Source organism: Ochotona curzoniae, unplaced genomic scaffold (assembly GCF_017591425.1).
Source record: "Ochotona curzoniae isolate NIBS_2020 unplaced genomic scaffold, NIBS_Ocur_1.0 scaffold_461, whole genome shotgun sequence".
In the NCBI taxonomy this organism is placed as follows: Eukaryota; Metazoa; Chordata; class Mammalia; order Lagomorpha; family Ochotonidae; genus Ochotona; species Ochotona curzoniae.
In genome coordinates, this window is record NW_024467120.1 from 6,915,717 (window position 1) to 7,059,895 (window position 144,179).

Below are 144,179 nucleotides of genomic sequence, written 5' to 3' on the forward strand. Positions count from 1 at the left end.
ACTGTCCATATCTCAAATTATTTTATTAAGACAAGTTGTTAGACATGAAATCACTGGCTCAGAAGACATAAACATTGTCACATGACATATGACCTCAAATTGTTTCATGTTCCCTTATGAAGAACCAGGGTATATTATGTCCCCATGAGCACTGTGCCGCACATTAAGCACATTCCACGTGCTGCACCACCACTTCAAACGAGTCTCGGATACTCCACTTTTGATCCAGCTTCCTGCTGATGCGCTTGGGAAAGCAGTGGAAGTTTGGATATATTTCCAGTCTTCTGGCTTCAGACTTGCCTACTTCAGCCTTTTATGGCCATATGGGTAGTGAACCAATGGATGGAAGATCTCTCTCTCTTTCTCTCTCTCTCGCTCTCTGCTTATAACTTTGACTTTCACGTGAATAAATCTTTAATAAAAGAAAAAAAAAAGTACAACGTTAGCCCATTAAGTAAAATGAATGAATTCGGAGTGAACCTCTGAATCTTGGTGGTGGGAACACTGACACTTGGTGCCCAGAGCCATGATATAAACACTCTGACAAGCCCAAGGCTGCCATTTTATAAATAATTCAAGCCACAGAGAAGTCACTAAGACATTTCCGAGAACAGGCTTAGTCTTAATGTGACCCAGTCCAAGTGTCCAACTTGTGAGCATAGCCTCCAGGAGCTTCCAGTCCCAGCCATGGGGTCCACCTGAGGTTCCGAGGCTTGCTGACCAAGATTTTGCACGTAAACAGAGCTCTGCTCATCCTCTCCAGATACTGTCCACATTCCTGAGCCGCAAGACCTGCGAGCAGAACAACACGTTTCAAAGTAATTTCTTAAGCAGCAACAGGGACTGGGACAATTTTAAGGTTCTTAATATAATGTGTCAAATCGTCCTCAAAGCAACTTATAGCTTGGTCTCCAACCTAGAGGAGGATATGCGAGCTCTCATTGCCAGAGTCCAGTTCCAGCTGAGTTCGGAACTCGAGAAGGGTGCGTGGATGAGGCGTAATGAGGAAAGAAATGAACCACTACGATTTCATGATCATAATGGACAATGCACGAAAGCTGTCCACTTTATTTATACAGAAGCAGTCAAACTCTGACTCAGACTTTTTACATCATGGTCAAGTGAGTGTTTCTAAGGATAATTCTGCCATTTGTTTTACCTAAAAACAATAGAAGTTCCTGTTACAATTCCTATTCTACAACTTAATCTTGTATCACAAAGAAAATGAGAACCTAAAAATCAAGGAAAGAATGAAACCCTAAATATAGATCCCTTGATTAGCATAAGGTCAATGGGGACAGCCAAGACAGTACGAATAATAAAAGGCCCTTTTGCAAGACATTATTAGTGACATTAACCTCCAAGCTCACATTGAGTAAAAGGCCAGCCTCACAGAACAAACAATGCCTGAATGGATTAGAGGTCTTCCGTAGGGTGGTCCGGTGTCCATGCAAAGGGAGGCGGAGCTGCATTCAGGTGGTTGTAGAGACGTCCACCGGGCCCTGCCACACAGCGTGAAGTTCCTTGCAGCCCTGCCTGCAATGGAACAATACTCTTCACAACTTCGTGTCCCCCACATCCACTGCACAGACCCCGACATCTCATTTCATTGTACTTGGTAGTTACTGACTGATTTCATAGTTTATATCTTAACATTTGTGAATTTCATTATTGAAAATGAATATTCAACAAGATAAAAGAATAGCAGATAGACACCCATCATCCAGTCTCAAAATTTTCCACTTATCTCTTTTTCTTAGTACTTTTTATTTATTTCATTTCAAGAGCACAGTGACAGAGAAGGAGAGATGGAAAAAGACACCAGAAGAGGGGGTACATCTTCCATGCACGAATTCATTCCCTAAATGACTGCAATAGTCAGGGATGTGACAGACTGAGGTCATAAACCAGGAATTCCACTCCGTCTGCCCCATGGGTAGCAGGAACCCAAGTACTTTGGCCATCTTCCGCTGCCTTCCCAGGAGCATTTGCAGGAAGCTGGCTTAAAAGCAGAGTAGCCAGGATGCAAATCCATGTTCTACTGTAGCATGCACGCATTCCCAGCACAGGCTCACACCACAGAGCCACACTGCCTGTTCCCTCCAGCTTGGTGCTTCTCTTTACTTTCTGCTCCCACATTTTCTATCAGCTGAACTAACAAAAAACATTCATAAACTATAATAGTGGAGTAAAGTGCTAAGTACTTATTAACTAGTTACAATGAGCTTGACACTGAGCGCATGACGTACGTTAACTCCTTGAGGCTTCAGAGGAAACTGAGAGGTGAATAAAATCAAATCTCAACATTCTATGTTACAGTTGAGGAAACGGCAGTACCAAAAAATGGTATTTTTTTCCAATTTTATATTACTAGGTAGTAAGCAGAAAGATGAAAATTGAACTCAGACTGGCTCCTGCACCTGTGCTGAAACCATTTCATCATAGCACCACCCAGGGAGACCTGTGTCTGGTCACAGCAAGTCTATTTCTGTGGCACATTGAAATGATTCCCTGGATTAATGTTGTCCAGGTGATTCATCAATCTGAAAGTGACAGACAAAATACCATGCTGTTTGAACAAATGGCTCAAGAAGAAGTGTTGCTGGTAAACAGGCAGAGCCTTGTCAAGAAAAAGGCAGCCTGTGGCCAGCAATGTGGTTCAGCAGGTTAAACCACCACTTGTGATACCAGCATCCTGTTTCATTGCACTAGTTGGTGTCCTGTCTGCTCTGCTTCCCACCTAGCTTCCTGCTAATCCACCTAGGAGACAGAGAAGATGGCTCAAGTCCCTGGCCCCCATGTGGTAGACCAGATGGAGTTATAGGCTCCTAGTTATGGCCTGGCCCAGATTTAGCTGTTGAGTGAGCCAATGGATGGAAGATTCTCTCTCCCTTGCCTGTCACTCGTTCAAATAAATAAATAATTCTTAAAAAGGAAAAAGCTACCCCAGAAAAGAATTATAATCCAGTAAAATCAAAGTTGTTGTTTCGTAAGGAATAAGATCTCATTCATATTAAAAGCAAGAAATACAACATCTGGATTAGTTTGAAGGAAGGAAGCAGCCTCATAATTAATTCCCAAGGAAATAGGAAAAAAAAGTCAAAACAAGTCCTCCAAACCCTTCACTAGCAACAAACAGATGAGGATAGAAACGTACTCCAATTCTTAACGACATGGTCTGGGAAGAAAACAGAATTCCAAAGCCAGGCAGGGCAACCTCTCCTCAGGGCTGGCCAACCCCAACAGCTCCTGAGAGCCATGAAACCCCACACATTCTCATCGGTTCTCCAGATCTGCAAAGAGCCATCTGTGTGGTTATCCTTATCTTTTCTGCTCTCTGATTGCAATGAATAGAAGAGGCTGCTGGGGAGAAACAGCCAACTGGAATAACAGGGCTACCCTCTTAATTGCAGAAGGGAGCCAAAGCCAGCAGAAAGGGGCCCAGCAGGGGAAAGGCGCTCTGAGAGGGAAAGAAGGACACAGCTCCAGGTCTCCCTACAGCTTTCTAACTCATGGTCTTCAATTCCAGGGGCCCTGTTAAGCCAGAGGGTACAAAACAACAGGAAACCCTGTATCCACAAAGGACAACACTCCTGGCAAACAAGCGAGTCTGAGCCCCAGAGAAGGTGGGAGGGCAGTCACGAAATCACCCACACTCTATGAAAGCAAGCAGGGGGTTTCACAGAGCTGCCTGAACTTGAGCAAGATGAAAAGAAACAGCGCTGCCAAGGAGGCAATGGTGCCTGCGGGGCTGGGGGTGGAGTGGAGGTGGAAGCAACTGAAACCTAACAAAAGACAAACACAACGCAGCTACCCCCTCTACCCACCCCTCCCCAAACCCATGACAATCAAAGAAAGGAAGGAATTACCGTAACAATCTCAAGGACCACACAGAGCCAACCCCGGTGATCTGGGCTTTTGGAACAGGCGTTGCTGGGGAGAGGAGACTTCGAAGAAAAGGAGAACAAGAGAACATCCACTTGAGATTTCCTCCTGTTCCTTATATGTTTCCAGAGAAGTGAGTCAGCTTCAATCTTTGGACCCTGAGTGAGTCCTCAGCCACAATGTGTAGGTCTCTTAAGTTCTTTCTTGGACTAACTCAGTCCTATGAGACTGGTATTTTGATCTTCCATTTACAGATAAGAGGACTTGCCCAAGAGCCCACAACCCTTAATCCAAGTCTGTGCTCTTGTGCGTTGCAATGCCTGGCTTTGCTTACTTAGCTCAGGAGCAGAGCTAGTCTGTCCCCACAGTTGAGGAATTCCTTTCGGCTCACCCTGTAGCACAGATTACCCAGTCTAGGCAGGGTTCTTAGATTGCTCTCACTCGTAAACTCTAAAGTGTAACTGGGAAGGAGAAAGGCAGATACTGTTCAGTTAGACTTTCTTTGGCTAACAAACCTTATTTTACACATGAATAACCCATTGAAATTAATCTGATCTCTGTTAAGTATGAAGATCTTTCTGGTAGGTGAATGAAAATCCCTTCACCAACAGGTTTAGCTTCCCAAGCTGTAGGCTACACCCATATATAAAACACCCACACAGGCACACACAGCTCAGAGCAGTGTTTTAACATAGGCATCATTATGACTCACAAATAGGCATGGCTGGAGCGTAAAGCGCTCAACCTGGAGTTACATAGGCAAGGATGCCATCCATTTGCTGCTGGAGCAATATGAACGTGAGGTCTTGTGCCCTGAAGATTCAATTAACAGGAAGCAGAAGAAGCCATTTATTGTAATGAATTCCTGGAAGTGGGATCTGTCTTAGAATCATTAGATCTCTGTGGAAAGTATATTAACCTCAGTTAACAAGAAATCCAACTGTGGCTACCAGAAAGGTCCTGGGCTGGCAACTCAGTGACTCTAAGAGCTTCACATCTGGAGTTCTAGAACTCATTGCCTTCAATGATCCCATTTCACCTGTCAATGATGATGACTTCTGACAACTCGATCTCAATTGTACTCATGCCTCAAACCAAAAATAAGCGAGACAAAACCAGAACCTTCAGATCCCCAAAGTGTGCGGAAAATGTAAAAAGGCCACAGCTAATGTTGCAGCAAAAGTGGTCTGAGTGTTGTATCGTCATCCCAAGTTATCCCTCTTTGTCTCACTGGTTACTGAATCCTCCTCTAACATCTCCCCAGTATGAGTAAGTATGTGACAAACTGCATCAAAATAGAAGAAATATCTCTAATCAGCTATTTATAAATATATTATTATTCATTGTTATTACTATTATTATCATTGCTTTGTCTCTGATATTTTTACCTACTGCTATATAGCAAGGTATTCGTTGTACAGGTAAGAAGGTCAAAAGTTCCAGTGACATAAAATGGACGACAATGACCAAAATCGAAAGCCATTTGATGGAAATGAAACTCAGTTCCTCCCCAGGGAGACACAGGGAGGTTCAGGAAAGGAATCTCTGCAACCTACCCCTGAGGTTCTCCTGGGTGTGCAGATGCATTTTAAAGCAAGTCAGTAGAACTACTCCTCTGAAGATCAGAGGCTCTCACAGTTCTCCCGGATTAGACCTCTTCGCCATAGAGTTCAGACTTATTTTTTTCTTGATTACCTGTGTTAGTTATTTAAAAAGTGTTAGAGTTCTAGTTTTAGGTCATAGGCTATTACGATATCTTATGTGCAGCTAATTCCCGCAACCTGGTTCTTTACCGTGAGCTGAAAATACCAGACGCAACCACATATCTTGGGATGTTTATTCCAGCGGGAGCAGAAACAGGGGAAGGGGAAGGGGAGGGGGAGAAGGGAGGCCAGAAGGAGGAGAGAGGGGAAGAGCAAGGAAGCAGAGGCCAAGAGAGCGAGATCCGCACCTGGCGGCCTTTTTGTCTGCCAGGTGTGGGGGGTGGGGATTGGGAGGGATTGAGGGCAGGCCCCAGGGGATTGGTGCCTGCAGGTGAAGCCTGGGGATGATTGGTGAGTGGGCGGGGTTGGGGAAGGGGCTGGGAGATTGGGGGTGGGATTCTCAGGTGGAATGCCAGGTTACATCTGATTGGTGGATGGCTGGACTGGCGCAAATTCCGTGAGCTGTGAGGAAGAAGAAATGGCGCAGGGTGGGATATTGGAATAAGTCCTTACAACCTGTGAAATCATTTCACCTCAATGTCCCACTGTCCCATCTGAACTTTTTCTTCTTCCCTTGAGTCTGCAAAACCTTCCTCTCATCCCTGCCACCACCACTACCACTGGAAACACATCATTTAGGAATCCCCCAAGCTGAAAACTTGCGAGTCACTTCTGATAACTCCTTCACATCCAACCTCTGAGACTTCACACTTTCAGCTCCTGTTCGCCACTTGAGGTCCTACCTCGTTTTCCCTCCCCTCTCTCCGCCACTGTGAACTCTTGCGGGTGTCTCCCCGATCTGCAATCCCACCCCCCTTGAATCCATCCCTCTCATGTGCTGGAGCTATCTGGATTCACTGCTTCCCTTTCGATCTCCTGCCGACTGTGTCTCTGATAGACATTGAACTCCTCGAGGTGTTGCTAGACACCTTCCATGTGCTGATCGACTCATGCAGGAGACTGATGCATGAACTGCATCTATGGCTTCCTCCTCCACTAGCTTTAGCGAGGTTGCAGCGCCACTGCAGGACAGGGAGAACGAGGTCCGTGTATATATTCTGCAGAGCCTTGTTGGCAAGGCTGCCATCCACTGACTGTGACCTGGATGTCATTGACTACCAGGCAGCATCTCCACAGAGCTTGCTAGTATTTCTCCTTTGCCTTCCACATTCTAGTAGTTAGTAGCTAAGCCCTCTTGTCACGCTTTCTTGTTTAAGATTTACTGTTATTGGAAATTCAGATATACAGAGAGGAAGAGAGACAGAGAAGGAGATCTTCCTTCCAATGATTCAATCCCCAAGTGACTGCAATGGCCGGAGCTGCACCAATCTAAAACCAGGAGCCCGGAGTCTCTTCTAGGTCTCCCACGTGGGTGCAGGGTCCCAAGGATCTGGGCTGTCCTCATCTGCTTTCCCAGGCCACAGGCAGGGAGCTGGAAGGGAAACAGAGCTGCTGGAATTAGAACCGGCACCCATATGGGATCATGGCGTGTGCACAGCAAGGACTTGAGCCACTAGTCTGTGGCACCAAGCCCATCTCTTGCCACAGTTTAAACGTTCTCCCACCCCTGAAACTCATGTGTTAGTTGTATTTGCGGGTAGAGCCTTTGGAAGATAACTGGGATTAGATAAGGTCCTCAGGGTGGGAGGACCCCATGATGGGACTAGTTGATTCATAAGAAAAAGATCGCTTCTTGACCTTTTGGCTAACATCAAGTGAAGAAAAGGCAGACAGACCTGAGCTAACTCACTGTTGCTCTGTCTTCATGATGTGACGCCCTCTGTTATACACGATACAACAGGAACATTCTCACCAGATGCCCACTCTTCTCTCATGGAGTTGTCGGTCCCCAGGACTTTGAGCTGAGATACTTTATCTTTTATAAATTGTCTAATCTGTGGCATTTGGTTAAGACACTCCCCTGTCCCTCTATTCAGAATTAAGGATGGTGAAGAATTCCCACTGTCATTAGCCTTGAAAGACTACCTGTCCCTTATGATGTCCTATATGATTTCCCAAAACTCTATGTTTTCTTTAAATTTTCCAGTTTGGAAAGTATTCGTTTTCTGTGGGGATGTTAGGCGATAGATGTCTTCATATTGATCTCTATGGCTTCACAAGTATTCATCATGCTTGGCATTTGGTAGACTCTTAGTAACAATCAAATGAGTAACTGTGTCCCCATGCTACAGCTTGCTGAATCACAACTAACTCTACAGGATACCAGAAAGTAGTGGGAATTCATGAACTAATTGAATTTGGGATTAGAGGAGGTAGAGGGAGATACTTCCAAAAGCAAAGGTGAGAGATTAATTTCTGTGGGGAAAAGGATGCTTATAATCAATTAAGATTGTAGGAAAGAAGGAAGAGTCAAACTTCCTGGTTCATTAAGGAGAAAATAAGGTAGGCTTTTGGAATACAGAGTTTGTCTGTAGGATGTGAAGGGTTGAAACAATTGATATAACAGTTGAAATATGACAAACACAGAAAAAAGAACTGTTGATGTCCAATTTAAGCCAAGTGATGCTGGTATTTGTTTTATTTGTACAGTTTCTAGTGCACCAAGGCAACAATTCTGACCTGGACACAAGACTAGTCCAGAATGTAATTGTTTCTAAGTTCTAGAACCTGCCATAGGGAGGAAGAAGTAAGTTTCCCTAAAATATTTGTTAAGTGAATGAACAGTGTATCTGATTGAGGTGAGCTTTTCATTCTAGGCCTTAGATTCCATTTGTTTTCATTAGATACATAATATTTTATCACACAGTATAATCTATTTATTTATCAGTGGACATTCACAAAGTGTGTTTCCTTCTAATTTTTTTTTTTTGAAAGCGTAAGAGGCAGTTATGTAGACAAAGAGCAACCTTTCACACACTGTTTCACACCCAGGGCTGGGCAAGGCCAAAGTTGAGACCCAAGAATTTCATGTGGTTCTCCAAGGTGATGGCAAAGACACGACTTCTTGAGCCATCACTGACGCCTCTCAAAGTGTGTGTTAGCAAGGTGCTGGAATCTGGAGAGGAGCCAGGGCTCAAATCAAGCATGTCTGTATGGTGTATGGTGTATGGGTGTCTCCAGAGGCACCTTGACCTCTAAAGCAAATGCTTACACCCTGCAAGTACGTTTCTGAAGGTTAAATACAAAATGCAACAACTGAACCAAAGAAAATGGACATTTTGACAGATGTAGCAAATTTCAGCACATAGAGCATATACCAGTTCATCACCAGCCACGGCAAATGATAATGATAGCCACTACTAACTGAGTTTATTGTACCTAAGGCACCTTATCAAACACTCTACATGGTTTATTAATTTCTTAAAATAGTCTTTTAGAATAGGTTATTTTTGCTTTCGTTTCACATATTTAGAAAAAGAAGCAAAGTCAAAAACAATTGAGTCCTGCGCAATGGCTTAATTGGTGAATCCTCCCCCCGCAAGCGTCAGGAGCCATATCGACAGAGAGGCTCTTGGTCGCTAGTTTTGGATTGGCTCAGCTGTGGAGTGAACCAGCAGATGGAAGATCTTCCTCTGTGTCTCTCCTTCTCTCTGTGGATCTGCCTTTCCAATAAAAATAAATAAACCTTTTTTTAAAAAGGAAAAAAGAAAAATAAAGCAATTTGACCAAAGTTCTGGGTTGTAGATTGGACTCTTGAGCATGTCCTTAATCTGTTGCCTCTTTAAGAAGGTTGTATCTTCCTACACCTACACCAACAAGAGGCAGTTGTAGATTTTTGTCTATTTCGCATGAGATACTGTGGATACATGCTATATGAGCTCTATAGCCGGTGTGTCAAGAATTAGAAAATTGCTTCCAGGTGGCTCATTCCAGGTTTTCATCTTTTTGTTATTGAGTGAAAGTTTTTAATGTTCTTCCTGATAAGAGTATTAATTAGTGAGACAAGATGCAAACAATAGAATCTACTCATGCTACTGCCAACATAAATTAATATGTAGCAGACATCTAAGCTTACGGAACTTCCAAAAAGGCCAGAGCAAGTTAAGTGTCCATACAGCCGAGAACAGCCACCACCAGGGGAAATGCAATCACACCGGAAACCGAATGCCAAAATACCTTTCAGCTGCTACTGAGACCAGTGGACCCCAGAGAGTTGTATCACCATCACAGCTGCCCTTGGAAAATAACAGACCCCCCTCCCCCAGTATACTTTCTTCCCAGGGACTGCCGTATCATACTCTTCACACCACTTCCAAAGCTTCTGGTGGAAACAACTTGCAAATGAATGTGCAAAGTGTAGTTTGAGCTTGCTCATCTCTGAGACACAACCCAGTAGGTATTGAAATGAGTTGCACATAACTAGCAAATTCTACTACACATAAATATATCCTTTTTTTTTTTTTGGTTCCCCAGGAATTTTTTTAAAAATTCCCTCCATAAATGCAAAAAAAAAAAAAAAGTGATCTATCTATACAGGATTCTATTGTTCTTTAGTTGGTTGTATTACAATTTGTCCTAAAGTTTAGGAAGGACTGAATTATGAGAGAGAATTCAGTGGTTCTATCTGTGAGACACAAAGTGAAACTGAAACCAGTGGAGATTTAACATTTGCAAGCCACGTCACACTGATCTTCAGGCACTTGTCAATACAGATGCAGCAATGGCTGTTGTAGCCATTTGGGGAATGAACCAATGGATGGAAGATCTCTCTGACACTCACTTTGCCTTTCCAACAGAAATAAGATAAATATTAAAATAAAAAGAATTATGAAGAACATAAATAAATAAGGCTGGTTTTATACTAGCCATCTGGATGGAACTAGTTGAGGGGTGTGTGTGCGCAGATCTTCGGAAGGTCAAGGCTGAGCAGACAGTGCCACAACAGCCAGAGATGGACCAGGCCAAACTCCTTCGGGTTCTCCTGCCTGGGTGACAAGGGTACTTCTGTCATCTTCAGCTGCCTTCACAGGAATATTAACAGGGAACTGGATCAGAAGTGGAACAGCTAAGACTCCAAACAAGGTTCAGATGGGATCCCAGGGTCCCAGGCAACAAGCTTAACTCAGCAACATAGGTCTTGCTCTTCATAATTCCTGCTAAATGTGACCACACTGATCTAAGCTAAATCAAGGAATACCTTCTCTGATGGCTTTGAAATTGTGATTCAGAAATGGAACTTACTAGTGGCCCTGCTAGTTGCCATCAGGAGAAAGTCAGGCTGCAGCAAAAGAGAAATGAAGCCAAATGAAGAAAATCAAAGTCAGAGTTTTAGATGGATTTGAACTTCAAGTCATCACTCAGGCAATGCCTCAATACATCTTTCTTATAGTTCATCTAATTAAGTTTAAAAAGGCATCAATGAAAAATGCATTATAGGCCCACGTCTTGTATAGAAAGTTACACCTCTGCCTGTAATGCCAGCATCCCATATGGGTACCAGTTAGAGATTCAGATACTTCACTTCCAATCAAGGTCCCTACTAACAAACCTGAGAAAGCAGTATCAGTGGCCCAAGCACTTGTGCCTCTTCATCCACATGGGAGACCCATAAGATGCTACAAGCTGCTGGTTTGGCCTGAACCAGCCCAGATCCAGATCCTTGTGGATATTTGTAAGCAAACCAACAGAAGAAAGCTGTCTCTCTCTCTCTTTCGCGCTCTCTCTCTTTCTCTCTCTCTCCCCTCCTCTTTATAACTCTGCCTTTCAAATAAAGAAATATTTTAAAATATTACTAGTATGTGTTAGGTTGGACATAGCAGAAGTGACTCCATCATCGTGCTGAAGTTAAGCCAACAATCCCTTCCACGAATATTTAGAATGCGGAATCACTCATATCCTTTATCTGTGCAAAGGTCAACACCTGCCAAGATGAGTACCCCATGCTGCATGTCACACGCATGCGCAAACCGAGAATCTTCTGCCTTCTCCCATCCCCTGTGACTAAGACGTATAAAAGCCTAGTGCCGTACACACTGAGTGGTCATTTCTCTCATGTGGTCATTCTCCAGAGGTCCTGGGCTCTGTCAGACTCTCCCCTCATTAATAAAATTCTTTGCCTGAACTAAGTCTCTCACTCTCAGTAAGACAAACTCTAAGTTTGTGTATGTCTTTTATGTTAAATAAAAAACCTTGTGATTTAAATTATAAGATACAATCAATTCTATTTTGCAGACACTAAAAAGAAATTTAATGCAAATTTTAAAATCCATGAAATAAAGTGGCTGTTCAACTTCTCATTGGAATCTAAGCAAATTCAAACCGGCTTGCTGTGACTTAGAATTACAAGAAAAACTAATAGATTAAAAACTTACATATGTGACTGTAATGCAGAGAAATGTTCCAACTTGGGAATAGTAAAATGTGAAAAAGACAGTGAGTGCTTCTCAAGGGAAAAAAAATATTTCATGGAAGAATTATAAAGAGTGTAAATTACCCCGAATGTAATTATGACTGGTAGTAGCCTCATTTCCTCCAATATTACTTAGAAACACTCTAGTGACCCATTTCAAGGTAAGGAACTAATGACAAAAAAGATAGATGCAAGCAAGACTATTTAGACATTTTTCCAGGAGCCGGAGCCATGGCACAGCAGGTTAAGCCACCATCTTCTTGGCTGACCTCCCATACAATTACCAGATTGAGCGCTGACTACTTCATTACTAATTCAGGTCTCTGCTAATGTGCCGGGGGAATTAGCAGCAGATGGCCCATGGCCTTGGAACCCTGCACCCATGTGGGAAACCCATATGAAGCTCCTGACTCCTGGCTTTGTCCTGGCCCAGCCCTGGCCAGTGTGGCTACTTGAAGAATGAACCAGCAGATGGAAGATCTCTCTTTGCTCCTTTCACTGGAAGGCTCCTTTTCACTGCCTTTCAAATAAACTAATAAATCTTTAAAAAAGAATTTTTTTTTCTTAACATTATCAAACCTATGCCAATTATCAATGAAAGGAGATTCAAGCACAGAGAGCTTTGAATCTACAAATAAGCAAACTTTGGTTTGGTAACAAAACAACTGAGCAAAAGCATTCACCTTTGCTGGAGAAGGTATATGAGGAACCATTCTGAAATGCTAGAGACATTTGTGCCAACTGGAAAAAGTGGTAGTTCCACCTGCACAGAATGTAAGTGGGAGCTGAATGAGAATTCATCCTGCAGACACCACTGTCCCCTAGCCATTTTTGTTTTCGGTTTGGCTCATGGTCTTGCTCCACAATCACATGAGCTGTGAACTCACACGGTCTGCCAGATGGCAGTGGGAAGCCCGTTAGTTATGCATCACACATCCTGATCAAAACTGAAAGAAATTATGCTCAGATTGAGGAGAGCAGCTCAAGAGGGAGGCACTGATTAGAATGGTCCGCAGTTCCACAGAAAATCTCACATAATCACCGTCCATAAATAAACTCATTCTTATGATCTGGGGACCCAAATCTGGGATACGTTCCAGAGGGAGTCCTAGCAGGGTTTGGGTCACAGTGTACACGTTCCCAGTGTATTTATGAAGGGACGCCATAGAGCTGATGCCCTTCCAAGGTTATCTAGAAAAGTCTCAGAACCAGAATGTAAGCGAATACAATCAGAGCTGTGCCTTTCAGAGACAGAACCAGGAAAGGAAGTGGAAGAATTCAGTTACAAAAGCAGCTTGTTAGAGCCTATTTCCAGAGAATCAGCTTGATGAAAATAAATGGGAAATGCACCAAATAAATACCACCCAAGAGGAGGCTCCCTAGTAGCATTTTGAGGGGAGGTGGAGGAGCCTGAAGTATATAAAATAACATTAACTGCTTGTGGAATTTACAGTCTTGCCAATAAAATGGAAGGCTGCATTTGCTGCACTACAAAACTGTGAGCTTGTAGTGAAATCCTACATTACCACTTTTCAACTAAAAAGAAGACATTTATGTAAGGGCTGGTTTGAAATTCTCCCGAGAAAAGATCTTTGTTTTTGCTGCTGACAGGGAGCCAACCCGGTAAACAACGCCCATGAAGGCCAGTCCCAGCTGGGCTTCAAAGTGTCTTTTGGACCAGAAGCTAATGCATAGGTATGTCTAGTCCTCAGTTTCCCCATGTAGAAAATGAGAATGAAAATGCCCATTCTCTCCCACCATGAAGAAAAATGAGTCCAATGGAGACACTTCAAAGGGAAAACTCTGCCTTAGCTGAAAAGAAGGGGAAAAAACCAACCAACCAAACAAAACAACAACAAAAACTTCTTTCTGCCCTATCCCCAAATTTCCTAAAGCTGGACTAAGGCAGTAGACGTCCACTGAGTGTCCCTCCTCACTCTGTCAAACTGTAGACTCCTCAAACCGCTCTCAGAGAAATTTAGAAGATCACAAATGCAACTACAGCAGCACGGGTAAGGACAGTAGGGTCTGCAATGAACTTGGCGTTCCGGATGGAAGGGATGCTTGTGGACCACTCCCTGCCCTCGTGCCATATCCAGTGCCGGGTGAAACCCTGCAGGGGAAGTTTCCAAGACTGGCTCTGCACCAGGATCACCCAGGGACCCCAGCTCCACAGTAACTCTCCCCAGCTACAGTGCAAAGAGGGTTCTGGCAATGGGGCAGGCTGGCAGAGGTCACCAGGGTGAGATCCCTGGCTTTTTGCCTGCAGGCTTGCCACCATGTATCTCTGCCCTCACCTATGATAAGGGGGATTTGGCTTGAACAGGCAAACTAACATCTAAAACTACACAAAAGGAGGAACTTCGATTTTTGGAAAGCCTTAGGTCTGATGGTTTCTTTAGAGATGTGAAATTGTTCCTAGAGATGCATTTATTCATTCAACAAACAATTACTGCATGCCTTATGCGATTTTAGGATCTCAGCTGTGAGACGGTCAAAGTTTCGTCTCTTTGACTAACCAAATCTGGACCTCCAGCTGCTCCTCCCCCTCCTTGGTTTCTTGTAAAGGTCTTAGTCTTTCATTGAACCAGATGTGCTTGTGATAATTTCATGCATTCCTTCTTTCCCCACCCCCAACCTTCTGCCACCTTTTTTTGTCCCAGAAAGTCGTTTCTATTGATTCACAAACAGATTCTAAGATGTGCTCATGTGAATCACATTAGGCCGTGCATGTTTCTGCTGTGGGTTCTGAAACCCAGGACGTCTGTGTAACACGTGTTCGCCAACTCGCTTCGCAGTCTTCTGCTTTATATTCATTACGACATGTTGGAACTCTGTCATGGAGCAAGATGTTTACATGTACATACCTTGGGCATATTGGCTCTGATGGCTAATGTGGACATAATCAATCAATCAGCAAATATTTATGGAGACAGTCCTGAATGTAGGAAACCATACGTTCATTCTCAGGAGGCGTCACAAGCCTCTGGCGGGAGCTAACTCCTTCCAGTAGCCTGAGTAGAGAAGGAATAATTTGTAAAGGTGGTGGGCAAATTATCTTTTCTTATAGTTCAAGGCCAAAATTATGACTGCCTCATCTCCATCAACTTTCACATTATGTTCTTTTTTATTTTGAAATGTAGTGTTTTATTTTAAAGATTTTTTTTGGGGGGGGGGAGGAAAGGCAGATTTACAGAGAGAAGGAGAGACAAAGATCTTCCACCTGCTGGTTCACTCCCCAAGTGGCCACAATAGCCAGAGCTGAGCCCATCCGAAGCCAGGGGCTTCTTCTGGGTCTCCCACACAGGTACAGGGTCCCAAGGCTTTAGGCCATCCTCTAGGGCTGTCCCAGGCCACAAGAAGGGAGATGGATAGGAAGTGGAGCAGCCAGAATATGAACTGGCACCCATATGGGATCCTGGCATGAGCAGGGCGAGGACGTGCTGCTGAGCCATCATGCCAGACCCTCGCATTAGGTTCTTCTGGTTTGGTTTTGGTGCATACATAACAGGATTAGCAGGCACCTAGAGGGTTATGCTTTTCGCTGTTCTTCCATAGTACCTTGCCAGCACAAGGAAGGTGAAAATAAGGTCAACTCTAGATAAAACTGAGTCAAGGGGAAGCTGGCCCTCTAACATCCTCTTCCTCTGCTTGCTCATACTCTGTTCTCAGCTGTGCTGTCTCACCTTCAGAGCCCCTTTGATGTACCAGAGTGAGGATGCAACACTCATACCCATCCTCCACCTCCTCTCATGAAAAGGCTGGTGCAGCTGCTCCTAGCGAGGCAAACTATTCTTGCTCCCTGCTCCGGGTTATCCCTCCTGATGCTGGATGGTCGCAGGGAGAGATGATCCTCCCAGATACAGGAGGCCCAATGTGCACATCTGCAGCCTCATAACAGCACTCCAACTTCTCACCACTATGCTTTCTTGGCCACCAACTGTAGCCTGTCCAATCCGGGTTCTCCTGACACTGCTGTTAAATTGTAGCAAACTTGGGCTTGGTGCTTTGAAGTGCACAGGCCAAGTCTCTCCCTGCAGCCCCAACATCCCATATGGGCACTGGTTTGATTCCTGGAAGCTCCAGCGCTGATCCAGTTCCCTGCTGATGGCCTGAGTAGGCAGATGAAAGTGGCTCAAATGCTTCCCCTGCATCCAAGTGGGAGACTTTGAAGATCTCCGGCTATGGCAGCCATTTGGGGAGTGAACCAGCTGGTGGAAGATTTCTCTGTGCGTGTCTCTCCTCTCTGTAACTCTACCTTCCAGACCAAAATCAATGAATAAATCTTTACAAGAAGACACCAATGACTATATAGAAATGTAATAGACAATTGACCATTGAGAAAAGAGCCAGGAAGAACTTAATCATCTGTAGCACTCTGGTTATCATCTAGAAATTACTTCACTCTCTAAAGAAAACCTCCTTATTCTCTAGTCCAAAGAAATGATTCTGAGAGAGGATTTTAGGTCAGTTTAGGATGTGAGTAAAATACATCAGAACTACAGGCAGCTTCAGTTTATACTACCACCTATCCTCAATGTAAGAAAAAACTCAGTGACCATGCAAGCCTACTTACACTTGCTCATATAAATTCTCACTCTTACATAGCCTTTTGATGGCATTCATGCTTTATACTTTTTTTTTAACCATAGTTTAAGTTGAAAGATTTTCTTACATCTATAATGTGGAAGTATATTTCTATGCTTTTCCATCAAGATGATCTCAGAATGTACAATTAAATATTGGGAAACTAAACTTAGAGAATAAATCTTGTCTTGCAGCTGGTTTACCTTCCAATTCTCACAGTGGCCAGGACTGGGCTGGGCCAAAGCTGGGCATGGGAAATTCAATTCAGAACTCCCACACTGGTGGCAAGAACCCAATCACCTAGGCCACAACTGACTACATGTGGTCCTGGGGACCACATTGGCAGGAAGTTGAAGACAGGAACTGGAACCAAGAATTCAAGACAGCTACTCCAAAATAGAATACAGGTACCTTACTACTAGACTGACATTTGCTCCATCTTTAAACTTTTGAATCATTAAGTAATTGAAAGATACAAATCTTATTTCTCATTTGTAATAGGGACTCTCATCTTTATTTTTATTAATCAAGTTAGATATAAAACATTATCCTGAGCAAAAGAGTAAGTTGTTAGCAAAAGCCATTGTCTTTGTTTTGTAGAATGTGGCATGTAGAAATTTACCTGGCACATGAGTATCCTGCGGAGTATCAAACTGGGTGAATTAATACAACCCATGCTTATTGTCTCACAGTTTGGGAAAGATCTGAGCCAAGGCATCAGCAGGCCCCCACTTGCTCCAAACACAGTCCCAGACTGATGTACTGAGACTTAGCACTTCAGCATGTATTTTGGCGGGGCTGGGAGGCTGGGGAGAAAGGGAACAAAAATTCAACCTAAAGCATCTGAGATTTGCAGTTTGAAAATGACTTGGAAACAAAATGTTTCTCTGGGGAAGCTGGCTACTCAGCCTGATGAATGTTGGGTTTTCAGACCTGGTGTCATCTGCGGGTCACAGGCCCCCATCAGAGAGTAGAAGCTATGAGTGGAACATTGACTCAAGAGTCTACAGCCCGGTTAGAGTCAGCTCTGCCATTTGGGACTTTGGGTTGGTCACTTAATGTTCAAGAGAGGAAATGCCTAGTTTTCATTGTCTGCTATGAATATTTTGTTTACATTTTGTATTTATAAAATAAAGAGTACACACATGTATTACTTAATTTTTAAATTTTTATTTATTTATTTATTTTTGGTTTTACTTATTTGTATTAAACGTGGAAAAAGAAATAACACATGCTCTCATCTGCTGGTTCACTCACCGTAGCCCCTCAAGATCCAGAACTGGTCAAGGCCAGAGCCAGGAGCCAGGAATGACATCTAGGTGTCCTACAGGGGTGGCAGGAACCCAGTCACTAGTTACATCACAGCTGCCTCCCAGGGTCCACCCTGACATGAAGCTGTAGTCAGAAACCAAAGTTAAATATTAACCCAGATCCTCTGGTGTAGGATTTGGGATTATTCTATTGAAAATTAAAATATGTACATATCCAAAACATAAGACTTTATAAACCTATATTCACAGATTAAGTTATCACATTTAGTAAACCAAATCCATGCCTTTTTTAAAAGATTTATTTATTTTCATTGGAAAGGCAGATTTACAGAGGAGACAGAAAGAAAGATCTCCCATCCACTGGCTCACTCCCCAAATAGCCACAACAGCTGGAGCTGAGCCTATCCAAAGCCAGCAGCCAAGAGCGTCTTTCGGGTTTCTCACGTGGGTACAGCTTTCCAAGTCTTTGGACCATCCTCTGGTGCTTTCCCAGGTCATAAGTAGGGAGCTGGATGGGAAGTGGAGCAGCTGGACACGAACCAGCAACCATATGGAATCCTGGCACTTTGGGCAGGAAAGGATTAGCCGGTTGAGCCATCATGCTAGGCCCAAGTCCCATGTCTTTAAAGCATTTACACAGGCTGAAATGCTCAGGGCTTAAAGTGTTTTAGACTTCACTTTTTTTTTCAGATTTCAGAATGTACAAAGTGTTTTCAAATATGTCATAAATATGCATATTATCTGCAAGAGGTGTGGAATTTTCCACTATGGCTTCAGGTCAGTGAACAAGAAGTTTCAGACTTTGGAGCCTTTCTGATTTCAGACTTTCAGATTCCTTCCAGCACACCTGTCATTTCTCTCAGGTTTCCCAGGGCCACAGGTGGCATTTGGGGTGGTTGTTTGTAGCAATTTATCAATCCCTTATTCCACCTCTTTCATTTTCTTCTTCTGGCCTTCCAGCATTCCCATTTACTCCTCTTCTGTGTTTCTCTTGGGCTTTCAACACCCCTATTCTCAACCCCCTGGTGGGTTCCTGATAATAGGTCACAATTCCATAGCCCACCTGTGACTTCAACAGTGATGGAGGATGGGTCCCTGACTCCTGATTAGATGATCCCGTGTGTATGTCTAGCATCTAAGCACCTTGCTGCATGAGATTTTCAACGAAGATGAGGGAACCTGCTCAACAGGTGCCCCAAAATTAGCAAGAAATAACTCCCCCAGGGTAATTGCTAAATGAATGCTCACTGTCCCTCCCTTCTTTCAGAGATACTATTCAGATCCCCGCTATGATAAGGTCCCCAGCAGGACTGCACCCCAATTTCCTTTAGCAGTAATCCACCCATGAACAGACTCTTTTGTGGGCATTTTCTGTTCTCTCATCTCTCCCTCCTGATGTCATCTCCCACCAGACCACCTGTCCCCAAGTAGCTATCTCAGGCTCTGGAACTGAAACTAACACGACATCGAACACAAGCTAATTCCAGAAACCTTTAGCTATGAATCATTTTGTCTGAAATAACGAAAACCCCATTCATAGTCGTATAAATAAAAGAGAGAGTACTTACTGATGCTCATCACTGAAAAATACAGGAAAGACTCATTTCAAAAAACACCTGACTCAAGGTTACCATTCCTCTCTCACTTCCCCTTTTCCCATGTTGACTTCAGTCTCAGGCTTTCTGTCTTTCGGTGGTAGCCCCTACATGATTTCATTTTGTATATAACATAAAGAAAGAATTCCTCTTTCACAGTAGGCAAAGATTCTACAAGTCCATGATTGGCTTTCGACTCTACCACTCTTACGTGTGTGTGCATGTGTGTGTGCACGCGCGTGCACGCTATGACAGAACAGGAAGAATGAATTCTTGCAGGCGCAGAGACAAGCTTTCCACTTTTCCTCTTGACTAGCTCACCAGTGTCAGGCAGGATGAAACTAATGTCAATTCTAGGCAAAATCAGAATAAAGAGAAAGACAGCTCTTCAAGTTTTTAGTATTCAAGACAAAGGCCTGAAAAATACTGACCAACCTGGATCCTAGTCCCAGCCTGAGGGAGTAGAATGAGGGGCTCAACCTCAACAACGGCATGGAGACAGAGTTCACTCCTGCCAGTGGAAAACAAGGGCCAAGCCAGCAAAAGCAACAAGCTCTGTCTCTCTCTACCTATTGTCTTCAAAAACTCAATGGAAAAATGGAATTAGAAGACAATGAAGTCTCATTGTGTGTGGCAGGAATGAGGTTAAGGGATATGTATACACAAACACTTATAAAAGACTTCTAAAATTTATGAAAAATGGAATTTAAAATAAATTTATTTGGGTACAAATTGAGATTCAAGCAAAGATCTTTAAAAACTATGAAAAATGCGTATTGTGGAAAACCATGCATGTATTTTGAAATTTGCTCATCAAAACAAACTTAACTTTTAATTCAATTTTCCATGAATGTTTTCAAGTCCCCATGTGAGTGATTATCACACACCTATAAATCTATATAAATGTATTTACCTAACAGTTACTCAATGCTAAGGCACCTCAAAGACCAACAGAAGAAAAATCTACTCTCAAAATATTTGCAATTTAGTGGATGGGAGAGAAATAGAAAATAGCAAGATGTCAATAAAGTACAACTTAAAGTTATATGCTGCTGGAGAAAGAGAGAAGGACGCACTTGTAGCAGTGTTAGTGGTCTGGTCTAATTTGCTAGCATGAAGGTAGCCTTGGGCAACACGCAATTAATGTGCATGGCTATGTCCCAATAAAACTTTATTAATAGAAACCAAATTTTAAATCTTATTTAATTTTTCACCTGTGGAGGGATACAGTATTCTTTTCACTTTTTTCCCAATCATTTGAACAATGTGAAAAACATTTTAAAAAAATCGTTCCTAGATTGTAAGCTGTTTGAAACAGATGTGAAGCAGGTTTGGCCCAGTTAGCTCACTCCTGACCTGGATTAAAGCCAAAGATCTGATCCGAATGCTACCTTCGCCACGCTTTAGCCCCAAAGCTCCTTCTGAGACCAAATTGTATGGTGCCACGCATCCATGTAAAACTTCTCCATGACTTTTCATTGTCCTTGGATCAAAGATCCAAAAGTTTCTATAGTTGTTCAGCAGCCTCTTTAGGATCCCATGCAGAAGGGCTGTCATTTCCTTCATGACCTTGAGCTGCAAGTTCCCTGCTGTTAGTCCATATTATTTAAATAATTCCAACTGATTCATCCATTATTCCCTCCAACAGGAAACCTTCCTAGACCAGCCCCCTCAAACTTGGGGATAAGTGTCCATATCATTTTGATACCACCACACACTGCACTTATTAACCTTTACATACAATAATACATAATCGCATCACTGTAACACCCTGGTTCAGCTTGATGAAGGTATGTTTATGTCATCAATTTTTCACTTACATCTGCAGTTTCTGTGCTGAGGTCGAACACAAAGTAGATGATCAATCATTGGCTAGGGGAAAAATATAGGGGGAGGACCTCAGGACATGTCAGAGAGGGCTGTTACCACAGATGAAGCCCTAAAGATGAGTCCCAATTTGCCATTGTGATGGCACAGTGGTAGGCCTTTTCAGGCGCAGTGACCAATGGGTCAGCTGTGGAAGTGGGGACAGGTGGGAGGAACTCCACTAGTTTTCAATGACTAGAGTCACGGTGCCTTTTGGGAAATGATGTGAAATGAGGCTGGATAGCTTACAAGAACTTGTGGGTTGAGACAACAAATTTGGTCTTCATTCTTTAAGTAACAAGGAGCATCATTCAGAAAGATAAAGTTTATTGGATTTACATTTTATAAAGCTTAGAAGGATCTCAGGGCCAGCACTGTTGCGTAGCAAGTGAAGCCACTTGCAAAGCTGACATTCTCATAAGAGTGCTGGCTCAAGACCCCACTGCTGCACTTCCTAGCCAGCTCTCTGTTAATGCCTGGTGGAAGATGATTCAAGTTCTTGGGTTCCAGCACCCACATAACATAGAAAACCTGGATGGAGTTTCAGGCTCCTGATTTCAGCCTGGTTTAGCCACAGGTGTTGGGCCCTCAGGGCCATTTGGAGACTGTAGGGGTAGATGGGAGATCTCACTCTAACTCTGCCTTTCTGCCTTTAAATAAATAAATGAATAAATAATCTCCTTTTATGAAAAAAAACCTCATTGTTCTTGTGGATACTATATATCCAATCAAAATTTCTAAAATAAAGTAGAAAAGATCACATTGCCTATACAGTTGATTGGATTCTGACACCCACTTCATGTTAGAGGATAACATTGGACTCTCTAGGGATAGTTCATAGAACCAATAAGGGGATGTGTGGACACTGCTTGTCATGATCCTGAAAGACACAATCTCAAATGCCATAATCTCAAATGTTGATATCCCAAAAGCTCAAAACCCCCACAGTCTAAAGATTTGTAAATCAAAATCCTGAAATATTAACATTCCTGAGTAGGGAAATCCTGAAAACTGAAAACTCCAAAGCACGAGGGGAAAAAAAAAATACGGGGGCATCCTCCAAAGGAAAGGGATAAAGCTAAATCTTGGGGGGAAGAATTAGCACTTTGGATCATTACTGGTACTACAAAAATAGAAAACTGACTAATTGCAAACAGCAGACTTTCAGACAATAATTGTGTACAAAACCCATAGACCACCACTCCCCAAATGCAAGGACACTGAGTGTTTTGAAGATCATACTATTGAAAATGTGAGTAAAACATACAAAAAATGGAAAAAAAAACCAAACACCTCCCTTGCCAAGGCACTAAATCATGTGCTACTTCCCCCCCTCATAACCTCGTGCTTGGCTTTAAAAATGTGTTTTCATCAGAGAATATTAAAAAATGCAGAATCTTAGTAAGCTAAACCAAAGACACTTGCTGATACAGAACTGCCTCCAGAGAGGTGAACACATGAAACAGTGAACCATTCTCGCTCAGGGATTTGCCTGTCAAAGTAGATGGACGTTTTGTATTTGCCACTAAATCGAACATAGAGAAAGGAACACAGGCATCACTTGGCTAAGGAATGGCACTTTCAAAATTGCACTGCTTATCAGCTACAAATCATGCTCTTATGGGATCTTAACATTCTAAAACTTGGGGCTGGCACTGTGACATAATGAATAAAGCCAAGGCCAGTGCCAGTATCCTGCATGTTGTCAGTCCAGATCCCAGCTGCTCCACTTCCAATGCAGCACCCTGCTAATGCCCCTGGGGAAGCAGCAGAGAATGGCCTAAATACTTGAGTCCCTGATCATGGGTAGGAGACCCAGATGAAGCTCCTGGCTTTGGCCTTTGTGATTATTTGGAGAGTGAACCGGCAGATGAGAGATTCTTCCGGAGTCTCTTTGTCTTCTCTCTGCCTCGGCTTCTTGCTCTCTGTAACTATGACTTTCAAAAAATAGTCTAGAATTTATTTGATCACTTATATATAAGCTATTGAAAAAGCAAAGCACTTTATAGATTAGTATCTGGTGGACCCAGCACAGGAAAATAAAACTCAATTGACTCCCTAAACCTTAATAACAAATTGAGGCTGAAGCGTGATGAAAGCTTGTAAAAAGTGCATTTTGAAGTGTCACTAATAAAGTTGGCTTTTTCCATTCAGCCCAACACTTGGGTAGAAAATTCACATGAGTGAATTGACCAAATGACAGAACCATAACAGAAAACTTCAGTTTACAAATGTGTCATTTGTAAATGCATTGGCATTTCTTCAGCTGATGAAATTCCAGGAAGTTTTAATGAATTAAAGCATCTGGCTGAATAAGTCAGTGACATTACTGACTGATCCAGAGATAATTATATACACAGTAGGAAAAGACACCACAGTGCTGTTGTTATGTATTATGTACATACATGTGTATATATGCACATATACATCTGTATATGAACACATGTGCATACACATATATGCAATTATTCATTTATCTAAACAACATTATGTGTATATTTATACTTTTTATATTTTGTGTATATTTATATATGAGTTATATATTATATCATATATAATATATAAATATATATGGCAAATACATGATATATAATATGTAAATATATATTTATAAGTATATATCAAGTATATAATTAATATAATATATAAGCATATATTTATAATTATATGTCAGCTATATTACATAATATATTTATAGTATATATGATTCTATTATATAATTTTATGATTATTATAAAATAAATGATTAGTGTCTGATACATACTATCATATATATAATAAGTATATAAATATATACATTTACATATATATGTGCAGGCAAAGAAACATTGCACAGGAGATGGGAACATTTAATAAGGAAGATTCATAGAAGAATGTCCTTCTTAAAATAATATTTATTTATTTGAAAGGTAGAGTTACAGAGTGAGAGAGATCTTCCATTTGCTGGTCCTCTCCGCTAATACAACAACCAGGGCCAGGCCAGACCAGGCCCAAGCCAGGAGCCAGGAACTCCAAGCAGTGCTCTCACCTGGTTGCCAGGGAGCCGTGTACTTGAGCCGTTTTCTGCAGTTTCCTCCACAGGTGCATGAGCAGGAAGCTAGCGTGGGAGATGAACATTGCAGTCAGTGACTTAACTCGCTGCACCATAATACTGGTTCACAAAGGAATGTCAAAGAGAAATGTGGCACATGGAAAATGTTTATGAATATATTATAAGGTGAGCCATGCCTTGAAGGGGAAAAAGAAGCTATTCAATGTGACGTAAGACTTCAAAATAGACTTCATTGTCTTAAAAATCAACCACCTCAGGCCCGGCGCGGTGGCGCAGTGGTTAAGGTCCTCGCCTAGCACGCCCGGGATCCCATATGGGCACCAGTTCTATCCTGGCAGCCCCGCTTCCCTTCCAGCTCCCTGCCTGTGGCCTGGGAAAGCAGTCGAGGACAGCCCAAAGCTTTGAGACCCTGCACCCGCGTGGGAGACCCGGAAGAGGTTCCTGGCTTCAGATCGGCATAGTATCGGCCCTTGCACTCACTTGGGGAGTGAATCATCGGACAGAAGATCTTCCTCTCTGTCTCTCCTCTCTGTACATCCGCCTTTCCGATAAAAAAATAATAATAAAAATAAATCTTAAAAAAAAAAATCAACCACCTCTTGTGGAAACTTCCATGCAATTGCCCCCAAAGCATCTCTGTAAGACATTTTTTTTTCTGTTAAAATTTTCTCTTTAGCTTTTCTCCCTCCCCATCCCCATTACAAGTATTTTAAGATATCAGCATATTGTACTATGGATTTAATTTTTGTATTGTTTCCAGTACTGGAGGAACAAGCTATGCAAAGATTTCTAGTGAGTTCTAAACCATCTTGTGCATTTTTTTTTAACAAGTTAGTTTGTGTGGCAGTACATTGCCACAATATTGACTTAGTGTGCCAGGATTCTTTATCTACACGAAACGTCCACATTTTCTCAGCAGAGGAGATATCCTGTGGTAGATGGTGAAATTTCCCAGTGTTTCAGCTGTGTAGTGATTCAGTACAGGTTTGATTGATGTAATCAATAAATGTGACTTGTTCTTCATGGTATTCCAGATGATGGCAGTTTTAAAGCTGGCTATACACGGTCACCAACCCCTGAGCTGTGTACTTGTCCATTTCACTTTTGACCTACTTTCTTATGAATATTGCTCACTTGTCTGTAACTGTTATACTCAAGTGACTGTCATTAGAATGTTTGAGTCTTAAAAATGTATGTATTGAGATAGGTGTGTAGCCTAATGGTTAAGACACCTGTGTCCCACATCCAAGGTCACAGGTTCAATTCCTGGCTCCTTGCTAATCTAGGACCTGGGAACCAGCATTAATAACGCCAATGATTGGATTCCTACCATCCATATGGGAAAGCTGTACGGAGTTCAAGGTCCTAACTTTAGCCCTAGTCCAGTTCTGGCTTTTACAGGAATTTGGGAGATTTTGTAAATGAAAATATTCTCTCTCTCTCTTTTTCTCTCTCTCCAGTAAGTAAATAACATTTTGAAATGTATATTATCATTGTTTATCTTGTTGAATAAGGTAGTCAATGAAGTATTCTATTTTTCTGTTTCTGAAATACATTTGTTTCAAAAGGTATAAATAAAAATTATCTTCTACAACTATACAATTGTATTTTCCATATTTTGATATTTTGCAATTTTCGATTTTAAAGATTTCAACATTTAGGATTATGGCCCCAATCTGTTAGAAGAAACATAGTGGAAGTGAGAATTTGAAAAATTCTCAAGAAAAAAAAGAAAAGGTCAGATTAGAAATAAAATTAGAAGTACTTACAGCCTATATACAGATCAACGCTGTCCAGTACACTAGCCCATTATTAGACATTTAAATTTAAATTAGCTAAAGTTAAGTTGAATTTTTAAATTCAGTGTATTGATCATACTGTGGCTATATTTAATATGCTCATTAAGGCACGTACCCAATGGCTAACATATTGAAAGGTATTGAATCATAAGGCATTTCTATCATTTTAAAAGTTCTGAGAACACTACCTCAACTGTAATAGAAATTATAGATAAGGTCAAGATTGTCCATGGAGTTTCTCAGAAGCTAAACACAGAATTATGATAGGATTCAAAAATGTCACTCCTAGATATCTATCCGAAAGAACTGAAAACTGGGACTTGAACATTTTATACATCCTGCCTAGAGTGGCACTGGCCATAGAAGCCAATGGTAGGAATAACCCAAGGGTCTATCAGCTGCAGAAACTAGATATAATATACATCTCATTATTATTCATCCACTGAAAATGATACAATTTCGATTTATGTTGAGAAATGGATAGATCTTGAGATTAGTAAAGAGCTAAACACAGGACAGATAGGGTATGATTTCACTCATAGGAGGAATCTAGAATAATTAAATTCTAGATTCAGACAGAAAATCGCATACTGGCCATAAGGGACTGAGGGAAGGATGGGTGGAGAGTTGTTGTCTAATGGGAGTTTCTATTGAGGACAATGAAAAATTGGGTGTAGATAGTACTGATACGTTACATAATGCTCTGTGTGTAATTGTACATTTACGAAGATTGAAATGATAAATAGGATGTATAGTTCACCAGCACCACAACAAAAAACTTCTAGGAAAAATGTATAGCACAGAAAGACATTTGGGGTGAGTTTGCAAACGTGACAGAGAAGCAAAGGAACCACTAATGAGACCTAGTAAGTCAGAGGAGCAGAAGGCAAATCAAGAGGGAGTGCTGTCAAGGAGACCAAGGTGGAAAAGAAAAAGCAATTTTCTACCCACAGGCCCATTTATGACATGCTGCCAACAACATTCCCTACTTAAAACCCACGAGAAAGAGGCACATCGAACTATCAAATACGAAAAGGCAGTGTCTGCTTCCCTTCTCTCTCCTTTCCAAATGCCCTCCAGTCGTTGGCAAAGCAAATGGAGTCCTTGATTCGTGATCTCCTCTCCCACTCACCCCCATGCAAGCTCTCTGGGAATAACTGGAAGGAAAACGGCTCCTATCTGTCCTTTCCCTTCATGCCTGAGGAAAGATCTGCCTTTGTGCCAATATTTGAATGGCAGTCACAAATAGCAGGTGCAAAGCAGATGTTTAATAAGAGTGCGAAGGTCAAGTTGAAGATGGCCTGAGTAGAAACTGTTCTTCTCTCCTTCCACAGCTCGTGAAGACAAAAAGGGGACTTAGCAAAACCTAACCACCACACCCCACCACCACCACTCAGGTCATTTACAAGGAAACAGAGTAATTCTGCGAGTGCCAAAGTTCAAGCGAAAGGGGACAAAGCACCAACTGCCCCCAGCGTCCTGTGTTACGGCCGTTAGGAAGAAAGAGCCAGGTCATGCCTGCTGCAGCTAAAAACAGGAGCGCCCGCAGAGTCAACGGCTCGTCCCTGGAAGATCACAGGTTGACGGGAGGAGGCCTTTGAAATGGAACAAGATTTGTCCTCAATAATGAATGAGAGCAAGGGACTGCGACAGGAAGGTCTGAAGGAACTGAGCAATTTCATCCTTCTCAGAATGGATGCCCAGCCTGTCTTGCGAGATATTTGGTGCAGTGCTTAAGCACCACTCGGGGCACCTGCATCCGGGTCACCGGAGGGCCGGGTTCAAGACACAGTTCCGTCTCTATGCCAGTTTCCTGCTAATGCAGGACCCAGGAGATGATGGTGATAGCTTAAGTAAGAAACCGAGTTGAGATCCCAACTCCGTTTTTGTATTGGCCCAGGCCTGTGATCAGTTGCAGACATTTGGGGAGTAAACTAGCAGATAGAAGCCGCTGCCTTTCAGTAAAAAAAAAAAAAAAAAACAAGAAAAAGAAAAAGGGAAAGACCAGGTCCCAGGCCAAGAAGAAACTGCTGGGAATGGAATCAAACGGATTAGGACAGGAATAAGACAAAGAGTGGGGGAAATGGAAAATACGATGTAGAGGATGATGGAGACTTTTCCAGAAATCTCATAGTCTACAGATTCCTAGAAGTTGAAGCCCGGTGAAGTTAGACAAGGTTTTTGCAATACTTTCTACTTACTCCTAAAAGTGCAAGAAGAGTAACTTCACGTAGTCACACCCCAGGTAGTGTTGAGGTCAACCACCAGACCAAAGCACGCTACGGGGGTGGGGAATAAGGAGATCTCGACTGCCAAAGTCACAGCAAGAGGGAAAAACAAGTAGGAATAGCCTTCAATTTGCCAGAGGGTCCAAATCTGTGAGTCATGTAGGCTGTGGAGCCAGCAGCAAATGTCCACACACACAACGAGGGCCACACGGAACTGCACCACAGGTGTGCAGCCTGCCAGGGGACAGACCCTGGAGTTACACACTTGAATGAGTTTCCTGGGGCTGTGATAGCAGGTGACCACAAACTTGGTGGTTTCAAACCACAGAGATGTTCTGGAGGACAGAAGTCAGGATCAAAGTGTCCGCAGGGTTGGATGCTTCTGGGAGTGGAGATTCTGAGGCCCACTGTCACAGGCTCATCTGCTTATTTCCTGGTGGCTGCGGGGAGTGGCTGATGCTCTTGTCTGTAGATGCCTCATCACATTGATCTTGACCTCCATCCTCACAGGGTCTTTTCCCTGTTTCCCTTCTTGCCACAAGATTCAGGGACCACCCTAATCTTAAGATCTTGACCTGAATTATACTGCAAAGAGCATTTTTCTAAACATGGTTAAAGTCACAGTTTCTGGTGAACCTGTCGTTAGAGAAACCACCTCGCAACCCACTACACTCTTCGAGATTAGCTGTAAGGTAAATGAAAGCGGTGAATGAGCAAACACAGATTTAAAAGAGACCTTCTTGTAACAGACATATCAACATTTTTTAATGGATTAGACTAAACTCTAGTTTCCAGGGAAGCATATTTGGATGATGACACTTTAAAGAAACACATGGAAGAGAAGACTGTAAAAATGCCAGCCTAGTGGCTACTTTTGATGGGAAGTCTGGGGCTCATGACTACTTTGTCAGGGATGCAGACAAGGCTCTAATCTTGGATCTAAGGAGTCCTTACAAGCCTGTTTGCCTTGCAAGAATTCAACAAGTCCTACATTTTTTAATTTTATCTATATTTTATGTGATATTAAAAATTTGCTTCCAAAAAAATGAGAAAATACATACCTTTGAGATTTCTTTATTTTTAATTATGTATTTAAAATTTTATTTTTGATGATATCTACATAGTTGTTGAGGGTGGGAAGGGTTGAGAATTAAGGGGAAGTGTGTAAGCCCTTTGTAAATTTTCCTTTTCTTCTTCCTGTATCTGGGGGAAGGAGGGAGAGAAGGGAAGAAGCTGCATCCGGCCTCCCAAGCTCCTCCGTACCCTGGGAATGGGGAATGGGCACCCACTGTCATCCCAGGTTCCTCAATGTGGAACATGCCCCGAGGGTTCTTTTTCATCCAGCGTGTCTTGTCTGAATATGTTAACCAAAAAAGGATGATAGTGATAGAGAGGCAAGGTTCAATCATGGAGCCATGGCAATAGGCAGTTATGCTAAGAAAGGTCACATTAGTTGCTCAAAAGATACCACAGCAATGTCTTTCTACACCAAAGAAGCTGCAGGTTCTTTGCAGTTAGCTGCAGGCAACTATGCCTCGTTGCTGGTGTTTCTCAAAGTAGGTCCTTGGACCACCTGCCTGGAAGCCATCCTACTTGCCCTGCAGAGTTTCTGGACTCCAGAAAAGGCATGAATTTAGAGTTGTAATTGAAAACAGTGCCCAAGGCCAGAAATTCACTCCAGAGTTATTTAACAGCACACTCTATGCAAACAGTGCCTTCCTGGTGAAAATACTGAAGACAAGAAACTCCATACTGAGCTCTACACCGCTGTCATAACGATCGGCAGTTTTCTAGAACAAGCACTGGGAAATTTTGTTATTAGCATTTGAAGTGGTAATGGTCCAAGGATACATTTTCTTGCAAAAGAGGAAGATGAAACAGATGATATTTCTTTGTGGCAATTAACAAGGCTGCAACATAAAAGTTTTCAACTCTCATGCTAGACTTATCCATACCCTAAAAATTAAAACTACATGCTCTAAGTAAAATATTGCGACAAGATTTGATTGAGCTAAATGAAAGGCTCAGTTTGGACTCCCAATATTGCATACTTTCTATTTGAGCAGTTTCCTTAACCACCAAAATTGATAATTCTTCTACCTGAGGACTTAACATTAAGTTTCTATAGATTTGTGAGATAATACTGTTACTTGGGAGCAAGTTATGCAGGACCTGTGAATGTTGTCAAATTGAATTTCTAAATTAAAGTGAAGACTTTCATTTATTTTAGAAGGTTTTTTTTTTTTTTTTTTGAAAGACAGTGTTACAAGCAGGGAGGGAAAAAAAAGAGAGACCCTCCATCTGCTGGCCCACTCCCCAAAAGTCCACCGAGGCCAGGCTGGGCCAGGCTGAAGCCAGGAGCTTCTCCTGGGTCTCCCACATGGGGGCAGGGGTCCAAATACTTAGGTCATCATCTGCTGCTTTCCCAGGTGCATCAGCGGGAAGCTGAGTCAGAAGCAGAGCATCTCAGACACCAACCTGAGCCTACATGGAACACCAGCATCTCAGGCGTTGACAACCAGATAGACTACAACACCAGCCCCCAGAGAGGGAAGGCTTTCAGAGAGGACTGTAATATCAAACTTTGCATGTGCTCAGTAGTCATATGTACACACATTTCTGTATCACATGCGTGCAAGAATGGGAACAGCCAGGATGAGATGGGACCAGAGGAAGATTAAAAGCACCCCGCCGTGGCACATAGGCCATGGCTGGAAGGTCTAGCTGCAGCAATGAGACTTGGAAAAAAGTCCAAAGGCATCCAGTTGTTTTCTGTCTTGCCTCTGCAGCTCAAAGGAATTACCTGGAGGGACTTTGGACCCCACTCCAAAGGATCCTAATCCAGTAGATTGAAGCGGAGTTCAGAGATCCACATTTGCATAAGCTCCTTGGGCCAATCTGCATCTTCTGGTCAACGAGTCATGCTCTGAGAAATCAATCGCCCACAGGACTCACAGGCCAGCCTGGCAGCAACACGGTGTCCCAAGCAGTACGTGCATCCATACAAAGATGGCTAGTTAGAGGGCTTGACGGTTCAGGACAACAAGCAGTTTCCCAGGCTGTCATATAAGTCATCATAAACTGTGTGGCTTGGGACAATAAAAATTTATTCTTCTCCAGTCCTGGAGGTCAGAAGTCCACAACTAAGGTGTGGGCAGGGCCACAACCCCTCCAGGGGCTTGGGAGGGTTCTCCTGTTGTTAGTCCCTTTCAGATTCTGCTGGCACTTCCTGGCTTGGGGCTAGTTGTGGCACTCTCTGCCCTCCCCACCCTCCATGGCTTTCTCCTCCCCTCCGGCTGTCTCTTAAAGGAACAGAGCCCAGCCATCAGACTTAGGGGACATTGCCAGACAATCCAGCTCCCAAGTCTTACTTCTCCAATGACCCCTCTCTCCCCCTGACAGGTTACAGAGGTTAGGGTACAGACATATCTTTCAGGGCCACCATTCAAACAACCACATAGGCTGATTCTAGGACAATCAGCTGCTCTGGGGTTGCTGTCAGAGCCACAGGAGATAGAGGTGGTAACTGGTGGAGCGATCCATCTGTGATTCTTCCTGTAAGGGAAGGCGAGGAGGGCTCGGCCTTCAGAATAAGCCAGAAGCCGACCACTAAGAGGAGCAGGTTGAAGCAGGGTGGACAGCATCTGACCTTGCCAGTCCTCTGAAGCTGTCCCAACAAGTGGACACTCAGAGACTCTCAGGAGATTAGAGGACTCCAAGGAGCTGGAAGGCCACAATCACAAAAACAAGCAGTATTATCAGCAGGCACCATGTATTGAGCACCTGCTGTATACTCTTATAGCCTCTCGGCCTCTTTTCGTCACAACATTACAATATGGGTTCCTATTTAACAGCTCAACAGGAAAAGGTGTTTTTTTTTTTTTTAATTATTGGAAAGTCAGATATATAGAGAGGAGGAGAAACAGAGAGGAAGATCTTCCATCCGCTGATTCACTCCCTAAGCAGCCACAACAGCCAGTACTGCACCAATCTAAAGCCAGGAGCCAGGAACCTCTTCCAGGTCTCCCATCGGGTGCAAGGTCCCAAGGCTTTGGTCTGTCCTTGACTGCTTTCCTAGGCCACAAGGCGGGAACAGGGTGGGAAGTGGGACCACCGGGATTAGAACCAGCGTCCATATGGGATCCCGACAGACGCAGAGGCAAGGACTTCAGCCACTAGGCTATCACACCAGGCCTAGGAAGAGGGTTCCAGTCAGAGGCAGAAACAAAATTTGAACTTACCTCCCTTTGCCCCCCAAAACCCTTTATGTTTTTACAGAAACATGCACCCTCCTGTACAAATGAACAGACTACCTCAGATTTTTAGCTATTTGCTTCCAATACCTCTTCTTGCTCAACACTTTAAAGTCCTGATCAGAGGGGGTCACTGGGTGTAAGAATGTCAAAATATCTGTTTCTCTACCAAACACCCTACGTGAAAAAAACAAATGGCTAAAGAGAATGATGGACATTTAAAAGCTTTGTGGATCTGAGTTGTGAACATGTGCTTTCTCACTGCAATCACGGGGCGCTCAACGACAGAGGACTCCGTGCCCAGTCCCAGTTCCGGGCTTCTCTCGGGGTGAAATGCAGGCTGGTAAGGACTGTGATGTGGTGTTGGCCCTCCCCCAGGACTCCAGGATGTATGCTCCAAGGGCGATTCTGCACATCGTGCCATGCAAGGGGTGACAGCACTGAGTTAACAGCACTGGAGGGACAAGACCAAACAAGGGCTGATACGCTACTCCTAGCTCAACCAGGAACCCATGTCCTTTATTGCTAATAAGCCCCCGAGACAGTGCCAGTGTACCACTGTCAAGAAACCCCAACCACAAGCTTGACTCCATGACAAAAACAGTCCTGAGCCTGGTACAAGGTTTACCAGCAATGTTTTACTTTTTTTTTTTTTTTGGAAAGTCAGATTTACAAAGAGAAAGAGAGACAAAGAAAGATCTCCCATCCGATATTCACTCCCCAAAATGACCTAGATGACTGGAGCTGAGCTGTTCCAAATCCAAAGCCAGGAGCCTCCTCTAGGCCTCCCACGAGGGTGCGGGGTCCCAAGGCTTTGGGCCATCCTCCACTGCTTTCCCGAAGTCTCAGAAGGGACCTGGATGGGAGGTGGAGTAGTTGGAACACAGATCCTAGTGCATGGAGGACAGAGGACTAGCCAGGTGAGCCATGGTCCCAGCCCCTACCAGCAATTGTAACATATTCTGTTTCAGCAAGGGTAACAGGACTGAAGTATTAAGGAATGCTGTGAGGTGTTTCATAGGGCCGTGAACCCATGGATTGGGGTACGGTGGGTGGCAGAAGGAATAATCTAACTCTGGTGAGTGGGCTCAAGGTATTGCCATCCTCAACCAGCAGGTGTTTTGCATAACTCCCAGCGACAGGAACATAAATAAGTACACACACATCTTTCCCTACGTTCCTGTAGAGGTCTCCTTTCCTGCAAAAGCAATCTCCACCGGCCCAGTTTTTGATTCTAAAGCCCCTGAATCGCTACAATCCGGAAGTCCGTTTAACAGCAATATTTTATTTTCTCCTGACAATAATAATAATAATAATAATAATAAAAACCCTAAAGTTTCGGCCTCGGTCTAGGTGGCCCTGAGTTTGCCTTTCCTGGTTGGGGTGGTGAGCAAAGTTCGCAGGAAACCCGGGCTGCTCCAGGCCCCTGTGGGTGTAGCTGGGGAGAGCATCCTAGAAACGAGTGCTTCTTGGGATTACTGCTGGAGGATTAGAAACCGCTCTGGGTTAGCCCTGATTACCCGCCCCTGGGTGTTTGTGGGCCCGGGCGGGTGTCTGCTGGACTCGAGCCAACACTTCGCGGTACGATTTCAAGCGACAAAACGAGTGGGGGGGGTTTGTTGTTGTTTGTCTGAAACTGAAACGCAATCTATGCTGAGAATGAAGCTCCCGGGAAGGATCTGGAACGTGGAGGGAGCGGGGCCTGCCATCGCGACAACCGAGCCGCCTACCCCCACCAGTCAGCCTGCCCACATGCTTCTGTCTGTCAGCCCCGGGCTCGGGATCAGCTCTCGCCGCCGCACGGCTTGGATTCCGGCGAGGCAGAGACGCGCGATTTAAAGGGGCGCGATTGCCACCTGCCAGGCGACGTCCGCACTGTCCAACTTGCCTCGGGCTGGGATGGGGTGGGTGCCTGGGGGTTAGAAATTTCCTGCCGAAGCTCATCCACTTCCACTGACCAGCCAGAGAAAAAAAAAAAAAAAGCTACTTCTCCGAAGTGTCCCCGTGGTCACCTTGACAATTCCCAAAAGCGAAACTTGCGCTTAGCTGGACGTCCAGGGAGCGGAGAGCGGAGTTCCTGCCCAGGTCTCCGGGGGGCGGGGCCTGCGCCGGAGGGCGGGGCCTGCGGAGGGCGTGGCCACCGTGGGAGCGAAGGAAGGCTTCTGCTCCACCCCGTAAGGAAAGACCCCTTGCTCCGCTCCCAGCCAATCACGGATGCCTATGCAAATGAAGCCCCTGTCGCCCCGGCAACCGCGATGCACGGCAGCCAATGAACAGCACCCTCCGCGCGGTCCTGCTGCGCGATTGGCACGGAAGGGAGGAGTTGCAGGCCCAATGGGCTGCCGGAACGGGCCTCGGAGGGCTGGGGGGCGGGGATATGCAAATCTAGTTTGAAAAGCCGGCGGGAAATCTGAGTTTCGCGGGAGGACCTTGGCGCGTAAACCGTATCCCTTCATTCATTGTCAGCAGCAGCTTCCTGGAGCCATTTTTCAGCTGCCGGCTGCAGCAGCCCGGGCTGCCGCCGCCGCCTCGCAATCCGTTGCATCGGCCGCCCCCGACGCCTCCATCCCGTCTCGGGGCCAGCTATCCGTGCGGCCAGGACCCTCCTCTCTCCAGAGCCCCGATTATTTTTGGCCCCCGGGGCCTGCGCGGCGCGGAAAAATAAAAAGAAAAGAGAGAGGAGAGAAGGGGGCTAAGGAAGCGCCGGGCGGGGAAGCGAGGAGAAGGAGAGACTTGGAAACTCCGGCTGCAAATAATAATAATAATAATAAAGAAATAGAAAGCAATACATGGATACAGCATAACACTAAAAAAAAGAAAGAAAAAAAGAGAGCAAAGAGCGAGAAATGAGAAAAGGGATCCAGCCCGCCCTGGAGCAGTACCTGGTGACCGCCGGGGCCGGGGAGGGGGCGGCCGTCGTCGCCGCCGCAGCCTCCATGGACAAAAGGGCACTGCTGGCCAGCCCGGGCTTCGCCGCTGCCTCGGCCGCCGCCCCGGGCGCGTACATCCAGATCCTCAGCACCAACACCTCCACCACGTCCTGCTCCTCCTCCTCCCTGCCCGGCGGCCCCCTGCTCCCCAGCGCCCCCGGCGCCCCCGGCGCGGAGCCCACGGCCGGCAGCCTCCTCTACAGCACCCCGCACGGACCCTCGAGCACAGCCGGGCTGCTGCAGCAGGCGCCGGCGCCAGGACGCGGAGGCGGCGGCGGGGACGGCGGCGGCCCTCCGGTAATAACCCTCCGGGAGCCTCGGCGGGCAAGGCCGCGCGCGCGCGCGGGGCTGGGGGTGGCGGGCGGCCCGGGAGCGCGAGGCCGAGCCGCGCGGGCCTGCGACAGGCCGGCCTGCTCCGAGCCCTTGCTGCTCCTCGTCCGAGGGCTCATTGTTGGACTTGCGCCTTCCCACCGAGCGCCGCTTGGCCGGCGAGGCGGGGAGCGCGGCCCGGCCGCCGGGTGCAAGCGGGGACCGCTTCGGGGCGACCCGTGCAACACACTCCCAAACTTTTCGGAACCCCCCCCTCAACTCTGCTTCCCCTGCACTTCTTCCCCCCCTACCTCCTACCCCCCACTCCCCCTCCCCCGTGGTTCTCCTCCCCTCCAACTCTTGAAGCTTCCTCTTTCTCGGGCGTAGGAAGGGGTCACGCCCCGGATGGAGAAGGGGTGGGGGAGGGAGCTGGGAACTGGGGAGTTGGGGGACCCCCCGGCAGGGCAGACCTTGCCACCCTAGTGTGTGTGTATGTGGGGGTGCTCACCCCCCACGCCACTGTCGGAGGCGCGTGGGCGGCTGGAGGGGGTTCCTGCAGAGAGCTCTCAGTTGCAGGGGCTCGGTCGGGCTGCGCTTGACAACATTTTTTTTGGGGGGAGGTCTCTGTGAACTCCGGGGGCGGGCCACAGAAGGGCTGGGGGAGGCCGAGGGGAGTCGGGGTCGGGGTGGAGGAGCGCGCGGTCGGCTGGGGCGTGGGCCGGCCGGCCGAGGGGGGTTCTCGGGGCTGGCTGGCGCTCGGCCTGGGCGCATCCTGGCGGCGCCCGCGTGGCCTCCTTTTGCTCGCCGGGCCCCCGGGGCCTGCCTTGGACCCGCCTCTCCGACGAGGCTGGGCCCCCCTCGCCTCCTCGGGCCCCGTCCCCCCCCCTCTTTCCTCTCCGCCCCTGGGCGGGGGCAGTCGGTTCCCGTCCCGCCGCCAGGGTCTGTCCGTCTCCCCGGGACCCGCCGGTGACGTTTCGCACACGTGCGCGGAGGACGCGCCTGTGACTGGGGAGGCGGCGGCGGCGGGAGGGGGCGCTGGAGGGGCAGAGGGGGCACCCACTTCCTCCTGCTCTGCCGGCTCCCTGGCCTGGGACGGTCCCGGCGCCCTCGCAGCCGCCCCGGGCACCGCCGCCTCCCGCCGCTTCGCCTCCCGCTTCCCCCGCCACACACACACACACCCCCGCCGGCGCCCGCCCTCGCCCGGCGCCGCCGGTCTGCTCGGCCCTCCGGGCCCCCCGCTCCAGCCGGCCCCCGCCTCCCCGGAGCCAGGCTGGTTTCGGAAATGCCCTTACAGCAGCAGGTTAGTGACCGGGACGGTCGGGGGGTGCCGCCGCTGCCGCCACCAGCGCGGGCACCGGGCGGGGCTGGGCCGAGGCCGTGCCGGGGGAGACGAGTGCGCGGGGGTTTTGGAGTGGGAACGGGGGGTTGGGTGCTGGAGGGAAATGAGTAAGCAAGAAAAATCTAACTAAGTCAGTGGCCCGGCCTCGGGCTCCGGGAGCCCCCTCCGCCCCCCGGGGTGGCAGGGTACGCCCCGGAGGGTGGGCACGGTGTTGACCGGGCTGCCTTGTCCGGGGGCGGATGGATGGGCGCCGGGAGTGCGCAGGGGGTTCTCGCCCCAGGGCCGGGAGGTTGCTCTGCCGCGCGTCTACCCTTCCCCGGTGCTGGAGGGGGAGGGGGCGGGTCAGAGGGTAGGGTGTCCGAGGGGGTCCCGGGCCACCCGCCGCCCCCTCCCTTTGTCCCCGTCATTGAGGGATGATTGAGGTCAGTAGGCGGCTTCTCTTTTTCCCTGGTACTCGAAAGAAGTGTGTCCGGGAGGTCTTCCCTCCCCCCACCCACCGCTTCTTCCTTTCTCTCCCTTTTCTTCCTTGCCTCCATGCCTCCTCTTGGTCCTTCACCCTCGTGGCGAGGCTAGAACCCACCCAGACTCGGTTGGATAAAGGCTTGCCGGCTGGCACGGGTCTTGGAGCTCCTCCTGGCTCAGCTGCCACTGGGGGGTCTATTTTCTGGAGAATCAAGACTTGGCAAGGGGGAGGGGGGTGTCTTAGAGTCTGCATATAGGGTGGCACTTCGCGACCCGGCAAGGGTTTGGGGAGAATGAAGATGCTTGTTTCTGTACTGTTGGCTCAGTCCCTCTCCTGGTTGGGTTTCTAAACTGCCTCCCAGGAGCCCCGCAGATACTTCCTGCGGATGTGTGATGCAGTGTGTCAAAGGAGCTCACCCGGGTTTTTAGTGACTAGGGTCTGCCAACAGGGGGGAAAGAGTACAGCTCTTGCTTTCCACCTCGTGGGGAGCTGGCGTGCCGGGTTCTGAGTTGCAAGAATATTCCATGCTTTTATGAGCACTAAATACTCCCACTGACTTGACCGAAACATGCTTGGACATATGGTAAGCCCATTCCGCTCCTCCCTTTCCACAGTCCTGTGGCTGTGTCAGAACCTCACCTGGAACAAACCGGCCACTGACACTTCCTGGAGTGGATTCACCATAATGGGGGAGGGGGCGGGGGAGTTTTGGTCATGAGAAATTATGAGACCACCAAATGGCGCTTTTATTTTTTTAAATCATACAATGCCTGCAGGGCTAGGTTTCCAAGACTTACATAGCCAAATGTTAGTGTAATTCATTCAATTTAAGTATTTAAAGTATATATACTTAAAAAAAAAAAAGGCCCTCAACACCATCCAAGTTATTTCAGAACTTGACCCTATGGGTTTATTATTCCAGGGAGATATATATATATTTGAATGTGTGCATAGAGTATCTTCTATTAGAGGAATATAAATGTTGCACGTATACCTACTCAGCAGCGTTATTATATAGGATTGCCGTGCTTGCTGAATCTCTGGTTAATTGTGCTTTTAAGAGCTGTTGCTTGTGGAGGGTGGAGGGCTGTGGTTCTTCAGTGCATCCAAGATTCTAGGCACAGAATGTACAGTTTGACTGGTTTTTCCTCATCAAAATTGTGTAATCTCCCTTCCCCAAGTCTAGACAATTTCATGCTGTTCTTTCCCTAAGCAGGGATAGGCGGGAGCTGATAGCAATTGGTTCCACAGAGATAAGCGCATCTCCTCGCTTTGAGCCCCAGGAGTTGAGAAAGCTTCAAGTGGGTCTGCAGACCTTCATCAGATCTCCAGCAAGTCACTGGCTGCTAGCACTGTTTCCTCTTTAAAGCAGGGACAATGCCAGTACTATCTTTGAGGGTCTAAGGACTGAAGTATGAAATGCGTGTAAAACGTGGCACAGGGCCTGGCAAGTCGTGATGCCTAGAGTTGAGAAATGTCGTTTTGATGACTTTGAGAAGTGTTAAGACCGCTTGTACATGACCCCTGTATTCACATGTGTGAGCAGAATGGTTGAGCATTTATAAAAGTGTTGTTGTTTTAAGCCATTAATGCACTTGGGTGTTTATATGTCTAAAATATGGCCATCGCAGAAGTAGATGAAATTGGGACTTCTTGCTAAGAAGGGCGCCACTGAAGCGTGCATCTTGAGTTGTGACAAATGAAGACCCGTGCCTCCTCACCCTTTAGCTTGAGTCCAGTCTTCGCCTGGATTTCAGGGACCTGACAGTCATGAGGAACGGTTTGTGTTCCAACTCTTCAACCTTCTCCATGTCAAACACCTGCAGGGAACAGATTTGAGTGTTAGAGGTAAATTGTTGGGCCCAGCACGATGGTACAGTGGCTAAATCCTCACCTTGCAAGCCCAGCATCCCATATGGGCGCCACTTAATGTCCCAACTGCTCCACTTCCCATCCAGCTCCCTGCTTTATGGCCTAAGAAAGCAGCAGAGGATGGCCCACATCCTTTGGCCTCTGCACCTGATGGGAGACTCGGAAGAAGCTCCTGGCTCCTGGCTTCAGATCGGCTCAGCTCTGGCCGTTGCGGCCCTTTGGAGAGCGAACCAGTGGATGGGAGATTTTTCTCTTTCTCTTCTCTCTGTAAATCTTGTCTGCCTTTCCAATAAAAATCAGTCCTTAGCGGTGAACTGTCAGAGATGAATCCAGAGAAACCTACGTCGCAAGTGCTGTCCACTGGAGCAGGTGGGGCTCCGTCACTCTCTCTGCCTCTTCGTTCTTACAGAAAGAAGGTGAAATTATTTCGTTCATCGAGGGGAAAAAAAATGGAGATCTGTTCGTGCCAGAGGCAGTGACCTGTCACATCTCATCTCGGATATCCTCCTGTTGTAGCAGCCTGCTGGTTACGTCTTGGGAAAGAACCCTTGCCGCTGGGATTTTCGTCTGAGGATGGAGGAGCTGGGTGCAGCTTTATCGGCGACTCTTCCCACACCAGAAGAGCCGGCTTACCACGATTCTGCACTCAGTCATCTGACTTCTGCTGAGATACATGCTTGATGCCAAGTTCAAGCTCAGAATGTGTAGTCACTTTAATACTTCAGAGTGGAAGTTTTCATAGAACGCAGTGCCCAGATTTGAGTCAAAGCACATGGAAGCGTGGCACCGTGAGTGAAAGCACCCGAGCTGGAGAACAGGGAAGGGGCTTGTTGGCTGGCGTGGTTGTCCTGTCCACCACCGCCTGTGTCACACTGGGGAACACGGACTCCAAGTTTGATGTGCTGGTGAAGCTGACGTGAAGACAGACAATAATATTCTCAGCTTTAACATGAAGAAGTTAACACCGGGGGTAGCAGAGCCTTTATTGTATTCCCTCGACTCTGGCGGCATCATTGTCATCCCCAGAAGTGGACCACCACACCTGTATACCCCTGCCCGAGATTCCTGTGTGGTTCATTGGGCAAACAGCTTCAAATAGTGTGTTCTGCCTGCTCCGTTGTAGGACCAGTTAAAACCCACTTTCCCCAGCTGAGCACCCTGTAAGTAGCTGCAGACATTTTTAACGGGGAAGGGTGAACATCAGCTGGCTGGACTCCTCCTGTCCAGTCCTTGCTGGATTGCCATGAAAGCATTGCAGGTAGTGCCAGGTGAAGAAGGTGAGATTGCACATCTCAGCAGATAGTCTAAGCTCATTTTGTTTTATAAGGAGGGGGACTTCCTGAATTCTTTTAAAGTCCTAAAGTGTGTGGTTTAGTACATTCTCTTCATGAGAATGTATTTACAATTGCTACAAAACATTCTTTTTTTTGGGGGGGGTCCCTGCTAAGGACTAAGAAGGGAAGACAACTAGAAAACAGTAAATAGAGGAAACCACCAATATTATCTCCTTCCTGCTGCTCTGACCCTCTCCTTGGCTTCAAAGAATGACTCAGAAAATGTATCTCACACAAAAGTGACACAACAGAAGGTTCAAAACTCGAAACCTTACAGGGCGAGGATGCGGACCAGTAGAGAAGATGACACAGGGAGCTTTTGCTTTAGTAAGAGGGATATTGCTCTATTTTCTGTTCATACATTGGCTTCAAACATTGTCCCTTAAAAGCCGGATGTTTTCAGAACTTAGAAGAATAGGAAAGTTAGAAGAATGCCATCTGTCTCCCTGTGACCTTAACTGAAAGTCAGTTTGGCAGCCACACCAATTAGCTGCAGGATAACTTTGAAAAAACTCTGAAGGGCTTTCAGAGTTGGGATACAGTTAGGATACGCTGGGTGCCAGGTGTATCCTAAAGCCCCGTCTTGTAAACCAGAGTAGGGTCTCTGTCGGCCCAACGTGGTGGTGGCTGGTGGAGGAGGGAGAGGATTAAACCAAGAATAGTTGACTCGGCTGCTCTCTGTCGCTGTTAGTGCCGTGTGGAGCATATGAACTGTCCAGGTCACTGTACTAGAACCTGGCCAGCACCAAGAGCTGCATTTCAGGTTGGTCTACGTGGGAATGGGGATTTATGATGAGATCTTGGGACCATTCCATTTGAAAGCCGTCTGGAAGACTCCTCATCGACCCAATGCCCTTCGTTTTGCAGGCGAGGAAGTTAAGGCCCAGTGCAGTTAAACTGCTTGCCCAAAGTCACAAGCTCGCTGTGGCAAAGCCAGAACTGAAACTGGAGACTCGAGTCTTAGAAGAAGCCTCATTCATCAAGAGAAAGTTAACTCTCTCATGTGCCGTGCGTGGGAGAACTGGGACATGTGGAATACATGTTGTGTTGCCTTCGGGCCTGCTAACTTCTTTTTTTTTTTTTTTTTTTTTTTAATGTACACCTAAAAGTGTGCCCTTTGGACAGTTGGGCATGGGCGACAACTCACTCGCAGAGATACAAATTAAGCCAGGCTACTTGCAATGTCGAGTCAAAAGGATTGATTTTTAAAACAGAAGGAATGATGAAAAATCTTGACATTTTCACTGCTGCCGAAGGTATATATAAATCTCAGTGCATTTTCTCACAGCTTTCTTGGGGAGAGGGGAGTGGCGTGCACCTCTCATGTTACAGGCTTTGCCCTGACCCAGCCGTGTCCTGAGATCCCACCCGACCCTCCTGGTTTTCAGCAGAGCCCGGACCTCTGCCCAGTAGCAAGCTGCTCCAACCCGGTGGCTAGCTGCAGGAACATGCCAGACTGAACAAAGCAGCGGGCCACTTACCTTCCAGAGGAAGTCATCACGAAGCCAGCATCCCTTTCCTTAAAATGCCTTCTTTTTTACTCGTGGAACCGAGAAAGCTTAAAAATAGAATCGCTGCAAGGCCTGAAGCCTGAGAATGAAACATAATCCAGGATGGCTGCCGCTCCCTGACTTGGTAGCGGTGGTGGGGAGCTGCGCTTCATGGCCCAGAAAGCAGCCCTGCTTACGTGCTAGCAGCATGAGCGTCAGGCCCCAATGGACAAGAGCGGGTCTACTGGTGGGGGTGTTTTCGAATGATTTCCTCTGGAGGATGTTGTCGGCAGGTGGAGGCCATCTTGGGGAATGGGGACTTGGAAGCTGCGCCCTTGGCCTTGCCTGCTGGCTCTTGTCAAACAGCTTCAGTGAACATTTCGGTGCCTCCAGCATGCGCCTGACTGTTGAGAAGCACTTCTCCGTGCTTCTGTGCTGTAGTGCAGAGCTGTGGGTTCTCAGGGACATGGATTGTGAACTTGGGGCCTGTGACTTTCTGTCTTTCCGCTGTGCACCCCATTTCCAATGCTTTGGTAATTACCAGGGTTGGGGACCAATAGAAAGGATAACAAGTAGCTTCTGCTTATGGAAAAATGGAATGAAAAGGTCCATTTCTTTTTGATGACAAAAATCTTAAAATGCATGCGTAATCCATTCTGGATCTACATTTTCCATGAACTTTTTGCAGCTCTCTCTGTCCTGTCTGATGAGACATGTGTCCTTGGGGTCCACACTGCCCCTCTGCACCCTCCTTCTATGCAGGCAGCCCCTTGGAGAGGAGGCTCTAGGTATCTAACCTGCCCGCTGAAGAATACCGAGAGGCCTCCCTGAGTCCTGGAGCTCGGAGCCAGAGTGCCTGGTTCCTGTGCTCCCTGCACAGGTTCCCTGTCTACTGGTTCCTTTCCCAAATGCCAATGACAGTGAAGGCCAGGCTGGATGGAAAGCAGAGGTGGGAACTCGGCCTGAGTCTCCCGTGCCTGTAGCCAGGCTCCAAGTGCTTTGAGTCATCTTCTGTTGCCTCCCCGGCTATGCATCTGCAGGAAGCTGGATGGGAAGCGTGGCTGGGACTGGAAGAGGCACTCTGATACGGGATTTAGCTGTTGCCAACAGAAGCTTGACTCCAATACCCAGCTGTGCTGTGAAACTTTTAGGCCAACGACTTGCACCATCTTCATTTCCTTGCAGGGCACGCACCGGGAGGCTAATAGTTGTGCCTCATGAGTTCTCGGGGCAGCGGGAAGGCAAAGTGAATTGGTAATTGTGAAGCTGGTGCAGTACGTGGCACATGGCAAGGTCTGTGTGAGGGTCTAGGAGACAGCCTCTTGGACTTGCCTTCTCCCCAACATCTTTTGGGTTCTCTCATGCTCTTTTTCTGGTCTTTGTGTTCATTTCAGCCCATTTGAAAAATGCTGGTGATGGGGAAGGGTGGACTGTGGACAGCTTTCTCCTGAAGCAGTCATTGGCATCTAGGCTACGGTCTTTGTATCCCTTTATAAACTGTGCCTTGACCTGGGAGAAAGAAGAATAAGTTTATTATAACAGTAGTATCAGCAGCCACAGTGGCATGAATAAAGCCTGTATTTCTGTGAGTGAATCTTAGTAAATGGCACTGTTAACATAATCTCGCTTCTGTACACGACCCTGGCTTAAAACTGAATGGCAAAAATCAGGGTGTCTGAGCTCCTGGCCCCGGCTGACTTGGGGGTCACCAGCATGTGTACATGGGTTGGAGGGTGGGGTCTTTGTCTCCAGAAGCAGCTGAGCCTGCCTTAGGTCTGCCTATTCCCATTCTCTCTGTCTTAGCCCGCTCATCTTATGTTTGTCCCTTCTTTCACACCTTCCTGTCTCTCCCTCTGCCTGGCTCCCAGCAGGTACAGACTTGAGCTTTCAGCAACTGTTTCCGGGACTTGAGCCCATCAATGATAATCTTGTCCTAACATTCAAGGAAGGATGCAGTCGTACCTCCCCCAGTGTGTTTGTGAAGACGGGAGGAGGTTTCCCTCCCATGCGTATACTCGCATGGAGTTCACATCTTGCTAGTCCTGCTGCCGTCCTTCCCACTGCCCCTCGAGGCCAGTGCAGAGACCCCCTGACCTCCCAGGGGCTCCCACACCTCCCCCACCATCGCACTCCCCTGAGTTCATGGTCACCTCTAATGCAGCATAGACTTGTGTCCTACACATCTCCTCCACACCTGTGCACTCTGAGGAGTCATTCTGGCCTTCAGGTGGTCCCTACGATGGCTTTGCCATTGCAGACTCAAGCATCTGGAAGGCGGGGTTTCACTAGACAGCCTGCAGTGTACTTGGGGCTGGGTCAGTGCTATGGGTCAAGAGAAGGATGGGGTGTGATCCATCCACAAGCAAGGCTGCCAGGGCTCAGGAGACCAGCACTTACAGTCCCCGGGTGCGTGGTGTCCTTCAGAAGAAGCAGCCGAGGGTCAGCAGATCCTGGGAACACGGCGGCCATAGCACCTTGGCTTGCGAGTCTGGAGCTTTTGAATCTCCCAGGGTGCTTTTAGAAAAACTGACAGCCACCCTGCCCCCCATCGAGGCCTCAGCTAGGGGGTTTTCCTTCATGTGTCCCACATGGATTTGGGGTGCACTCTTGGAGTGCCCAGGCTAGGGGAAGCAGGACAGAAGGGAAGCCTTTTCTGGCTCGGGACACATACCAGAGTAGGGGCAGAAAGGAAGCGGGTTGGCACAAGGGGAGGCTAGTTGACTGGGGAAGTGATGGGACCCTACTCTGGGTCTGTCCATCACATGGGTCTCAAATAGGCTATTACAGAATGGCTTGTCCTGCATGTTGTGCTGGTTATAGTGGACCTTGAAACCTGCTCCAGGCAGCAGCTGCCAGAGGGAAAGACAGGCCGTGGATTGCACCAAGCCTCCAGGCTTCTCAAAATGCCAGAAATCTACCAGTTTAAAAATGTTGGCTCCATTAAAAAGGAAAATGTGCAGGCCAAACAAAATAGGTCTGTAGGCCAGATTTGGCTTAAGGGCTGCCACTCAGCAGTCTCCAGTCTATGGGATAATAATAGCTAATGTTTATCGAGTGCCCGCATGTATCGAGGGCACTAAACTAAGTGCTTTACTCACATTAGCACATTATTCACGTAACAACCTATGAAGTGGTTATTATGATCATCTGTGTTCTACACAGGAGGAAACAGCCAGCCAGGGGTTAAGGGCCTGGCTCAGGGCCCCACTAATAACTAGGGCAACTGAAATTAAACCCAAGGAGCCTGGCTCCAAAGTCTCCGCTTATTTCCAGTTTTTATCCTCTGTGTCTCTGGCGTTGTGTTAAGCATGCAGCAGGAACCCAAGACATCTGTCCGTAATAATCCAGTGTTTCCCAACTTTTGCAGATGATAAAAATCACCTGTTCTAGATGTAGGCTTCCAAGGCTGCATGCTTCCTCCTTGCTTAATCAGGATTTTCTGAAATGCTTGGGAGGCCCTGTGGCAGGGACCCGAGCCCAGGTGAAGCTTCCCGAGGCTGTGTTGTTCAGGTGAAGGCAGGAGTGCTCTACTGTGCAACTCGGCTCTCCTAGTGGGCAAGGACAGGCCCGCAAACCCTGGGGCCCAGGCCCTTGTAGTTTCAACTTCAAGATTCCTGGGTCATTGCTAGGGCAAGCCATCCAAAAATGGGTTACCTAAAACCCAAGAGATTGGAATGAGGGGACTCCCGCAGCAGTTAATGAACGTAAACTTGGGAGTTCAGAGTGGGCTTTCCAGGCCAGCTGCGAAGCTCCTGGGAGTACAGGGAGTGCATGAGTTTACTGCCTTGGAGTAGGAAAACTTTCTGTTGTGCTGTGGCTGGAACAGGTAACCAGGGAGCTAGAAAGCCAGGCACATGAATGAGAAGAGCACCAAAGCACACTTTCGAGAGAGTGGCTGCTGTGGAGCAGATGTGTATGGAAACAGAGCAGCAGCACTGACAGCGAGAGAAGGAAGGATGGGCTAAGGGAGAAAAGTGCAAGGCCTCTGACTCCCAGCATGGTTAACTCATGGGACTGGAGGAATGCGTGAGGCTGAGCTTCACTCCAGGGATGCTCCATGAGGTTGATGGAGTGGATGAGTGACACCACAGTTCTCCAACTTTCCGACAGGGTGCTGCCCTGGAAATGTGACCCGGCACAGAGGTTTCAGCCTCAAGTAACCATGAGCTGGTCTCCCTAGCTTGGTTTAAAAAAATAATAATAATGTGGTACCACAGAGACCTTTTATCATTTTCACTTCTCCCTCTGTAATATGAAAACGAGACGAATTCATCAGGTTGATTTTGGGGGATCAATAATGTTAGGGCTCCCAGAGACAAGCCATCAGAGGTTATTTATTAGCTGCTTTCCAGGGCTGTGCCTGGCTCCTAGCTGCTCTGAGAAGGCCCCATGTTTGTCACCTGTCAGCAAAGTCTGCTGGGCAGCTCCTCACCATAGGAGCTGCATTTATGGCATTCCTCACCATAGGAGGAATGGTGGCTCCCTTGACCAGTATCTCTGATTTTTGCCAATTTTTAAAAAGTAGATTTTTTTTTTTAAAGATTTTTTATTATTATTTTTTTATTGGAAAGACGGATATACAGAGAGGAGAGACAGAGAGGAAGATCTTCCATCCGATGATCCATTCCCCAAGTGAGCGCAACGGTCGATACTATGCCAATCTGAAGCCAGGAGCCTCTGGGTCTCCCACGCGGGTGCAGGGTCCCAAAGCTTTGGGCCGTCCTCGACTGCTTTCCCGGGCCACAGGCAGGGAGCTGGAAGGGAAGCGGGGCTGCCGGGATAGAACCGGTGCCCATATGGGATCCCAGGCGTGCAAGGCGAGGACTTTAACCACTGTGCCACCGCGCCGGGCCCTAGATTTGTTTTTTTAAACACTATCTAGTATGCTAAACTTTAAAGATCAAAGTCATCCTCTGGTATCCCAGAGAAAAGAGCTGTGTTGTGTATTAGTGCCTTCCTCTGTTGAGGTTTAAACTCAAGCTTTGTGTTGAAGCAGACTAGTCACTGTGTTGGGCAGCAGAACTTGGGAGGGTTAGGGATGGGGTGGTTAGCAGCCTTTTGTGTTTTCTGCTTTGCTTGTCAGTGTTTCAGACACACCAGTTCTGAGAGTGGTCTCTGGAAGACAGGCTTTGCAGGCCTGCTGCCATGGTGCCATGGGAGGCTGTGGAAGGAGTCTGGCTCCAGACAGGCACTGCTGCTCACCTGCTGGCAACATTGTTACTGATTGCCTCTGTGAGCCCTCCTGCTTCCCTAAAACAGTGACCCTGTCTCCTTTATCAGTTGAAAGAATTAAATGAGAAAGTGTTCCCCACCAGTGTACCCCAAAGTGGGAAGTGCTCATTTCTTGAGCACTTTTTTTTTTTTTTAACCTCTTTGGGGCAAACAGACTCTGAGGGGTACTTGCAAGTTCTTGGAAAAATTAAAGAACTTTATTTTGAAATGAATGCATTTTTTTCCCCTGTAGTACACACTTGAGCATTTCAAGTGAACTTTCTGTGTACATGAGTTGCACAGTGTTTTTTCACCAAAACTTTGAATTCCATTTTCCCCCAGCTTTTTCAAGTCCCGTTATATTGGACACTTGGCACACGTACTGTTTGCATTTGTGCAGAGTGCAGTTCCTGCATGCTGGGGATTTCACGGGTTATCGAAAGGTCATTCTGGACCTCAAGGAGTTCTCCAGCAAACAGGGAGAGATGAAACGTGTGCTTCCCTAAGCCGGGGCAGGCACTGGAACACAGCAGGTTGTGTCATGATTGGGCCAACCATCTTGGGTTGCAGTCCCACCCCCTCTTCCATCCAGCACAGCCCAGGAGACAGCAGGAGGGCCCTTGTGCTTAAGCCCCCGGCCCATACATGCAGGAGGTTCAGATGGTGTTCTGGACTCCTGGCTTTGACCTGGCCCAGCCCTTGCTGTTGGTGGCATTTTGGAAGTGGGCCAGCAAATGGAAGATCTCTGTTGGCTCTGCCTAGTAAATAAAATTGCTTTTAAAAATAGAAGGCCGTAAAGACAATAAGAAAACAACAGTGATCCAAAGCGGTAGGGGCTATGGGAAGTTTAAACTACAGCGGGGTGTCAGCACAGCTGACATTTTGGTAGAATTTTGAGATGAGGGTTGCTCTGATCTGGCAGAACTCATTTAGATGCCTGGACCACCAACTACCAGTCACACCCCCAGTGATAACCAAAGTTGCCTTCAAACACTGCCAAATGTCTCCTGGGGACAAAAGTCACCTGCTTTCCACATGTAGGACCTTGAAGACAAGTAAACGGGGACTCAATGTATGCATCTTCTGTACATGGTAGATACTTAACATATTATTTTGTAAAAGAATAATAATGCAAAAGCAAATAGTTTCTCCTAACTGATGTTAACTTTGGAATGCTTGCCCAGCACGCTTAGGAACTGTGGTCCACTTGCTGGGTTGATGGTGTGGGAAACGAGTTCTCTGTCACCTCCAGAGGCCAGGCCTGTGAGCAGGCAGCGTCTGAATCAGCTGTGAGAAGCCTCCCTGGCTTGGAGAAGGATCAAAGTCTACACTTCAGGGAAGGGATTTTTTTGCATTTATGATTGACTCAGCTGGGCAATTAAGAGAAGCCTTCTGCTCAGAATCAGTGTCTCCATTTGGTTGTAGTTATTTAAAAAAAAATTATTTGATGCCAAGAGAGACTGAGATGGTATGCTCCCTTCTGCAGGTTAGTGCCCCTCATGCCTCCAGGGGCCAGGACTGGCACAAGCTGATGTGGGTGGACCCAGAAACAGTGCAGGTCTCCCATGTGGGTGTCCTGCACCCAGCCCCTTAGCATCACTGTTGCTGCGTGAACAGGAGTTGAACCCAGGTCCTCCAGGATAGAATGCAGACTTTTTCACCATGGGGCTACACGCTGACCCTGGTAGTTTGGTCTTTTAATCTCAGTCTACTGCTTCACAGTTCAATGATTTGGGTGCATTACTTGTCTTTTTTCAATTTCAAGACTTATTATTTCTATTGGGAAGGTGGATTTATAGAGAACAAGACAGACAGACCTTCCATCTGCTGGTTCACTCCCCAAATGGCAGCAGTGCCAGGAACTGAACCTGTCAAAAACCAGGAGCTTCTTCCCGGTCTCCCACACAGGTACAAAGGCCCAAGGGCTTGGGCCATTCTCTCTTGCTTTCCCATGCTGATTTCAAGGAGTGGGATGGAAAGCAGAGCAGCGAGGACATGAACTGGTTCCCATATGAGATCCTAGCACTTGAAAGAGGTGGATTAGCCAGCGAAACCATTGTGCCAGCCTCATCACTTGCCCTTTCAATACAGAAACCACTTCGGGGTCGAGGTATGGAGTGCAATAATGCCTGTAAAGTGCTGGCTATAGCCTCCCCCCTGTCCTGCCTGTCACTGATTAAACAAGACTCAGCACCCCCCAAATTTATGAAGAGATTTAAACCCCATAGTCTTTGGGCTGGCACTGTGATGGAGCAGGCCTGAGGTGCCAACATTCCATATGGGTGCTTGTTCATGTCCTTGCTGATCCACTTCTGATCCAGCACTCTGCTGATGTACCTGAGAAAGCAGCAAAGGATCGCCCCCAATGCCTGGACCCCTGCATCCACATGGAAGACCCAGAGGAAGCTTCTGGCTCCTGGCATCCAGTGGACCCAGCTCCAGCCATTGTGGTCATTTGGTGAATGAGCCAATGGATAAAAGATCTCTGTCTGCTTCTAAATAAGTATTTTTTTTTTTTAAAAGCAGCCCCACAACCAGTGTTAATGGAGAAAGGCTGTTGGTTAATGGGTTATGGTAGAAGCTTGATCCTAGAACCCCATGATTGAATCAGGATGGCTTCGTAAAGGGAGGCCATAAAAGAGGGTAAAGGAAGAACGTGCAGAAGAACCTCAACAGTTTTTTTAATGCGATTAAACTTTAAAAAAACTTAACCAACAATTAGATGTTACCTTATTTATTTATTTATTTATTTATTTATTTTGGAGGGGAGTGGCAGAAATGTTTTATATCTTATCACAGTTGGAGCAGTGGTTACTCAGCTGTTGATTTTTTTTTTTTTTATGTAATGATGCGTTTAAAAAACAAGCCTGAAGCAGATTGCTTTTGCTGGCCTGCAGCAGAGCCCAGGCTAGTGGGGTTAGTGAACCAGACAACTGTAAGCACAGCTCTTCCTTCCCAAGCAGCTCTTCTCGGGCATCTTTGGCTCTGCCATTGTCTTGTCGCTTAAGGGCAGCTCAGCCACCCTTCCCTGTGGTGCCTCTGTAGCCACTGTTCTTGCTACCACACCTAGGCACTGACTATAGGTTCAACCATGGGTCCACCATCCAGCCACCATCCTCGGTGTCAGGATATAGTTGTGTTGGAGAAAAATTTCCCTGCCTTTGTATGGCTTGTGTCATATAGTTGATGGAAGTTTGCCAGGTACTACATAGCCTTTCCTTGTCTTGAATGGATTCTGGTTGGCTTGCATTTTATTTTGTTTTGTTTTATTATTTATTTAAGAACCCGGGTACTTAGAGGTGATGATGTTCAAGACCAGCAGCACTACTTGGGAACTGGATAATAATGCAAGTTTGGAATTGTATGGCAGACAGACTGAATGGAAGCTGAGCAGGTGTGGCCAGCAGTGTGTGGCTTAACCACTTCCCGGATCATGGACATGTGTCATGAGACCCAGCATTTGGGATGTGAAAGGCCTTGCTTGGGCCAGGGTGCAGTTAGATGAGGTGTTGTTCACGTCATCATGTAGTTCTCACCAGAGTCTCCAAAAGGCAGTCAGGGTTATTGAGACACGTGAGGTGCTCCTGGACCAAGGGTGAAGCCAGCAGGGGAGACTCTGAATGAACCAATGAATCGGCCTTGAACTTTTCATCACCCTGAGAGCCACGAAACTTGTTTCTCTTCATTGTCCTCTTACCTCACTCCACTAACAATCTCCACAATTGGATTGCCAGCCAGTTATTCGGGGCTGGGCTGGAAGTGCAATGATGTGCTTAGTGTTTGGGTCTGAAAAGATGCTGTGAGGAGGAAGTAGGCTGATGGACCATGGAAAGCATCCAGCCCGGCCAGAGTGGCCACTTGATGAATCTTGGTGCACTGCCCGCCCCATCCTGGTTCATTGTGAAAGCCAATGGAAGCCTGAAACAGGCACCACAGTTGTTAGCATAAAAAAACCTCAGGTTGTGCATTTTTTGAATGAATATGTGAATTATCACCAAAATCATAAAACTAAATGTCTGGATTAGAGTTTTTGTTTTCTTTTAAAAATATAATGAAATAAATTTTAAAACTCGTAAAGTAAAAATAGATTTTACCTGTTTTGGGTTGTTGTGGGGTTTCTTTTGTTTTGTTTTTGTTTTCCTTTTCCTTCTTGATGGGTTAATCTAAAAAGTGGCCGAGTCAGATGGACACAAATACTTACTTGGCTGCTTCCAAACCTGAGTCTGCTGATAAGTACTGTGTCTGTCAGCAATCATTTAATCTGCAAACACTAATTAATTATCGCCATGTCAGTAGGCATGTTTTGTAGTTCCTTTTAGGGGAAAAAAAAAACTCTTGAAAATGTGTACAAAATATGTCCAAGGCCCTGCTATGCTGTTATGGATTGGGTTTGTCTTGTGGTTGCTTTTTAAAACCCCCGCTGGCCACTGGTGGGCATTTCCTCTCCCTCTGTGTCCACCTCCAGCCCATGTGATGTCCGGGGACAGTGACTGTTTTAGGTTCACCATTTGTGGCTGATTATATGGTAGAAGAGGGGAACAGGAGGCAGGCAGTAAAGTTTGCTGCTCTGGATGGTAAGGCTAAGGAAGGGACCTCCTGTGAGCACGCCCTCAAGGCTTCAGGCCTGCCCCAACCCCTACACTCCCTTCCAAAGCCAGCTCTGGTGACCAAGATGCTCATGTCCGCTCTGAATGGTGGAGGAGCCATTCTGTTTTGGGTTGAACTTTGAGAGTATTGTGAGCTGAACCTGGGGATGCACGCGACAGTGATGGGCGGCCAGCAGCTGCACCCTCTTTGTGACTCGCTTTTGATTTTCTGTTAACAGAGGATCCTAGAGTAAAAACAGCACACGGCCAGGCTGCTCTGGGGAGGCGATGCGGGTCTGCTGCAGTGTCCATTTGGAATCGGTGAAGCCCTCCCAACCTTGTGGGATGAGGCACTCCAAGGTCATACTCGGAAAGACTCTTACTACGTTTTCATCTGAGAGCTAGGGGCTGATCAGCTAAAATGCAGACTGTGACGTGCAAGTGCCAAGGGGACAGTTGCAGGGCTTGCCATGGCCTGTGTGCCCAGTCAGATTGTTTGCTGAGACAGAAGGAAGGAACTCAATGATTCTATTACTCCTGCAGCTGGGAGCTCCCTACTGCGTGGTGTCCCTGCAGCGACGAGGGAGTGCTGGCTGTGTATGGAGCATATGGGCACCGGTGTCCAGCTCCATGAGTCTTTGTGGTGGAAACACACACTCTGTCACCTTTTTCTTTTTTTAGAGAAAGCACTTTTGAGACCTTACTTGTGAACGTATATATAAGTGGAGCAAACCCTAAAATACCCTCTTGGTTCCCTCCTGGTCCTGCTTCCTTCCCAGAGGAAACCACAATAACAGCTTGGTCTCTCCTGTTTATATCCATTCCGCAAAGCGTGTATTTTATATAAAAGTACAAATGATTTAAAAATACAAGAGCAGTTGGAATTGTGGTTTGCAGGTTTCGCCGAGCTAGGTACAGACGAATTCCCATCTCCATATGGAGCTGTGTGATCCCTGGTGAATACCTGTTCTTCTGACTTTAATCTTGAGTTATGAAAGTACTACCCTGGACATCTGTGTGAGTACACACGTGTGTGTGCACATGTATGTGTTTTGCATCATAATGCACATATCAGAACACTGGTAGACAGAGGCCAGCCTTGTGGCATAGTGAGTGAAGCACACAGCATCCCATATGGGAATTGTTCTGTGTTCTGGCTATTCTACTCCTGATCCAGCTCTCTGCTGATGCACCTGGGAAAAGCAGGGGAGAATGTCCAAGTGTATGCTGCTTCCCACATGGGAAACACAGAGGAAATTCCGGGCTCCTGGCTTCAGCATGGCCTAGCCTTGGTTACTGGAGCCATCTCATCTTCCAGCATATGGAAGATCTCCCTCTTGCCCTCGCTGTAACTCTGCCTTTCACATAAATAAACAAATATATATATATTTTAAAGGTAGACAGCCAGATTGCCTTTCAGAATGGGTGAACCAATATATGTTCCTACCAGGACCTGTTTTCTCATTTTCTTTCCAAGGTTGAATACCTTTGTTACAAATGATGCTAAGTGATCTTTACTTTGTCATTCTTTAGTTATTACTACACCTGCCACTATGTCACTGCTATTGCTGCTACTGGCTAACATTTGTACAATTTATTGATCTGATCTGATCTTTCACATCTCCATGGAGTGGACATAACTGTTGTCCAACTTTATAGGTGATGAAAGCGAGATGGATTAGTAAATCTGACTTTCTCTGCCCTGATCTACACTTGTCTGAATTGCCTTCCACAAGTGAGCCCTATATCATTTTGTTTATAAAGGTATTTAGAGTTTTCCTATTGTATGATTAGAACTTTTTTTTAAGATTTATTTATTTTTATTGGAAAGGCAGATATACAAGAGAGAAGAGACAGAGAGGAGGGTCTTCCATCCTCTGGTTCCCTCACCAAGTGGCCACAATGGCTGGAGTTGAGCCAATCTGAAGCCAGCAGCTTCTTCTGGGTCTCCCACATGGGCGCAGGGTCCCAAAGCTTTGAGCCTTCTTCGACTGCTTTCCCAGGCCACAAGCAGGGAGCTGGATGAGAAGCGGGGCTATTGGGAATAGAACCGGCGTCCATATGGAATCGTGGCACGCTCGGGGCGAGGACCTTAAGCACTACGCCACCACTCTGGGCCCGGATGAAGAGAATTTTGACTGGATTATTGCTATTGGGCTTTTTCCAATGTATGGGTTTGTGTTGTAAATGTTTTTTTTTTTTCTATCAGTCTGTCATTTTTATTCCACTTTTATCTGGGATCTATTTTTCTCTGTAGGAGTTTTTTGTTGCTGTGCATTTATAAATAACATATATGTAAACGTATGCCCATGTATAAAATCACAGCCTCTACAGTTTACGAGCTTAGTGGTTTGCTTTGGGAAAGCCTTTGCAAATTATAACAATGGCCTCCTATATCTTCTTCTTTGGACTACATCGTGTTATTTTTTCGACCTTTAACCTTTCTGGAAGGGAATGTGTATATATGTTAAAGGTCAGATTTTACGTTTTTCTCCGAATGGATTGCTGGCTATATTAGTGTCATTTACTGAGTGGTTGAGACAATGCCTCCTTTATCTCATTAGAGAGAGAGAGAGTGTGTGTGTGCGTGTGTGCGTGTGTGTGTGCGTGTGTGCGTGTGTGTGTGCGTGCGCACACATGTGCTCATGCCTGTACTACTCTGTGTCTGGCCCTCCTTTCTACTGCATTGACCTTGGTCTCTTTCTAAGGAAATAACGTATCTGCCCCTTCTCACTTTTTGTTATTAAAATTCTAGTTTTCATGCTTACCCTTGAGGCAAGGGACTCCTCCTCTGCATCCCTGCTGAGTTCAGACTAGTAAGAAGGATAGTGGCTGTCTACACTGAAGCGTCGTCTGCACTGCAGCAGCCTGTGGGGTTGGGAGTGGTGTTCTGTCTGAGCAAAGGGACACGCTTGGGGATGTCAGACTGTCTCCAAGGCGTCCCTTCTGGACTCTGTTGGAACCCGACTTCTGGAGTAAAGTCCAAGTGGTGAGGAAGCCGCCCTGAACTATTGCACTCCCCAGGCGCGTGGATTCTCCCCACACGATTCTTCATGGGCAGCAGGTGGCCAATGGCACCAGCAGAGTGCGGCATTTGTTGTGTGAAGGCCAAGGTCTCTCCCCAGGGTTTACCGTGTGGGACAGCAAGAGTTGGAAAATGTGGTCTTGTCGGCACGCTCTGTTCAGATAAGAGGGCATAAGTCTGGTCCTGCTACAGCTGTGTCTAAAGGGTTTGGAGTAGAAGTGGGTGTGCCAGGCTGGTAGGAGAAGCACACCCCAAGCGCAGGAGTTGCCTGCCTTTTGGAAGAAAGCAAACTCGCGGAGAAGCAGAAATGCATGGCAGGAGACAGTTGGTTAGCATGGGCACTGCTCTGTGTCACATGGGTACCTCTGTGGGTCCCCTGGGATGAACACAGGGTAAGTCATTTTCTTCTGAGAACTCTGAAGCTGCCTTCGCGACTGTAGCCTGCTAACTCCTGCAGGACCGTCAGGGGAAGGACACTGTTTACTGATGGGCGTAGATTGAGTTTATGAGCCTGTGATGTGGAGTCCATTTGAAATTATGCTTCAGGGTATCTAACAGAATAACCGTGGGAAACTACTACCCCAGAATAGGAACAATTAGATTATGAAGAGACTACTTGGCCATTGGAGGGAGTTCCGGTTTACATTTTTATAATCCAGATCCAGTAACTTATCTTGCTTTCCACCATTCCTGGCGCAAGTGTAGGGGAGCTAAGTCCTCAGTGAGCTTCGCAGGAACATGTAGTTTTGCTGTGTCATTGCCTGTTGGTCCTCATTGCTGGGTCTCACTGGGTACCCTAGAAGGAGGCATCTCATCAAAACTTCTCGTTTTGACTATGTGACTACATATGGCTTTACCACCCAGGCTGGAAGGGAAATAGATCATAGTTTTGTCATTTGTTAAGCATCCACTGCCCCAGCTTGTTCATCACTATTGTGGTTGAAATACCCATCCATCTCATGCCTCCCCCCTTTGGCGCTGTCCTTCCTGCTGCACCCCAAAGCCGCCTTGGAGTCATCCACCTGCCAGCCCTTGGGGGCTGCACCAGCGATAACCATTGGTGCTTGCAGCCCTGAAATCTTGACTCAACCTCTGCTGACATGGTTTTCCCTTGTGCCAAGGACTTAAACTTGAATTTCAGCCCTCTGTGTTAGCAGTTTTCTGTACCTTTCCTATGAAACAGGCATTCACTCCTTCCTTCCAAACCCCTCCAACACAACTGCCCTGGCATCCTGGCTTTTTCCATTCTCGACAAATGATCTGTGCCCTGTAACCGTAGCTCCACTGTGCTGATACCTGGTGAAATTAGACCTGGAATCTAAATGTGGCTTCATGAAACTATGAGGAAGACATTTTTCTCTTTGAATAGTCTGTTCTGCAGGCCCCCACAATCACCTGTCGGTGGCCTCGCCACCATGAGTGTTGCAGAGGGGTTGGGGGGTACTGAAGAGAACGGGCTTGTGCATGTGTAAAAGTTATTTAGAATACAAAGTTCTCGACAAGGCACAGTGCAAGCTGATTTTTGCTGTTCTGATACAGACATGCTACCATTGCTGACTGCCTCCCTCAAGCTGTGTTAAAGTGACTGCAGCCTAATTACGTTTCCTCATCGCAAGATGGGACTCATGAACCCCCCCCATGTGTGTTTCTACAGCTGCTTCTTCCCCAGCGAGACTTTGTAACCCAGAGATGAAATGCTTCATGTATGTTGTTTTGACTGAGTTCCCCACACACTTTGTTTTTGGCCCTTTTTCTCCTAGAAGTTCAAAACAATAATTTGGTCCCGAAACAACTGCTGTAAAATATAGGTCCATGACAAACGTGACTGCTGAAGGTCGGCCGGCTGCACAGCAATTATTTGTGTTCTTCCCTGAAGGACTGACCAGGAGACAGCGGAGGGAGGCAAGCTCGCCTGAAGTATGGGTGGCAGTGGCCAGGACTGCTGTGTGCTCACGTGGGTCAGGGCAGTGGGGGTTTGGAGGTGGAGAGAGAAAGGTCTGGATGGTTTGATCACTCCTTTCCCAGGTGTCATGGCCCACAGGTGCTCTGAGGTCCTCTTGCACTAGGCCCCTCCGTGACTGAACCCCAAAGACTCACAGTGCCCACTGATTCTTGGGACACTTGCACCACTTGAGGTGGTGCCAAAACCATGCTACCATGTACTTGGCAATTCTGAGATGGCCTGGCATTGTTGCTGGCCAAGTGCCAGGACTCTTGGGGCCCTGCCGTCCATCCGCGGGCACTGTGAGGAGCTGACGCGTTGCCTCTGAGTTACAGGTGAGGAGGTAGAATGGAGGTCAGAACATCAGGTCACGCTCCCCTCAAGGTGAGGGCTTGGACTTTAAGGTTACTTAGCCTTTAAGCTTTTCACCAGCTGCAGGAGCTTGGATAAGGTCTTTTGCTTTTCTAGGCACACATTTCCTCATCTACAATGTGGGGCCATTGACGGACCTACCTGTCAGGGTAGATGGGGGCCGGAACTGGATCGTAGAGTGGGTTGGGGGGTTAGCTCGCTCCTCTCTGTGCTGAGCAAGCCAGACAGGTGGGACTGAAAGAGGCTCTGGACTGTCTTTCCTCAGCACACAACTTCTGTCAAAGGCATCTTGATGTAGGTTGATCCCCCTTATTTATTTTTATTTCAGCGTCAGTATGTTTAGTACCATTTTGATTGACATGCCGTTTGATGCAGCTTTTTGCTGTTTTCGTTTTGTTATTCTCAGCTACCCTGCAATGATTTTAGCCAGTGATTCTCCATGGGACTTGTTTTGCACCGCCAACACTCCTCCCTCCCCCTCAACCTCCCCAAGCGTGTGCTCCCCCCACCCACCCCATCCAGGTGACTTTTGGCAACTTCTACAGACATTGTTGGCTTGGTCCCTGGGGGTGGGAGGTGCGCTGGCATCCAGTGGGTAGAGCCAGGAATGTGGTGAGTCATCTTCAACCCCACAGGTCAGCCCCCGATGCAGATACAGCCTGTGTGGCACGTGACTCGTCTCCCTTCATTGCAAACTCAGAGACACGTAAGTCTTTTCCAAGCGTATTTGAGCTCTGAGGTGTTTTGGTTTCCATATGAATCATCGTTGAAGATCTGAAAATCAGGGACGGTTTCTCAAACTGTAAATGAAGAAAGATGGAGAAGAAACCGTTTCTGTTTTTCAAATTGTCGGAGATATTTAAAACTAGGAAATTCAATCAACATTTTTTTTTTTTTATTTTGGTAGCTTCGTTCCCCTGTATCGTAACCTACATTCATGTTTTAGTTTATGTAAGCACTCGTGCAAAAAAAGCATACTCTTACTATATTGTAATTGCCATTCTTTAAATAAAGAAAGATGCATGAGTTCACGAACACACACTGATTCCTTGGGGTATTTTAATGTTTGCTTTGAAAATGCTTGGCTTCTTCTGAATTGAATTGCCTCACCGTTGGAATGGACCATCAATTCTAAAATGAATCCTCTCTGTTAGAACAGCGACCTGTTATAACCAGTCATGCTCTGGATATTCTGCTGCAGTTAATTGATGCTAAAAAGGACAATAAAGATGGTTTATTTTAAATATAAATTCTACTCTTTGCATGCTAGTTTTGCTGAATTTCTTCCATTCCAAGGCATCTAGGGAAATAAGGTTGGCCAGATAAAACATAGGATGCTAGCTTCATTTGAATTTCAGAAAAAACAACAAATAGTTTTGAAAAAGTATTTATCTTAAAGGCAAAGTTAATAAGAGGGAGAGACAGGTCTTCTGTCCACTGGTTCACTCTCCAGTGGCCCCAGGGGCTGGGTGGGGCAAGGCCAGGCAGAAGCTAGGAGCCTGGAATTCCATCCTGGTCTCCTACATGGGGGGCAGGGACCTACATACTTGCAGGGCCATCCTCTGCTGTCATCCCAAGCCCACCAGCAGAGAGTGGAACAGAAGTGGAGCAAGCAAGACTGAAACTGGAACTCCTGGGATGCCACTGACATCCTGTCCAGTTGCTGCACCCAGTATACCACAACACTGACCCCTGAAATAGATTTATTGTTTGAAAAAAAAAATAGTTATCTAAAATTTGGACTTAACTGCTCTCTATCTCTTAAATTATTTGTATATTTATTTGCTTGAAAGGCAGATAAAAGGAAAGACAGAAATAGATAACCCATACACTGGTTCGTTCTCCAAATGCCCATAAGAGATAGGACTAAGCCAGGGCAAAGCCAGACACCAGGAATCGAATCCAAGAATCCCATGTGGGTGACAGGGACCCAGCCACTTGAGCTGTCACCTGCTGTGTCCCAGAGAATACATTGGCAGGAAACAAGAGTCAGGAACTGGAGCTGAGCAGCCAACTCAGGCACTCTGATGAAGGATGTGGGCATCCCAAGCAGTGTCTGAGCTTCTGTGCCAAACACTTGCCCCCTTGTTTGCTCTACCTAGCAACCTTAAAGAGTAGGACCCAGAACAATTGACAAAATACCAGATCTGACATCTCCCTACATAACTCTCCTGAATGGAGTTGCTTTTCAAACTTTATTCAGTAATAATTCTCAGATAGTTATTTGCCAGGAAGAATGGCATGAACTTCCGAAAGTGGTTGAGAAGAGTTGCTCTGTCATCACATTTGCGAGTTTTACAGTGTGCCTTGAGTTATAACCCATGTGATGATTGTGAGGCTGGTCTCTCGGCTCCCTAGAACTTCAGTGTCTGAGGCGAGAATACGATCCTGAGACCCTCTGCCATTCATAAAGTAGTAAAATTGGCTTTAACTTTGAGGATCACTTATGATATGTTGAACAGCTGTGCTTTAATGGAATTAAATGCACTGTGGAAAGTAGCAATAAAGAACAATTGCATTTCTCATCTCACACGTAGTACACGAGAGATGGTCATTCCCAACATTACCTAATGACACTTGTTGCAGCATGTCAACATTTTTGTGTTTTTGTGGCCTCAAGATGGGTCTGAGGGTGTAGGCGCTGTGGAATAGCTGATGAAGCCGTGACCTGTAGCACCAGCATCCCTTATGATGTTCAAGTCTCAGCTACTCTGCTTCTGACCCAGCTCCCTGTTTGTGGCCTGAGAAAGCAGTGCAGGAAGGTCCAAAGCCTTGGGACCCTGCACCCATGTGAGAGACTCAGAAGAAGCTCCTGGCTCCAGATAGGCTCAGCTCTGACCATTGTGACTATTTGGGGAGTGAACCAGCGAATGAAGACATTTCTCTCCTCTCTAGAAATCTGCCTTTGCAGAACCTTGCTGCCCTGTGTGACCTTCAAGATGATTCTGCCCTAGAGGAGCCAGCTGTCTCAGTGCTGCTTGCTATGACTGCCCCCAGGCTCCACACCACATCCCACACACACCCACCTGCATTTTCAGCCTTTGCCTTCAGTGCTGGAGTTTCCCACCTCTGCTTGGGTCTTGCCCCGGGTACATGCAGAGCTGCTTTTGCTTTCTCCACCGCACATACTAAGACTTGAAAGTCATGGGAGTTCAGGTCTTGATCCAAGACGGGAAGTGATCCCACAACAGTTCTGGGGAAGCCCTTCTGGATGTTTCCTGGGAGGCTTCAGCAAGATTTAGCCCCTGTTACTTCTCACCATGACCTTGTTCTCATATAAAGAATGTACCTGCTTCCTGGAACACTCCCAGATACAGTACCTGCACCCATGCCATTGTCTTGGCCCCTGCCCTTGGAGATACCCAAATCTAAATGCCCATCAAATGAATTTGAGCGTGAGCTACCCTAAGGATCATGGACTGTGTGACTTAAATTTCCACTGTTCTGGGAGTTGGAGTCCAAGATCAAGGTGTATATAGGGGAGGGAGGCAGGTGTTTGGTCTCTGCTGGCTTTCATTTGGCTTTGCTTGCACAGGACCGGGCCCTCTGCCCACAGGCTCAGGTGTATCTTCTTATAGGGAAAATGGCAAGATTGGATTAGGGGTCATGCTAATGGTCTCGGTTTAACGCCCTCACTCTCTCTTGTTGTTAAAGGCTTACTTATTTGTTGTTTGACAGGGTGATAGGAAAAAACATCCTGCAGTTGCTTGTTCACTCCCCCTCATGGCCACAAGGTCCGGGGCTAAAACTTAATCACTTCTTTAAAGGTCCTCTCCGAATGGAGCTACATTCTGAGGTGCTGGGGACTAGGGCTTTAGTGTGGGAGTAGGTGAGAATACAGTGAGGAAGAGAAACTTGCTCTGGGATACAAGCTACCCCAACATCATGATTTGGCCCTAGGATCCTAACTTTTCACTACACATCTTCATTCAGCCTAAAATCTACCTAATTTGGCCTTGAGGGGTTGGTCTATGAAATCAGAGTTGCCTGTCTTGAAATCTGCCGGCTGGCCTCTGTATTCCGTTCTTCCTAGGGAGGGTGTGCTGCTGGCTGAAGGAGCTTTGTCTGGGCAGGACGTGACCAGCCATTGGACTCTGTCAGCACAGGAGCAGTTGGGCTTTTTTGAGATGAGTTGCGTGGCACGGACTCTTGGGTGCTTAGAGGAGGCGAGTTGCTTTCGTGGAGTTGGTTTTCTTGCCAGGCAAGGCACGGTTGGATGAGCTGATTGACGAAACTTCTACCCTGAAATTCTCCGAATGAGAGTTCAGTGTGTCCTGGAGCAATCACAGAGGGAAGAGGGGAGGCCACAGGAGGAATGACAGGGCCTCTGGGGACTTAAAGAGACCAGATAGGAGGTGTTGTGTGAAGGAATGTTGAACAGGTTTGATAGGAACAGAGAAAATGTATTCTAGCCAGTGAGCCTACAGTCCAAGTGTGTAAGGAAGTCCATCAGGCAGTTCTGTGTAGGAGAAGGGCAGGGAGGACAGCAGCACTTAATAAGCTAAGTTACAGGATTAGAAAGGCCTGTGCTGAGCTTCTTTCTTGAAGCCTTCACACCTGCTCTTTCTGCTGCCTGGCCATGCCTCATCCCACATCTTCGTGTATGTCCTTGGTACCTTGTCTGTAACTCAGCTATCACTTGAGTTCTTGCTGATAGGCTATCTTCCACTGCCTTCCCAGGCACATTAGCAGGGAGCTGGATTTGTAAGCAGAGCAGTTTGAACTCAAACCAGCACCCCAATAGGGAATGCTAGTGTGCTAAGCCACGACTTAGCCTAATGTATCACTGGTGCCAGGCCAAAACCATTTTTGCCTTTGAATTTTTAGAAAACTTCATTAGATGCATTTTAATACAAAAATTTCCTTTGCCAACCTGTGTTTTTCATTTTAGGTCTATAAAAACATCAAGAGGAAGAGTGGCTTTTCAGCACAGTTGTTAAGCCAACCCTTAACGCACTTGCAATTCCTATCAGAGTGCACGCTTTGAGTCCCTGTTCTGCTTCAGATTCAACTTTCTGCTGTCCTACTCGCTGAGGAACAGCAGGTGTTGGCTCAAGTAGTTGGATCCCTGCCACCCACGTGGGAGACCCAAAGTCAGTTCCAGGGTCCAGCCTTTGGCCCAGCCTGCCCGGGCACTTGTGGGGCAGTTGGAGAGTGAACCAGCAGATAGGAGAGATCTATTGTTCTCTTGCTCTTGCTCTGCTTTTCAAATAAATATCTATTTATATGTAATGGAGCTTTTAAAAGTTCCATCTGAGAAGTTCTTAAGCTTTCTCTGGTAGTGGATAGTGTGCATGTGTGTCCCAAAGAGCTCTGGTGAGATTCTTTGAAAGGAAAGGTCCCATCACCGCATCTCTAGCCATGCTCCTGAAAGATTCCTACCACAGTGTTCCAACCCCTGAAGAGAGGTTGTGTCTTAGCTGAACTGCTGGAAGAAAGATTCCTCTTAGCAGGACTGTAAGAGGACATTGGGAGCGCTGATGATGGAACAGAAAAATCTAAAAGCAGCTGGTCCAAACAAGCCTGCCCTGCCTTGTGGGAGGGACAGCTCTCCAAATGGTCTCTTGCTGAAGACCTTAATTAAAAACAGCCTACATTCACTTGTGGCAGGAATTTATTAAAGGAAAATATCTGTGAGCAAATCCATGCTGTGGACCAAGACCGTGGTCAACGCTGGGATTCTGAAGAAGGTGGTGCAGTGGGGTTGAGAAACCTTGGGCTGTTGACGTGGCAGTCTGTGATCCGCTGTATCAGGAAATGGAGTTGATCTCGACAATCCAGGATACTCTGAAGTCAGAAACACTGGTTGATGGCATCATTAGATGCAAGCAGTGATATCAGGATGTCAGGACCAAGGTGTAGTCACCCTTGTCCTAAGCCACTCGCATCTGAGATCCACTGCCAACATCCAGAGCCACCCTGCGTTTCTTTTTATTTACAAAAGTATTCTGTTTTTCCTTCTCTGTAAATCAGAAAGGAGAACAAAACACAGGCACTCCTGTAAAAATGCCTGGATTACATGTAATGATTGTACAAGAGAGCTTCATTTCTTCATGTCACTTAGGACCAGGCAGTCCAGTGGCTCCCTGCAGCCTTCGTAGGCCTGTGTCATCCTGGCTCAAAGTGGAAGTCCTGGGAAGACATGCACCAGCCAGGCTCCTGCTCTGCAAAATAAGGAGAGGCCAGCAGATGGAGAAGGGATGGGATTCTGAGAGAGGGAACAGCCTGACCTTGGAGACTAGGGCCTAGAAATACTGGGTCCCAGTCCCGGCTACTCTGCACAGCGCCCAGTTGCAGATGGATGTGGCCGGCACTAGGCAAGTGAGATCCTGCGGGGTTATTGCAGAATATCTCACAGTGATTTCGATTTCCTCTTCCCAGGAACAACAGCTCTTTGAAGGACTTAGTGGTGTGTCCATCTTACAGAGGAAGAGCCCAAGGCCAGGGTTGGTTGTAACATGCCCAGGCTTGTGGGAAATTAGTGTGTTTGGTTGGCCTTCGCATTTGATAGGAAAGTTGTAGACAGTTACTTAAAGGGAGGGGAGGGCAGTAACCAGTAGAAAAACTCATTGAATGAGCACCATGATTGTAAGGATGTAGAAAGAAAGGTGGATGCCTTTTGTTCTTCAATATCAATAATAACCTTTATTATCATTACTTTTGTTGGTGTTCATTGTTTCGGTGCAAATTGATGTCTTATCCATCCCACTCTCCCCTAGGGTAGGAGAATTCTTCCAAGTTAAGGTCTTGGACTAAATAAACATCTTTATAAAAGGAGGAATGTTTGGTTTTCCTCTTAGCACCTTTATGGAAGTTTAGAGACCATATTTTCTTCCCCTGTGTTCTTGTATTAGATGCTTTCCCTTTTAGTGTCCCCTTTTCCGTCCTCCCTTAAAATGACTAGGCAGGAGTGAGAAGCACACGGACAGGTCACACCATGCCTATGTGACTGAAGCCCTTGAATTTCCAGCAGGGTTCCACTACAGGCTTTATGGAAGCTGTCTAACCATCTGGTCCATTTAGCATATAGGATGGTCCCTCGTGCCTTTTAAAAATGTCAGGCTGTGGCCTGGGAAAAAGCAGTCAAGGACAGCCCAGAGCCTTGGGATATTGCACCCACATGGGAGACCCAGAAGAAACTCCGCTCTCCTGGCTTCGGATCAGCACAGCTCCAACCATTGCAGCCACTTTGGGGAGTGAATCATTGGATGGAAGGTCTTCCTCTCTGTCTCTCCTCCTCTCTATATCTAACTTTCCAATAAAAATAAATCTTAAAGATATATATATATAAGATTTATTTTTATAGGGAAGTTATATATATACATATATATACACACACATATATATATATATATCAGGCTGGCTATGTCGCAGAGTGAGTTAAGCCACAATGTGTGATGCCAGGATCCTAGATGGGCTCTGGTTCAAGTCCTGGCTGCTCCATTTCCAATTCAGCTCTGTGCTAATGCACCTAGAATGCAATGCAACCTGAAAGCAGCAGAGGATGGCCCAAGTGCTTGGGCCCCTGCGCCCACAGGGGAGACCCAGAACCAGCTTCTGATTTCAGACCAGCCCAGTTTTAGCCATTGAGGCCATGTTGGGGGTGAACCAGCAATGGAAGATTCTTTCTGTATCTCTGCCTTTCAAATAAATTTTTTTTAAAAGATTTATCTATTTCTATTGGAAAGTCATTTATACAGGGAGGAGGAGAGACAGTGATCTTCAGAGAGACAGAGGGAAATCTTCCATCCAGTGATTTTCTCCCCAAGTGGCCACAACTGCCAGAGCTACGCCGATCCGAAGCCAGGAGCCAGGAGCTTCCTCCAGGTCTCTCACACTGGTGCAGGATCCCAAGGCCTTGGACTGTCCTCAGCTGCCCTCCCAGGCCACAAACAGAGAGCTTGATGGGAAGCAGGGGCTGCCGGGATTAGAACCAACACCCATATGGGATCCCGGTGCATGCAAGGCGAGGACTTCGCCATTAGGCCACTGTGCCAGGCTTCAAATCAATCTTTAAGAAAGAAAAAATCTAAGTTCATGTTCCCAGATAGTATGCATATTATAAAACATAAGTCTCTCCATTAAACTTACCCTTACATGGAATGTTACAATACCAGTCACTGCCAAAGACAAATGAAGAGTAATTTGAACAAAATGTGATTGCTTTTGAAATGGCATCCATTTAAAAGTAGCTTTTGTTTCTTGATCTAAAGAAAGTTGTTTTTACTCTGGTTTTTAATACTCTTGTTCTGTCTGAAAAGCATGGAAGTTGGCTGAAGCAATCCAAGTTTGGATGTGGGACGAAGCAGCGTGGTAACCTTCAGAAAACATGAAATCATTCTTTTGAAAAACGTTGGCCCTGTCATGTTTATGTACTACTTCGTTAGGGTGAGAAGTTAGCCGTGTGCATTTGAAAGCACCGTTGCAGAGGTGTGGACAAGTGGAGAAGGCTTTGACAAGCAGAAGCCTCTGACACCCTGGGGAGGAAGATAAAACAACACCACGCTTGCCACCTTGCGTGAACTAGAGTGTCATCATCAGCTTGCTGTTGAGGGGACCAGAAAGAGTCTCTTCTGGTGGAGAGGCTGTGTTCCGGATTCGTGCCTGGCCCAGGCCTGCAGAGCTGGTAGAGAGGAACCGCCCTGATCCCCACGCTGCCTCCTCGGCAAGCTGGGAGCCGTGCTCTCTTGTAAGATTTATTTACCGACATGTGTGACTCTGTGACTATTTGTGATGAGAAATACCACAGATTTGCCTGGGTAATGTGATAGTTTTTATTTGCTTTAAGTTAACTTTAGCCTTCAGCAGAGTGCATTGGAAAGGGCAGTTAAAACTTGGATCCGGAAGACTTGGGTTCAAGTTTCAGTTTCGAAATTAGCCTTGCTTCAGTGAATCTGAGGGCCCCCCTCTTCTTCATCCATGAAATGGGACTAACACTCAACCCAACACATGCGACACTTGGGAGGATCTGTCATGGGGAATTCTGTGAAAGTATGAAATGCTATAAGGGTGTTGGCAGCCTGTCTTTGTTTTGTTTTTACATTTTGGATACTCTGCCTAATCTTGTACCTTTTCTTTACCTAATTTTACTCTGGTTCTCTCCCCCCACCCCCAGGCGGGGGGCATCTTCATGTTGAGAATTATGGTACTGCTTGCTTATCTAGACTTTGTCTCAAACTGTATAAACTTAAAAGCTTTCCTTTCAAGGCCATTTGCCCCTCGATATTTTTGAAGTATTTGATGCTTTATTCAGTATGAGTAAAAGCTGCCTCTTGCAAGACCATAGGACACTTCAGCAAATGCTCAGATGTCTAACGTGAAAAGCCTCGGACATTGTTCGCTAGGATCGTAGGGTTGAGGGTGGATTGTGATACAGTTGTAGGTATGAGACAATCCAGCCGGGCACAGCGTGGGTGGCACAGGTTGGAAGGGGATTTGGTAATTACACTCTCACTCCTCTATGAAAATAACCAATCTGGGGGATTTAGGCACCAGAGTGACTTTTTAGGCATGAATTATCTGGTCAAGTTAGCCAGCTAATTGCCAGCTGTCTCCTTTGCTCTCTGCTCTGTAGACCCCAGCCTGAATAATTGTCTTCTATTTACTCAAGCAAGCAAGTCCCCGGTTCTCGTTTTTCAAACAAAAACTGACTATAGAGTAGGAATGGTATTTTAATTGAGCTATTTCTGTTGCTAATTCAAAGATTCCCCCCAAGCTCTTGCTGAAGGAGGTGCCCAGATCAAAACCCTTTGGATTGGGTTGATCTGGGCTTCCCATATTGAATTGGCAAAATGTGCTGAGAGAAGGATCTGGAAGTTGATGTGTAGTTTTGTGAAACATTCAAAACTGCTCTCAGATTCTAACCAACCATTTTCTTTACTAATTTTTCCTAATTAAATGGACACTCCAGCTGTATAAGTAATGATTTTCCTTTGAAATTATTTCTTCCCTTGCTTTTTTAGAACCATTGAGGGAAATAAGTTATAAATAAGGAGCAGCAAAGGATTTGTCAGTGCAAAACAGAATGCAGAATCACACAAGTTTCAAGCTGATTTTCAAGATGCAGTGACCACCCATTAGTGCAGGTTGATGAGGCAGGTTGCCCTTTGGGAACAGGAAGAGGCAGATTCTGCACATGCTCACTTTTTTTTTTTTTCCTGAGTAGTGTTTTAATTTATTTACCTGTTTATCTGTTAGACTTGATTTTAATACTGCAGCTCTTCATGTATTCTGATTACAAGCAATGTTGTGTGTCCTTCTACAACTGTCTTTTGCCATCTTTCACCTTAAAGAGAATGATAGAAGAAAGAGAAAGAGCGAGGAAGGAAGGAAGGGGAGGAGAGGGCTGGCATCGTGATACAGTGGGTCAAGCTGGTGCCTGCAACATCAGTATCCCCACATCAGTGCGCAGGTTCAAGTCCCTGCTGCTGCTCTGTTTCTGATCCAGCTCCATGCTAATGCACCTGAGAAAGCAAGAGAAGATGACCCAAGTGCCTGGGCCCCTGCCACCAACACAGGAGACCCAGAGGGAGTTCCTGCCTCCTTACCCGTGGTCTGACCCAGCCCTGGTTGTCGCAGCCATTTGGAGAGTGAACACACCGGGAGATGGAACTGTTTCTCTCTGCCCCACCCCCAACCACTTTAGTTGGTCTTAGCCCTTCAAATATTAAAAAAGAACAAAACCCTCAGTTACCTGATAGACCTTTCCTTATTTACACGTGTGTAGTGGAAATGCTTCCTTCATGAGCGGTATTGATCTTTTTCTTTCTGCACACTGCTCTGGTGGCAACTCCGTATGAAGAATTCACCTATCACCGGTGGGGAACAGTGGTTTCATCATGTAGTTCGAACTCATATTTTGTTAAACAGAGCTTTTTAAAAAAAAAAAATTCTTCATTCCGTAAGTCCATAATGGATGCAATATTTTGTGACAAGTGTCGTACCACTGAAGAACATCCTACCTTTTTAACTTAGTTATCTATAAAAATTCCACTAAGTTAGCAGTATGAATATCATCAGTCTTTGAGCATTTTTCCGAAATATTCTCAAGGAAACAAATGGCTTTGTTGAATTTTTACCTTAGTTCAACCTACTGCCTTTCAAGGCAGTTGTTGCTACAGAAACACACCTGTCAGTTCCAACCAGGAGGGAGGGAGTTCAACCCTGAATAGGGAAGAGCGAGTGTATACCTTTTATACTTGGTCCCTTTTGTAGACCTCCTAGTGGGAGGCCAGTGAGACCAATTGAAAAAAAACATTTTTCTTACTTAGTGTCTGGTCTGCCCTCTGCACTAGAGAAACTCAAGTCTTCTTTCCATAATGACCCTAAGTGTTGCTAGTGACGGTCTCTGGGAACACTCATTAGCAATGAGTGATTGTCCTCTGGGAACGGAGGTCTTGTGATGGTGCTGGCAGTGCGGGACTGGGGCCGAGGGTCGCAGGCCTCCTGCTGTAGCACCAGCTCTTCCATTGATCAGAATCTGACTCTGCCAACAGTTAAGGCCCCCACAGATGATCAAGCAGTGGAGAAACGGTCAGACAGGCGTAAGAAGACTCTGCCGCCCCAAAAACTCAGACAGGACTTGCAAGCGGTGAGGACATCCTTGAGAAATCCCTGGCTCGTGTGTTTTGTTGTGGTGACATTGGAAGGAGGACTTGCGCACTGCGGTCACATTGGGAGCACAGACGTTGTAGCAGCATGGCCCCTCTCGGTGTCCAGGGCTGCTTCACTGCCTCCCACGGGTGTAGGAGCTCTGCTTCCACTCTGTGGCCCTGCCACCTCTACTCTCCTTCCCGCCTCTGTCAACTCTGCTCCTCTAGATCCCTCCTAGGAGTGGAATGCTAAACCGTTCATCACTCGCTTCGGCAGGTTCCGTACACGTGGTGGCATGTTTCAGAATCCCATCCCTTTTTCTGACTGACTGCTCTTCCATTGCGTGTATATACCCCAGTTTGTGTTTCCCTGCATCTGTCGTTGGTGGACACTTGGGTGCTTTGATCTAACGGGCTGTTGCAAAGGATGCTTCAGTGAATGTTGGTGTATACGTATCCACTAGCTTCTAGGCTCAGCTCCATTGCATATATCCTCAACGTGGAAGCTGATTCTATGGACTTCCAAGTCGTTTGCTGCAGTGGCCGAGCCATGCTACTCTCCCACCAGCCATGTGCAGCAGCTCAGGAATGTGCTTGTGTCGACCCCTCTGTCACCTGGCTTTGCTTTAATAATCAGACCTCGTCCTCCTCCCTCCTCACCAGCTGTCCTGTAAGCAGCTTTCATTCTTGGACCCGTCTCCCTACCCCTGCACAATTGCAGTGTGAGCTGTGCTGACCTGGTTGGCTGTGCCCAGACAGTGGATGCACTGGGAACCTGAGCAGCCTGCTGTAGCAGGACTGGACTCTTCAGAGCCAGGCAGCGCCCCTCAGTAGAGTGCACCCCAACCCTGCCACCTCCACACGCAGTCTACCATGGAGTCTTTTCATTCTCCCGGTCACCATCGTCATAACAACTACAGCTTCATCTAAATGAAAAATTCATCTTGTGCTACTCTCCCAGAGGAGAGGCGCCTCATGTGTCAGGTGTTCTATCCTCAATTCTCTTGGCAACTTTGGCACTTTTTATTCCTTAATGTAAGGTTTACGGTAATGTGAATTTCTGAAACATTCTGCTTTACATACCTTTTATCATTATGTTCTAGTAAGAAAGGAAGGGAATTTAAAATTGTTTCAAGCACTTTAAATCCCTGCCACTAAATATGGGGTTGTGTGCATATTTATATCTTTTCATTGACCAATAGGGGTTAAGCCTTCTGAGAACATTTCTATTTCTCTAATAATCACTTTTATAAAAATAGCTCAAGTCCACTCTGGTTGTTTAACCTTTGAATCATCCGTGTATGGCAGGTGGCTCCTGGGTACCGTATCTTCTTGGGACAGATAAAGAGATAGAAGCTGGACCTGCTCAGGACTGACTGGGCAGTGGGAGGGTCCCTGGGGTCTAAGACCAGTCACTGGCCCCTATGTGGCTTCTCTCTAAGATGTGCCCTTTGCCGTGGCGGTGGCTGGCCTTGCTGGCTCCTCATTCTTTCTCTCATCATGGAGTTACTGAACTGGGCCTATCCATAGTTCTGCATTCCAACTTGTAACTCTCCAATGGCTCACTCTTTCTGAGACACGTTTTTGCGATCCGCAAGGCCCCAGTTGACGATTATGAATAATGGATACTATCTCAACTCGTGTGAATACCAGCAGCCTGATTGCTTTTAGGAACTGTTTGACAGTTAATTATGTGTGTCTGCGTTGAGCAGCGACTTCCATCAAATTCAGAGTTGATTATCTCATTTCATTTCTCAAGTATTTTATCAGTTTGCTTGTAAAGCATTACAGAACCCTTCCCAGCTAGATAGGAAGGCCTTTGAAGATTTATGTATTTGAAAGTCAGTCTTACAAAGAGAGATTCCATCTGCTGGTTCACTCTTAAGATGGCTTGCAACAACCAGCACTCGACCTGGTGGAGCCAGGAACTTCATCCAGGCCTTTCACACTTGGGCCATCTTCCACTGCTTTTCCCAGATCTTCAGCAGGAATCTGGGTTGGAAATGGAGCTGCAAGGAAATGGGATGCCTGTACCACAGGTAGTGACTTAACCTGCTCATACCTCAAGGAGATTGTTCCTACTGCTTAATTGTGATTTGTAAAATTCACTCTGTGGAATAAAGTTCAGTCATGTCCTGGACAGTTCCACTTTTCCACGTAGGTTCACAGTTGACACTTTAGTAAGAAGTCTGCTTCTTAGTGTCACTCCTGAAGAAAGCAAGAACACTTAGAATCTACTGTGGTCCCTGATGGCCCCTCCAAAAACATTAGTCCCCAAGTCCACTGAAACTCGAGCCGTGGGTCTGTTGCTCTGCCTTCCCTGGCACGTGTGTTGCTCATTACAGCTGTATCCAGACCAGAGGGAAACATGGGTTGAGCGCGTGCCTCCCCCTTGCGGTTTTGCACACATTACTTGCCTCCTGAAATGCCAGGTGAAAAATGAACAGAGAAAGCACATTTTCTTAATCGCTGTGTTTATTAAGTCGTGGAATGCACTGTGAGTCAGCACTGAGGTCCTAAGTGGGTGTGGCAGGCCTGAGGTGTGGGCCTGCACACAGCAGTCACATTGGGCACAGCAACTTGACCTGTTGATGCTTGGGCCCAGCACTCAGTAAACACCCAGAACCGGCCTTCAGATCCGAGCTGAGCCATGCTGCATTTGCCACTCCTTGCACCCTGGCACATGTTGTATTCTGTCAGGTTTCTCTCACTCCTCCTCACTCAGAGCCGCAAGCAGATGTGTGTGAGTTGTTGATGAGTTGATATAAGAATATCTAGAAAAGCACAGAAAGAAAGTGGTTTCAGCATCATCCTTCCTTGCCCCAGGATTACAGAAGTTTGAAAAAATCATTGGTACCCGTAGCCACCCAGGACCCTTCAGTAAAGTCTGGTGCTGTTTGCATGGATCCTCCAGGCCTCCTGTCCAGCTTCCCGCACACCTTACGTCACAACCATGAATAACTTGTAAGACCTAACGCAACCCTAAGCGCTCAGTGACTGGTTATATTGTGGTGTTTAGGGAATGGTGACAAAGGCAGGCAAGTCTGTGGAGGGTACAGATGCACTTTATTTTCCTCCTGAAGTTCTCGATCTGCAGTTGGTTGGGTCCAGGGGTACAAGAGTATGAAACCCGAGTATTGTCTCCGTTTTCTAGGCTGTGCAGGTTGTGTGTGTGTGTGTGTGTGTGTGTGTGTGTGTGTGTGTGTGTGTGTGTCTGAATGGGTGCATTTTAGCAATGATCTCCCTCTATTAGTAGAGAGAGTGGCTGTACATCCCACCATCCAAAGCACCTGCTGCCAGGGAAAGTGTTTTCCCCTGACTGCTGGCAGCAGAGTGACAGTTGTTAGAAAGTGGGTCCTAGAAGGAATTGGGTTCACATCTTCACTCGGCCACTTTGTAGCTAGCCTTGCCTGAACTGGGACTTAGAAGGTTAGGGAAGAGGAAAAGACATAGAGGGGACAGTATGTCTTCATGACAGTGGTTTTCACAAATTGATTCCACCAAAAGGTTCCCAGAAGTCGTCAGGAGTGCCTGCTTGACACTCAGGGATGTTGTGTGCCACCCTGCAGGTAATCATGGTCTATCTTGATGTAAAACACCTCTGTCTGGACTAGGAAAGGGAATGTGAGAGTTGTAATCCCCCTTCGCCCCCACTCACCCTCACATACTCTGTGTTGCGCCTGATAGCTCAACATTTAGAGGAGGTGTGAAAGTGAAAAGCAAAATCAAATCTTAATTTTAAGAGCAAAAAGGAGCTTCATGAGATGTCGCTGTTTTCACTGCATCTTGTTGTGGGAACGCAGCCTCCTGCCTGATGGCGGTTGTGATTGTCTTTCTGGAGTGATAACAAGGATGCGGCATAGTAAGCTACATTCGCAGGGACAACAGGTACAAGGGCCCTCCAGTGTCATGCCAGAGAGGGGTGCTACTGGCCAGTGCTGCTGGGAGAAGTGGAGGAAGGGCCCTGCCTCTCTGCTGAGGGTTCTTGCCCAGGGGCATAGCTGGGCAGTACTGTGTCTTAACTGGCATGCAGCACGCACACACATAGACACAGCCAGTGCTATAACCATGCTGCTGTGTTACCAGCTAGACCACACAATGGTGCAGTCTGCACCCCCACCCCCCCAAGCAGTTGCTGTGCAGGGACCTGTGTGAGCTGGGATGCTTTTCTTCCTCCTTTGTCCCGAATGACAGTGATTGGTACCAACCTAGCCTCTGGGGGTAAGGGCCAGGACAACATTGAGCATTTCTTTTTAAATGATGTCATCCTGTGTAGAGACCTGCTGTATTAATCAAGAGTTAAAAATCTTTAACTGATTCGGTTATGAAGTCATTTTATTCACTATAAGCAATTCACCCGAGGTCATTGCCACAGTTTATTATTGCCAGTAAACTGGGTTTCCAACTGACAGAAAAAGTCCTCGGAAATCAGCAAGCTGGAGTCGCAGCTCTTGAGTGCTCCAAAAGGCATTTGTAAAGAGGCTGGGTGATGGAGGCTCCGCAAGGCGCAGGAGCTTGCCCAGGGTGCACACGGAGCTGGAGCAGTACCAGAGACTCTGGACCCTCGTGATTGCTGATGTTCTGTGCTCTGGGCTTTTCCTGTGGCGCGGAGGAGAGGGCTTCACTCCCGTTTAGGACAGGTCTCCGCTGCTCCAGCCCCAATGCCTTTCTGCTAGTAGGCTGAGCAGTGGCCGCTAAAAGGTTTATTTGGCTCCTTTCTGCTCGGTTGTCACGCTGAGCAGGATGTACACAACTTAGAGAGACATCTCCAGAGAGAGGCTCATCAGCTCTCCAAGGAAGGCTGGCACAGCCACCTGGCTGGCTGTGTCCTCCCTCTGGGCATTCCCAGGATGTGTGGGAGGAGACCTCAGCTGCCTCCGTTGTGTTGTGTGACAGGCCCACGGATGCTAGCCCTGAGCCTCATTCTGTGCCTGGAGTAAGTGAAGTGTGTTTGTCTCTTTTATATCAATCGGCACAAGCCATGGCTGCTCTTATGATGGCATGCGTTAGAGACTGTAGAACTGGCATGTCTTCCTGCAGTCACGGAGGCATAGAGAACGTTGGTGACTAGTGCTTGCTCGAATAACCCATATGGTGTGTTTCGTACGGAATTCTGATAGTTGGAAAGGCTGGAGATGTGGGGGAAAAAATGAGAGATCTGTCTGTCCAGTGTGGGGATTTTCTATTCCTGATCTCTATAATTAGGTGCGTGTGTTGATTGTTTATTTGATAAAACAAAGCTGGGGGGAGGGGACAGGTGCCACACCGTGAAAAAGCATTTCATGGCAAACATCTGAGCTTCGCTTAAAAGCCTGGGCTGCAAAGAAATGTAAATTCATTGGCTTAATTGGAAGCGAGTATTTATAGAAATTGAAGGATTCAGTAAAATGAAAAGCCTGGCTTCTTTCATCTTTGGAGGTCTGCCTCAGTAAATGCTGTTCTAAAAAGCCCTGGACTGCACAGTGGACTTTGTCATCCGATTCCTGGTCCGGCGGAGGTCAGGAACTTTGGCATAAGCCCCATCATTTAACTCGGGTTTATTTATTAAGTTCATTCACTCATTCTTCCTTGCTTTCTTTTAATTTTTTTTTAAATTTTGCATTGTTATGAAGGCATTCGCGACACCGAAGTTTCTCTCTGTTTTCCTACATATATCTCAGTAATGTACAAAAAAAACTTGTATAGGAAGATTTATTTTGAAAACTTTGCTATTCAGCCTGTCCCCATCCACTCTGCTCTCTTAGGCCATTTACAGGTTGCCATTGCCATGAAGTTATTGTCTACTTCTGTCCTCTTAGCAATGCTAACTGGAAGTCCATGTTTATTTTTACCTGAAGCGATAGCACTTGCAGAGAGAGGTGCCTGGTACTTTTCAGAGCTGTGTAATATTCCATTCAGTGGGTATCTCACAGTTGTGCTTAAAGCTGCCTTCCAAATAGATTTCTTCTATTGTTACAAAGTTGCAGTGACTCATCTTGTGTATCATGTTGACCATGTACAAGTATGTCTTGGATAGTGCCCTATAGGAGGATGGAGGTTGGGGCCACCAGGAAGGTGAAAATGTACTTAAATGTACTTACAATGGTGTTGACTACCCTTCCTGTGGCCGCCTTTGTTTTGCACTAACAAGTTTTGAGAGCTTCAGCAGCAGAGTGGGTTAGCAAACTTTCTGCTACACCAACTCCATATGCAGTGTATACCATTATATCAATATGATGTAGCTTTGCATGCGTTTTAACATATTTTATCAGTTCGAGAGGCAGAAAGACACTGACCTCTCATCTACTGGATCACTCCTCAAATATCCACAGCGGCCAGGGCTGGCCAGGGCTGCAGCAGAGTCCAGGAATTCTGGACTCTCACATGGGTGAGAAGGACCCAACGTTCCTTGGCTGCCTTCCAGGGTTTGAAGGAGGCTAGGACTCAAGCACAGATGCCCCCGTATGAATGTGGGCCGCCTCTCACGTGGCAGAGTGACTCCAGGCCAAATACAGACCGCTAGATGCCTTTAAAAACAAAAATCATGGAATAGGGCATATTGTGCTTAAAGGGAGTGTGGTTTTCTGTTCTTTAGCCTCTTCTCCTGCCTTTTTTTTCCCCCCAAACTATATATTCCTGTACTTACTTACCCTTCTCTTGGGTTTATCTCTTTAATATTGATTTGTAAGCACTCTGTATGTAGTAGGAACATTGACTCCCTGATCTGAACTCCAAATATTTTTGTTTCATTTTCTTTAGTGTTTGCTTGAGGTTTTTGTTTACCTCATGCAGAAGTGAATTTTTTAATGTAATTTTAATCAGTTTCACATTTCATAAAGGTTTTGCACATTTTTATTTAACATGTGTAAGAGTACTTTAGAAGGTCTGGGAAATGGAACTGAAATGATCATTTTGTGCAAAATTTTGAAATCCGTGCATACAAGGGGTTTTCAAAAAAGTTAATTAAAAAGGAAAATCCCAGAGTCGATAGAATTGTGGCATTTAAAAAGAGAGAAAATAAATACGTTAACTAACATATTTCAAAATTATTTTATAAATCATAGGTAATTCCAGAATAAACTGCATAGGTTTTTTTAAAGTGCACCAAATAAACTTACATTTTTAAAAGATTTACTTATCTGAAAAACAGAGTGACACACAGAGAAGGAAAGGCCAAAGCCATGAGAAGGAACTCCATCTGGGTCTCCCATGTGCAGATCAGAGTCCAAGCACTTGGACTGTCTTTCACTATCTTTCTGGGCACATTAGCAGGGATCTGGATTGGGCGTACAACAGCCAATCACTCCAGTATAGGATGCTCACATCACAGTCGGACTTAACCACAACACCATACCCTAAATTATTACATGAAAATGATGATTCTATTTTCCATGAAAAAATTTTAAAATTTCTGGAGTACCCTCCTAATAAGTGTACATATTTAGGGGTTCAGACTGACATTCCTATAGCATGCAATGATTCAATAAATTGATTTGTATTTCTAACTTTGGTGTGCAGCTTTTGGGTCTCCTACTTCCTCACAGAAGCTGTAGTGGAGGTGGTGTTGGTATGACCTTTCAGACGCTGCTTGGAACCTTTAACATCCAACCTCACAGTACCTGTGTTTCAGTTCCAGTTGCAGCTTCTTGCTCGTGTGGATTCTGGAAGGCAGCAGGTATAGTCAAGGTATACCGGTGGGTTCTTGCTGCCCACATAGAAGAGCCAGCTTGAAGTGTGGTCTCCTGGCTTTGGTATGGACCCAGCCCCAGCTGTTGTGGGCATTCAGGAACTGTTCCAAGATCTTTCTCTCCATCATTGTAAACTGTAGCCACTGAGCTGTGCCCTGGAACACCAGAACTTAATTCCTTTGTCCAATATGGCACCCTTCACCCAATCTCCCCTCGCCTCCCTCCTTCATCCTTTCCAACCTCCTCAAGTAAGAACTATTATGCATTCAGGTCAACCTTTTCATTTAGTTCTTTTGTAGAATTATAATGAATAAGCTCATGTTAATTTTTAAATGTATATATCTGTTTCATTTGAAGGAGGGGCAGCAGAGAAATTTTCCATCTACTAGTTTCCTTCCCCCAGATGCCCACAACATCCAGGGTTGGGTCACGTGGAAGCCCAGAACCTAAACTGAATCCCTAATGAGTGAGAGACATCCAACTACTTCAACCTGATGACCCCCCTCCCCTCCAGTCTACACATTAGCAGGAAGTGGATTGGAAGTGGAGCTAGGATTTCAAACCCAGGTGTTCTGATATAAAATGCTGATGCCCCAAACTGTGTGAGTTATTTTATTTGAAAGGTAGTTTTGCAAAAAGAGGAGAAGACAGAGTGAGAGAGCTTCCATCCACTGGTTCACTCCACCAAAAGCTGCAGTGCTGAAACTGAGCCAGTCCAAACCCAGGAACTTAGAACTTCTTTTGGATCTCCCATGTGGATACAGAAACAGAAGAACTTGGGCCATACTCCACTGCTCTCCCAGGTGCATAAGCTGGTAGTTGAATCAGAAGTGGAGCAGTTGGCACTCGAACCTGCACCCATGTGGGATGCCAGCACCACAGTAGGCTTAACCTACTACCTACCTCACAGCACCCCCACACCCCCTGTCCCAGCTGTGTCCTGGCCACTAGATCAAACTCCCAGTCCGACAATTGTTGTTATTGTTGTTGTTAACTTTCCCATGTGAAAGAGAACATGCAGAGCTTTTGTCCTTCTGTGTATTGCTTATCTTACTCACCATAATGACGTTCATCCATTTTGTTAGAAATGATAGGATTTCTTTATGGTGAATAATGTTTAATGGTGTGTATATGGAACACCTTTGCTTGGTCCATTCGTCTCTTGATGGGCACCTCTGTGGATCCAGCCCTTGGCCTGGTGAAACAGTGCTGTGATGGGGATGGCCGTGCCGGTGTCTGACAGGCTGATTGGATTTCCTTTGGATGCATGTCCAGAAACAGAGTAACCAGATCACACAGTAGGTCTGTTTTTAGTGGGTTTTCTTTTTCAGACTTACTAACTGATTGCTTTGAAAGGCAAAGCCACATGGAGAAAGGTATCTTCCACTGGTTCACTCCCCAAATGGCTACACCTACTAAAGATGAGAGTCTGACCCTGTCTGACCCAAATACTTGAGCAGCCTTTTGTCACCTTCCTGTGTTCGTCTATAGGGAGCTGGATTGGAAATGGAGCAGCCAGGACTGAAACTCGTATTCTGTTTTCAGTTTGTGTGTGTGTGTGTGTGTGTGTAAAGGAACCTCTATTTTCTTTAATTGACTATGTTAATTTACATCCCCAAAAAAGCCAATATGTTAGAGTTTTTTTTTTTCCTCCGACATCTTCATGAGCATCTCCGTTAGGTTTTGTTTTGTTTTGTTTGATTATGACTGGTCTAACTGGAGTCAGCTCATACCTCATTGTGGCTTTTATTTGCATTTCCCTGCTGGGTAATGTTATTAAACATTTTCTTTTTATGTATATGTTGGTATTTGTATTTTTTGAAGAAATGTGTTTTTAGGTGATTGCTCATTTTTTGGATTGTGTAACGTGTTTTGTTTTGGAAAGAATGTTTAGGTCCTTCTCTTTTTAAGACAATTTTTACACTTCTCCCTCCAGGGTTGTATGAGTGAAAGAGAAATGAATGAATGAGGTTAACCTAACCATCCTGTTGATTCCTCCCTAGGGAAATGGTACAATTCTGCCTCTTGGCATCAAGCTCAAGAGTTTTTTCAGATGATGTCTTGTTTCAGAGTGTTTGTCTTTTTATTACAAAACCTGAATGAAATCTTTTTTTTTTTAATATGTATATACTTTTTTGAAAGTATGAGTTAGTTACAAAGGGAAAGATCTTTCGTCTGCTGGTTTTCTCCCTTATTGACCACAAATCCAGGGCTGGGTCAGGCCAAAGCCAAGAGCTCAGAGCTTGCGCTGGATAGAAAGGGAAGCAGTCAGGACTCCGTTTTAAACAAGTTTCTTACATAGAATGCTTCTGGTGCAGGCAGTGGCATAACCTTGCTCACCACAATACTGGCTTGTAGAAACACTTCTTAATTTCTTTTAAGATTTATTTCTTTTTTTGTTGGAGAGGCAGATTTATACAGAGAAGAAGGAGATACAAAGAGAAAGATCTTCCATCCACTGGTTCACTCCCCAAGTGGCGGCAACGGCTGGAGCTGAGCCAAATCAAAGGGAGAAGCCAGGAGCTTCTTCCGGGTCTCCCACGCAGCTCCAGGCTCCCAAGGCTTTGGGCCTTCCACGACTGCTTTCCCACACCACAGTCAGGGAGCTGGAACGGAAGTGGAGCAGCCGGCATACAATCCAATACCCGTATGGGATCCTGGCTCCTTCAAGGCGAGGATTTTATCCACTGGGCTACTGCACCAGGTCTGAAACATTTCTTAAGAACAAGAACCCTACCTTTTGTGGGCCCACCCTTGACGCACAAGATCACAGACCAATTGTGGAGAGACCCAACAGCCTGAATTTAACAAATCTTTTAGGTGGTTCTGAGTATGCTCCAATTTGAGAGCCATGACTTCTAAAGGACTTGAATATTTCATTTCTGAATAGCAGATTGAAGCCCATGGCCCTGCCCTGCAGGCACATGAGTTCCATCCTTAACATTCCTGACATGAAAGGGTGAAAGCAAGCAGGAACTGGAGGTATTAGTTCTTCGGTGGTGGTATTCCTACAGTAGGAAGCTTCTCCATTTTGTTTTGTTTCGTTTTGCCGGAAGTCATAGAGATAATCTAACTAATGCTTTGGATGGATGCATCCTACATCCAAAATTCCGCTGTGTGGTTCAACATTTTGTCATAGAATTAAAAAACCTGCCAGACCAGTTTATGTGATGTACAAGAAAGTTTTGGAGTGTTGAGGATTTGTCCTATCCCTAGAAAGACACCTTTGTTTCTCCTCATCCCCTGCCTTTAAAACCATTTGCTTCCAATACGGAATACGTATCTACCTGCAGCGAAAGACACACCACCCTAGTGTTTGTATCAGGCATATTCAGGCAGCCGTCCACTAAGCAGCTGTAACTACTCAAGCTAATTGCCACCTAGGGTTCAACATAGAACAGTAATCTGAAAACTTTTGGGAACCTTGGAATCTTCTGGATAGCTCTGAAAATCTTGTCCCGTGGGCAACGCCCTGGGTGGCTGAGTCCCTGTCTCGGGTGGTATCTAGGGATGTAGAAGTCTATTTTGTTTTAGAACCTTCCCAGTTGGAGGGTACAACGGCTGCCCAATGTTGAGGATGAGGCCACGTGTGTTTACTATAACAGGGATCGAGTGTCACTTGCAAGTGGCCCTGAATGCCAGCATAGTCAGGACATGGCGTTTGTGGTTTTTAAATAGCGTATCACCTAAAAGTGAAATCAGCTCCTTTTAGGATGGCTAGCTCGTTCTTCGAAGAACCGTGCAGTCATACACGTCCCTGTCCACATCTCCTGCATTTCGTTGTCACCATCTCACTGGTTGATTCTGTTGTTGCCAGCAAAGTAATGAAATGACAGGGACTTCCCGCCCCAGCGGGCAGTCAGGGCTGGGCTTCCATGTGCTGCTCTGTGTTGATTCAGTTAGCAGACTGCACTGAACCCGCTTTGGAGACTCTGACCAGTGGAAGCTCCCACTGTCCTGGGCAAGCATTGGTCCTTCTAGCTCTTCAGTGCCACCCTACCTGCGGCAGCTGTCAACAACCTTTCATCTTCGGGGTCTGTGTTTTCATCTCGTCAACCTGCTGCACAGTCTTTCATGCAGTGCATTGTCGTTGCTGGGAGACAAGGGCTGAGTACAAACCTCTCTCAGCATCCTGTTTTCCCTGGTCAGGGCATCAGCCCCTCCTGAGATTCAGGTACTTTCACCCGAGGTATGGGTGTCCCAAAGTGAGATGATATATGTGTGGTGCAGAGGATAGAGACAGAAAGAAGCTATCATCCCTTTTTCAACCCCGTGTGATCGTAGCACCTAACCCTGTGAACACCAGGCCAAGGCCACGGGCAGACATTGAAGGCGTGAGGGAAAGAGCCACTGTGGGTTGTGCCATGCCACTGAGAGACAGACAGAATTCCTCCATGGTTTCTGAGGTTTCCTCCCTTTGTGGGCTTCACTGCAGTCTAGCAAAAGCGCATCTGGCCCGGAGGCGGTCTGTGTGATTTGCAGAGGGCACCAGGGGTACTGTATTCTGTGTGTCATTCCCATCCGGGGAGTGCTCCAGGAAGGATGCTCAGCCCTGTCTCACTCCATCCAGCAAGGAAACAGAGGCCCAAGAGAGTATTGTAAATTGGCCATGCTGTGTTACCATTCCTTCAGACTGTACATTTTTTTAAAAAAATTTGTTTTTACACTCTATTTTGCAAACTGGCAAAAACAATTACCAGTATCCTGGAGATAGACTCCTTTTCATGTGTCTCTTCTGCCATTTCTTATTAAATTTACCTTTAGAAACAACTCTGAGATCATGATCACAAAAGAACATTCTCCTAAACTGGAGCATGATTCAGAACAGTCCTGCTTCTTTTCCTCCTTTTTGTGAAATGGCTGCCTAGGCACACACACAGATGTATTTTAGTGAGCAGTGCAATGTGCAAATGCAAACAGATTGTGTAAAAACCGATTTCATGTCAGTCCACCAGCCCAGACAAGTACTAAAAGAGTTAAGCACATGTTTACTGAAACTGTCGGAGTCTTTTGGATTAGGTAATAGTAATTAGCAAATGATATTTTCAGATTTGTGAGCTTTAACTGATTTGTAGGGATTCTGAAATTATGTTTATCACAGAAAGAGATTCCAGGAGTCTTGAGGAAGTTTGTGCTATGAAAGAGCTATGCGTAGAGTTGAAAATTCTTTTGCACCAAAATAAACTTATCTTTTAATTCCATTTTCCCATAAGCCTTCTGAAGTCCTCTTTTTTTTTTTTTTTAAACATAGCCAAGGAGTTACTTTACACTTGGCCACTGTCATCTGCAACAAGTTAGCAACGTTGCTGATGATAGGAATCCCTGGACAGTCCTCCCATCCGATCCCATGTGCACTTCTTTGGTGTTCACTTGGGGTCACTCCCAAGGAAAACAGTGCCATGACAGGCTCTGACCTAGGCAGGCCTGGAGGAAGGGTTTCCAGTCACAGAGCCTCTGCTGCGTTCACCGACACCCAGCTACGCCTGGGAAGAAGTTGTTCTCCAGTGTGTCAGGTTCAGCGAGAGTTCTGATGTGCTTCATTTCTCTCTTCTCCCAATTAACAGATTGCTGTTGGAATGCAAATCTCGCCTCTCGAATTGTTGTAAAATATATGGGCTAGAAGGAGTGCAGGGATAACAGGGCTAGGGAAAAAAAAACTCAACAGAAGACAGAGGGACCACTAGTACTCTTGCTGCTGCCCCAAGCTTGTGCAATTTCTCTTCCAAATAAACTGTTGTTTTTCCTATAATAATTGATCAGCTGAATAGAGTTAGGGTCCTTGATAAACTTTCTGGTGCATTATTGACTTTATCATTAGTAAACGCTAGTATTTAGTATCAACCCTTTCTACACAAGGCATGACACCCCTCCCTGAAACACACTTAAGCCACATTTTTTCCTTGGGTACGTATTCATTGGCTTTCTTATTATCAAGCTTGTGTATTTTCAGAGCCATCTGATCACCGTTACTACAGCCTACAGTTTCATAGCACTTTTTCCTAGTATGTTTCAAGATGTTTTTTGTGCGCCCTTGCAAAAGGAACGTCATTGTGTATGTATGTGTTCATTAGCAATCACTGCTGGAGGTAGCTCGTTATAAAGTAGAAAAAAAAAAAAAAACAACCCAAGACCTTCCTCTGAACCAAGCCCTGTATCAAAATTGGCCCAAATCAGTGTGGGAGTTCACCTCCTGATTAACATGTCAGAACCTGGGGAGCTATAAAAGTGCAGAATGTGAATGAGGGAATAGGACTCCCTCCCAGGGCTTGGGCCTTTCACGTTTACACAGCCCTGTTGTTTAGCCCAGCAGATCTCAAAAGAGAGAATCCAAGCCCCACTTTGCGTTCCCCATGAGGGGTCCTCAAATCCCAGGTCAGTTGGTCCCTGTAGCCCAAGTCCTTGCCCACACCGCCGTTCAGCTGCCTGGCTCCTTCCTCCCCACCTCCCATTGCCCGTGCATCTGTGAGAGGAACTTAGGAGATCTGTTTCTGGGGCTTTTTTGGTCATTTTTTTCCCCTCACAATTTTTTTTTAAAGAATGATTTTTTAATTTTTATCGGAAAGTCAGATTTACACTGAGAAAAATCTTCTGTCAGCTGATTCACTCCCTAAGTGGCCACAACAGCCAGAACCGAGCTGATCCAAAGCCAGGAGTTTCTTCCGGGTCTCCCACATGAGTGCAGGGTCCCAAGGCTTTGGTCTGTCCTCGACTGCTTTGCTAGACATCAAGCAGAGAGCTGGATGGCGAGTGGAAACAGCCGGGATATGAACCGGCACCCATTCGGGATCCCAGTGCATGCAAGGGGAGGGATTAGCAGCTAGTCTATCACCCCAGGCCCACAGTTTCTGTTCTTCATTGTTGCTTTCAAGAGAGTTGCATTCTCACCTTCACAGCAACGCGAATGCCATCCATGTGCCTGCACTCAGGTTCCAAGAGCTCTGTACTGCCCTGGAAATAGGAAACTTTCCAAGCTGGGGACTACACTGCAGCTTTTGCGTAGACGGTACATGTTTAGATCATCTCTTCCCCAGAAAGAGTTCCAAGACGAAAAACCTAATAAGGAAGAATCGTCCATCACCTGCCCCAGCCTGGTGTTCTAAAAGTAATGTTCCCATTTGTGTGCATACACACACACACACACACACACACACACACACACATTCTAAGCAGTTGTTTATTTTTGCATCTACCTGCCTCCTTGGAGAACATGGCAAATGAGATCTGCGTGACATCTTCCACAGTTGTTTGCCCTTCCGTGATGTGGCCAGGAAGTGCCTCACTGGGAAGAAGAGCAGGAGGAAGGAAATCGGGGGTTATCAGAAGAGACTCATTCTTCCCAGAACTGTGATGCCAGCTGTGCAAGAACTGCCGTGAGGCGGAGGCACTCCTGGAATTCCCGTTAGCAATCATAAATTACGTTCATTCTGACATTCCCAAAGACCCAGTATACCTATCTGGGAGTTAATGTTGTTATTAAGTCTATGTTGATTCTTTTTTTTTTATTTTTTAAATAGTTATTGATGGGCTGACGTCATGGCATAGCCGGCTAAGTGTCCATCTATGGCTCGGGCATCCCATACGGACACTAGTTTGAGTTCTGGCTGCTCCACTTTCAATCCTGCTCCCTGCTAATGACCTAGGAAAGCAGCAAAGGATGACCTGAGTCCTTGGGTACTTACAACCATGTGGGAGACTTGAAAGAAGCTACTGGCTACTGGCTTCGGATCAGCCAAACTCAGGTCATTGCAGTCATTTATGGAGTAAACCAGCAGATCTCTCTCTCTCTCTCTCTCTCTCTCTCTCTCTCTCTCTCTGTAACTCTGCCATTCACTAAATGAATCTTTAAATATATATATATATACATGTATATATATATATATTGCTTGAAATGTAAGGAGGAGGAAGGACAGGAAAATCTTTTTTAAAAATGATTTCTTTTACTTATTTGAAAAATGAATTTGAGGGAGAAAGACAGAACTTGCATCCATTGTTTCATTCCCCAGATGGCCGCAACTACCAGCCTTGATGTGCAGGCTGAAACCAGGAAGCAGGAGCTTCGTTCAGGTCCCCGACATGGCTGCCAGGGCCCAAGTACTTGGATCATCTTCTGCATCTTTCCACACCATTACAGGGAGCTGGGTCAAAGAGGAACAACCAGGACTCAAACTGGCATCCACGTGGGTTGCCAGCATTGCAGGTGGCAGCTTCATTGCCTAAGCCACAGCACTGGCCTGAAAGTTTTGTTGTTGTTTTTTTTTTTTTTTGGAAGGAAATTTTCATCCTGGTGCTGGCATGATGACTCCATTGTCTAATACTCTCCCTGCTAGCGTCCTGTATGGCATGGGTTCGTGTCCTGTCTGCTCCACTCCCCATCCAGCTCCCTGCTTGTGGCCTGAGAAAGCAGCAGAGCATGGCCCAAAGCCTTGGGACCCTGCACCTGTGTGGGAGGCTGTACAAGGCTCCTGGCTTCAGATTGGCTCAGCTCTGGCTGTTGTGGCCATTTGGGGAGTGAACCAGCAGATGGAAGATCTTTTTTTCTCTGTTTCTCCTCTCTAAAATTTGCATTTCCAATTGGTCTTTCATCTTAACAAATTGCTAGTGGATCCCAATCAAAATGGAAATCTATGAACAACAGTGGTAAGTTTTAGTATTCTTTCTGGAAATTAAGGAGTTACCCGCAGAATGCTGATGCTGTCGAAATGCTTAGTTCTCCCGGGATCTGGAGACTCCTACTTCTCCCTTCTTTGCTGCCCTCCACATATTACATTCATGCTTTCCTTCAGCCCTGTCCTTCACGGGTCTTCCTTTGGACCTCACATCCTTGTCTCCCAGAAGGCCCTGCCATCTGTGGCCTCGTTCGCCCCACTCTTCCAAGCACCTTGATTTCTGCGTCCTCTCCAGTTTGTCTCATCTCTCCGGACCTAGGCTGTGTGTGTGTGTGTTTACCAGCTGCATTTGGATCAACACCAGAGACAACACTGTTGTCGATTCCATTTTCCTGCCCAGGTGCAGCCACGATGTGCCCCAGCACCAGCACTGTGCGGCTACAGGTCCTCTCCAGCGTGTCTGTGCCGTAGGATGGTTTTGTAACCATTCCCTTATGAACAGACAGTAGGCGCTTAGGTGGTTTTCAGCTTCTCCCCATGAAATACGATACAGTAATTTTTAAAGATCCTATACAGGCCTCTAGGTGCTTAGTTTTTAGTATTGTTGTGCAATAGATTGATTCCCAGAAACACAGTTCTAGGGCTAAGCTGTCATTCATGTCTGGTGCGGTTGGCCTGCCTGCTGACCCTCCAGGAGTCACTGCATTAAGTCACCCAACCTCTCCCTGCCTGCTGGAGCCCTGCTCACTTTTTATTTCCTTTTAATAGTTCAGATAACAAAAAAAAAAAAATAGCAAGAGTAGCATCCCCATAATACCAGCTGTGTCCCTGAAAGGTGTTTTGTCTCCCTCGTTAATTACATGGCCCCTGTCCCCCTTGTATTTCCTCACCTCTCTATATAAATGAAATACACCTATATATGAAATACACACATATATGTCTAAATATGAGAAATACACATATGTCTATGTATATTTCGTGTTTAGGCTTTTCTGACACACGGATTATCTTACCGCTCTATGAAGTTTTCTGGAAGGGTTCTGTGGACAGTCCGTGATTCTTCTTTGACCTGGTAACCTGTGTGGTTAGTCTGTGTTGATGACCGCCTGCCCATCGTCATGCTGCTCCTGGGTCTCACATACATGTTTTTGTGCATGTGTGCAAGATGTTGGCAGTTTGCTGTAAGTGGTGATGAACCTGTTCTTCAGAGGCACCACTCCTCCCACCCCCACTTCAGGCAGAGTGTGACAGGTTTGTATGTTGGAGGCATTCGATCATTTGAGACTTACTGATTATGGACAACTTGCCATTTAATATTGTTGACTATTTAGTACACTCTTCTGTGCAATACCTATTTTATCTTTTTTTACTTTTAAGATTATTTATTTGAAAGAATTACAGAAAAAGGGAGAGAGAGATCCTCCATTTTCTGGTTTACTTCCTAAATGGCTGCACCATCCAGGACTGGACCATGCCAAGGCCAGGAGCTTCATTTGGGTCTCCCAGGAAGCTGGACTGGAAGTGGAGCAGCTGGGACTTCAACCTTCTGATATGCCAGTGGTGCAGGCAGTGAGTGGTTTAATCCCCAGCTCCACAGTGCAAACCCTGCTTCTTTTATCTTTTCTCCATACTAATTCCTTGTTGTTTCCAGGTGGTCATTCTTAGGTGGTTATGTGTATAGCACGTGTTTTCTGATGTGTAGATTATCTTGTCATTATTCTGTTGTGATCTTTTGGTGATCAGCATCAATTTCACCAGTCTTTCACTGTTAGGATCACAGTGTTATCAGTACATTTCTTGCTGTTTAAGCATTCTTCCCATGTAATTAGACTTTTTCTATGTTTTCTTCCCCTCATAGAGTGGAGTTGAGTAGTTGATTTTGGGGTGTAATGTGAGGAAGAGGTTCAATTTTATCTTCTCAGATAATAGTTTATAAAATATGTCATATTTTTGCAGTGGTATTCAGTGCACCATCTGGAATCTTTGACACTTTCATGAATGTATGGAATTGTTTCTGGGTTTTCTGTTCTTTTCATCAGTTTGTCTCTCCCTACATCTCAGTAGTGATTGCAGTTTTACAATGAAAGTCAAGTAGAAGTCTCTCACTTATTCTTTTTCTCCAAAATTGGCGTGCCTACTTTTTTTTTCTTTTTAAGATTAATTTTACTTACTTCAAATGCAGTGAGAGAGGGACAAGGATGGACGGAGAGGGGACTCTTGCATCTCCTCCTTCATTCCCCAAATGACCGTGAAGACTGGAACTTGTTCAATTGAACCGTTAGTTCAGTACCCAAATGGCATAACAGGCAGAGCTGGGCAGGTCTAAGCTAGGAACCAGGAGCTTCTTCTGAGTCTTACATGTAAGCGCAAGGGCCCAAGTACTTGGGGCATGCTGCACTGCTCGTCCAGGTCATTTAGGCAGGAACTGAGGCTCACTATAAATTGGTTTTTTGTTTTTGTTTTGTTTTGTTTTGTAGATTTCTTAAGCTTCTTGAATCAGTAAATTTATCTGAGTGTCATCCGTATTTCTAATCTCTGTACGTAAAGTTACATGAACTTCCATGTGCCTGTCATCTGATTCTGGCATGGTTTTATGTTCCTATCGGATGATTGTTTTTCCTGGCATTTGTCAGTTTCCTCACATACTCTGTACTTGATACTCTACCGAATGTTCTAGAAGGCATTTCTGCAGCTTTCCAAGGTTTTTCAAATAATTCTCTGCTTTCTGGTACTCTGTCCAGGTATCCTGGCCCATCTGACCTCCTCCTTCAGCTCTGTGACTTCTGGACTCAAGTATTTGCCAGGCTTCTGCCAGATTCCTCTTTTTAGCACTGCAGCCTGGAAATTTCCAATTTTTCAGTTCCCAAAGAAAAGGATTGAGTTTGTCATTGGGGGAACAACAAAATAACACAAAACAAAAAGCAAGAAGACAGCACTTGTTGGCCTTCAGATTGATATATCTGATATGGGCTTAGACTAGCAGATGTTCTTATCTTTTGAATTTCTTAAAGCAGTATTTTATCTATTTTTTTAATAATTTATTTTTTATTTATTTATTTTTTTTGGAAAGCCAAATATACAGAGAGGAGGAGAGACAGAGAAGAAGATCTTCTGTCTGATGATTCACTCCCCAAGTGAGCGCAACGGCTGGAACTGTGCCGATCCGAAGCCAGGAGCCAGGAACTTCTTCCAGTTCTCCCACATGGGTGCAGGGTCCCAAGGCTTTGAGGCATCCTTGACTGCTTTCCCAGGCCACAAGCAGGGAGGTGGATGGGAAGCAGGGCCGCCGAGATTAGAACCGGCACCCATATGGGATCCCGGTGCATGCAAAGTGAGGACTTTAACCGCTATGCTATCGCGCCTGGCCCTATTTTATCTATTTTAAGATATAGATCAATTGGTTCTTAGGGTCATTAGTCATTCAAAAGTATTCTTCTTGGAACCTTTTGGTTTTTGTCTGTTTTAAGATTTATTTATTTTTATCAGAAAGGCAGATTTTACAGAGAGGAGAGACAAGGAGTAAGATCTTCCATTCACTGCTCCACTCCCCAAATGGCCACAACAGCCTGAGCCGAGCAATCCGAAGCCAGGCTCCAGGAGTCTCCTTCAGGTCTGCCATGCGGGTGCAGAGTCCCAAGGCTTTGGGCCATCCTCTACTGCTTTCCCAGACCATGCCAGGGAGTTGGATGGGAAGTGGAGCAGCTAGGACATGAAATGGCACCCATATGGGATCCCAGTGCTTGCATGGCGAGGATCAACCAAGTGAGCTATCCCTCCAGGCCCTCTTGGAACCCATTTATCATGCTTCTGCTCCAGGGCATAGTTGATGAAATTCTGTCCATCAGGAACAAGTGCTCTGCTTTTTGAGGGGGATGGTCAAGAAACAAAGGTTCTTTTGCTGAGACTTAAGGAGTTGAGACCAATCTGACAGCTGGTACAGCACAGCAGGCGCGTGCTGAAGTACGCCTCTGAATGACTAGTATAGAGGCCAAAGGAATCCTGGTGTGTCCCTGATAACTCAGGGGAAAAGTTTGCTGGGAGAAAGTGTTTTGAAGCTGGCAATAAAGTACTCGAATAGCTGCTCTCTGAAATAGACCTGTCAGACCCACGGTGAGAAACGGTCTATGGCTCTTCATTGCACCTGTAAACCATCTTCTCAGCTATGAATGTTAAGGACATGGAAAAGAGTGCCTTCGTTGTTTTCTATGGATGGAATAAGGTCCAGCCATTCAGATGGACAGCTCAAATTCACTTTTATTTTTAGCACGTGTTTCTATTCCCCAAATGTAGGACATAGCATGACAGCCTTGTAATTCCATTACCCGAAAAGATGATTGGCTTTCTTGCTTCATAAAATTCCAGGGTTTGCTGTGAGCAATATATATGTCCTTTAATAAAAATGTAAGTTGATTGCAGGAGGATAATAGTTCATCCCCAGGGGTCCACAGAGTGGCCTGTAGGCCAGCTCTGACCCATTGCCTGTTTTATAAATAAAGTTTGGTAGAAACACAGGCAAGCCCAGCCCGATCATTTTGGTCTGGGGCCACTGTCTTGCTGCGGTGGCAGCTGCTGTGTCTCAGCAGGGATCCAACAGTCACCACCCAATGTTTTCTTGTAGAAAGTGGTGACCAATTCCTCATTCCTCCCATTGGTTTTGAAGCTAGATTAACTTAGCAACAAAAAATGAGAATGAAGAAGATACACTGAGTGCTGTGCACCAATGGGAGACTGTAATACAGTATTGCTGAGAGACATCTGAGCAGCAGAGTTAGTTATAACTGCCCATCACCGGACACATTCTAAGTACTTCTGCCAGCCTCCAAATTGGAAATTCAGAAAACTGAAGAGGAGAATTCTTATAGTCTATCTAATGAACACTATCTATGTACTTAAGCAGTAATTTTAAAGAAACAACACATTATGGTTTTGATAGGATGAATAAATTTAAAATCTTCTAAGGTAGCAGTTTAATTGCACAGCTTTCCCTGCTGGGTCTGTGCAAGCATATGAAATACAGACTTTAAAGGGAATAATAAAGCTCTACTACTGCGTGGGGAATTAAGACCCCAGACCACTCTGATTTAAGCCCAATATGATGCACAGGCACAAAAGGCCTTTACAGGGTTCCCGATTGGTAACAGTATTACTCATTTGCTGCTTTTTCATGTGAGTAATCAGGCTGATCTACCTGATTAATCAGATCCTTTTCTTAAGCGTCCCTTTATTTTTAACTTGATATGAATTAATCAGTAACAGTTTTCAGAGATGTTTGCTTTTGGCACTGGAATAAAGACTTCGATTGGAAAGCTCTGGGCCCAGCATGGTAACCTAGTTGCTAAAGTCCTCACCTTGCATCCACCGTGATCCCCTAGGGGTACCAGATCATGTCCCAGCAGCCCCAAGCTCCTGGTTTCTGATCAGCTCAGCTCTGGCCATTGCAATCACTTGGGGCGTGACTCAACGGACAGAAGAGCTTTCTCTCTGTCTCTGCTCCTCTCTGCGTATCTGACTTTCCAATAAAAACAAATATATCTTTTTTAAAAAAGAAAATTATTACTCCTTGCAAAAGAACCCATAGCCTGTTTGGTGAGTTCATTTACTAGTACAAGGTTCCTAGAAGCACAGAGCTTTCCACTGAGTGGGCAGGCAGTTTGATAAATGAGAATTAAATTTACAGGAATTTGTAAATATATATGTGCAATATATATATATATATACAAATATATATTTGTACAAATATGTACAAGTGTCTGTAACAGGGAGAAGGTACTTGGCACTGACATTCAGACACTGCTTGGGAAAACTCACATCTTGTTTAAGAGCACCTGGGTTCAAATCCCAGCTCTGCTCCTGATTCTAGCTTCCTGCCAGTGTGCACTCTGGGAGCCAGCAGGTGATGGCTCAAGCAGTTGGGTCCTGGTCACCCATCTAGGAGACCTGGACTGGCCTCTTGATATGCCACTGCTCTTCACTGTAGCCTGGTCCTGGCCGTTTCAGGCATATGCAGAGTGAACCAGCAGGTACAATCTGTCTGAGTCTCTCTCTACCTTTCCAATACATGAAATTAGAGGGAAGGAATTGCTTCTGGTTTGGAAAGGCGGGTTATCACATGTGTATCTCCATCCTCTTGAGATCTTACCAAAATAATAGTGAGCTCTTCATCACTAATGAAATACCTGACACAGGCCGCTTAATGCAGGAAAGAGGTTATTTCGCTCACAGTTTGGGAGGTTCGGGAGCATGGCACCTGCCTTAGCTAAAAAGAACCTCATGGTCCCCTCTGCTTGTGAAAATAAATAGCCTTTAAAAGGTCACATAGCATCAAAAGGATGAGAATCCTATTGGTTGCAGGTTTTGCATCATCAATGCTAGAGCTAAAGACCGATGGCACGGATGCCTGTGGGATTCTCAGGGCAGCTGATTTCACCCTTGAGTTCTGTGTTTGGTCAAAAGTGGGGGCTACGGCAGGTGGATAAAACATGTTTTCAGGTGTCTGAGGTCTCATTCTCTTCTTCCTGTTGTCGGACTGTGTTCCAGGAAGGCGTCGTGAGCAGAGGATGGCGGAGCTGCATGTGAGAGTAGCGATCTCTGACTGATACAAAAAGGGACTGGATTGAAAGGATGATGGGTAACTCACAGTATCTTCAGGAAGACGAGGGAGCGAGGCGTAGGGAACAGGCGGGAACAAGGTAGCCTGGGCAGCTGGAACCACAGAAGGAGTTGGCAGCTGACAGCCCAGGCTCCACAGCCTGCCCCCAGGGTCTAGCACTGCCTGTCACCGCAGGAGCACAGCACTGGGGTTGTCTAAAAAGCTTCTTCAATAGTCTGCATCTCTGTATGATCAATTCTAGATTCCAAATGCACAATGGATGTGGGCTTGGCCTAACTCACACTCTGAGCTTCCTGGAAAAGAGAATCGGGTGTCGTTAGCTTCTGTAAGTGAAGGGCTTTCCCCCTGCTCCCAGCCTTGCAAACCTGATCAACTGGAGGACTCTGTAAACATAGGCAGAGCTGTTCAGCTGCCGTGCCCGCAAATACAATGGCAGGTGACCTCCTCAGCTCAGCACTGTGCACAGCGTAGGAAACTCAGTGTGTGGCAGGTGCCGCATGCACAGCAGGACTGGGGGACAGTTGGCTGCAGATCTGAATAGCTGGGGGGCAGGGGGCTGGAGAGGACACGTGACAGGGTGAAGGAAGACAGATGCGCCAGTGTGCCTGAAGGACAGTCGGAAACATGGAGAACAAGCTTCTCATGAAACCAACACAGTTTCCTTGCATAGACACAAGCAGAGCTGTTTTTACATGGTCTTGAATTATTCTCGAGAACAAATTCTATACAAGTCTACAAAAGTTATGTTCCGAAAGTTGTGAGTCAGTTTGAAAACATTAGTTTATGGTTAGAATCCCAAATTGTTTCAGATTTTAGTCATAATCAGAACAAAACATTCTTCATCATTTTGGAAATCAAGAGAAATGGCTATGCTTTAAGTCCATCCCAGTGCTCCCAGGGAGAGGTGGAGGCAAGGTTTTAACTTTAGACTTCGTGCATGCCCAATCGCTTCACCAGCTCCTCCTCCCAGACAGTTGGCTTCTGCCCTGCCAGCTCCCAGCAGCCAGTCTCCTTGGATTCTGAACTCACTTCTTGCTTTAAGCAAAATGAAAGGCTTACAGACACAAAGCCTCAGAGCTCTTACCCCCAGGAACCTCCTTTCTTCAAGTGACCCCTTGACCCCATGGGAGTGGTCATTACAGGAGAGCTGGCCCCTTCTTTACCCTGGGTCCAACACTTCTGTTTCTGCCTGGACAGCCCTCCCATCTCCCACACTTTCTCACCTTGGAGCCTCAGTCTGTCCAGACCCGCCCACTTCTCCATCCCTGCCTCTTGCCCCACAGTGTGCAAACGGCGTCTCCCTGTACTTGACCTGATTGCACATCGTGTTGTCTTCATAATTAGCTGCCCAAGCAGGGCTTGGTACACAGCATTTACAAAATATTTGAGCGAATTAAAGAGTGAATAGCCAGACGGAGCTACTAGGTAGTCACCACTGGAAACTAGGTGTTCCTCCCTTAAAAATCTTGATGCCCCAGCTCACTGACTGAACAACCAGAATACAAGCCATTTCCAGCTGTGGTCTGGTCTCAAACTGGAAATTTGTTTGGATGATTGCTCTGGCGCCCTCAACCTGATTGTTAGGCTTTAGGTTATTTTCCTTGCTTTTCTGTTCAGAATGTCCTGTGTCATCTTTGGTTTTGATGTGAAATAGATCCTATATCTAGACCTCTCCCTGGCCCTGATCTGCTAGCCTTTGGCTTGTTAACACAGAGCTGGCCATGCCCTGTTCATGATGTAGTTCTTCCTGTGGTTAAGCTGCCTGGGAGGTAAGCACGTCACTTCCTTCCCCACCACGAAGCTGAGATGCCCTCCCTCTTAGCATATCCCATTTCCATAAAGGCACACAAGACGGAAAAATAAACCACCAGGCTTTCTTTTGTTGAACTCCACATGGAAATGAATTTTGCTTTTCTTGTTATATAAGTCACCCACGCTCAGTTTAAAATGATTTTGAAATATAAAAATGGAGGAAGAGGGAAGTAAGATCCCATAAGCCTACCACGAAAACTGAATGCATTTCAACGTTGATGTGCGGTGGGTGTCCTCGAATACTTGATTTCTGTGCTTATGATTTCCCCCTAAGAATGCAGTTTCATTATCCACGCCTGCTTCTTTCAAATCACGTATGTAAATCATATCATTAGGAAGTGTAGGACATTCTATTATATAAATGTACAGTATCTTCCTGGTTTTTTCCTTTTGAGGTTGGTCATTTTTGTTGGACAGAGTTACAAATATTCAAATAACTGGCCGTAAGCCCTTGAAGCAGCATAAATGTATGGAGTTGCTGATTTGAGGCTATAATTGTATATGTAGACATGACACTCTTTTTAAAAGAAAGATTTATTCAGTTATTTATTTGAAAGGCAGAGTGACAGAAATTTTCCATCCACTGGTTCACTGGGCCAGGCCAGGTTGAATCCAAGGGCCCGGAGCTACAGTCCTGTGGCAGGAAGTTGGATTGGAAAGGGAAGAGCTGGGACTTGAACCAGGCACTATACTATGGGATGTGGGCATCTGAAATATTGGCTTGGCCCACTGTACCACAATACATGCTCCATGAACATTCACTTCCCAGAGATAAGCACTACTAACTTTTGGTATGGATTTTTCCAACTTTGACTCCATGCATATATGGAAAAACTTTAGTGAAGTCTGTAGTTCTAGCTCTTCACTCCTTTGGGATCCTTTTCTGCATATCTTTTTACAACTTTGATTTCTCTGCAACTCACCGCTGTTTCCTGAGAAGCTTACCAAGTCATGTGTAGAGATTAATTCAGCATTCGTGACTATATGGAGGGATGTGTGTGTGTGACATTCCATGAATGAAGGTGATGTGAGAGCTTGGTAATTTACCTGTCAAAAGACTCTGAGAATATGTTCCTTGGATCATTTAAAACAACTGCAGCCAAGTCCATTCTATGTACAAGGCTCCAGGGAATCATTGCTGCTTCAAACATGAGCCTGTGGTCCAGTGAGGAAACCTGGAGCTTGTATTTGTTGTGATGAGATTACACAACAGCAGCCCGTAGGTTGCTACAGAAGCAAAGAAGGGGGAAGTCATGGCCACTGACAGATGATTTGAACAGACTGGGATTTGAAGCCTGGTTATCTGCCACTTTTGAGCTGAGACCTTGGGTAGACCCTTGACTTCAGTGATTCAGTATAAGCCCAGGAAGTGATCCTGGCACCTCATTATTATCATGGGTGTTTATTGGGGAAGATGATTACAGTGGAGGAGTGGAGACTGGGAGGTAGATAAACTGGTATATTAATACAGTATTGCACAGCTAAGAAAAATAAGGTCATTCTATATGCACTGATAGGGATCAAACATCTAAGATAATTTATTAATAGCATTGCATGTTATTTACCACCATTTGCATCAATATTTAAATATTTGTTTATTATTTGTTTGAAAGATGATGCTGCAGAGAGAGAAGGGGAGACAGATCTTCATCCACTAGTTTACTCCCCAGATGGCTACAGTAGCTGGGACTGGGCCAAGCCAGAAGCTTCATCTCTGCCTCCCATGTTGAATGCACTTAGGGCAGCTTCTGCTGCTTCCTCAGGCACATAGCAGGGAACTGGATTGGAAATTGAGAGCCAGGACTCAAACCAGTGTCCACTTGGGATGTCAGCACTGCATTTTTTAAAAGGTGTCATGTAAAAATGTTGAGGTCTTTACAAAACCCATGGAAAATGCGCATTGAAGAAAAATTAAATGTTGTGGTACAACAGGTTACACCACTGCCTGAGTTTCCAATGTATCATATTGTAGTACCATGTTCAAGTCCTGGCTACTCTGCTTGCTATCAGGCTGCCTACTAGGTGTATTCTGGGAGGCAACTTTTGATGGTTTGAGTTCTTGGGCCCTGCCACCCACATGGCAGACCCAGGTGGAGTTCTGAGCTTCTGATTTGGGTCTGGCACGGCACTCCATGGTCATTGCAAAGCATCTGAAAAGTGAACAGATAGATGATAACTAACTCTGTGTGTGTGAGAGAGAGAGAGAGAATGTAACAGCTACCCTGTGCAGTTGTGAACACTATGTGATCAGGTGGAAAGCATCTAACGTGGCACACAATATGAATGGAACATTCATGGAAATTGAGACTAAAAGAGAAGCTTCTTTTGGTACAAAGACATTAGCGCAATCCTTGCTTAGATTAACATTGCCATTGATAATGCTGCAGAAGTTCCTCGTATGCTCTCCTTACTATCTCCCGTGTCCAGCCCTTTCTTCTGCCAGCACTAAATGGCCAGCCTCTCTGTTGAGTGCCAAATAGAAGCCATGGAATAGGAAGGCTGTCCTACAAACTTGTAGGAATCATGAAAGACCTAGCTCCATTCATCCTCCTCCACTCAGCCTGGTGACCTGAAGCACAGGCAGGCAATCCACCCTGCAGGACCCAAGGCAGGGTATCCTTCTGACGTTGTCTGGACACGGACTGGCATCCACAGGCCAAGGGTTCAGTCTGCTTCCATTCCTGCTCCTGAGAGACTGGGTGCAGATTGGGGCTGCCACGGCCCTTTCAGGGTTCAGCTCACAGAGGTCAGGGAAAACATTTAATCTACCAGTTTATCATGAAAGTTCTGACAAAGCATACAGGTGCAGAGATGCTTATGCTGAGGTGTGGAAGAAAGGACATGGAGCGTCTGTGCCAAAAGTGTGCCCCTCTAGGGTTTGCTTGTTTGCTTGGTTTGCTTTTGTGGAAGCTTAATTATCCAAGCACGGCTGGTGCAGTCATCACTGTCTCCAGTCCCCTACTAGGCTTTTTCTTTTTTTAATGTTATTATTCATGATGTTTACATAGTTGATCAAGGTGGGAAGGGTTGAGAATCAGGGGATAGTGGGTGAGACTACTGCTTACACATTTTCCTCTTCTTTCCGTATATGGAGGAGAGAGTGACACAAGAAGAAACCACGCCCAGCTTCCCAACCACCATATTACCCCAGGGATTGGGGCATCCCAAGTTCCCCACTGTGGCATTTTCTGAAGGTTCTGTTCGTGTGTTTTCGATAGTTCTAAGAAGCTGCTGATACTGCTGCTCCATGGATGAGGAAATTTTCCGAGGTCGGTTGGCTGACATAGTCTACCTCGGAGTCTGCATTGGCTCAGAAATTTGCTGTCAAGCTTCACTGGGGTAGTTGATCAATTTGTTCTGCCTTCCATCTTCAGCAAACCAGTAGGTGCTGTGGCCTGCCCAGCCCTGCCAATGCACGCTCAGCTATCATGCACCTCAGGGAGACCTACAGCCCCTTCAGGGCAACCTGTAATAATCCCCACTGGACCAGCCCTCCAGCTCTGATTCTAGTGTCTGCAAGCATGTGCAGTGGACTGATCCCGTCTGTCCCACATCCCATTGAGATCTCCTGTACATCATTGGGCATTGAAGCCTAATTCGACCCAACCAACTCCACCCTCCAGCACATACTCATGCCAGTGGGTGCCACCACCTGTCCAGCCAAGCTTGTCCCCAGTCCTGGTTCTCATGCTCACCAGTGGGAATTTCATCTCATCAAAGAGGAGCCAACAACCTCTCCACTGAACCCACTCCCTGTCCCAGATCTCTCACTCTCCAGGTAGTTTTGCGGTTTAGCTTGACAAGACTTGCCTCCAGTCCCAGCATTTGGCAGCTACTGCTTCAGCAAAGCCCAACCAAAGAATAACCTGCACTTATTCTGGCTCATGCCTGCACCAATGGATATAATCAGTTAGCCCAGCCTGTTCTGCCCCTCCCTCACCCCCATCCCAGCTCTCATGCTCACCAGCATGAGTGGTGGCCCAGCATTGGAGTCCCCAATGCTCCCCTACCAGGCTCAAGCCTCTGTCCCAGTCTCATGTGTCCTGATGGGTGCTGCAGCCCCTCAGCATTTGCTGGTGGGTACTATAGCTTGGCCTGTCCCAGTCTGTCCCCATTCCAGCTCGTACTGGTTGGAGCTGCCACCCAGCCCTATACAGTCAGCCCCAAATCCTGGTCCTAATGTGAAGTAGGTGGTGATGCATCTAAACCCAGTCCCATCCTGCATCCCATCCTAGTTCTCAGATGAACTGGCCCAGCCTGGCCTACCCCAAGACCTGGGTCACATGTATGCCAGCAGATACTGCAACCTGGTCTGCTGTGGGTTGCTCCTTGCTTTGGTTCTTACACTCACCTGCAGGGACTGCCTCCTGACAAAGGAGTTCCCCAAGCTCCCCTATTGGGTCTCCTCTCAGTGGCAGATCTCGCGCACACCCGTGGGTCCTTGGTCTAGGCTGACTTAGTCCACCTCCTGTCATTGCAGGAACAGTAGACTTGCCCAACTGGCCCATACCCAATCCAGTTCTTACTCTTGGGTGTTACAGCCCATTCACACTTAGTCCCTGCCCTGGCCCAGCTCTCATGTGTCCCAGGGGTTGCAGAAACCTAGCCCAACCTGTCTTAAACCCACTCTGGCTCTCGTGAGCACCAGTGGATGCTGGAGTCTAGCCCAGTCTGGCATAGCCCACAGCCTGTCCACATGAGCCAAGGGACACTGCAGCCATGTCCAGCCCAAACTACCACCATTCTGGCTCTCACACTCACCAGTGGGAACCACAACCTAGCCGGCGTGTCCCCTAAGGTCCCCAACCAGGCCTGTTCCCAGCCCCCATCTTGCGCATGCCAGTGGTTGCTCTGACCCAGCTCTGTACCACCCATTCCCTGTCTTACCTTTGCCATCAGATGCTGTAGCCTGGCCTGACACAGCCCATGCCCAGTCCCAAGTCACTGACAAATGCTATAGCTTGGCCATGCTCAGTCTACTCCCATCCCTGACTCATTCAAGTCAGCAGGTGTGATACCCTGGGCAGGCATGCCCAGCCTTCCAACCTGGCTCTTGAATTTGCCAGTGAGCTAAGGTTAACCTGGCCCTGCCTGGTCCACCCCCTTTCTATACCACCCCACATGCATGCGGACAGTTGGAACTACTGTGCCTGGTCTGAGCAACACCCAGGCCTAAGTCAGATGCTCATGAGCAGGAACAACGGCCCATCAGGGGAGTTGCCCTAGTTCCCCAACCAGACCCATTCCCAGACTTATAGCTCACCCATGTCCATGGGTGCTAGGCCCTTACCAGTCTTAGGCTACGTGTTCTGTCCTGCATATGTCTGAGCAGTGGATGCTGTGGCCCAGCCTGCCCCACACCGTATTCTTGGTTGTATCTGCAGGTGCTGCAGCCTAGACCAACCCAGCATGTTCCCAACCCCAGTATCCATGAGTGTGAATTTATTGCGTGGTCATGCCTAGCTCAGCCTGCACCACCACCAGCTCCAAGCAAACCAGTTGAAATTACAGATCAACCCCTACTAAGTCTTAATCCTGTAGTTGTGGCTTGGTCTTTCCTGGGACCAGCCTTACCTGACCTAGATGTGACCAGCCATCTCTGCTCATTAGCTTATACAAGAAACTTGTCAGGGTGGTTTTTTGACTCTTAGGAGCTGGCATCCCACATCAAAGCACCTTGGAGTCCCAGCACTTTCTGATTCCAGCTTCCTGCTAATGAACACCCTGGGAGATAGCAGGATGGAACCCAAGTAGTTGGGGCCCTGTCACCCACATGGGAGACCTGGGTTAAGTTCCTGCTTCCTGGCTTTAAGCCTAACCTAGGTGGAAAATTCTTTGGGGGTATGAACTAGAGAATGAGAGAACTCTGTCATTTTCTGTCTGCCTTTCAAATAAGTTAAAAATTTTAGAAGAGGGGCTGACACGGTGGCATGGTAGGCTAATCCTCCACCTGCAGCACCAACACCCCTTGTTTGTGCTAATTGGAGCCCCATTTCCTCTCCAGCTCCCTGCTAATGACCTGGGAAAGCAGCAGAGAATGGCCCCGGTCCTTGGGACACCCTGTACCCACTTAAGAGACTGGGAAGAAGCTCCTGGCTCCCAGCTTCCACCTGATCCTGCCCTGGCAATTGTGGACATTTGGGGAAATGAACCAGCAAGATGTGAAACCTGTCTCTCCCTCTCTTTGTAAAATGTGCCTTTCAAAATAAAAACTGAAGTAAATCTCTTTTTTAAAGACATTTATTACTTTGGAGATTCCAAGACTGTTAGAAATTGTATGCCAGGAAACCGGAAACAGAGGCCATCTCCACCAGACCCTGGTGATCTCTTCCACAGCAGCAGGTGGCTGTGCAAGGCAAGGCCGGGCATGCAAGAGGAGGCCTTTACTAGGCTACTGCGGCGGTGTATAACCTACCAAGTGGGTGTGTCACACGTGCAGCCAAGGAGGCGTCTACATTCTGTCCCCCAGGAGCAGTTTCTGGGGTGCGCTTCTTGCACAGCTAGCTCATTTGTTCCCACGTAGGCTAGGGGCCTTGTGATGGATTCCCTGAGTGACTGTGACAGCAGAGCCCTTTGCTGTGGACTGGGCCATGCTCTGGCTATGAAAGGACCTTTGAGGTATAGCCGTCATCTGTCCAGTGTTTAGTATCCAGAGTCTCATGTGGAGATTAGTCTTGGTCTTAGAAAGTTAGATCTCAGTTCTCCTAGCAGCAGAACTTGGTACAGCCTAAGCTCCCATACACTTTTGCTTACAAAACAGCTAGGAACTGTACCTGGCTGCTACCCTGATTCTTCTTCTGCTACCTAGCTGATTCTTAGCTGGGAGTCCAGCCTTATGTACCCACATTCTTCTCCAACATCACCTTCCTTTTTGCTTTAGTTGGGGTAGAGAATACAAGGCCTCTTTAAAAAAAATTGTAGAAAATCCATGTTATGGTAAAAACGTACCTAGATTTCAGAATTATTGCACCCAAATAGACTCGTCTTTTAATCCTATTTTTCCATGAAGTTTTGAAGTGCCCATGCACAGCTCTATGTCCTGGGCTGCTTTTCCACAGAGAGAAAGCAGGTGTCTGCTTCTAGGTGGACCAGCCTCAAACAAAGCATGTCTCAGTAGCAGCTCCCTCACGGCCATGGAAAGTGACCACAGTGCTTGGCTGCTGTCACAGGGCCGCCGGCCCCTTGTTGAACCGCAGCTCACCTCGGTTCAGCTGTTGTTTGCAGACCGTCACTTGGAACAGCAGCTTCCAGATACCCAAAGCAGAGGACTTAAAATGCAGCAGACACATTATTGTCTAATGCAACCAAAAGACGTGGGAAAGACCCACCGTGACTCCTGCATACCCAGGAGACTCGGTTTTCTTAGTTTATTTTTTGTTTGTTTATTTTATCATTTTAAAATTGTGTTTATTTTACTTGCAGAGTTTCAGAGTGAGGGACACACAGAGGAACCTTCCATCTCCTGGTTCTCTCTAGCTGACTGTAATGGCTGAGGCTGGGCCAGGCTATAGCCAAGAGGTTGAAATTCCATGTGGGTCTGTCCCACGTGAGTGACAGGGGTATAAGCTCCTGGTCCATCTTCTACTGCATTAGCAGGAAGCTGAATTGGAAACAGCAGCCAGGTCGCAAACCAGCACTCCAGTATAGGCTGTCGATGATGTAAGCTGCAGCAGCTTAACCCACTGTGTCACAATGCTAGCCCCATAAGCACTTCATATTATTTGTAATTACTAACAGTATATGTAACAAATTTCCATACCCTGGTAATTTGAAGTGTTATTTAGTTGCTATACCAATCTAGAGAAATTATAAATTGTAATAAATGATTGTATAAATGTGTATATATACATGTTTTATGGTTTTTTTATATATATATACAGATAACATGTGTGCTCAACCTCCTGATAGAAGATCTCGGGGTCAGGTCACCTCTGTAGTTGTGTGAGCCAATCCTTGCAGATAACACTTTCTCTGTGTGTATATACAAATGTTGCCTAGGGGACTGAGCTACGAGTGGCCACAGATCTTTCTCTCCTTTCTCCATTCTGTTTCACCTGGGGAGGCTCCATTCTCAGACCTAGGCTACCAGCCTATCCACCTCACTGGCACTTCTAGGAAAAATCCCTGCGTTTGGCCTTGGTGGCCCAGCTTTGGCCTGTCCGGTCACTTTGGGGAAAGGGCAAGATGGAGCACATGGCTTAGCCAGGCTGGGATCGCCTGTGTGCAGAGGCACACATAGGCCATGAGAGGTTAGGAGTGGTTCCCGCAAACATAGGTTGGGTTGCTGCTTTCCGCTTCAGAGTCTGGCTGTCTGCTAATGCAGACCCTGGGAAGTTGCAAGGTGGCTTCAAATAATTGCTTTCCTGCCACCCCCCACAGGGAACCATGGCCCCAGCCATTGAGGGCACCTGGATAGGAACACTCTTGTGCTATCTCTGCCTTTCAAAGAAATACATTTTAAATAAATAAGTGAAATATAATTTTAATACTATTATTTCTTACTATTTTATAAATCCAAAATACAATGCTTAGCATAATCAATATTAAAACACTATTGCCATTTTACCCATTTGAGATACTGTCCTTATGATTCCACTGGGGTGAGCTGGAGGGAGCTGGACCTGGCAGCCCGGGTTTAGCTGCTAACTCTCAGAGTAGCTGATGTCTGTCAGCCTCTGCTACGTTAAGACACGTGTTTCTGCTCCATGGGAGAGGTATCCTGAAATGACAACTTTCCTGAGAACAGTCTGCGCCCAAATGAGCCTTCATATATAGTGAGCCATACCATGTTAGTCCTGCATTACATGTTGAAATGTGAACAATTGTCTAGTCTGGGACAGCAGAGACTCCTGTCCACCCTGTTGTCTTCTATGCCCTAAGAGAACAGTGCTCAGTACTAGAAGACAGTACGCGGGCATGTCTCACGTGAACCAAGATTCCACTGCCAACTTGGGGTTGATCACACAGAGGAACCTCCTTTTGGAATATATGTGACTCGTGTTGGAGCACCGGTTCAAATCCCAGCTCCTCTGCTTTTGCTCTTGAGCCTGGGGAGACACTGAATGAAGGCCCAACTGTTTGTGTCCCTGGCACACATGTGAGAGACCAGGGTGGACTCTCTGGCCCAGGCCTGTCTGTTGCAAACGTTTGGGAAATGAACCAACAGATGGGAGGATTCTTTCTGCCTTTCAAATAAACAAATGGATAAATAAATCTTATTTGAAGTGACAAGATGGCCTCACAGGTTGAAGCCCAAGACTGTGTTTGCAACATTGGTTCTGACAGAGGACCATTAGTGCTCCACAGCCATTACTGCTACTCAGTCCTTCTTTGTTTTGTTGGAGAGAGATTGACTACCTACAGAAATTCAGCTCTGTACCAAGATACGTGGGCAAACAGCCTGCACTTGCAGCAGATAGGTAAAATAACTCCTGCCATAATACGCAGCAGGTGCATGATGTTGAACACATGAAAGGGTGTCCAACCCAGGGCAGAATTGACAGGCAGGAAGGCTCATGGGGAGAGTGAATTAAAGTTTCTTGACACATGCCTGTAATTCTTCTTTGCCTCATGCCTTGCACACACGTAGAATACGGAATGGCTGATCTTGCCTGTCTGTGTGACAGCACAGCCACCGGGCGAACCTGCGAGGCTGGGGGCCTGCCAGAGTGCCAAGCGGCAGAACACGATGGAGCAGAGGGCTGAGGCCAGCCGTGAGTTTACAGCTGTCTGCAGGGCACAGCGGCACAGCCTCTTGTCTCATTCCCCATCTCTCGGGATGGTAACAGACCCTCACGCTTTTCTCGTTCCAGGCCAAGCGAAGGCTGGAGCTGGGAGAAAGCGGTCATCAGTACCTCTCAGATGGTTTAAAAACCCCCAAGGGCAAAGGAAGAGCTGCACTCCGAAGTCCCGACAGCCCAAAAAGTAAGCATCCTCCCTCTTCTCTCCTCACTCTCCTCGGTGTGGAATTCCTGACTTGGAAAGCTTGTGGCTGGAAGCGTGCTGGGATGCGGGTAATCTGGGCATGCTTTCTTAGTTTTCATTTCTTTCTGTGCCCATTCAAAAGCTGAAGTCGGCAGACACTCGGCAACAGGCTCCGGCGTCACTCCGCACCCACAGACAGAGAAGCTTGAACTGAGTGCAGTTTTGTTTTTCAACTCAGAAAGCAAGCCTTGGGCATCGCTCTGTAATCAAATTTAATTCTGACTTCCCCTAACTGGACACGACTGCAGAGCCTGAGGCTTGCCGGTGTAGACGAGCAATGCCAGAATCACTAATGTCTGTGCCGACCTCACCGTGCAGCGCACTCAGCACAGGCTAGCGGAAGAATCAGCAGAGCCCAGGAAACGGTGGCTAGCTTCCCTCGCCATCTCGTGCGGCCGCGGTTTCTTGTAGGAGAGGGGGGGAAAGTAGGTTAGAAACAGCCAAGCAGCCTTTTGCGGATTTGCGTGGAGTGTGAAGGCTAAAGGAGACTGACCTGATGAATGTCTTAGCACTCTGTAACTTACACATAATGCTCCCTTCATACTGTGACCTGTGCACCTGTAAGAACAAACAGCCTTCATTAAGGAAAATTGAGGCAGATGGAAAGGTCTGCTAGAAGGATTTTCCCAGGTATTTCCTCATCAGTATATGTAGCCTTAGGTGTAAAGTGTGTGAGCTGCTTGAATAGACCCAGGAAAGGGGTCTCTGTGGCCCCTTCCTCGTCTGATGGGGCATTTGTGGCTTTCTGCAGCTTGGCCAGGAAGCGGCAGCTGTGACGGCTTTGCTTTTGACACTAACGCTCGGGCTGCGGGCGGGGAGGGGCTTGCTGCGCTGTAAAGAGACCCTTCATTTCTTTACCTTCCCTCCCTTTCCCCTCCTCCCCCCCCCACACCCGCTCGGATTTTTTGTTTTCCTTTAAGCTCCAAAATCTCCCTCAGAAAAAACGCGGTATGACACGTCCCTTGGTCTGCTCACCAAGAAGTTCATTCAGCTGCTGAGCCAGTCGCCCGATGGAGTGTTGGACTTGAACAAGGCGGCCGAGGTGCTAAAGGTGCAGAAGCGAAGGATCTACGACATCACAAACGTCCTGGAAGGCATCCACCTCATCAAGAAGAAGTCCAAGAACAACGTCCAGTGGATGTGAGTCAGAGCACCAAGCGCTCACCTGGGGCCGCTTTGTCCGCATCCCACCCTTCACAGCCATGGCTTACCTCTCTCCTCCTCTGCTTTCACTCCTTCTGAGTCAGTGTTCAAGGTCGTTTCACAGAGCCTTCCTGTTTAGATGCTGTCAGAGAGGGGCGGTTTCTTGCTGACAAGCGTTAAGCCAGGGATGTGTGAATCAAACCAGCCCCTGGGGATGTGAGCTGGAGTGCTCATCAGGTGTTCCACTGATGGCTCTGTGGGCTCACCCGTGTGATGGCACAGAGGCTCACGCGTGGACCCTTGGCTCGTCTCTAAAAGAATTAGAAAAATCGGCTCTGCCTGTGTCTAGGCACAACCACATAGTAACTTCTCCCATGGTTCTAATGGCAGGTGAAGCACGTAATATGTCAATTAAGGCAAGACTTACCACGGGGGTGATGACAGTTGTTGCCTGTACTCCCACAAGGATGGTTAAATGCCTCCTAGTGTTATTAGAGAATTACAAGCAGAGCGCCTGGAGAGCTGGTGCTCGATGAGGACGCTGTTAAAGCATGTTGGGAGGAATGGGTGTGGTAGGGGGGTGACGTTGAAATGGTACTGATTCACACACGGTAACGTGGGTGGGTGGCTTTTTATGTGTGCCTTTTGGAATGACCTGTCATCCTTGGTGGGCTATGTTTTAGAGAAACCTATAGGGTACTGTTCTTTGTTCTCTCATTAGCAGTTGTTGGTACACACCCCTCAGAAATCCCCTGAGTCTTTGATGCGTTGCAGATATCCTTGACATCTGAACCATTCCATCTCTTCTAATCTTGTCTTTTTATCATCACCCAGCCCCGCATCTCCAGGAGATGTGGTAGGGGATGTGGTTGGTTGGGGCCTTCTGAAGGCTCCAGTAGTCCTCTCTTGCAGGAAAGCACTCTGAACAGAGCTGCACTTTTCCACCCAATGTGCTGTGCAAAGTATAGGACTGTATTGAACGGGACTGGGCAGGGGGGTGTGGAATACCTGATTCTGACTCTGGGCTGGTGAGCAGCATCACCTCCCATGTCATAAGAGAGGACATTGACCTCAGAGACTCCCCCCCTCCCCCATGCCTGGCATGAGTGGACACGTCTCTCTTGTGTTTGGGTTTCCAGGGGCTGCAATCTGTCTGAGGACGGGGGCATGCTGGCCCAGTGCCAAGGCCTGTCAAAAGAAGTGACAGAGCTCAGTCAGGAAGAGAAGAAGTTAGATGAACTCATCCAAAGCTGCACCCTGGACCTCAAACTGTTAACCGAGGATTCAGAGAATCAGAGATATCCTTTGTGCCACTGGTTCGCTGAGGGTTCGTGCCTTGCAGGCGATGTGCAAAATTGACAGTCTGAGATAGATCTTCTTTTACGCTGGTTTTCTTGCAGAGGATTGCGTGTGTGTGTGTGTGTTTAAATTATTTATGGTAAGATAATTAATGGACTAAAGCCTTTCATCTGTTTTGATAGCCAAGTAAGAAACTGTCTTCTTAAAAACATTTGATCCTTGTGTGATTGGGACACACGGACACACCCATCACGTAAGGCCACTGTGCAACCGTAGGGAAGGTGTCAGTGGTAATATTAGTGACAACACTAAGCAGACTTGTCTTTGGCTTACAGATTTCTGGTGGGTGTCAGCTGTCACTGTTGGGGTTCTCACGTTCTATTTTCACCAGACCTCGTAGCAATGGGAATTTGTTAAATATATATTCTGATTGGGCTATCGTTGAAACAGCGTAGAAACACATGCAATGAAAGTGCATGATGCTGCTTTCCCACACCAAAATCTGATTTCAGAGGCACCCTAAAGTCCTGAGAAATTTCAACTCTTCTGTTCACCTGCAGACCTGAGACGTGCCCCCAACCCCAGAGCGAAACATAGGGAGACCAGGTCTTCTTTGCTGCTGTCCTCCGTGAGCAGCAGAATATGGGCGTTTCAGGTGGTGATTTCTCTAATTGTGTGTGTGTAAGCTTTTGACGACTCTGCTCTTACACCTCTGTGTGAAGACACAGAATCTCTCCTGCCCAGATTCTTCCGCTGTTCCATCTCCAGCAGCCCTCCCTTGAAGGCTATAGAACACGCATTGCCCAATTCAGGTAGCTTTTTTTTTTTTTTACCTGTGGTTGTTCATTTCCTGTTGACCAAAGGATTGACCTCCGGTGCACAGTTAGTAGTTGAGAAGAGATGTGATTACTTGACTCCCTGCTGGTGACCAGAGTGGGTTTACAAGGGAAGAAACCAACTTACCAGTCCTTTTCCCTCCCTGTTGAGCTAGGAACCCCATTGGGGACCGGATGTGTGCTTGCCTACACATGATTGGGAGCTTCCAGAACATGTGGCTCGCAGCGTTGTCACCAGTATTAGCTTCCTCTAAGGCCTTTGTTACCTGAAATGAAAGCTTTGCGGGAGACTGCTAACCAGAGAAGCAAATTCGGAAGGGCTCTACAAATAAAACGCTTTTAAGTTTGCAAGATTAGAAAATAATATTTGCACCATTTCTTTCAATTTGCCATTCAGTTCCCTATTCAGTACAGCTTGTGCACAAATGTGTTGAAATTTTCCTTCCTGTAGCATGTTGAGTAATTGTCCATGAGTTTTTATTTTAATGTGTCCTTGTCACACAGCTTTGTGACAGTGGGCTGTAATGGAAATACCTGGTTAGCAGTGCTCTCAGTAGCTGTTAAGAACTGTCCAGCTCCCAGAAAGGCTGCAGCAGGCTCCGTTGAGGACCAAACCACGGAATGCTTAAGAGCAGGTGCTGTTGAGATCAAAACTGTTGACTCAACATTGGAGACTTAAGGGACATGGTCTGTGATCGACACCCCTAAGTGTGCATAAAGCTTGTTGTGGATGTTTCCTCCGCCAGGGAAAAGATTCATGGCTGGCTTCAGTGTCTATTAAGGAGCTGCTATTTTCTTTTTTTTAAAGATTTATTTTTTTATTATTTTTTCATTGGAAAGGCGGATATACAGAGAGGAGAGACAGAGAGGAAGATCTTCCGTCCGATGATTCACTCCCCAAGTGAGCACAACGGGCCGATACTATGCCGATCCGAAGCCAGGAGCCTCTTCCAGGTCTCCCACGCAGGTGCAGGGTCCCAAAGCTTTGGGCCGTCCTCGACTGCTTTCCCAGGCCACAGACAGGGAGCTGGAAGGGAAGCGGGGCTGCCGGGATTAGAACCGGCACCCATATGGGATCCCGGGCGTGCAAGGCGAGGACCTTTAACCATTTGCGCCACCGCGCCGGGCCCTGGAGCTGCTATTTTCAAGGGACATCTTGCCTGCAGGTTCTGTAAGCCTCTTTCTGTACTAAACTTGTCAAATCACAGATATTACTGTAATATATGACATAACCTGAAGAAATGCCTTCGTTGATTTTTTTTTTTAGTATATATATATGATTTTTAATTATTTATCTGAAAGCCAGAGTTAGAGAGGAAACGTGCGCTTCCATCCACTGGTTTACTTCCCAAATGAGTGCATCAGCCAGGGCTGGGCCAGGCTGAAATCAGGGACCTGGAACAAGGTCTAGGTTCCCCCTCCCCATTTCAGTGGCAGGGGCTCAAGCACTTGAGCTTATCTCTGCTGCTTTCCCAAGTACTTTAGCAGGAAACTGAACCTGAGGCAAAGCTGCCAGAATTCAAATTGGCACTCCTACATGGGATGCCAGCATCTCAAGACAGTGGCTTAATCCACAATGCCCACTCTCCCTTCAGTTTGGGGAAGTCCAGTGTATAGCTGTATCACCTTTTAGTTGTTCTAAAGTTATTTATTTGTAGTTTTTAACAGCATCAATATAGCTACTGGATACAAAATAGAATAATATGCCCTTTCTCCCTCCCTCCCTTTCTTTTCTTTACTGATTTTTTTTTCTTTTTTTGCTATTTTATTCTACACATGTTCATGGGTTCATGTTTTAAAAGCAGCTGGCCAGGGGCTGGCATTGTGGTATCATGGGTTAAGCCGCCACCTATAACATCTGCATCGGCTGTGAGCCCCAGTTAATGTGCTGACTGCTCCACTTTCCAACCCAGCTCCCTGCTGATGTGCCTTGGAAAGCAGCCTAAGATGTTCTACTTGCTTGGGCCAATGCACCCACATGAAAGATCCATATGAGTCTTCTGGCTTTAGCCTGGCCCAGCTTCAGCCGTTGTGGCCATTTGGAGAGGGAACCAGTAGAGAGGAATCTGCCCCTTCTCTCTCTCTTAACTCTGCCTTTCAAGTAAATAAATGAATACATCTTTTTAAAAAACTGGCTTAAAACTTTGTGTATTCTTTTATACTATTCCATGTTCTTTTAGAAAACTTAGTATCCAGTTCTCTTAAGAGTTTTGTCTCTCTAGGCCAGTTCACATGAATACCCTTGTCATAAAATAAATACCGTGTTCTCTCATGATTATTGTTTGGGCTTGGCTGCCAGGCCACCTAATTGTTCAGTGCTTAAAATAACTACCAGAGGTTCTGAAATATTTTCTCTTTTTCCTCACTCAGTGTTTCTGAGTTTCACTCAGGTTGCAGAACTCCTGGACATCGCTTTCCTTCCTGTGAATGCCGAAATGTTGGCTGAGTTAATAACCTCACACAAAGGGTAGTTTCTCCAACAGAAGCCATGACGCTCTTATCTGTAGATAATATAGAGGCAGAAGCAGCTCCCATGCACTTAACAATGCAGAGAGCCAGCCTGGGCTGCATCCGGAGTTCTTCCTCCATATTCACTGCTTATCGATTCACTTGGTAGCTGCTGACACTTGCTCATGACAGCTGAGAGTAACCGAAGGTTTAAAAATATATAGATGATCAGTAGAAGTTAAATCTTCTGCACACTGGAATGTGCCATCAGTCAGTCTTAGTGACAGAATTCTTCAGTGGAGACCGTGGCCTCACCTGAACTCCAAGGGAACCTGCCTTCACACCCCCTGACCCGAATGGATGCTGCTTTGAAGTTGCTCATTTAACTCTAGCACTCTTGTGTTTGTTGTAAATAGTCATGAACTTGGTAGAAACATGCAGAACAAAGCTGTGTCCCTAGCAGAGAGATTCCGTGGGGCACCCTCACATGTTGGCAGAGCCAGAAGGGGAGTGGGGTACGCACTGGGAAATGTTTCTTCCGCATCTCTTTTGTCATTTCATCATGGTTGCATCTGAGGCGATCAGATGGAAGATTTCCTTAACCCGCAGTACGTTAGCTTATGTTACATATCAAGATATTCGAAAAATTAGTGGCCTTAAAGACCAAACTGTTATAGTCGTGAAAGCCCCTCCAGAAACAAGACTTGAAGTGCCTGACTGCGTGGAGGTAAGAAGACAAGTCCTTGTCATGCCTCTGGAATGCATCAAGTTAGAAAATGATCAGCTCGGGTGGAAGTCTGGCCTTTGCCGCTGATGGCAGAGCTCGTTCCCGTTTTTGCTTTACCTCTCCCTAAATGTGAAAGTGCTTGAGCAGTTTCTTCTACTTCTGAGCACCTGGAAATCTGATTTTAGCCTAGCAGGACACTCTAAGTGGAATGGTACCTTCTCCTTGGTGTATGTTCACTATTTCCCAAGTTGTAAACCCCTTTGGGAAGTGGTATGTAGATAACCCTGTGTCTCCTGCTCCCCACCATGACTAGAGGTGCAGAGGTTTGGGGACAGCCCCTAACTTATCTTGGCCCATTCTAGAAATCCTTTTTCTTTTCCTTTATCATTTATAACATGCCTACTTAAAACAAGCTTTGAGTTAACCGTTAATTCAGAATGTCATGAGAAAAAAAGAAAGAACATTTTAAAAACAAAATGTAAAGATTTTTTTTTTTTTACAAAAAGGATGAGATTTACAAGCTACCACGTAGAGCAGACCTCTGCTCTTGGAAGATAGTAATTCTGTGATGTAGACCAAGAACGACTTTAAATATCAGTAAGCTGTATGCCCCATCCTCTTACTAAACACAGTTTCTCGAAGTTCAAGATTTAAAAAGCCTTGCCATAGGGTTTCATTGTTTAGAGATACCTTTATTGCAACCCTCAAAAGCCCTTTTTTGATCATTGGCAGAATAACTCCCTTGGAAGAACCCAGTTGACCTTTCACAGTGTTCCATTCAAAATGGCCTCCCCTCCCCTAAACAAAACTGGGTCAGGAGTCTGCAAATTTTTTTTTTCCAGCTATCAGATAGTAAATATATTTGGCTTTATGAGCATTGGAGTCTGTCTCTGGGCTATTCTACCAGGCATTGAACTCTGCCCTTGTGATGTGAAAACAACCAAGGGGCAGTGCATTAACTCTGCTCTGGGGCAGGGCTGGGCTCCTGTACAACCCTGTTGACTGAACCTGGAGTAGACTGGGTTGGGCCCCTCAGGCTGTATTGCATTTGGCTGCCCCACCCCCAATGGTAGAGAAACAACAAAGTGAACTCGACCTAATTTGGGAGGTTGGGGCAGGGCAGGACGGGGGTGAGGGGTGCCCCTCCTGTCACTTCAGGATTGAAATCCTACCACTTGTCTCCACAGAGCCTACAGATACACTTGGCAAGTACCCAAGGACCCATTGAGGTCTTCCTGTGTTCAGAAGAGACTGAAACGCACAGTCCCGTGAAAACAACCAACCAAGACCACAATGGGAATATCCCAAAATCCACTTCCAAAGGTAAAAAAAAAAAAAAAAAAAATAGAAATTCCCACCCGGTATCTCCGGGGGACTGTATGGAAAAGGAGGGATCTTGTATTAGAAACACAAGTCTAGGCAAGACGATACACACTGTTATTAAAGTAATGTTTTATTTTAATGAGGCATCCTGACCGGATTGCAGGATTAAAGTACGATGCTAGACAGACGGCTCCCCAATGGCTCTCGGAGCCCCTTCTGGCTTCCGCTTTCGGCTGAAGTCATTTCCTCCCAGGGTTCCAGATCTCAGTCAAAGTGGGTGTGATACTGTGAACCCTCCTGGAGGTTCCCCACCCACAGGCCTTTGGTGCCACAAACATCACAGGAGACAGAAAGGAAAAACTGCTTAAAGAGTGTTGTTCTTTCATGTTCTCCCAGAACGATCAGCAGAAGGGAAGGCGGGAAAGCCCGGGAGAAACAGATGCCTCTCCGCTTCTCCCTGGCCCCAAGGAGCTCTGTGCGCTGGGATTGTTGGGGGTTTTTGTTGTTTTCAATGTTCTTTTGGGGAGGTATGTGTTACATCCCTCCCCCCAACTCCTCCACCCCACCTCGTTGCCTAAGGTAGCAGCAGAGATAGGAGTGACTTAAGTGTCTGGTTCCTGAGCCAAAATGCAGCATCCAAAGTAAGAACACAGAAGGCCTTCTTGGCTCACCAAGGAAGTTCAGAGTAGACAGGCTTCCCCTGCTGTGTTTTTCGAGGTTGCTTTTTAGTAAGGTGCTGTTTGAGAAGGGACTAAGTTAATACTAGTGTGATCCTGCTAAGCCTCCACTTGCATGCGTGTCCAAGTCTAGGTAGGTATTGTCACTCAGAGCTGCACAGTGTCCCTGCTAGCCGCGAGGCTGCTCTACGGGGATACTGCGTCTGCCTTGGTGGACGGGCAGCAGGCCGACGAAGGCAGAGAGAGGGGCACACACCTTCGTGGTCTGCAGGGCAGCCACCTCCCCATCCTTAGCGAGACAGTCTGTCCCTGGGTGACGGCCATGTCCACTTCCTTCCAGAAGAGTCCGTCTGCCTTCCTAACACCCCGCTTTCCTCCCCACCCGTGCTTTCCTCGCAGACTCGGCTTCACCCAACTCAGGACCTAGTGACTGCTCCGTTTCTGTGGCGAGCCTTTCTCCTCTGGCCTCCCCCGCCAACCTCCTCCAGTACACTGAGGACCAAATCCCTTCCAACCTGGAGGGTCCCTTCGTGAACTTGCTGCCTCCGCTACTGCAGGAGGACTACCTGCTGAGCCTGGGGGAGCAGGAGGGCATCAGCGACCTCTTCGACACCTACGATTTGGAAAAGCTCCCGCTGGTGGAAGATTTTATGTGTAGTTGATTACACTCCGTGTGTGAATGCTCCTTACAAACCGCTATTTTTTTAATCACGGAAGCAGAACATCTGTCATGCAGTGTTGCCCTCCTACCTTCCTCCTCCAAGAGAGTATCATGAAGTAAACTACAAACTTCAGAACAAAGCTGACATTTTGATGAAGTTATTTTTTCTTCTTCTTCTTTTTTTTTTTTTTTAAAGAAAAAAAAAAGTCTAAACGCACAGTTGCAGGCTCCCCCGACCCTCCACCCCGTCCCGGGAAAGCCCTGCCATGCTCCGGGCTCCAAAAAAAAAAAATCTCCTGGATGAGTCAGTAAGTGAGAAAATGTGCAATCAGGTCTCTCTCAGCCGTCCCCTCCCGCCTTCGTGCCCTTTGTCACGCGCGTGTGCGCATGCGCGCCGCGGACTGGCTTGCTGTGCCTGACGGATGGACTGTGGAACGGGCTCTGGCCACCTGGCCCACACTTGGACACAGCCATCTTCCTTAATAGCATTTCAAGCCGTGCCTTCTCCGCAGAATGCATGTCCTTGGGAGCCGCTCAGAACGGAACTGCAGCCAAGGTGAAGTTGAAAAGTCATGCAGAAGGATGAAAACGGATTTCTTAAGATCTCCTTTAGGAATATTTAAATGATGAAGCTATGGACCGTGTGTCCGCTCTGTCCCCCCCTGCCCCGCCCCTGCCGCCCCCGGAGGTGGAGAGAACCTCCAACAGCCTTTCGGATGAAGAAGCTGGTTCTTAGCACTCGTTGAGACACTCGCAGGACTGGTGGAGTTCTGCCACTGTCTCCATAATCCACTCCCGGCTGTGTTTGTGAGTTTCCTGTTGATTTGTAGCAAACACCGACTTAGGAGTTGTTTGGGAATTGTTTGAGACTTTCTTTTTTTGTTCTTATTGTTGTTTTGGGTTTTTTGTTTTTTGGGGGGGTTTTTTGTTTGTTTACTTTGTTATTTTATTACTTAGTGGCCATTTAAGCATTCCTGTGGCGCCCATCACCATTTGACTTGTTTACTTTGAAGCGATTTTTGGTTTGTGTGTATGTGTGTGTGTTTATATATATATATTATATATATAGATGTGCAAATTCCTATTAGTGAGCGGAGGGAGAGAACCTTACGGAGCAGGGCGTGTAAACCCACAGGAGCTGAGGCATCGACGCGTCCTACTTTCCTGTTCCCCAGAGAGCAGCTGGCAGTCCAGCTGGCACGGCTGGCCCCTGGGGAGGGAGGACAGGTAGAATGGAACGCAGTCCCAAGGAGCAGCAGGCCTGAACCCCTCCATCCCCGGGCTCCCCGGGCCCCCGTGGCCGCGGAAAGGGCTCTCTTATACGCCACACTCAGGGAGACACTTCTCAGGTTGGGGGTCCGATGGAGAGGCCTCCGGGACTCTCCCCCAGGTGTGCGTGGCATTCCAGCTTTGGCACCTCCATACGGAGCCAGTGAGAACAGGGAATTCTCCCCCCATGTCCTGCAGGGACTGGAACCCCAATACCCTTCTCAGGAGGAGAAGTGGGGCTGGCCCCAGGGGCAGCCCCAGAAAGTGAAAAGGTGAGGGGACTGGATGCCAGGCCTCATGTTAGCTGTCTGTCCGTCCTGCCCATCACGCCCAAGAATGGCACGCCCGTTGACAGATGGCGGTGGCCATTTCACCCTGGGAAAGTGGCACAGTTACCTCATACCCATTCCCTAGATGCTAAGGGCTGCGGGACTGGGATGGGGGGTGGGAGGGAGTCATAGAGATAAAACAAACCTCCAGACCCAGCTGGTCGAGTGGAAATGCCACGTGCGTGGCCCAACGGCCCGCACACGACCGCGCTCGACCTGGCTGTGTTGGCTCAGATCGCAGCTAGCCCTTGGGGAACCACAAGCGCCCCGGCCATTTACTCTCGGTAGATTTCCACAATATGCAAAGTGGTGGTGACGTCAGCACGGATGACACCAGCACTTTAAACTCTTGTGTGTGGGTGTGCGTGGGTGTGTGTGTTTGGGAAGAATAATACTAAAGGTGCAGACGAACTTGCTGTGTCTCCTCCTCAGCCTCGGTCCCCAGCCTCCTCCCCTCACACACCCTGGACTTGGTACAGAATCCCCGTGTGGTCCCAAAGGCAGCGGCAGGGTGAAGCGGGGAGGGGGAGCTTTGTGTTAAGTGCCTACTGGAAATGCACTGTGGGGTGTTTTCCTGTATGGGAAACCGTTTCTGCCAAGCTTTTCCTCATTTCCCATATTTATCTCATCTGGTTAGCTGCCTCCGCTTCCAGCTTTGTGTCGCTTCTCTTTGCCAGCTGCACAAAGAGGAATTTTTTTTTTTTTTTTCCTTTCCCAAAGTCTAAAGACTGAGCTCACCTGGCAAGGTGGTTGTGTGTTTGGTTTGAATTTCTTGTTGAGCCTTTGCGTGATATTAATGCCATATTTATTGTGTTTTTTTTTAATGAAAGGAATACTAATAATAATAAGTCTTAAGAATTCCTTCATGTGTAAGATTTCTCCAGTTAATGGGCTTAACTGGTAGACTTTCATGAAACATCCATGCTGTATTAAGTTTGCATCAGTCCTGTTCTTTTTGACAGAGTACCTGGCACACGAAGAGGGTTAGTACTACAGTATTTATGTTACTCTAAGTACTAAGTATGCAGGTTTCCTGGTACCATTGAGTTGCTGCTATTCAAGCTCACACATGAAATGGCTACAAAGTTACAAGTGTGCGAATTATGACTGGGTGAGCCTGGGGAAATCAGATGTGTCCAGGGCAACGCGTGAGCTGTCAGACAGTGTTAGGCGTGTGTTTATATGTACAGAGTTGTGCATAGCTGTTGTCTTATTTAAGTTGATATGTAGTCTACTCACGCATTCATTATTTAGCAATTTTGTACAAACAAAAAAATAGCAATTGATTTGTAAACACTGCCAGAATATTTTCTAGCTGGTTTGTAATTTTTTAACAGCGTTCCTTTGTTATTGTTTCCTTGTGGTGGTGGTTCTTTGTTTTCGTTTTTGTTGGACGTGTAGATCTGTAAATAAAATTTCAGTATTTAAAGCTTTAGGGTTCAGGAAAAAGAAAGTAAGAACTCAATGTGTGCATGACAACGTGTTGTGTGTGTGAGAAGAGGAGTTGGAAGGCAGGCGGCTTGTGGAGTAAGTCAGTTGGTAATTGTCAGGGTGTTGGAATTACTTTTCCTATGGGGTACATGATTTTGTAAAAAGGAAGTATTTCTCCCAAAATTGGGAGTAGGCAAACTACTAATCAGATTAGCTTTGTGTTGTATGCTAGTTTAAAAAAATTTAAAAAGGAAATATGTAATATAATGTAAAAAAACAAGCAAAAAAAAAGCTTTTATGATGGATTTTGTAAATAGTTTGTTACAGGGTGACCTGTTCTCTAGCTGTGATCTCACCACTTCAAATGGTTGTAATTTGAATAAATTTTGTATGGTAAAGGATCAATAAATGATTTTTTTTTAAGAGTTCAGACTTGTGGGTGGATTTCCTTGCTGGCCATGCTTCGTCACTTACTTCACCCTTGAAAACATTCTTGCACACATCCAGGAGAGGGCAGCTGAACAGAGGCACGGCCTTGGTGCGTCACCCAGGGGTCCTGGCTTCCAGGAACATTTGCTAGCACCCATGTGCACCCTGCCCTCGGGGAAGCAGAAGCACTCGCAGGCGCCCTCGGAGCAAAGTACCCTCCAGTCAAGTGCTACTTCTTCCTAGGAATATGAAGCAAAGAAATGGTAATCCTCAAACCTGGTAATTCTTATATTCTGGACTCAGTATTTCTCATAATACCATCTTTGGACAGATTACAGATTTTTTAACTCTGAACTTGTCATCTGAAAATTCCTGAACTGCCATGCATACAGTGAGTACAGAAGAGTGAGAAATGTATATTGATTAATGAGTCACTTACAGAAATAACATTGCCCGTTTTTCTTGTTACCCTCCCAATCTCATTGTTCTCTAAGTGTCTGTAAATAGATAACCCCATGGCACACAGATGTGTGTTGTAATGTGAATGATACCATAGTGGCTGGCCTAAGGTTTTTCCTTTTCACTAAACGTATTTCTGATGTCCTTCCACCCTAGGACTTACGGAGCATACTTCCTGGGCTGCATGGCACTCCAGTGATTAAATGTTTCCTTAATCACTTACTTATTGTAGTAATTTCCTGTGTAAGAGATACTTTTGTTTGCCTTCTTACAACAACTGAAATAGAAGGTATATAAAATACTTCACAATATGCCAGATCCTTTCTTGATGTGTCCGTGGGTGATCACAGTGTTATGCAACCAGCTCCTGGACTCACTTTTTCACCACCCCAAAGGGAGACCTTGTCCCCAGAAAGCACTCACTTCCTTCTCTCCCTGGTGCTCCTGCTTTTGTCCCATGGGTTTGCCTGTTCTGCTTATTTCCTATAAATGGGATGACACAGAATACAAGGTAAGTTGTGTCTGGCTTCTTTCATGTCACATGCTGTTGAGGGGCAGCCTTATTGCAGCATTCGTCAATGTTGCGCTCCTTTTTATGAGACATTGGTGCTTCATTGTAGGAATGTACCGTGCTCCATTTATTCAGGTCCCCAGCTGTTGGAATGTCAGGTAGTACCTAAGTGTTTGACGTATGTTCTTTTGCTTTTTGGTGGTTTTCTCCCCAGGCATACGTTACTGCGGTGCTTTGTAGTGTTCACTGTTGTGTCCTTGGTTTCTAGAAGTAGTAGTGCCTGGCACAAAATAGGCACCTACTATATAGGTGAATGAAATATTCCTCTTTTGCAGGTGAGTAATCTGAGGTTTAAAAAAAAAAAAAAAACAAGACAAAGACCAAGCAGGTGGACTGGGGCTTTTTTCACAAGTGCTGGCCTTGCTTCTCTTGTACTTGATTTTTGCTTTATTTATGTGTTTGATTGTTTGCATTGCCTCTTTAGTTCTGAGTCCTATTCTCCCAGGTTCTGGGAGCCTGACTTTTGTCATCCTAACTAAGCTGCTATCCTAGCCAAACATGGGCACGTTCAGCCAGCAGAGGAGCAAACAGCAGGATGAAAGCTGAAGAGAAGAACATGGGGACATGTGCCGCCTTGCGGGCAGTCTGCCTGAGGAGTTAGGAGGGAGTAGGAGAGGGCTGGCAAACGAAACCAGAATTGCTCATCTACATGAGCAACTGAGAAATGGACTCAAAAAGGATCTGCATCGCTTACAGAGGACCGCGTCCTTTCAGAAGGTGACTGTGGACCAGGAACTGTAAATATTTTATAATCCAGAACCTGACTTAATCATTTCAGAATGGGCTATACACTGAGAGAAGTGTAGAAATTGATCTCAGAAATACTAGTCAGATGGAAATCAGATTATTGCAGGAAAAGGTCATGATGTTCTCATTCAATAGCCATGAGGTTAAACAGCAGCTCATTTAGTCAGTTGTTCGATCATTCTGAATGAATTTAAAATGATTTCTATTAGAGGACTTGAAATGTGTGTGGAATGTGGAGTTGCAAGCTCTTTTTTTTTTTTTTTGTTCTTTCATTTGAAAGAGTGACAGAGATCTTCACTGGTTCACTCCCCAAATGCCCTTAACAGCCAGAGCTGTGCCAGGTTGAAGCCAGGAGCTTGGAACTCCTCCCAGGTCTCCCATGTAGGTGTCAATACTGGAGCCATCATCTGCTGCTTTCCCAAGATGTGAATTAGCAAGGAAGCTACATCAGCAGACTAGCCAGGGCTTGAACCAAGCACTTAAATATAGGAGATGGGTGCCAAATGCCTATCCTAGTGCAAAAATCTTGGAACTATATATATATGAAGACTCTTCAGAAAGTTCCATTGGAAAATGTAATATTCTGGAAAACTGCATTGATTTTTTTTTTTGCACCAAAATAAATCTAGCTTTCCATTCCATTTTTCTGCAAATTCAAAATAGGCACTGTTCTAAATGCTGGATCCCACAATGAAGAAAGCAAAGTTTCCATCAGCAAGAGAAAGTTTACAGTCTCACATGGGAAAGACAAAGTTTAGATAAGAGAAGCAGAAGTGGAAGACAAATCTTGAATAAGCTTTTTTTTTTTTTTAGGATTTATTTTTATTTAAAAGGCAGAGTTACAGAGAGCTCTTCCATCCACTGGTTCACTCTCCAAATGGCCACAATGGCCAGAGCTGAGCCAATACAAAACCAGAAGATCTTCTTGGTCTCCTACAAGGATGCAGGAGCCAAGGACTTGAGCCATCTCCTGCTGCTTCCCCCCAGCCCCCCCGCCCCGGCCATACGCAGAAAACTGGATCAGAAGTGGAGCAACCGTAACTATCCAATGCCCATATGGGATGCCAGAGGTGACGGCTTACCCCACAGCACTGGCCCCTAGTAAGCCATTTTTTTTTTTTTTCTGCAGCTAGTTTTGGAAGGCATGAAAGAACAGATAGGTCTAGAACCAAAAGAGGTGGGGAAAGTAAACGGGGCCTTGCTCTGAACAGCCTTACAGAGCAAAAGAGGTTCTCTTCCAGAGTGTTTTCAGAGCAATTCCCAGGCCCAGGCCTTTTGAACACAAGAGTGCTTGAAGACAGAACTGAGCAGGCACATTCAGATCCATCAATGAGTCCTGTTTTCTAGGGATTTCCCATTTAGAGCCAGACCATAGACCTGATGTGAAGGGAAATACAAGATGAAACTGTTTAGAGAGCAGGACATTTGATGAAGCCATTACAACACCACTTGGGATGCCCGCTTGGAATCCCAGCTTCTTCATTTTCAGTGTTTAGTTTCCTGTTAATGCGCTCTCCAGGGAGGGAGCAGATGATGGCTCAAGCAATTCGTCCCTGTCACCCACTTAAGAAACCTGAATGGAGTTCCAGCCTTCAGACATTGTCCTGGCTCAGTCCTGATGTTTGCAGGCAATTATGGACTAAAATAGGAGGTAAAAGATATCTTTGTCTCTCTGCCATTCAAATAAAATGAAAATGTGTGAAAGGGAATTCATGTGTTGATGATGTAGAATTAACCTGGGCTCATTCAGAAGTAAAATGAAGTAACACAGAGAGCTGGAAGTCACAGTGCTCCGTAGAACTGGAGGAGGCCTTTCGTCACGCCCTTCAGTCTGGACCTCGGAGATGCAGAGATAAATGAACTGGTGAAAATAGTCTCAAGTTTGTACAGCACTAGATGTTATTGTTAGGTTTTCTGTGCGTGAAGAGCCATATCAGAGAGTTCTGGAGTTCCTGATGTTGGAGTTTGAAGACTCAGGCAGGTTCCACGTAACAGGGTGGACAGATTCGTGCCTGGGTGAAGATTGGCATGTATCCTCTCCCCGCCTCAGTGACAGGAGCTGACTTGACCTATAACCAGAACACAGGAATTAAAGCCCAGGGAACTGAGACAATCCAACAAAACAAGAACATGAATCAACGTCAAGTTTTGCAACTCGGACAAAGCTATGTCAACAGATAGCGATCATGGAATTACATTGTCAGAGTTGGAAGACACTGTACATGCCCAACAGGGAGCTGTTTCCATCACGTGACAATTCAACCGTCGGTTCTTTCCCTACAGGAAATGGATTTTTTCAGACTCCTACTCCAATACTCTACTGTGTTTAAAAACCTCCTGCTTCTCTCCTCAGACATGCATAACACAGAAGCCTGCCTCTTCCTCCTCCTAGGCCTGGTAGCATACCCTGGCTGTCGTGGCTAGTCCATCACTCTGAATGGACGTCAACCTCTGGACAGTCCCTATCCCTAATACCCCAGCACTGTAGAGCCTTCCACCTCTCCAGAGGCACAGTGGTCACGATTCCCAGCCGAGGTGCACAACAGCCCATCGAGGGAGACAGGATCTGTCAGGAAAACACAAAGTTGGGAGATTTCTCAGTGGTTTTTTTTTTTTTTTGTCCTTAGCTTTTTTTTTTTTAAAGATTTATTTTTATTATTTTCTTTATTGGAAAGGCGGATATACAGAGAGGAGAGACAGAGAGGAAGATCTTCCGTCCCCAAGTGAGCGCAACGGCCAATGCTATGCCGATCCGAAGCCAGGAGCCTCTTCCAGCTCTCCCACGCAAGTGCAGGGTCCCAAAGCTTTGGGCCGTCCTCAACTGCTTTCCCAGGCCACAGGCAGGGAGCTGGAAGGGAAGTGGGGCTGCCGGGATTAGAACCGGCGTCCATATGGGATCCCGGGCGTGCAAGGCGAGGACTTTAACCACTGCGCCACCGTGCCGGGCCCTGTCCTTAGCTTTTGATGAAAATGGATTTGCTTTAGTTACATGCAGGAAGGATCAAGTTGGCAGCCGTTTCTAAATAGGATGTTCCATTTCCTCCAAGACGGAGTCTTCTCCCTGTGCAGCTCAGAAGTCCTTAAGCCAGTTTCTCTGGGTAATCCAAGTCGGGCATTTGCGTTAGCTGCAGGTTAAATAAGGCTGTGTATCTCACCCAGAGTAGTCCACAGCACTGGAGCATGCTTTACACTGAATACATTTCCATACGCCCATCTCTTCATCCAAATCCATTTGTAACTGATGACAACAGCTGTAGAATATCTAATCAATCTGAAAATGACAGAACAGTGTGTGAGCAATGCTGTAAATGGAGGAAGAAAAGCATGTGCAGTTGAGCCATACCCTAGAGACCCAATGAGCAAAAAAAAAAGAAAGGGGAGGGTGAAGAGAGGGGACCACTGCTGTGACAAAGGCCCTGAAATAATGACTTGAGCAAATAAAAACCATGCAAGCAAAAAGAACATCCGTGACATGGGTGGTAACAGAGAGAGAGATGGTAAGGAGGTGAAATGAGAGAGAAGGGCCCAATGTGTTTCAAATAAAACATATGCTAACCCCAGACCTTGGTTCAAAAAAAAAAAAAAACCAAGGCATGTTCTTTTAGCCAAGAGGAACCACTGACTCAGAGGTTGGAGTTTGTTAAGGGACTAGGGTAGGGCTGAGGAAAAGGGCAGGCGTAAGGATTTAATAGAGGGAAAGGAAAGTAGAAACAGCTACACGTTTTCCCAGGAAGAGTGTAAAGCAGCAAGTGGATGCTACAACTACTTTTAATGCGTGGGGGGGGGGGGTTGGAGGGAACTTCCACTTCTTGGAGTGTAGTAAATTATACAATTAGAAAATCCTCCTTTTAGAAGAGGTCTAGGTCCAACATGCTGAGATTGCAGACGGTTACCAAAAAGCCAGAAGAAAAATAATAAGCGACCAGAAAAATGATTGGGAAGACAGGTGCATCTAAGGACAGCTACCAACTTCATTGCCAATATTGTTGCGGGGACTGAGAAATGGTCTAGAGGCAACACAGTTCTGGAGAGCAGAACCTAAGGTACCCAGATTGAGCCAGAGCCGTTGGGAGACTTTATTGTTCCCAGATCATCATCTTCTTCCGGGCTTTTAACAAAAGTAAGCACAAATGCTCTCTGGACAAGGTATCTCCAGTGCAAATCAACAGGTTGGAGCTCATCAAGGATCAGCAAATGCGTAAGAAAAGAAGAGCCTTTGGAGCAAAAGCAACAAGCACCCAAACTAGGCTTCAAAGAACTCAACTAAAAATGTCCACCACAGAATCTAAGCTGAATGGATGAAACGATTAAAGAAGAAGATGGTATCACAAAAATTAAGAATGACATCATAATTTTCCTGATGGATTAGAAAAACATATAACATTAGAAATTTAAATTGTCAAAGGAAATTAAAACATGAATCAGATTCTTTGTGGGTAAAGATTCTAACATGCCGGAAGACAGCAAATTTGGCAAATTCACCAAGAATGTATTAAAGGAAAAATGAAAATGTGTAAAGAAATGTTAGGCAATATACAGCAAGGATTTGTACTCTTTTTTCCTGTAAAAGGTAATAAATATTTTAGACATTAAGTGTCTCAAGTCAGCCTCTGAGATTATGATTCTTACATAAACAAATGGTCATGCTGTGTTTCAATAAACCCTTGTATATGGATGATCAAATTTCATTTTCATGCAATTTTTACTTGTAGTGAAGTGCTATTTTTAAATATTTTTTTAATGATGTAAGGATATATAAATTATTTTTTGCTCATGGGTCATAGAAAAGCAGGTGGGAAGGTAATTTCCAGCTCTATCTATAAAGAGCGCAGAAGTCATTTCTTCCATCCGACAACACGGCAAAACCCTAAACAATATGAAAAACAACAACTCTTCTTAGGCCAATCGGGGAAGGGAGGCCCAGGATATCATCGCCGGGCCGCAAGAGAGGTGAGTAAATACAAAGAATCACTTATCTGTGGGCAGAATTTGCCACTGGAACCAGCAACTGAAAGGACCATCTAAAACTGGTCAACTATGTGTTGGAGACCATTTGTTGCTTGAGGTAAAATCTGGGAAATCATCACACTTTTCTTAGTTACTGCTCCAGGAGCCTCTTTAGGTTCTCAGTGGGAAGAATTGGGAAACATTTGATCATGGTAGTAGGGCAGGAAAGAGTCACGGAGCACTGTTTAACAAAGGCTTGTCTTCCAGGAAAATCATCTCACCAAAGCCCTAAGGCATCCCAAATGACAAAAGCTAAGTTTGAAAACCAAAAATAGATTCAGGGGGTAAATGTGCGGCACCTGCAGCCTACATTGAAGTTCTGACTAGACAACCAGCTCATTTCACACTTTTCAAGCCTGCTTCCTGCCAGGGCATCGGAGAGGCAGCGGCTGAAGAACCAGGTGCCTCGTTTCCCACCCTGCTTTGGGGAAACCTGATTGGGGTTTTTGTCTTCTGCCTTTGGCCTGGCCCAGCCCTGGCTGTTGGAATCGTTTTAGGGGAGTGAACCAGCAGATAAAAGATTGCGTATACGTGTGTGTGTTTCAAATAATTAAATGACACAGTGCATAATTAAGAATTCTGAGACTGAGAATTTAAAACTGATTAATAATGCTAAGAGATGTTATGGAAAAAGCAAACTGTGCAAGATCAGATGGACAATGTAAGAAGGCAAATAATTCCAAGAAGAAAATCAAAAGGAAATTCTAGAAATGGGCTCATTGATAGACTAAGTACGGCTAAGTCATTACATTTACCCATGATGTCGAAGATGGACCAGTAGAAACTTACCAAAGTGCGGGCCTGGTGGCGTGGCCTAGTGGCTAAGGGCCTCGCCTTGCATGCACCGGAGTCCCATATGGTCACTGGTTCTAATCCCGGCAGCTCCATGTCTATCTCTCCTCCTCTCTGTGTATCTGACTTTGTAATTAAAATAAATCTTAAAAAAAAAAAAAAAGAAAGAAACTTACCAAAGTGAAATGACACAGATAAAAATCAATACAAAGCAGAGAACACCCCATAGCAGTGGCGCTATCATAAAAGCTGTAGCATAACTTAATGCAAGTACAAGAAGGGGAAAGAAAGAACAGGACAAAAGCAATGTTTAAGATAATACCGGCTGCAGATCTTGTACAAGTGTTCAAATGAGCCAAACTACAGGACACTAAGAAAGGCAAGTAGTAAAGAATGCACACCTGCACACCCAGGCTTCTCTTATCCAAACTATAGAAAAACCTTGGAAGAAGTAAGGGAGAGTGAGCATGCCACAGTTACAAAAAATCAAGGATAAAAAACCTTGCACACTGAATGAGAATTCAGTAAAGAGTAATATTTAAAGGTTGAAAGGGGAAAAAAACACCAACCTGGAATTCTATATCCAGATAAAAAAATTATTACAAACTAAAGCCAAAATAAAGACTTCTTTAAAACCAAATAAACACCAGAAGAATTTGTTGCCAGTACTCCTGTCTTATAAGAACAGTTGTCATTCCTCTACCCCGTGGCATCAACATCACTTGTGGGCACCATTTCATGTCCTGGCTGCTCCACTTTGTTTCCAGTTCCCTGCTTGTGGCCTGGGAAAGCAGTCAAGGATGGCCCAAAGCCTTGGGATCCTAAACCTGCATGTGGGAGACCCAAACGAAGCTCCTGGCTCATGGCTTCAGATCAGTTCAGCTCTAGCCATTGTGGCCATTTGGTGAGTGAACCAGCAGATGGAAGACCTTCTCTAAAGAATGTTAAATGGGGGCCCGGTGCGGTGGCGCAGTGGTTAAGGTCCTCGCCTAGCACGCCCGGGATCCCATTGGGCACCGGGCCGTTGTGCTCACTTGGGGACGGAGTGAATCATCGGACGGAAGATCTTCCTCTCTGAATATCCGCCTTTCCAATAAAAAAAAATAAAAATAAATCTTTTTAAAAAATTTAAAAAAAAAGAATGTTAAATGGGAGAAACAAGATGGCTAAGGACACGTTTAAACAGATGAAGAAATATTACCCAATGTGAAGAAGAGAGGGCACATTCCAGGAAATAGGAGAGGACAGAACAATGGCAGAAAGGTACCTAGACACTAATAGACACAAGAAAGGAGCAGACACAACAACGTGGTGTTGCAGTGATTGATACACCAGCAGCATTCAGCGAGTGCAGTCTGAACTCCACCAGCAACCAGGTGGGAAGGGTCATTTACCAGCTGCTCCGGAGGTGAACCCAGGCAAAGAACTGCTCGTCCTGCTGGTCTGTTTGATTTGACCAGGTGCAGAGACAGAGTGGCAGGTCCCAGACAGGCGCTGCAGGAACAGGGTGGATTTCACACCCCAGTCTGCCTCCTAAAGCCAAATTAGGAGCCATTTGGTTTAAGCAGGCGAAGGCCATGGGGCAGAACTGCACATGCACTGAGCTGGTAGTGCACTCATTTCGGGCTCAGTGAACTGCAACAACATGGCATCCAACAGGTTCCAGCCAAGACAGGTCCACATAGCCCTCGGACCTGACGGCCAGCAAATCAAGAACTCTAGTAGGGGCACATCAGGCACCATTTCTTACACTGTGGCAAAGAATTTAAAGCTGCAAGGGACAACAGTGAGCTGTGCATGTGCTGACCTCAGCAAGAACTCATTGAGATCAATGCATTGCACTGGTCCCACAGGAAATTAATACCAACTATGGCATCGTACGGGTCAAAATAGATCTGTGTGGCCCTCAGACCTAATGGCCAATAAGTTCCAGCAAGATCAGCAACAACCTAGCTATATAGGACACCTGGTGTCTCCCTAATCCTGGGACCTGCTCAAACCAAAAGTGGGAGAAAGATTGTACAGACAATGGTGCAGCCTCAGCACAGGATCACAGGAGGTGGAGACTGGTGAGCCAAGAGCTGGGGCTACAGAGACCATGGTGGAAATCTAACCGAAGAAGCCAGACCTGGAACTCACTGGAGGGAGTGACACTACTGATTGCAAACAAAGAGACATGTACCAACTGCAATAAGTAAAACTGAACCGTAAACCTGTGGGTGACACAGCTTAGAGACCTGCCCCAAGGAGAAGAATCTGATAACCAGAAGTACAATGACCAAGAGCAACAGAAGAGACAGAGGCACAATGAATATTACTAAAGACTCCCCTGCAAAGGAGCAAAACACTTTTGTCAACTTTAGACTTAACTGAGGAAGGCATCAAGAAAATGGGAGATAGAAAATTCAAAACATTTGTTACAAAACTTATCAATAACGAGACGCACATAAAGCAAACATTCAAGGAATATGTCACACTGGAAATGAATCAAATAAAAACATATATCAGAAATGAGGAATACAGTGGGGAGCAAATTAAAAAGAACAGTGGCAGGTCTCCAAAATAGAATAAAGGAGGCAGAAGAAAGAATCTCAAAATTAGAAGATATTTCCTGTCATCAGGAGGAAACAAACAAAAGCTGGAAAGCAGAACTGGATCAGGACAAAAAAAGTATTCAAGAGTTGAAAGACACTACTAAAAGGCCAAATATAAGAGTTAGGGGAGTCCCAAAAGGAGCAGAAAGAGAAGCTGGGTTTACAAATGTATTTACTGAAATAATAAGGGAAAATTTCGCTAAACTAGAGAAGGAATTGGGAAACAACATCCAGAAGGAGCACAGAACTCCCAACAGGCTTGACCAAAAGCGATCTTCACCACGACATATGATAAACAAGCTCTCTTCAATCAAGCATAAGGACAAGATCCTTAAATGTGCACGTGAAAAAAATCAACTGACAAGTAAAGGAATGCCAATTAAACTCACAGCTGACCTCACAGGAAACTCTGCAGGCCAGAAGAGAATGGAGTGACATAGTCCAGATTCTGAAATAAAAAAATTGTCGGCCCAGGAAAACGTATCCAGCAAAACTTTCCTTTGTCTTTGAAAATGAAATAAAATTCTTCCGCAATAAAGGAAAGTTAAAAGAATATGCCTCTTCCAAACCTGCCCTACAAAGGATACTTAAAGATGTTCTCCTGACAAAGAATAACACCCTCCAAAACCAAAGGCAAATGTGAAGAACGTCCCAGTAAAATGACAACAGAAGACTAAATCAATGAACAACCCATTGCTAAGATGACAGACCCAAATTACCACCTATTTGTATTTACCCTGAATGTAAACAGCTTAAACTCATCAATCAAATGTCATGGATTAGTGGACTGGATTAAAAAGCAAAACCCATTTATTTATTGCCTATAGGAGACACATTTTACCAACAAAGATCAGCGGAAACTGTATCTCGTGGATTTTGATTTTTTGTTAGTTTCGTCTCTTCAAAATATATTCTCTTTAAATTCTTCAGTGACTCATAGATCATACAGTAGCATCATTTTCTTCAACAAGGTTCTTGATTTTCTTCATTTCTTCAGCGACACATTAGTCATTCAGTAGCATGTTATTGAACTTCATGTTGTTGTTAATTTCTTTTTCTTTCTTCCTGTTGTTGATTTTGCATCATGGCTTTTCATTTAAGGGGATGTACAGTAACTGTGTAATGCAGACTATCATATCCAGATGTGAGGATACAATGCAGTGTACATCTCTATTTCGAGACAAAGATGGACTTACAGTGAAATTGTTTATATTATATCTTGACAATAGGATGCTGGACTCTCTGCCATTGTCCATGCCTGCAATGATGGACATATGACTGTGTATGGGGAACTTTACTATGGTAATGATATAGAGGAACTCAGTGAGGGGGAGGGAATTGGGGAAGGGATAAGAGAAATCCCAGGGCCTAGGGAGCTATATCAGAAAATGATAATAAAAAGGAATAAAATTTTAAAAAAAACAAAGAATGTTAAATGAAGTTCTTCATGTCCAAGCAAAACGACTTAGGTCAGAATCTCAGGCTGCATTAAGAATGGAAGAACATCTAAGAAGTCATAAATGAAGATTAAGTGAAATTTTCTGTTCATAATTGATTGTGTAACCTACTGTTTGTACAAAATTGTAATGGTGACAATGTATTGGATGAATTCAGCCTATGAAAAAGTGGAATGACAGCAACATTATAAGGTCGTGAAGCAGAATGGTGTTATTTAAAAATGAATATGGATTAGTTGTAAATATTTATTGCAAACTCCATAGTAAATACCAAATTTGTAAAAGATTAATTATTTTTTTTTTTTTTTGGAAAGGCAGATTACAGAGAGAGAGAAAAAGATCTTCCATCCCACACCTTAGGCAGGGAGATGAATGGGAAGTGGAGCAGCTGGGACAGGAACCAGTGCCCATATGGGATGATGGTGCTTGCAAGGGGAGGATTAGCCAACTGAATCATCCTGCTGGGCCCCACTAAAATTTTTGAAAAGAAATATAATTAATATGCCAAGAAAAGAAAAATATTTGGAAATTAAGTAATATACTTTTTAAAGACATAATTATTTATTTATTTATCTATTTTTGGAAAAGCTAATATGCAGAGAGGAGGAGAGACAGAGAGGAAGATCTTCTGTCCGATGATTCACTCCCCAAGTGACTGCAACAACTGGTGCTGTGCTAATCTGAAGCCAGGAGCCAGGAAGTTCCTCTGGGTCTCCCACGCAGGTGCAGGATCCCAAGGTTTTGAGCCATCCTCAACTCCTTTCACAGGCCACAAGCAGGGAGCTGGATGTGAAGCAGAGCTGCCCGAGATTTGAATCAGCGCGCATATGGGATCCTATCGCGTTCAAGGCAGGGACGTTAGCTGCTATGCCACCGCTCCGGGCCCTGTACTATACTTCTAATGTCAAAGAAATGTCATGAGAAATAAGTTGTGATATATCATGAACTCAAAGAAAGCAAAACTGCTTTATGGGTCTCAAGGTGAGCAGCCCTGAGACTTGTAGCACCGTCTGCGTGTATTAGAAAAGAAAAGCAAGTCTGACGTTCGTCGCCTGAGCTTTTCACCTTAAGAAACTACAAAAGGGGTAAATTGAACAGAACAAGGAGAGAACCAATAAGAATTAGCTCAGAAATCAGTAAAATTACAGACAGTGAGAAAATCAACAAACTCTGAGGTTTGTTTACTGGAATGACTAATGAAATTGATAGATTTCTAGTCAAATTAGAAAAAAAGGAGAAGGAAAAATTGTATCAAAAGTGAAGGAATGGTTATCACTACCAATCTGATGGTCAAAAGATAGGAAGAGATGTTTTGTCACACAAATTTGATGACCGAAATGAAATGAACCAGTGCCTTGAATACATGGGCAACCAAAACTTAGAGAGAAGCAAAGCGATCCTGATAGGTTTGTAGCATTGAGGATATTAAAGGAATAGTAGGTAACCTCCAAAAATAAAAAGCCGCAACAACAGATGGATTCGCCAGTGAATTCTACTACACGTCTAAGGGAGAAGTTACACCAACTGTCATCTTTTTCAGAAAATGCAAGCTGAGAGAATGCCTCTAATTCATTACACTGATATTAAAGTCAGAGATATTATGAGAATCGAAAAACTATAGATGAATATCTTTCATGAATATGGATTCCAAAATCCTCAACAAAATCTCAGCAAATCCAATGCAATCATCTATAAAAATAAGTATACACAATGGCCAAACGATATTTATACCAGGTCTGCAAGCCTGGTTCCATATTCTAAGATGAACTAATGTAGCCCATCATGTCAATTGTCCAAAGAAAAACCATTTGCTCATTTTGAAAGATCCAGAATGAGCAAGTCATAAAATGCCGCTGTTGGTCATTATTTAAAAACCCCAGCTTACTAGAAATACAAGGAAATTTCTTCAACCCGGTAAAGAACATTGACAAAATCCTGCTAGCTAACATCACAGATAATTAGAAGCTGCATGCTTTCCCTTAAAGAACAAGCTATTCTCATTTCCCAGTCATATTCGGCAGGTTACTGAAAGCCTGAATGCCATCGGACAAGAAAAGGGGAAGGCAGGAACTATGTTAAGCTGGTGTTATGGTATAGTGGATAAAACTGCTGCCTCAGATGCTGGCATCCCATGTGGAGACCAGTTGGAGTCCCAGCTGCTCTGTTTCTGCTCACTTCCTCAGGTGCCTGGAAAAGCAGAAGGGGATGGCCAAAGTACACATCCTGTGGCCCAGATGGAGTTCCAGGTTCTGGGTTTTGGAGTAGACCAGCTCTAGGCCCTTGTGGCAATTTAAGGGGTGACCAGAGGATAAAAACTTTGTGTGTGTTTGTGTGTGTGTGTGTGTGTCTTTCCCTCTCTCTCTGTAACTGCCTTTCAAATAAATAAATCTTTAAAATATACTTTTATGGGCCCAGCATGAGAGCCTGGTGGCTAAATCCTTGCCTTGCATCCACTGGGATTCCATATGGGCACCAGTTTGTGTACTGATCCACTTCCCATCCAGCTCTGTGGAGCATGTGGCCTGGGAAGGCAGTGAAAGGTGACCCAGGGCCTTAGGACACTGCACCCGCATGGGAGACTCAGGGGGAGCCTTTTAGCTCCCAGAGTGAACCAGTGGACAAAGGATCTTTCTCTCTGTTTCTTCTCTCTGTAAATATGCCTTTCCAATAATTAATTAAATCTTAAAAAAAAAAAAAAAAAAACATTTACCTGGGCTGGCATCATGTTGTAGTGGGTTAAGCTGTCACCTTCAGTGGCAGCATCCCATAAGGACACTGGTTCAAGTCTCAGCTGCTCCACTTCCAATGCAGCTGCCTGCTAATGTGCCTGGGAAAGCAGAGAAAGATGGCTCAGGGTCTTGGGCCCCTGCACCAACATGGAAGACACCAAAGAAGCTCCAGGCTCCTTTCTTTAGACTGACCCAGCTCTGCCATTATTACCCTTTGAGGAGCAAACCAATGGGTGGAGGATCTCTCTCATTTCTCTATTGCTCTGCCTTTCAAATAAAAATAAATAGATCTTATAGAAAAAAAAAAAAACAGGGCCCGGCGCGATGGCGTAGTGGTTAAGGTCCTCACCTTGCACGCCCGGGATCCCATATGGGCGCCGGTTCTAATCCCGGCAGCCCCACTTCCCATCCAGCTTCCTACTTGTGGCCTGGGAAAGCAGTCGAGGATGGCCCAAAGCCTTGGGACCCTGCACCCGCGTGGGAGACCTGGAAGCGGCTCCTGGCTTCGGATTGGCTCAGCTCCAGCCATTGCGGCCGCTTGGGGAGTGAATCATCAGAAGGAAGATCTTCCTCTATCTCTCTTCTCTGCATATCCGCCTTTCCAATAAAAATAAAATGAATCTTAAAAAACAAACAAAAAAACAAAAACAAAAAGATCACATTGTGCTGGGATGACACATGCCCAAAAAAGAAAAAAAAAAAAATCTTAGACAATCTTTCCAAAAATAAATAAAATGAATCAGGATCTTAAACATAAAATGCAGATTTATACAACTTCCAGAAAATAACATGAATAACAACCTGGAATTCCTTGAGTTAGTGATAGCTTACAAAAAATACAATACGAAGAGAATGATTTATGAGAAAGGTGATAAATTGGATACAGTTTAAACACAACAGAATTAGTGCCTTGTCTTTAAGTTAGTCAAGTTCCACCATTATTAAACACCACAATTTACGTTTATATTTCACAGTTTTTTGCATGTAAAATTCTTACATAATATAAATGTGTTCCTTAAAATTAAGTCCCCAAATGCCAGAAAGATGAAAGCAAAGAATTGACCATTGTTTTAAAAACCAACTGGTCTTATGATGTTTCCTTACTCCTAGTAATATAAATAATATAAACAAGTAATATAAGTAAGAGAAGATCTAAATTAGTTACAAAGCATAGTGTGCCCTGTGGGTTGCAGTAACCTGGCTTGCTGTGCATTACAATGAAGGCTTCTGATCGGGAGATCTAAAGAATGAGTTCAGTGAATAGAAGGGAAAAGCCAAGAATTAAGCCAGAAACTCAAAACTCGAAAGAAAATTGTCGTTTTTGTACTGGGTCCATTGAGTGCTTCGCTGTGTCCTTTGAGCCACTAACGTGTGCAGCTGCGTCAGGAACCGGGCTTCATGACACCTGCTTTTCCCATAGGCTCTTGCCCAGCTGTATCCCGTTACCTTCTTCCAAGTCCCAAGCACAAGAGGGTTAGTACAGGTGCCAGTGGGGAAGACTGGAGGAGCAGGAAGAGCACAAGGCATGGCTGGTACTGCGCTGGGTCCTACCATTTCTTTGGTAATTTCATGCAAAGCCTAGGGCTAAACCCTAGAGTGAGAAACGTCTTTCTGAGCCATTTTGCTGATGTATTACTTCTCAATTCTGCAAGTTTGCCTCCCCCCTTCCCCACCCCCGCTTTGGGTCATCTTTGCTTTCCCTGGCTTCTTGGCTCTGTTGGGTGGTGAGGGCTTAATTTTGATGCACCTGGCCTGCCCTGACACCACACCAACACACCAATACTTTTTCTTGCCCTCAAGTGCTAGCATTTGGTTTCCCAGACATGATTCTTGCGATTCTGATTCTGATATCATACGTGCAATGTAAGGGCAGAGACAATAAAATAATATTCAATCTTTTCTTGAAATAGCCATTGAATTCAAGACCTTTGTTAGGGCTCTGCTGGGTTTTTTTGTGGGGGTTGTGTTTTTTTTTTTTTAATTGCACTTTGGGAGTAAATGTCACGTAATCCATACACACTTTTCACTTTTTAATCAGCTCCTCAAAATTACAAAAATATTCTCTGAGGTGAAATTACAGTATTTTTCTTCCGCTATTTCCTGGCCTGATACAGTACTAATCTTTAATGAAATTCTATGTCAGTTACAGAAGCTCCTGTTTCAGGGATATTACTTTTCTAATTAGGGGACGGAACTGACTTGATAATGGAACCGGAAATGGAGAATGACCTCTGGCCTCTTCCTACTTTTTCATATTACTAGGCAAGGTCACCACACTCAAGGACCGCCCGTGGGACACCACATCAAGTCTTCACTCAGAGGTAAGTTTTGTAGAGAAGTCCTTGTTGCTTCAATGACCAAAAATATAGTGGTTGCAGTGTAACTTCCCACACTTCATTACACAGAGGTATCATTAAGGATCCTTTCCAGATTGTTTAGGAAAAATCCAGTGCCAACTCTGTTGACTTCACAGATTTCATTTATAAGCATGAAAACCACTTCTGATTTTGTGTTTACTCTCAGCTCCCGTCTCTTAATTTCGCCTCACTTTGCAGCTCTACTAACCACTGAAACGTGGGCACTTTCAGGAGTCAATGCTTTGGAAGATCTGAGGGAAAGAGCATATGTTTTAAGACGGTAAAAGAAGAGCAATTTACGCTGGCTTAAAACAAGTAAAAAACAAGAAATGCCTGGAGGTGTTTTGACAACATATTGCAGTGTTGAGCACTTGGCTCATTCTGTCTTGAATGGCAGGTGACTGTCGGAGGTACTGAGTTGCTCTTAAAACTATAAGCAGGAACACCGGTATGGCAGGGATGTAGGAATCCGATCATATGCTGACCTTCTAAAAAATATAAATTGCGGGCCCGGCACGGTGGCGCAAGTGGTTAAAGGTCCTCGCCTCGCACGCCCGGGATCCCATATGGGCGCCGGTTCTAATCCCGGCAGCCCCGCTTCCCTTCCAGCTCTCTGCCTGTGGCCCGGGAAAGCATTCGAGGACTGCCCAAAGCTTTGGGACCCTGCACCCGCGTGGGAGACCCGGAAGAGGCTCCTGGCTTCGGATCGGCATAGCATCGGCCCGTTGCGCTCACTTGGGGAGTGAATCATCGGACGGAAGATCTTCCTCTCTGTCTCTCCTCTCTGTATATCTGCCTTTCCAATGAAAAAATAATAAAAATAAATCTTTAAAAAAAAAATTGCTCATTTCAGAATCATTATAAAAAGTGCATTAAGAATTTTGACAAGCACTTTCTTCATTAACCCTCTCTATTCCCACAAAGGGATGTTAAATGAAACTTAAAGGCGGGTTAGTGAGGGCAATTAAGACGTAGAAAACGAGGGGCCTGCACTGTGGTGCCATGGCACGGTGCCATTTGCAACACTGGCAGGCCCTATCAAAGTGCTGCTCTGAGGCCCAGCTTGCTCCACTCCCCATCTAGCTTTCTATCAGTGGACCTGCAAAGGCAACACATAATGGTCCAAGTGCTTGAACTCCTGTCACCCACATGGGACACCCAGATGGAGCTCTGACGGCTGGCTTCAGTCTAGCCCAGCCCCCCACTTTTGTGGTCAGTTAAGGACTAAATCAGTATATAGAAAATCTCTTTGTCTTTCCCTCTCTATCACTCCTTCAAGTGAATAAATCTTTTAAACAAGAAATTTAAAATGAGATTTGCTTTAAAGATAATATGTAGATAGAATGAAATTAATGTATAAAATGCATACAATTTATGGCATGCTTATTAGAAAAGAAGTCCGGGTCCAACTTTTGTGGAATGGTTACAGTGAGAAGACCACGGACCATGACTTGAGTCAGGGTTCATGGAATAGAACCGAACTCAGCCCGAGGCCTCACATCCCTGGTTCTGAAATCTCCAAGTCACAATTGCTCTGAAGATCTTCAGAGAAAACATCATTTAAATATTGTCGGGGAGAAAGTTCAATTCCACACAGGTTTATTGAGCGTCTAGGATACTTAGTTTATGTGTTAACTTTGAAGGTTCAGATATGTGATCAAACATTATTCTGAATGTTCCTCTTAGCGCTTTTTTCTGGTAAGATTAACATTTAGCTTCATAGGTTTTGAACAAAGTTACTCCCCCACATGTGAATGGGCCTTATAGAATCAGAAGATGACCCAAGTTAAAGACTTGGAGAAGAGAATGCTACCCGTGGGTGACCTTTGACCTGGAATTGCGACATCAGCTCTTTTTTGGGGTCTTCGGTCAGCCATCTCCCTCTCAAGATGGTATGCTTGCCACCCTTCCAATCACATGCATCATTTCCTTAAGTGATCTTCATACACCCGCCACACACACACACCCTCCACACACACACACACACCCTCCACACACACACACAGCCCGTTGCTGCTGCCCTCCCAAGAACACTTACAACAGCTAAGCAGAACAAACCTTCTCAGTGTCTCTCATTTCTCCACGTTAGACCCCAGGTTACAGGTGAACCTCTCCAGGCCCCTCCCTACCCAGACTCAGCCGATTGAACACCACACCGTGTCTTCCCCGGAAATTGGAACTGAGCAGAGAAACCAGCGTCTACCTGGAATCTGAGGAGCACTGTTTATCTTGCAAGCCAATTGATTAAGCAGAGAAAGCCATGGTTATTAGAGAAGAAGGAAATCTGGGAGTTGAGAGAGAGACAGCACTGTGTCCTCACGCTTCCTAAAGCCAGTTGTACGCTGGCCCTAGAATCCTCCTTACAACAAATCTGCATCATTTAATTGGGCTTGAGTTTGTTTCCTATCGGCAATCCAAAGATCCTAACTAATACAACCGAGTGTGTCCATCTGCCATGCTATGGTTCCCATCCTATCCGCCTCCCGCCAAAGACAATTGACAGGCTCCCCTCCTGCAAAGAACATCAGTACCCAAGGGAGGGGCGCATTTATGAGTAGATAAGTCCTGTAATGTAGAGTAAGGGACAAGATCAGCATTGTCAGATTTGGAAATAAACCAGGATGCTGAGCTAAATTAGATTTTCACATAAACAGTGTGTCTTTTTTTAAAAAGATTTATTTATTTTATTGGAAGGGCAGATTTACAGAAAGAAGGGTAGACAGATCTTCCGTCTGTTGGTTCACTCCCCAAGGGGCTGCAATGGCCAGAGCTCAGCTGATCCAAAGCCAGGAGCCAGGACACGAATCAGCACCCGCATGGGATCCTGGCGCTTGCAAGGCGAGGCTTTAGCCACTGTGCTAAATCACTCTGGGCCCAAGATGAGTAATATTGTTAGCATGTGTCTCAAATACTTCATCTTGGAACCTCAGAGATGTGCTATATGCATATATTGATTAGGTAAGGGAATTTAAACAGGTATCTGATAAGACTTATTTAGTTTTAATTAATTGGCTGTTTTCTGGAGAAAATAATACCTGAGTTTTAAGTTTTAAAGGAGTTGTATGAGTTTGCTGGGTGAAGAAAGGCAAGGAGAGTATTTGAATGAGAAATAGAAAGTGATGGAGAAAGCACAAAATCTTAACACAGCAGTGTGTATGTTGAGAACTCAAACCTTTGAGTGTTAACAAGGCTCCTTAGCACCAGGCAGTAAGGCTAAGAATGTCAGTAACTACATTGGAATTAACATGGCATGGTAATCACAGTAATGATTTTCCCTGAGCATACACCTACTGGAATGTCAAAAAAGGTATTTTAAATGCAATAATTCACAATGACACCAGAAAGCTAGAAGGGCTTACACAGCAAATAAAAGCTTTGAAGAATTCCTGGAAATAAAACATTAATAGGATCTAGTTATCAGTGAAATAAGACTGAGAAAAAGGAGACATTTGCTTTAATGTTGTTTCAAATAAGAACAGGTTTTCCTAAGGATACTTAAAGTTCATTGGCAACAATAAGAAGAGCCTGGATACATGACTGTGATAAGTATCCAAAGATCTGCCGTGGGAATATTCAGCCTAGTGGTGCCTGCTCGTGCATTGGAATCAGATCTGGGCTTGATTCCCGACTCTAGCTGCTGACCCAGCATCCTACTAATGCACACTGGAAAACAGCAGTGATGTCTCAGGTCTAATTGGTCTGCTGCCACCCATGGGTCTGGATTAAGGTCCCTGATCCTGGCTTTGGCATCTGGGTAGTGAACAAGCGGATAGAAGGTCTCTCACCATCTCTCAAGCATGAAAGCAAACAAAGATCAGGATCTCTGGGGTCCCTGCAGCTCCCCCCTCCTTCCTCCACTCCCTTCTTCCCCTATCCCCCTCCTTCTCCCACCCCTTTCCTTCTCCCACCCTTTTCCTTTTCCCATTTGCCAGCCCACAATTTCCTCCTGGAATAAAGCCTTGAGGATGTTTGTTTTTCTAACTATGATAAGGGAGAGTTGTTAGGGTTCGAATTATCATAAATATTTGTGTCTAGATTAAATCAAGGAAAACTAGAGATAACTCAAAGCTTTAGTCAAGATTGTAGACCGTGAATACTCCAAAACTAAAGTAGGTTGGCTCTTGGAGAAAATTGGAAGGCCCCAAGTGGAGGCACCATCTTGGTTCTAAGAAGCACATTATTCTGCTTATACATGAGGGTCCTTCAAGAAGCGTTTTTTTCATACGTTTAGCATATTTTGATAATGATAGATTTTGTATATTTTAAGTGTAATAACATTATGTTTTAATTTCTCAGATTATCACTGACAGGAAAATTCCAATTATATGGAAACTTTTAAAAAATTTGTATCACTGTAGTCACAAATTGTAGATACACAATCAAATTCATATACAATTTTTGGCTATAAAATCAGTATCTTTAAAGCTGTATATATTTAAATTGGGTCTTACAGAATTATCTATATTGAAAATCTAGATCAAACGACTATGACTGCGGGCTGATATTTGGACCAGTGCATCAAGCTAAGGGTTATACTGTGCATATGGACTATACTGTGTATCCAGATGTACCACTTTTTAAAATTTATCTATTTTTACTGCAAAGTCAGATATACAGAGAGGAGGAGAGACAGAGAGGAAGATCTTCCATCCGTTGATTCACTTTCCAAGTGACCACCAACAACTAGAGCTGAGCCAATCCAGAGTCTTTTCTGGTTCTCCCATGTGGGTGCAGGGTCCAAGATTTTGGTCCATCCTTGACTGCTTTCCCAGGCCACAAGCAAGGAGCTGGATGGGAAGTGGAGCAGCCAGGACATGAACTGGCACCCATGTATGATCCCAGTGCATGCAAGGCAAGATTCCTAGATACTCCACTTTTGATTTAGCTCTGAACTAATGACCTTGGGAAAACAGCATGATTTTATCAAAGCATGTAAAGTATATGAAAATTAGCAAATAAGATCATTTTCATATTAGCTTTTGAAAAAATCACTTCTAAAATACTTGAAGTTACTTATTAAAGTTAAATGGTAATTTACAATAGTTAATAAATATTATGTTTTTTTTTAATGATGAATTGCAAAGAAAGGGAGTGAAGATGCAATGAGAGAGATCTTGCATCCACTGGTTCATTCTGCAAACAACTGCCACAACCACAGTTGGACCAGTTGGAAGCTGGGAGCCAGGAGCTTCTTCCAAGTCTTCCATGTGTGTACAGGGAGGAGCCCAAGGATTCGGGTCATTTACTGCTGCCTCCCTATGCCAGTAACAGGGATCTAAGTCAGAAGTGGAACAGCCAGGACATAAACCAGCACCCATATGGGATCTCAGCTCTACCGGCAGAGAATTAACCTTCTGTTCTACCATGTTAGCCCCCAAAATATTGTTTTTTCAAATCAAATTTGAAATTTAAATATAACAGATGGATAGTACTTTTTAAATTGCACTGAAAATTACCCACAAATTTGGTTCTCAGGATCCATGTTCTTGCCCTTGGAAAAAGTTAGTACCATGGTATATTTCTAGTACATGTAGACCCACATGTCACTTTTACGGGTATTACAAATTATTGAAAATTACAACATTTAATTCAGCTCTCATGCGCAATTCTTTTTTCCAATCATGAGTTCATTTATGAGTACCTCCAGACCCCCACTCTCCCCCGCTGTAAGGCAAGCAAGGAAATAGATGCTGAGCCCTCTTTGGGAACAATGCTTCATTATGCAAGAATCTGCCGCATTCATCTCTAGAGGAAGGATTTGTCAGGATAATTAATTTGTATTTTTTTTCTTTCCTGTGTTTCTGCCTCTCAAATCCTCTCTGCCAAAGCAATATTCACTTATGCATCGGTGGGGCTCAACTCACAGACCCTGCTGGTGTTCGGACAGAATTGTCTTCTTTTGTTTCAAGGTCATGGGCGGGAGATGAGGAAGCGTGCTTCTCCGTAGTGTTGGTGGTATTAGCTGGAGGACACATGCTCGGGGATGCCAACTCTGCTGTGCCCAGTCTGACTGCCACATCCAGAGTGAGAGAGGCACCTGTGTCTTCTTTGACCATTTATTTTTGTGCAGCACCGGAAGGAGTGTGGCTGCCCCTGCCCTTCACCTTGGCCTGTCATCCAGCTCTCACTTGCAATCATCAGAAACAGTTTCCTGTTATCAAAACTTGAACCCAGTGGGAGGTGACCAGAGAATCTAATTTCAGTGGACAAAGATGCTGTTTCATCTAAACCCACACTGCAAATAGGAACAAGGAAGAAAAACCACAAAACAAAGCAACATCCACTCGACATCTGATGAAAGCTATTACGGGAGAAAAGCACCAAATGCAAGCAATTAGAGAACTAACACTAATACGCAGTGTTAAGAAGAGGAGAGGCAGTTAGAAGCCAGAGTGATGGATGCTACTGGCCAAAGTAAGGCACTTCTAGTGGGCTAAGGAAAGGAGCTCAGCAGGAGAGGGGCCTTATCACATTGGTGCAATAGACAGGTTACCGACTGTGGTGCAAAAATGGTTTTGAAGGGAATATGATTAAAGGCAGGAAACCATTTAGGAAAAAAAATTTTAACAGTTATGATGGAATTTGACACAATGAAGACCATGAGGGTAGTGATAAAGGAAATTTTCTGAAAGTATTTAATCAATACAGTATTTAGACTGTAGTGATGAGGGAGGGACCAGCTTGCAGATGTGGGTTAGGAAGCCAGCATACCATAGCAGAGTCCTTTGCTTCAGCTTTTGGCTCTGGCTCCTAACTCCAGCTTCCTGCGACCACGGGCCCTGGGAGGCGGTGATGACTGAGCACATAACTAGGTCCTCACCACTCACATGGGAGACCCGGATTGAGCTCCAACTCTTGGGCTTCAGTTCTACTCCAGCTTGACTGTTAGGAGCCTTTGAGAAGTGACACAGTGATTGAGATCTCTCTCTCTCTCTCTGTCTTCTTCCCTCCCTCCGTCCCTCTCTCATATTCCTGAATCTGTAATAAAAAACAATAAATACAAATTTTGGAAAAGAATATAATGGTAGGCTAAATGTGAAGAGTGAGGAATAAACCATTCAAGGGTAGTGTCCACGCTTCTGCTCTCTGAGTCATCGGGATTGATGTCTTACTAAGTGATTCTTAAAGACAGAAGAGAAGTAGATGGGGTTAACGTTAAAAATTTTTAAATTAGACATAATAGTAATAAAATAACATCAACCAAGAGTAACAAAAGATGATTCTAGTGGAGTTTCTAAGATGGACTATCCCTGATTCCACCTGATGCTTTGGGAGATCTATCTAGACTCCGCTTAGTGCTCTAAACATTCTGACACACAGACACTCATGTTAGTCCTTTTTGACAGTTGAGGCAGTAGATGTAATGAGTTCGAATAACTTCCCCAGACTCACAGATAACACCCTGAGTATATAATGTGATCATCATAAACCCAACAGCTTATTAGAGTCGCGTCACAGTAAGTCGGCTTCATCTAGCGCTGCATAAGAATACACGCCCAAACCCTCTTTCTTAAAAAAAAAAAAAATGATAAGCATTTATTCTCATTCAGTTCCTATGGATCACACCTTGAGCAGCTAAGCTAGGCGGTCCAGCCTGGGGAGGTCTCGGGCACTGGCAGCGGCCATGTTAGCCGGGTGGGACAACTCTGAAGGCATGTCCACTTCGTTTTGATTTACTCTCCTGGTGGCCACATCGGTGCTGGTTGTTCACAAAAGACTGGCATTTCTCTCTGTGTGGAACTCTTTATCAGGACCATTGAATGTCCTCCTGACGTGGATGGTGGTTTTCCCAGATCAGGTGATCCAAGAGACAAAATAGCAGAAGCCACACAGTTAGTACAACCCAGTGTCAGAAATCACACCTTGTTGCTTGCTCAGCATCCTGCGGTAACACACAGGTTAGCTGTATTCAGTGTGCGAGAGGAATGGGCAAAGCAGAGGATCGCTGGCGTCATCTTGGATGCTGGCGGCCATGCATCCTTTCATCTGGCAATGTGACACTAAACCACAGTTCCCTTTGATGGTGCAGTCCGGCTCTCAGTTCAGCTGACTTCACCTACGGATAGATTTTCAGACAAGCATGCACTCTCTACGCTTTAGGCAATCAGCTATAAATATTGTAACTGTCAACCAAGCTTTAGTCTATGTTGAACAGCAGGACATTTGACGTTGTAATTCTTGACAGGTTCCTGGAGGGCAATGCGTACCACTTGTTGATTAAGGGTAGAAATGGGGCTGGTGTGTGGCACAGCACATTAAGCCACTGCCTGCTACACTGGCATCCTATATGGGCTCCCAGTTCCGGTCCTGGCTGCTCTGCTTTATTTAAAAAAAAAAAACAATATTTAATTTTATTATAAAGTCAGACATACAGAAAGGAGAGACAGAGAGAATGATCTTCCGTCCACTGATTCATTCCCCCAGCAACCACAATGGCTAAAGCTGTACCCATCTGAAGCCAGGAGCCAGGAGCCTGCAAGTGCAGGGTCCCAAGGCTTTGGGCCGTCCTCGACTGCTTTCCCAGGCCACAAGCAGGGAGCTGGGTGGGAAGTGGAGCAGCCAGGACTTGAGCTGGTGCCCATGTGGGAACCTGGCAGATACAAGGTGAGGACTTTAGCTGCTAGGTTACCTTACCAGGCCCTAATAAATATTTCTTTAAAGGGTAGCAAAACCCCATCCTAGCCAATCTCTACCATCTACCAAACCTCATCTCTGACTACTTGCTCCTTGTTGGTACGCTACAGTTGCCGTGGCCCTTTTTTTCATCTCAGAGCATTTGACTATCTATGCATCTCCTCGGCTTGGAATGCCTTCCTTCCCTCTTGCTTCTCTTTCTTCTAGGCTGCTTTTGGAACACCAATATCTTACAGAGACTCTGTCTCTCCCTTGGGATTCACCTAGAGTGATGACCTCTCCTAGTTTTGGACCTCAAGCCATGTCCTGGGCAACCCTGAAGAATCAGCACCCTCGGGGGCAAGAAAAGGCTCCATTTGTCATTTTGTCACAAACAGTACTACTAAACACACAATGATTGCTATTATCTGTCAGTTCTCAGATGCAGTTGTAGCCCTGACTTTATCTCCATCAAGAATTAACTTGTACCAGAATGTTGGAGAATAGGGGCTGGTGCCATGAAGCAGTAGGCTAAGCCTCCACCTGTGGTATCAGCATCGCATATAGGTGCTGATTCATGTCCTGGCCATTCCACTTCTGATCCAGTTCTCTGCTTCTGGCCTAGGAAGGCAATGGGAAATGGCACAAGGGCCGGGGCAATGGCTCAATTGGTTAATCCTCCCCTTGCAAGGGCTGCAATCCCATAGAGGTGCCAGTTTGGGCCCCAGCTGCTCCACTTCACTTCCAGCTCCCTGCCTGTGGCCTGGGAAGGAACTAGAGGATGTCCCAGGGCCTTGGGACCCTGAACCCACAAGGCAGACCTGCAGGAAGCTTCTGAGTCCTGACTTCAGATCAGATCAGCTCTAGCCGATGTGGCTGTTTGGGGAGTAAGCTAGCGAATGGAAGCTCTTTCTGTCTCTCCTTCTCTCTGTAAATCTGCTTTTCCAATAAAAATAAAATAGATCTTTAAAAACATAAATTAAAAAAAAAAGAATCTCAGGTGTTGCACTTAAGGGAGAGATGCAGAATAAACTCTTAGCTCCTGGGTTTTGATTGACTTAGCTCCAGATTTGGGCAGTGAACCAGAGGGTGGAAGGACTCTCTCTAATTCTGTCTCTCAAATAAAAATAAAATAAATCTTTAAAAAGGTACTAAGAGGGTCCAGTGCAGTAGCCTAGCAGCTAAAGTCCTCAACTTGAATGCTCCGGATCTAATGTGGGTACAAGTTCATGTCCTGGATGCTCCACTTCCCTTCCAGCTCTCTGCTAGTGGCCAGGGAAAACAGTAGAGGATGGCCCAAAGCCTTGGGATCCTATACCTTCATGGGAGACCTGGGGTAAGCTCCTGGCTGTTGGCTTCAGATTGGCTCATCTCTGGCCATTGCGGCCATTTGGGGAGTGAAATGGCGGAAGGAAGATCTTTCTCTCTGTCTCTCCTTTTTGCATATCTGACTTTCCAATAAAAATGAATCTTTAAAAAAAGAACTAAGAAATCAAAATTAATTTTTTTAAATTGCTGAATAAAGGGGCCCGGTGTGGTAGCCTAGTAGCTAAATTCCTCGCCTTCCATACATCAGGATCCTATATGGGTGGCAGTTTGTGTCCCAGCTGCTCAGCTTCCATTACAGTTCCTTGCTTGTGGCCTGGGAAAGCAATAGAGGATAGCCCAAGGTCTTGGGACATTGCGCCCACATGGGAGACCCAGAGGAGGCTCCTGGCTCTTGGCTTCGGATTGGCTCAGCCTGGGGAGTGAATGAACAGACAGAAGATCTTTTTCTTTGTGTCTCCTTTTCTCTGTAAACCTGCCTTTCCAGTAAAAACATATATGTATTTTTTTAAATTGCTAAATAAGACTTTTACAAACATCAAAGACAAATCTGCCTTAAACGATCCTATTTCCCAAAGCAATTTTCTAGTGTGGGGGTGTTTTGTCCACTGCTGTGCCGGTCAGTTTTTCCCAGCTGGCTCTTTGGGGAGATACCTGGGCTGATGTGCAGAACAGCCAGTATATGTGACGGAAATATTGCACCCTACCATCACTAATTCTTCACTATGACCATGAGAAAGAGCACAGATCCGGGCACAGAGCTGGGATAGAGAGGGCGACAAAAGGACCCTGATCTGCCTTTGACACCAACTTCATCTTTTTATTTCTTCCTCAAAGATTTACCCGTCTTCCATTCCTGACGAAGCAACAATTTCCAGTCCAAACCTTCCTCAACTCTCAGAAAAGCAAAGAGCCTTCATAGAGCCAGCTTTGTGGTTAGGCTGCCCCCCTGGACACCAGCAATCTTGCTGCTGATTCTGGCTGCTCCGCTTCCAATCATGCTGCCTGCTGTTGCGCCTGCGAAAGCAGCGAAGGTGGCCCAGGCCCTTGGGCCCCTGCTGTCCATGGCAGAGACTTGGATGGAGTTCCTGGATCCTGGGTTTGCACTGAGTTAGCCTTAGCTGTTGTGGCCTTTTACGGAGTGATTTTGTGAATGGAAAATATCACTCTGCCTTCAGTTAAATACATTTTTTTTTGTAAGAAAGAGAGCCTCGGATTGACAACATTCACTCTCCCTTGAAGATATTTTGACAGCAGAACTTG

General features: G+C 45.7%; 1 protein-coding gene and 1 long non-coding RNA gene across 3 annotated transcripts in view; one reads left to right on the forward strand and one right to left on the reverse strand.

Annotated features, from left to right (window-relative positions):
* Positions 1-35,234: 35,234 nt before the first annotated feature.
* Positions 35,235-112,946, forward strand: E2F3 (E2F transcription factor 3). Of its 2 annotated transcripts, none has more exons than XM_040967745.1 (7): positions 35,235-35,776; positions 103,521-103,632; positions 104,613-104,832; positions 105,975-106,133; positions 110,031-110,145; positions 111,333-111,468; positions 112,545-112,946. In XM_040967745.1, exons 1-7 carry the CDS (start codon positions 35,396-35,398, stop codon positions 112,805-112,807), a joined length of 1,386 nt encoding a protein of 461 aa, XP_040823679.1. In that variant the 5' UTR covers positions 35,235-35,395; the 3' UTR covers positions 112,808-112,946. The 2 variants fall into 2 exon arrangements, with proteins under 2 accessions (XP_040823679.1, XP_040823680.1); XM_040967746.1 differs by lacking the exon at positions 35,235-35,776 and adding an exon at positions 36,798-37,088 and having other exon boundaries at positions 104,631-104,832.
* A 27,548-nt stretch (positions 112,947-140,494) lies between these two features.
* LOC121147782 overlaps positions 140,495-144,179 on the reverse strand; it is a 4,014-nt gene continuing 329 nt past the window's right edge. The window contains exon 2 of the long non-coding RNA XR_005882471.1: positions 140,495-141,033. This is a non-coding gene — a long non-coding RNA (uncharacterized LOC121147782). The remainder of the gene's footprint in view (positions 141,034-144,179) is intronic.

Excerpts from the sequence above, each read along its gene's own strand:
- E2F3 (XM_040967745.1), top strand. The coding sequence starts at position 35,396 with ATGAGAAAAGGGATCCAGCCCGCCCTGGAGCAGTACCTGGTGACCGCC. Across the intron at positions 35,777-103,520 it reads GGGACGGCGGCGGCCCTCCG|GCCAAGCGAAGGCTGGAGCT; the intron begins GTAATAACCCTC and ends TTCTCGTTCCAG. Across the intron at positions 110,146-111,332 it reads AAGTGCCTGACTGCGTGGAG|AGCCTACAGATACACTTGGC; the intron begins GTAAGAAGACAA and ends TTGTCTCCACAG.